The 144,179-nt window shown below is 35.1% G+C and overlaps 1 long non-coding RNA gene across 5 annotated transcripts; it reads left to right on the top strand.

Annotated features, from left to right (window-relative positions):
* Positions 1-30,974: 30,974 nt before the first annotated feature.
* On the top strand, positions 30,975-74,013 carry LOC122231491. Of its 5 annotated transcripts, XR_006208746.1 has the most exons (5): positions 30,975-31,112; positions 38,539-38,615; positions 39,214-39,406; positions 68,101-68,223; positions 73,917-74,013. It is a non-coding gene; the product is annotated as an uncharacterized LOC122231491 (long non-coding RNA). The 5 variants fall into 5 exon arrangements; XR_006208744.1 differs by lacking the exon at positions 68,101-68,223; XR_006208745.1 differs by lacking the exons at positions 68,101-68,223; positions 73,917-74,013 and adding an exon at positions 63,031-63,270.
* The last annotated feature ends 70,166 nt before the right edge of the window (positions 74,014-144,179 follow it).

Raw genomic sequence — 144,179 nt, 5'->3', positions numbered from 1 at the left:
TGTACAATATTTTATGGTAAAGCATTTTCTTAATTATTTAACGAGCACAGCTAGGTATCATTTTCTATGGGCCAGTGGTTTGATATTTGCATCTTATTTGATATTTGTAACAACCTTCTAAGAAAGATATTTTATTCCTAATTTATACATGAAAAAAAAAAAAACTAGACACAAAAAGTTTATAAAAGTCACACAGCTAACAGGTGGCAATCCCAGAAACTGACCTGGGTAATCAAGTTCAAGACTAAATTTTTAAGTCTTATGCTTTGTTGCCTTTCAATTCTCAGAGTAAGTTCATAATCCATTCATGATTTTAGGGTTTGGAACTAAATATAATCTTATTTCTAAAGACAATTCACCTGTACAAAAGGTACCATCACCTTTAAATTAGAAGTATATGTTAAATCTTAAAATGCATATCACAGTCAACATTTTAAGTCTTAACATATACAGAGTCTGTTTATTATGATGAAATATGTATGTGAATTAGAAATATGAACTCATGTTAACAGATTCCTAGTTCAGAGGGGGTAGAAAGACTCAACCATATATAAATATTGAGTGACCTTAATCAAGTTGTATATTACCATAAAACTCATTTCCTTATCTGTAAATGGATATTTTAAAATTATAAGCTATACAGGTAAGATTATGCTACTGAGACAATAAATATATGGTTGAATCAGTTTTTGTTTTCAAATCATCTATATATCAGCTAATATCAATACCAAAGAGATTCTTCAGTTTTGAATCATCCAAATCCAGTGTCATTAACCTGGTGACTATAAAAACAGGTACTTTCATTTCATCAGCTTTTATTTTCCTTGAAACAATGATTGGCATCTAGAAGGAATACTTTTAAAAGACAGTACTTGTAAGTAAAAGACATTTCCTCTCCATCATTTCCATAATGCTCTTGTCCTGCCTTATCCTCCAGAGGGTAATTGCAGAAGCATAGGCTGGCCTAAGAGAGTTAGGGCCAATCCATGGAGGAATAAGATCAAGCCCAAGAGATGAGAAAAGGTAGTGACTGTTCATATCATACCTAAGGAGGATGGAGAACACCAGATTTAAAGCAAAAAACAAAACCTTGGGGGAAGCCAAATCAAGTAGACAGAAGCCTAACAGAGCAGATAAAAAACAAGAAAGCTTGAAGACATTTTGTAGAAATGTGAAATACAGGAAGATTAGGTTAAATCTAACAATTTATCTTCACAGTGTTCCCTTTGAACATGTCTGCTAAATTCAAAGACTTTAAAAGAGAGCTGCTGACAAATCCACAATGGATCCTCTTAACTTTCATGGTAGAAGTAGAGTTCTTTAAGGCTTTCCTTGTGTCCATTTGCCTTTTTCTGAGACATGCTTAGGAACATGGAGGTGGGATAGTGTTACGTAGTGGGCACTGATGTTTCCAGGCTCTATTGGCCCATACTTTCAGATACTGTGAAATGCTGTAACTGGATTGGCAGCTTGTCAAATCAAAACAGACTTGAACGCTTGGCCTGGTTCTTTTCCCTAAGTAGTCCAAACAGGTTAGAAGTTGTAGGCACAGATTAAAGTCCTGCAAGTTATATTCAGGATAGACTAGTAGCACACATGGCTAATGATGTACACAGGTTTAAAGAAGAAGGAAAAAGAGGCAGAGAGACTAGGAAGAAAGCAGAGGAGTATTGTATGTTAGACTGTAATATGATATTTACATGGAAATTTATAAACCAGAAAATAACATTTTGGTGGACATAAGAGAACATAAATATGTATTTTTATGGTAGTGTATATATTTCTCAGATATGAGTAATCTAAGATTTATGTCTTAAAAAGTATTTCTGGAACCATTAGAGTCCTAAGAACAATAGTTTTCTCTTTGCTGGAAATATGTTCCTTTAAATTTCCTGCCATTTGGGTCTTCTACCTCTACCTGTGCTTACGTCAAAATTGTCATAATTAAAAAAAAAAAATTGTCATCATTGCAACTCATGCAATCAAAGTCAGACATTCTACATGCCTATCCAAATATGTACCTTAAATTTCTTAATTTTATTCATTAAGGCACTTATTAAAGTTTTTAGGTGCTTACTTTAATGGGTATGATGATTGACACTGGAGATTCATCTTTCCATTCATATTTCCATTGTTATAATTCATTACCTCATCATTTTTCAACTAAATCTTCGTGGTAACAGCTGTGTTCTGCCTGATTCTTACTATGCCCTTTTCAATCGTGTCTCTTTATTATTCCTAGAATGAGTTTTATAATACACAAACCTGATTATGTCAAGTCCCTGACATAACTCAAACTTTTTAACATGACATAGAAAACCTATCATGATATATTCTCTGCTTACCTTTGCAGTCTCATCTCTTGCTACTCTTCAATTACATCCAACCTTCATTTCCTCATCTAATTGCATCCCAGAACATTTCTTAACATTGAACTAAAGTTCACCCTGCATTGTCTCTTCCATATATTCCCATCCATCACACTTTATATTTTCAGATTCATTTCAAGTGACCCCTCCTCTGGGAAGGTACTCAAAGCTGTCTATAACCAATCACTCCCAGAAAGGCTGGTAGAGAAACTCTTTGAATAAGTTTTCATAAACACTAATACACACCTTTACCCTAAATTTTGTCACATAGTATAATTACTATCTGTTTATTACCTGTCTCCACCCACACATTAAGCTAAAAACTTTTGGTGGCAAGGTATGTATCTCAGTTATGTTTACCATATACAGTAAATCTTTCAAAAAACTTAATGGAGGAATACATAGAAGAGTATCTCATCTGGATAAATATAAAACATCTGAAAAAGTTGACAGGTTGAAAATTATATCTGACAAGGTAGAAAGAGAAAATAAGAAAGATCTCAAAAGTTCTCATCACAAAAAAGAAATGGTAATTATGTGAAGTAATAGAGGTGTTAGCTGACACTTCAGGAGTGATCATATTGCAATATATAAATATATCAAATCAACACTTTGTACACTTTAAACTCATACAATGTTATATGTCAATTATATCTCAATTTCAAAACAAAATACTAAATAAATTAAGCTACCTTTCTTGGCATAACATGAATATAAAGACAAGGTCCAATTGGGGGAGAAATATTACAAGAACCTTTTGTGAAAGACAACTTGGTGTCTTATAGTATATGACAGCAAAATGGCTAATATGGGCAAAGTCTGCATGTGAAAGTGAAAACATAGTTAGGAAATTCTCTGAAACAAAGTCTTGACTGGTAGTCATGACTAATCACACCTAATAAAGCATGACAAATGTGTCTAAAGAAATAGATGAGGCTGCACAAAACGCTCTGTGGAAATGTTATGTATAAAAAGAGATAACCTCAAAAAATAAGAGAAAAATAAGAGCATTGTGATATGCATAATTTTCTGTAAAACTCCTCAGCATAGACAGTGGATATGAGTGTTTGTGTGTGTCTGTTTCCAGAGCTTCAATACATATTCATGGGACATTTAGTAAACATAACTGGAAATATATACTCTAAAGGTATATATCACTTTAAAGATTAACAAGTGCTTTGACTAACTTTATGAGAATTTTTATTGATTAGCATAATGTATATTAGTAATGGGGTTTTATTGGTAAAATTAGTTTTTCAAGATTTATTGAGAAAAAGATTTGTTCTAGAAAAAAGAAATGGTGTAAAACTTCACTAGAGGTTTTCTTCACTAGATGATGTATAAAACAAAATCTGATAAGTATATACACATATATGTTTACATTGACATTAAAAGGTTTAATATGCATACATGCAGATATAGACATAGATATATATGGAAACACACACACACACACATACACTGTATTTAGATTTCATTAGTTTTTGCCTAATGTACTTTTTCTGTTCCAGGGTTCCACCCAAGATACCATATGACATTTAGTTGTCATGCATCCTTAAGCTTTTTTGTGCCATGACAATTTCCTACCTTTTTTTATCTGGTTTTGATGATTTTGACAGCTTTGATTCCTGGCTAAGTATTTTGTGGATGCCTTTCAATTATGTTTGGATGATGTTTTCTCATGATTAGAGAGAAGTTATGGGTTTCAGGATAGAAGACCACATATATGAAATACCATTTTCAACACATATCAAGGACCTATGCTATCAGTATATTTATCACTAATGATGTTAATCTTGATCACCTGGCTAAATTAGTGTTTTCTAGATTTTCCACCATAAAGTTAATTTTTCCCCTTTCTATACTATACTGTTTGGAAGAAAGTCACTAAATATACTCACAAATAAGGAGTTGAAAGTTATGCGCCATCATCTTTGGAAAAGGAATACATCTACATAAATTATTTGGAATTTTTATGTATGAGAAAGATGTTTCTTCTTTCTCATCTGTTTACTTAATATAATCAGTTATTTATATCACTATGGACTCATGCATATTTATTATATAATTTGAATTATAATCTATTACTACCTTTTGTTGTTGTTGTTACTCAAATTGTTCAAGTTTTAGCCATTGGGAGTTCTTCCTGTTGGCTCTCCTCCATCTCTTTAATATACCACATTGCTTTATTTGTTGAGTAGTTCCTTACTTTCTAACTGTAAAAGATGCTCCAAGCTTATTTTTTTTCTTTTTTTTTTTTGGGGGGGGGGAGTTGGATTAGCTTTTATTGTTGTTTGTTGGTTTAAAAATTTTTTTAATGTTTATTTATTTATTTATTTTTTATCTCCAAGCTTATTTTATGTATTTCCTGCCCAAGTCTTAGAACCAGCCATTATATCTACAGAGCATTGTTTTCTTTCATTGGAGAATGACACCAGAAACAAAGATATAATCAAGTAGTCTCACTGCCACTGGAGGATCATTGCTTTTAGACCCCCTAAGTGGACAGAGCTAGGAAATATGTGTATAAATACCACCCTGTGGAATATGGACATGCATGTAATTTATATATCTACCAAGCAGTATTAATGTTAAGTTAAACATTCATTCATATTAGTGTCTTCAATGCTAATTCAGCACCATATAAGTCATTTTACCCTCCTGCCTCGCTTATTTGAAACCTCCCTGACAGTGTGAGAAACATAGTTAGCACCATTTACCATCCATTTAATTAATCCTCGTATTTTAAATACACCTATATCCTTACACTAATTCAGAGGGTCATTGTCCGAGTCTGTAAAGACAAATCCTGCTACTAAAATTATGTTAAATTTGTCTTAGGTCTATAGGCCAGATGCTATTTGAGTCCTAAAAGGATTGATCATCGGAAGTCATCCAGGTCACATAAGTCATTTAATTTTGTCTATTTGCTAGTTAACAGCAGATGTGTGTCAGAGTTTAATCTGGGTTGAAGGGATGACAACAATAGCCTCTTCTATTTCTAACTATTGAAAGTTAGTCATATCTACCCCCAAAAGAATTTACTAACTGTGCCTGTCTAAACTGCCCATGTCAGTTTTCAATACAATGTATATTCAAGAAGAAATTTAAAAGTCAGCCTAGATTTTTAAGCATATCACTAGTATCAAGGATGATTTCTGAATAAATTAGAATTGTGATTAATAATTATGGCAATACAAAGAAAAATTTTAGTTTAATTAAGGCAAAAGAGGAGGACAGTACAGAACTACACTTCCTGACCTGATACTGCACAAGAGTGGATTTGTGCATGTATTCTTTTCCTTCCAGAGCACAGCCCATTTATGACTACCGCAATAATAATGGATGACACCGTTGTATTTTTCCTCTTGCTATATTGCTTTTACCTTTTCTTTCAGAGAGGATAACCTTTAGACATGAATGGACATGAAAGAGGAAACCAAAGATCAAGATGTTGAACAGGGGCTCCTGGGTAGCTCAGTTGGTTAAGCATCTGACTTCAGCTTAAGTCATGATCTCACAGCTTGTGAGTTTGAGCCCCACATAGGGCTCTGGGCTGGCAGCTCAGACTCTGGAGTCTGCTTGGGATTCTGTATGTGTCTCTCTCTCTGCCCCTCCCTTGCTCATGCTCTGTCTATCTGTCTCTCTCTCTCTGTCTCAAAAATAAATAAACATTAAAAAAATATGTCGAATAACATAAGGAGTATACCAATGCTTTGCCAATGAGATCAAGCCTCTTGGTCTAAATTAACTACATTCTGGAATACCAAATCTAACTTCAAAAAAGATTCCTCAAATATCAAAAGCCATCTTGGTGCAGCAGTGAAAATGTGCTTTACAAATGTTCAATAAAGAGTAAGTGTGTTGCGCTTTGTATGTATCCAAACAAAAGGTAGGGATGTGGAGAAGTTGTAAAATTAAATATTTTATGTCAACATAAAGGAAAACTCTCTAATAATATTGGATACCCAACAATGGAAGGAAATGTCTGAGAAGGTAATGAACTACTTATTCTTAGAAATGTTCAAAATGCTTACTAGAGATTATTGTGAAAGAGTTTCCATCAGATTAGGATAGATGGCCTCTCAACAGACTTATAGTTTTGAGTCACTGTGATAACTCTTTATGACATCTCATGAGTGTAGACAGTATAGAACTATGTTTTTTTTAATTTCAGTGCCAATTATGTTCTCATTTGTACTTTTCATTTTAACTCTTCTGGCTATAGCACTGAACTAATTGAAAAATTCTTTATATAGTTATAAAAATGGCTCACAGTAGGTGTTAATTCATCTTGTTTGAAGTTAAATAGCTTTCTTAGAAAATTTTTTTTCTTAGTGATTTTTTTAACTTCATTTATTTTGAGAGAGACAGAGAGCATGCATATGCACACTAGAAGAGGAGGGGCAGAAAGAGAGACAGAGAATCCCAAGCAGGCTCTGAGCTGTTAGGTCAGAGCCCAAAGTGGGACTCGATCCCATTAACCTCGAGCTCATGACCTGAGACCAGATTAAGAGTTGGATACTTAAACCAACTGAGCCACCCAGGAACCCCAATTGAAGTTTGTTTTTTTTCTTATTTATTTTGAAAGAGGGAGAGGGAGAGAGAGAGAGAGAGAGAGAGAGAGAGAGAGAGAGAGAGAGAGGTAGGGGCAGAGAGGGAAGGAGAGAGAGAATCCCAAGGAAGCTCTGCACTGTCAGAGCAGAGTCCAATGTGGTGCTTGAACTCATCAACTGTGAGATCATGACCTGAGCCAAAACGAAGAGTTGGACTCGTAACCAACTGAGCCATCCAGGAACCCCCAAGTGAGGTTTTAATTCAGAGCTCAAGACAGGAGTCAATGCTGATAAATTTTAACTTAAATGCAACAAATTTGAATTTTAATAAATAAATATTTTTTAAAATGTGAGAGACAAGGGATACAACAGATCTATAGCTACATATGGATCAGTTCTCTCTGAAAAAATATATAAAAACTAGATGAAGTACTTCCCCACAATGAAGGATAAAAGAACCTCATCTAGATGGGTGGAAGAGGTAGAGACAGGATCTTAGCACAAAATGCCATACCAAGTGTGGCAACATACAATAGGGAGGAATCGTACCAGTGTAGCACTTCTGGAGGAGTGAGGGGGTAATGGTCCACATCAAACACCCCAATCCTTGAGATCTACACCAGAGAGATGAGCTCCTCAAAACATCTGTCTTAGAAAACCAATGGGACTAACTTCTGAGAGACCTAGAGTGCTATAGGAAACTAAGACTCTCCTTTTACAAGACTCATATACATCTCAATCACCCTGGGATACAGTCCAAAAGCACCAATTTGAAAAACACCCATACTATATGTGAAAGGGTCTCATTTGCTGTTGTGGGGGCATGTGCTTGAGGGTCAGGGGAAAGTTTGGGATCTCTCTGGAGATGGAAGGCTAGCAGATGCCTTCTGTGCACTCTCCATCTATCCTGTTACTGCTAATAGCCCTTCTGGGATGCTGTACCTTCCCACTGCCCCACTGGGTTGGGAGGAATGAGTGGTCACCGCATTATCTCACTGCTCTGCTGAGGCTGGAGAGTTCAGGCAGTCATACTACTCCTCCACTCTGGCTGGGGCAGGTAAGCACAGCCATGGCATCCCCTTGCTCCCAACCTGGGCCAATACATGTGCACAGATGCATGTGCACTCTTGCCAGCAGTATCCAGGTGGCCTGTGGGTGCATTCAGTCAAAGCATTTTTCCTCTGCCTTTCTGGAGCCATCGACTGTCCGCCTGTTCCACTACACTCTCCAGATTACCTGATAAAGCTGGCAGAGACATGCAAACCACACAGGGGATGTCCCTTGTTCACCTGGCCCTGGTGGGCAAGGAGGCTAGCATTCCTGAGTTCTAAGTCACTGTGAAAATTAGAATCACAGTTCTTGGCAGGCTAACATTCCTAGGGCACTACACAGATAAAAGACTGAAACATAACCCCAATCTTCCTGGGAAAATGTTTATTTATTAAACCTGCAGCTTCAGCCTGAAGGGCAGGATCCAGGTTTCCTCACATTTTGAGAATATGGAGTGGCTTGCAGAGAACATAAGCAGGGTGACATTATCCTTGTGCACCTCACTACAATTCAACAAGACCTCTCAGGAAAGAGTCAATACATTTAACTGGAACCTGCAGTTTGATCTGAGGGAACCTCCAGATCAAATGGTGTGGAGGTCAATAGAGAGTATGATTATGGCACCACAGGGCTGTATATATTTGCATACTTTAAAAGCTGCTGTGTTAAACGAGATCCCTTCCCTTGGGCAACTGACGGGTCTTGGCACACCTTCAACAACAGGGTCTTATCAACAATAAATCACACTGTTTAGACAACTACAAAGGTTAAAGAGACAACAAAGAACTATGGCAAGGTTGAGCAAGAAGTTTTATCACCTACAGAAGGACATTCCATCAAGACTGAATGAGGTAGCTATTTCACTTATTACACAGAAAAAAAACAACAACACAGAAAGCCAAACATAATGAGGACACAAAGAAATGTTTGGAACAAGAGAACAAGATGAAATCTCAGAAAAAGACCTTGTAGGTATGGAGATAAGTAATCTACCTGATAAAGAATTCAAAGTAATGGTCATAAAGGTACTCACCAAACTCATGAGTATGGTGAACACAGTGAGAACTTGAAAAAAGAGAGTATATAAGACAGAATCAAAGAAGTCACAGAATAACCGAACTGAAAAATACACTACAAGAGTTCCATATCAGATGAAACAGATCAGCAATTTGGAAGACAAAGCACTAGAAGTCACCCAGACAGAGTAGGAAAAAGAAATATAAACTTTAAAAAGTGAAGACCTAAGGGAAAACATCAAAGAGACTAACATTCACATTATGGGCATCCCAGAAAGAGAGGAGAGAAAGATGCAGAAAACTTATTTGAGGAAACAATGGCTAAAAAGTTGCTTAATCTGGGATAGGAAACAGAAATCCAGGTATAGGAAAGTCCAGAGAGTTCTAAACAAATTGAACTAAAACATATCTATGCCAAGACACATTATAAGTAAAATGTCAAAATTTTAAAAAAAGGAGATAATTTTAAAAGCAGCAACTCATTGCATACAAGGAAAACCCATTAGATTACTAGCAAATATTTGAGCAGAAACTTTGCAGCCCAGAGAAGGTTGTGGTATGACAGATTCACACATCTCAATAGAACAAACTTCTAACCAAGAATACTCTTTACCCAGGAAGGTTGTCATTCAGAATTGAAGGGGAAATAAAAAGTTTTCCAGAAAAGTTAAAGCTAAAAGAGTTCATCACCACGAACCCAATTTTACAAGAAAAGTTCAAGGGAATTCTTTGAGCTAAAAAAGGAACAACATTAATTAACAAGAAAATATACAAAAGTAAAAATCTCACTGGATAGGTAAATACATAATACAGATAGTAGATAAATCACTTATAAAACTAGCACGAAGGTAAAAAAAAAAGACATAAGTAGTTAAATTAGCTAAAACTACAATAATTATGAGATACATAAAATAAAATGAGGCAAAATGTGACATCATAAACTTAAGAGAAGTAAACATTTAGAGTTTAGAAATGTATTTAAGTGATCAACCTAGAAAAGACTGTTATACATGTATGATGTTATATATGAACACTTCACATGTAACCACAAAGCCAAAACTTATACACAAAACAAATACACAAAAGAAAGTGAGAAATGAATCTAAATATAACACTAAAGAAAGACATCATATCACAAGGGAAAAGAGAAAGAGAAGAATGAAAAAACAGAGAACAAAAACAGCAAGAAAACAATCAACAAAATAACAATAAGTACATTCTTATGAATAATTAAATGTCAATGTATTACACTCTCCAATCAAAAGACATATAGTGGCTGAATGGATAATAAAACAAGACTTATCTATGTACTGCCTGCAAGAGAGTGACTTTTTCTTTTTTTCTTTTTTAGCCTAAGTAGTAATGGTTTGGGTACCTGAAAAGTCTAAGTCCAGCCCTCACACATAGATTAGTCAGGGTTCCAGCTCTAATTATCCATTTCTCTATGAATCCCTCTGCTTTGGCCCTATGGCTAGCTTCATTATCAGAATGACTCTCTTCGTTGTCAGTAGGAACCCAGGCTACATGCTTCTTCATTTACATTCAAAGCCAAAAAAAAAAAAAAAAAAAGAAAAAAAAAAGAAAAAAAATTACTTCCCACAGCCATTGTGGAAAAAAAACCCCACACATTAGAACTTCATCTAATTGGGCTTCCTCCTGTCAATCAGGTATATTGGAGATGGTTGGTTGCCTCCCTGACATCCACTCCCCATTCACCTTTCCTGACAGAACTTTAAGGTAAACATGCACACCATCTCTATTCAACCATATGCTTTTTTAAATATAATTTATTGACAAATTGGCTAACATACAGTGTATGTATACAGTGTGCTCTTGGTTTGGGGAGTAGATTCCTGTGATTCATCACATACAACACCCAGTGCTCATCCCAACAAGTGTTTTCTTCAATGCCCATCATGCATTTTCCCTTCTCCCCCGTGCCCCCCCCAAACCCTCAGTTTGTTCTCTGTATTTAAGAGTCCCTTATGATTTGCCTCCCTTCCTCTCTGTTACTTTTCCCCCTTTCATTCCCCCATGGCCTTCTGTTAAGTTTCTCAAGTTCCACATATGAGTGAAAGACATATGATACCTGGCTTTCTCTGACTGACTTATTTCACTTAGCATAATACCCTCCAGCTCCATCCACATTGTTTCAAATGGCTGGATTTCATTCTCTCTCATTGCCGAGTAGTATTCCATTGTATATATAAACCACATCTTCTTTATCCATTCGTCAGTTTATGGACATTTAGGCTCTTTCCATAATTTGGCTACTGTTGAAAGCACTGCTATAAACATTGAGGTACATGTGCCCCTATGCATCAGCACTCTTGTATCCTTTGGGTAAATTCCTAGAAGTGATATTCCTGGGTTATAGGGTAGTTCTATCTTTTTTTTTTTTTTTTTTTTTTTTGAGTAACCTCCACACTGTTTTCCAGAACGGCTGCACCAGCTTGCATTCCCATCAACAGTGCAAGAGAGTTCCCGTTTCTCCACATCCTTGCCAACATCTGTTGTTGCCTGAGTTGTTAATTTTAGCCACTCTGACTGGTGTGAGGTGGTATCTCAATGTGGTTATGATTTATAGTTCCCTGATGAGTGACATTGAGCATCTTTTCATGTGTCTGTTGGCCATCTGGATGTCTTCTTTGGAAAAATGTCAATTCATGTCTTCTGCCCATTTCTTCACTGGATTATTTGTTTTTCAGGTGTTGAGTTTGGTAAGTTCTTTATAGATTTTGGATACTAACCCTTTATCCGACACGTCATTTGCAAATATCTTTTCCCATTCTGTCGGTTGCCTTTTAGTTTTGTTGATTGTTTCCTTTGCAATGCAGAAGCTTTTTACCTTGATGAGATCCCAATAGTTCATTTTTGCTTTTATCTCCCTTGCCTTTGGAGACATGTCAGGCAAGAAATTGCTGCAGCCGAGGTCAAAGAAGTTGTTGCCTGTTTTGTCCTCTAGAGCTTCGGTGGTTTCCTGTCTAATATTTAGGTCTTCCATTCATTTTGAGTTTATTTTTGTGTATGATGTAACCAGGTGGTCTAATTTCATTTTTCTGCATTTTGCTGTCCAGTTCTCCCAGCACCGTTTACTAAAGAGACTCTTTTTTCCATTGGATACTCTTTCCTGCTTTGTCAAAGATTAGCTGGCCATACATTTGTGGGTCCACTTCTGGGTTCTTCATTGTATTCCATTGGTCTATGTCTCGGTTTTTGTGCCAATACCATATTGTCTTGATGATTACAGCTTTGTAGTAGAGGCTAAAGTCTGAGATTGTGATGCTTCCCACTTTGGTTTTCTTTTTCAACAATGCTTTGGCTATTCAGAGTCTTTTGTGGTTCCATACAAATTTTAGGATTGTTCTAGCTCTGAGGAAAATGTTAGTGCAATTTTGATGGGGATTGCGTTGAATGTGTAGATTGCTTTGGGTAGTATTGACATTTTAACATCCTTTATTCTTGGATTTAAGAATACACAGAGACTGAAAGGGATGGGAAAATATTCTCAATATTCTATGAAAATGGGAGGAAAAAAGAAAGTTGGAGTAGCAATAATTATCTCAGACAAAATAGACTTTAAAAAAAAGATTGTAACAAAAGACAAAGAAGGGCATTGCATACTGATAAATAGACCAATCCAGCAAGAATATTCAACATTTATAAATATATATGCACCCAATATACAAGTACCAAAATATATAAAGAAAATATTAACATACCTAAAGGGGGATATTAACAGCACTACAATAATAGCAGGGATTTTAAAACACTACTTATATCAATGGATAGATCATCCAGACAGAAATTCAATAAGCAAACAATGGCTTTAAATAACATATTGGACCAGATGGACTTAACAGATATATTCAGAACATTACATCCAAAAGCAGGAGAATACATATTCTTTTCAAGGACACATGCAACATTCTCCAGAACGGTTCACATGTTAAGCCACAAAATAAGTCTCAATAAATTCAAGAAGGTTGAAATCATATCAACCATCATTTCTGTCCACAACAGTATGAAACTAGGAATCAATTACAAGACAACTGAAAGAAAAACATAAATATTTGGAGATTCAACATGTTATTCAACAACCACTGGATCTTCAAAGAAATTAGAGGAAACATTTGAAACAAAAGAAAAGAAAATGCCTAGAGACAAATGAAAGCAAACAAAAAAAAAAAAGAAATACTAAGATCAGGATGTAGTAAAAATAGTGCTAAGAGCAATGTTCACAGTAATACAAGCCTACCTCAAGAAAAAAATAAATCTCACATAAAGAATCTGATTTTACACCTAAAGTAACTAGAGAAAGAACATACAAAGCCCAAAGTTAGAAGGAAGGAAATAATAAAGATCAGAATAGAAATAAATGAGACTAAAAACAAAACAGAAAAGAACAATGAAAATAAGAGCTGATTCTTCAAAAATGATAAACAAAATTGACAAAACTGTAGCTACACTAAACAAGAACAGAAAGGACTCAAATAAATAAAATCAGAAATTAAAAGGTTACAACCCACATTAGAGAAATACAAAGGTCCTTAAGACACTACTATGAATAATTATATTTCAACATGTTGAACAATCTACAAGATATGGATAAATTCCTACAAATGTATAATCTTCCAAGATTGAATAAGGAAGAAACAGAAAACCCGAAAAAAACAAAAACAAAAACAAAAACGAAAAAAAAATGATTGCTAGTAAGAAGACTGAGTCAGCAATCAAAACTTTTCATCAAACAAAAGTCCAGGGCCAGACAGCTTCACTGCCCTTAAAGAGCCTACAGCTGAGCCAGGAAAATAGATGTTAAACAATTACTTAACTATTCACTTTACAATTGAAAGAAAGAATACTTAACTATTCTCTTCATAATAATATCCAGGATAATTTTGTGATTATATAGAGGAAACCTTTGGTCTAAAATCCGGAAATGATCACTGAGTCAAGTCTTAAAGCATAAAAAGAAATTGGTTATGCAAGAAGTGAACAGAAGATGGTTTCAAGAAGATGATAACATATATGAAAAGACCCTGAAATAGGAAGGATCATGTGTATTCAAGATACTTAAAATGGTTCATGCTCCTGGGGTGTACCAATAGGAGGGCAGGTGGAAAGGAATGTGTGATCACTGCAGGAATAAGCAGAGACGAGAGGAATCAGAGCTATATGAATATATCCTTCCATCCAAAGTTCATCCAATAAATACAATTACTCTTCCAAAATTACTGCAATGATTACATTTGGATAAAACACATGATTGTGATTTGTTTTTTTGGTCACATTTATAATCCATCTACATTACAGATGGCATAATACGCATCTTGTGAAATCTTAATAAGAGGTTTTGAAGTACTTTGAAAGTGAGCTACAATAAATAAATATATATATATATATATGTATGTATACACATGTATATATACACACATATATATATACATATATATATACATGTATTTATACACGTACACACACACACACACATACATATAGTCAGTGAATGTAAATAAATCTTTCTGGTATATTCATATCGTTTCTCAGTCCAATAAGTGATTTACAAACAAATGCAATAATCTATTCTTCTCCTAAAACAAAGCCAAAAAGCTAAAAATGAGTATATATCCACCCCCAATGCAGTTTGAATGAATACTATTCAAATATCAATCATGTGATCCAGTTTGAAAGAGGGAAACAATGCATTGCATAGAATGAGACAAATAAATTTACTTCTCTATGTGATTATTTTTTCAACATCATAGAAATGTTCCAATATTAAAGTATTTTTTTTTAATACAGGTATTAGAAATGAATTTTACATTGTTTGTTTTAGAATGAAATAACCAGCTGAGGCCAGAAACAGAACAATTTTCATTCTATAATACGTTCATTTTTTCCAATTTAAAAATTATTCAATTTCATACTCCTCTGTTCCCCCTGCTATTTACCTGTTGGGAATTAAATTGTTTATTTATGCCACTGTAAAAGATTAAGTGGGGAAAAAAAAGCAAACACCTACAAATCCATGACATTTTTTTTTTGTTTTGATTCTCAAGCAAAGTATTGATTAAAGAGACCTGGAAAGAATAATGATAAATAAAAGAACTAATTTCCACTTGGAAGGATCCAGAGGTCATCTAATACAAATTTCCTCCTCTTATAAATAAGAAAACTGTGACCCACGGAGGTTAAATGATTTACCCAGGGTTCTCTAACTAGTTATGGAAGTTGATTGATTTCTGGTTTCCAGCTCTTCCCAATACACCCTGTTCATAATTTCACTTTGCCATGTTATTGTTTTTCCACATGTTAAAGAAGTGGCTGCATATTGCTTTTCAAACTGCAATAATGTTAGAAATAAAATTCATCTAGGACTCTTGTTTATAAGGCATCAACTTCAAAAGATTCAATTAATGTTGCAAAGTAATGAGAATGGAAAAAAAAAAAGCCAGCAGAGCAATAGACCAAGATGCAAAAGTAAAGGGCCATACTCCTGCTGTCATTTAATCTTTATGTACCCCTTCAAATGGATAACCTTGGTGTTAAAAGTAAAGGAATCAATTTTGTTACATTTTATGCCCAACAGTGACAGTAAATTTGTGAAGTGCTTACCAGAAACAGAGGGCTTGGTTGGCTGTCTAGCAACAAAGTAAATAAACATATTGTAACTTAACTGTTTTTTAGAGAGGCCTCATTTTATTATTCACTCATTAAATCTCTCCACTAATTGGAAGAAAATAATACAAGGCATGGTAGAGAGTGACAACAGGAGAAGTAAGCTCCAAATGTTCTAAATTTACTTTCTAGTAATTTATGAGGATGCACTAATTTTTTTCCCTAATTCAAACAGACCTACAAGGAGATAGATTAAATACTGATGAGATAAAGGAAAACTATTCCAGAATCACTGATTTAAAAAAATGTCTTTGTATCCAGCACTCAGTAATTATGGAAACTTTTGCAGCTATGACCCCTTTTACTTCAAGGAGAAAAGTTTGCTACAATAAAGGGAACTTTGAATAGTTTGATAAAATTTATGAATTATATCTATTACAATCACTAATACCGGTAGGCAATTTTCAAGAGAATTTGCTTCAAAATGAGTGGAAGGAGAAAAAAGAAAAGATTCATTACAGTTTTCCTTGTGAACCATTTCTACTCTTTATACAGGCACATATCCCATCATACAAAACATAGTAAGAAGAGAGATAGTTTATTTCTGGTCTTGAGCAACTCCCTGGCTCTTGTTCTTGTAAGTAAGCAAATAAGAGGCTTCTGTCTCATCCTTTCTATTGCCCATAAGCAGATTTTGTATAATCCTTGACTCTGAACTTCTTGCTTGGCCTTTGAATCGATGGCATGACCACTGACTTCTACATAGATGTTATTTCCTGACTCCTTACTGTACCCTGATTTGGAGTGCTACCCGGCTTCTGTGTCCATTTTGGATTTGTATAGTTTCCTTACCTGATCCCTAGGCAATATTTTATTTTTTCTTCACCTATTCTGGTTTTGTCTTTTGCTTCTGCCTCTGACATCTATCTCCATTCACACCCTCTCCATGTGCAGAAGTTCCCTTGATATGTTGTATTATAGAATTTGATATAAAAGACAAAATTTAAACTTTTGGTTGGTCACAGTTCTTTTTAAATACTCAAAATCTGTACTTGTGTTGCTACTTAAATGTAATCAACTCTTCATGAGTCAAGACAAACCAAAAGTATGTCAATGCCCATGTGAAAAGCTACAATAATGTAGAGCCAATTAAAATGAATTTTAAATTCCAATAGTTCTGGAGATCATACTACATGTGTATATTCCAGATGTAGATATAAAAAGGAGAGACAATAATAAGAATTTATTTTATTATTATTGTTACTAGCATCATCTTTTGAGTACTCCATGAATCTAGCTAGGATGGTACCTGATTTCTTTTCACCAGAGCTAAAAAACATTATTCAATGAGTATTTTGTGGAGTATTCACTAACTGCAGATGAGGAAACCAACACATACATAATTTAATTATCTTACTCAAGATCACACACTAAATAGGTGAAGGAGCTCAATGAGAAACTGGGTGTCAGAAAACAAAGAAAACATTTTGTCAGAAAACAAAATGAAATAAAAGGCATCCAAATTGGCAAAGAAGAAGTCAAATTTTCACTTTTTTCAGATGACACGATACTCTACGTGGAAAACCCAAAAGACTCCACCACAAAACTGCTAGAACTGGGGCGCCTGGGTGGCGCAGTCGGTTAAGCGTCCGACTTCAGCCAGGTCACGATCTCGCGGTCCGTGAGTTCGAGCCGCGTCAGGCTCTGGGCTGATGGCTCGGAGCCTGGAGCCTGTTTCCGATTCTGTGTCTACCTCTCTCTCTGCCCCTCCCCCGTTCATGCTCTGTCTCTCTCTGTCCCAAAAATAAATAAAAAACGTTGAAAAAAAAATAAAAAAAAAATTCTTTAAAAAAAAAAAACTGCTAGAACTGATACATGAATTCAACAAAGTTGCAAGGTACAAATTCAATGTACAGAGATCGGTTGCATTTCTATACACCAATAATGAGGCAACAGAAAGAGATATCAAGGAATTGATCCCAATTACAACTGCACCAAGAACCATAAAATACCTAGAAATAAACCTACCCAAAGAGGTAAAAGATCTGTATGCTGAAAAATATAGAAAACTTATGAACGAAATTGAAGAAGATGCAAAGAAATGGAAAAACATTCCATGCTCGTAGATGCAAAGAAATGGAAAAACATTCCATGCTCGTAGATTGGAAGAACAAATGTTGTTAAAATGTCAATACTACCCAAAGCAATCTACGGATTCAACTGCAATCCAAATCAAAATTCCACTGACATTCTTCTCTGAGCTAGAACAAACAATCCATTTTATGTTTTTTGTTTTTTTTTTTGGAACCACAAAAGACCTTGAATAGCCAAAGTAATGTTGAAAAAGAAAACAAAAGCGGAAGGAATCTCAATCCCAGACTTTAGCCTCTACCACAAAGCTTTATCATCAAGACAATATGGTATTGGCACAAAAACAGACACACAGACAATGGAATAGTATAAAGAACCCAGAATTGGATCCACAAATGTATGGCCAACTAATCTTTGACAAAGCAGGAAAGGGTATCCAATGGAAAAAAGAGTCTCTTTAGTAAATGGTGCTAGGAGAACTGGACAGCAGCATGCAGAAGAATAAAACTGGAACACTTTCTTACATCATACACAAAAAATAAACTCAAAATGTATGAAAGACCTAAATGTGAGACAGGAAACCACCAAAGCCCTAGAGGAGAAAACTGGCAACAACCTCTTTGACCTCTTTGCTGCACCAACTTCTTACTCAACAAGTCTCTGAGGCAAGGGAAATAAAAGCAAAAATGAACTATCAGGACCTCATCAAGATAAAAATCTTCTGCACAGCAAAGGAAACAATCAACAAAACTAAAAGGCAACCGAGGGAATGGGAAAAGATATTTGTTAATGACATATCAGATAAAGGGTTAGTATTCAAAATCTATAAAGAACTTACCAAACTCAACATTACCAAACTCAACACACCTGAAAAACAAATAATCCAGTAAATAAATGGGCAGAAGACATGAATAGACACTTTTCCAAAGAAGACATCCAGATGGTCACATCTGGCCACAGACACATAAAAAGATGCTCAACATCTCTCATCATCAGAGAAACATAAATCAAAACCACATTGAGATACCACCTCACACCAGTCAGAGTGGCTAAAATTAACAACTCAGGCAACAACAGATGTTGGCAAGGATGTGGAGAAATGGGAACCCTTTTACACTGCTGGTGGGAATGAAAACTGGTGCAGCCATTCTGGAAAACAGTATGGAGGTTCCTCAAAAAATTAAAAATAGAATTACCCTATGGCCCAGCAACAGCACTGCTAGGAATTTATCCAAAGGATAAAAGAGTGTTGATTCATAGGGACACATGTACTTCAACGTTTATAGCAGTGCTATCAACAATAGCCCAATTATGGATAGAGTCCAAATGTCCATCAACTGATGAATGGATGAAGAAGATGTGGTTTATATATATAATAGAATACTACTCAGCAATGAGAAAGAATGAAATCTTTCTATTTGCAGCAATGTGGATGGAACTGGAGGGTATTCTGCTAAGTGAAATAAGTCAGAGAAAGCCAGATATCTTATGTTTTCACTCATATGTGGAATTTGAGAAACTTAACAGGAAACCATGGGGGAATGGAAGGGGAAAAAATAGTTTCAAACAGAAAGGGAGGCAAACCGTAAGAGACTCTTAATTACAGAGAACAAACTGAGGGTTGATGAGGGATGGAGGGAGGGGAAAATGGGTGATGAGCTTTGAGGAGGAAACTTGTTGGGATGAGCACTGGGTGTTGTATGTAAGCAATGAATCATGGGAATCTACTCCTGAAGCCAAGAGTGCCCTGTATACGCTGTATGTTAGCTAACTTGACAATAAATTAAGCTTAAAAAAATAATAAAAAACAAAACATTAAAAAATATATTTTAAAAAAAGAAAAGAAACTGGGTTTTTAGGGCCACCTGGGTGGCTCAGTTGGTTAAGCATCTGACTCTTGGTTTCAGCTCAGGTCATGATCTCATGGGTTTAGTGAGTTAGAGCCCTGTATCGGGCTGCATGCTGACAGTGCAGAGCCTGCTTGGGATTCATTCTCTCTCTCTCTCTCTGCCCCTCTCCCACTCATGCTGCTCTTCCCCTACTTTCCATGTCTCTCAAAATAAATAAACAAGCTTTAAAAAAAAGAAATTGGATTTTTATGATTTCAAAGCTGATGCTGTCAGCAATTTGCTAATTTTTTTCCTAAGAAGCATAGCCTTTGCTCCCCTGAAACTCTGTTAAAAAGAAAACAAATTCAGTGGATGACTCCAACTAAAAGCTTTAAAAAAAAAGTCTTTTTCTTTTTTTTTTTTTTTAACTTTAAAAGAGGTAGATCCAAAGGGAAGAAAAAGCAGTTATTCTCACACATTGCTGGTGTGGGTGTAAGCTGGCACAAACACAATGGGAAACTATTTGGCAGTTTTTACTAAAGCTGAACATATTAGTATCCTATCACCAGCAATTCTACTGCAGAGTGTGGGTATATATTCAAATGAAGTAAGTGCATATGTCAACTAAAGGACATGCCTATGAATGTTCAATCAGATTTACTTATAATAGCCTAAAACTCAAAACAACCCAAAACTCCATAAAGAATAAAAAAAAATTAAATAGATTGTGATATATCCATACACTGAAGTACTGTGTAACAATGGAAAAAGAAACAACTATGTATATCAAAGACATAAAGTTGAGCTGAAAAACCCTGACACAAAATAGTATATTACATGGTTCCATCAAGTTCAAAAACAGGGAAAACTCAACTCTGGTGACTGTGTTGGGGCAAGTTATTTCCTTTAAGGGGGTTGTATTGACTGGAGAAGGTAGAGGGCTCCTCTACAGACATAAAAATATTCTACATTGACTTGGGTGTTGGGTTGCACTCGTATGTATTCGGGAACATTCACTGTACAATTAAAATGTGTGCATTTGTAACCTATGCTCCAATTTTATTTTATTCTTATTTTTTAATGTTTATTTATTTATTTTGAGAGAGAGGCAGAGAGAGAGAGAGAGAGAGAGAGAGACAGAAGACAGAGACAGAGACAGAGAGAACAGGGGAGGGGCAGAGACAGAGGGAGGCAGACAATCCCAAGCCGGTTCCTCACTGTCAACGCAGAGCCGGACATGGGGCTCAAACTCACAACCATGACATCTGACCTGAGCCGAAATCCACAGTTGGATGCTTAACCAACTGAGCCACCCAGGCACTCTATATGCTTAAATTTTAAAAAAGAAATGTTCTAGGATAAGATAAAAATGAATTCTCATCTATAAAAATGTTATAACAATCCCAGAAAATACACAATTTGAAACATTGTGTTTGCTTCTTTCCTTACAAGGTATGCTTATAAGTATGGTTTCCTTCCAAAATACAGGGTTCTTAAGAAGAACTAGTCAATAATTAGTACTGAGAAAATTGTACCACCTTTAGAGAGGAGAGGAAATACTAAATCATTTTCTCAAGGTATACTAAAAAATAAATTCAACATGGTTTTAAAATTTAAACCTAGTCAAGACACTGAAAAAGTCCTGGAACAAATATAGCAGATTGGTTTTTTTTTATTATTCAGTTGAATTAAGTCCATGTGTAAAACTCTATTTGAAACCATGAAGGAAAATATTGAACTATTTTCTATTTTAAAATTTATCATCATTAAAAGTTCAAAAGCAGAATTAGAAAAGTGAACCATACCCTAGAAAAGATTTTTCAGTCTTTGACAGCAAATGGTTACTTATTATCTTTAGTACATAAAGAAAACTTTCTAAGCCTAACTCTGTCTATCTATCTATCTATCTATCCACCTACCCACCTTCCTATTTACTTATTTCAAAGAAAAGTAGCAGAGTAAAATCAAGAGAATATAGATAATGTAAACAATAAGTAAAACACATTTGTGACCAAATGAAAAATATTCAACTTCATAAGTCAAATGGTATAAATAAGAACTACAATTTAAAAATACTTAATGAGGGGCGTCTGTGTGGCTCAGTCGGTTGAGCAGCCGACTTCGGCTCAGGTCATGATCTCGCAGTCCGTGAGTTCGAGCCCCATGTCGGGCTCTGTACTGACAGCTCAGAGCCTGGAGCCTGTTTCGGATTCCATGTCTCCCTCTCTCTGACCCTCCCCCGTTCATGCTCTGTCTCTCTCTGTCTCAAAAATAAATAAACGTTAAAAAATTTTTTTTAAATACTTAATCAGGGCACCTGGGTGGCTTCACCGGTTAATGTCCGACTTTGGTTCATGTCATGATTAAACCACTCACGAGTTCAAGTTTGCATTGGGTTCACTGCTTTCAGCATACAGCCCACTTCAGATCCTCTGTCCCCTCTCTCTGTCCCTTCCCTGCTGTTTCTCTCTCTCTGTTTCTCTCTCTCTCTCTCAAAATAAATAAACTTTAAAAATACTTTATCAAATTGATGAAAAGTAAAAATATAATAAAGGAATAAGAAATACAGTGAAACAAACTCAATTATGCATGCTTATTACATGTAAATTGTATGAAACTTTGTTTTTAAATTTTTTCTTTATTTGGGTAAAATTAACATGTTCAAACTTTCTTGAGTGGAATCTAGCTATACACAAGAGCTTTTAAATGCTTGTGGGAGTGCCTGGGTGGCTCAGTCAGTTAAGCGTCTGACTTCGGCTCAGGTCATTATCTCACAGTTTGTGGGTTCAAGCCCCATGATATTGCGGTGTGGAGCCTGCTGTTTGGGATTTCTCCCTCCCCTCTGCCACTGGCACCCACATGTGTTCTCTCTTTCTCTCTCTCAAAGTAAATAAATAAAAACTTTAAATGCTTTTGTTCTCTGAGACACCTGGGTAGCTCAGTCAGTTAAGCGTCTGACTCTTGGGGTTATCGCTGCATGTCCAATATTTACATGACTATGACACCATTTGCATATTACAGAAGCCAATGACCACTTTTTCTATGTATAGGAGAAATAATTTTGAAATGTGATGGTAGAGTGCACATGGGAATAAGTGTTTAAAATACGGAAACAACTGACAATTAAGACGGTAGCTTCAAAATGAGATTTAGTAGAATAAAAAAAGGAGAGAGAAAAAGAAAAGGAAATACCCTTCATATGTTTATGGAAAAAAATGAATAAAAGACAAATCATGCTGAACAATATTTACTTATTTGTTGGAAAATTAGAGGAAAAACCCATAAAACTGAAAACTGTGTCAGTTTCAGACATGTTGTAGAAAGAGCAGTTTGGATTTAAGTGAAAACTAATACTCTCATTTGTAGACCCTGATTTGAAATAATGAAGACAAGTCCATGATAACGTTGCTAACATAGATGATAAACAAAGAGTGTAGGAGCTAGGATTTTGGTTGAAAAATCCTTAAGATTTTCTTCGCCACTGGTGGTATATGTTATTGGGAAAAATGGTCTCTAATGCACCAAGATCGATAACATTACTTGGAATAATTACGTATTATATATGATACTTTATGGATTTGTCCAAGATAGCATAAATAGATGAAAACCATGTCACATATTTGACCAACAACCTCTCTCAATCTCGGGATGGGAACACAACATGCTGTGAGAGCAACTTGATTTCACTCAGCCAAGATACAATGTATCAGAAGAGTTCAGGGAAACAACAAAAGTTTTCAGATAAAGGGCAAAGAGGGGCCTCACACCAATTAAAATTAAGTTTTGAGTACATCTACATATATTTGATAAGAACTTTTGTCTGCTATTAATAATACTAGCAAGTCCTTTAAACAAATTAGGGGTGCCTGCATGGCTCCATTAGTTAAACATTCAACTCTTGATTTCAGCTCAGGTCATAATCTCAAGGTTGTGGGAATGAGTTCCATGCTGAGCATACAGCCTGCTTAAGATTCTCTCTCTACTTTCACTCATGCGTGGAATTCGAGAAACTTAACAAATGAACATAAGGGAAGGGAAGGAAAAATAAGATAAAAACAGAGAGGGAAGCAAACCATAAGAGACTCTTACATACAGAGAACAAACCTAGGGTTGATGTGGCAGGGGTGGTGGGTTAAATGGGTGATGGGCATTAAGAAAGGCATTCTTGGGGATAAGCACTGGGTATCATATGTAAGAGATGAATCACTGGGCTCTACTCCTGAAGACAAGACTACACTGTATGTTAACTAACTTGAGAGAAAAAAAAAAAAGATTCTCTTTTTCTCTGCTCCTCCCCTCTCCTGCTCATGCTCTCTAAAAAAATGACTAAACAAATTAAGTTTGGCTGTTTCACCTTTTTAAATACTTTTTAAAATTTTTTATATTTTGGGCGCACCTGGGTGGCTCAGTCGGTTAAGTGGCCAACTTCAGCTCAGGTCATGATCTCACCGTTCGTGACTTTGAGCCCCACGTCAGCTTCTGTGCTCACAGCTCAGAATCTGCTTTGGATTCTGTGTGTGTGTGTCTCTCTCTCTGGCCACCCCCACCCCCCGCTGTCTCTAAAAAATAAACATTAATTTTTTTTAATTTTTATATTTTTTTGTATTAAAGGAAATTGCATGTGAAATTTGCATAAAGGTAATAGTCTAATAAAATACAATACAGAAATGTTTCCTTGAAGAAAATGTTTACATACAAATATTATGAATTACTTGATACAAAGTCTATTTTCTAGTCTCTGTGGACCAATATATAAATATGACTAAACAGAAGGATGAACAAATTGGGAAACATGCTTTATTTTTTTTAATTTTTTTTTTACATTTATTTATTTTTGAGAGACAGAGACAGAGCACAAGTGGAGAGGGGCAGAGAGAGAAGGAGACAGAATCCGAAGCAGGCTCCAGGCTCTGAGCTGTCAGCAGAGAGCCAGATGTGGGGCTCGAACTCACAAACCGTGAGATCATGACCTGAGCCGAAGCTGGACACTCAACCAACTGAGCCACCCAGGCACCCCGAAACATGCTTTAGTTTTAAGTTTTTGTTTTTATAAACATTCCAGCATGAAAATACTGGAAAGAAGAAACCTTGTATGGCTCTACATATTTGCTGTAAAAGATTACAGATACTATTATAAAAATAATGATTTATATGATGTTAAAATATGTCAGGCTATTTTCTAATGATAATTTATTATATGGTAACCCATTATATATTTCAACATGATATATAAAAATGTATAGTTTTTTTTTTTCCCAGTTTAGGTATTGCTTTAAAAATTTATTTATAATTCCATTTGTTACTGCCTTGGCAAAGATGATTATCTTCAAATTTTAATTCACATAACACTACTATGAAATATAAAGATTCCAGAGAAGTTACTCAGTTTGGAATACCAATTGTGTGAAAAATATTCATGACTAGTGACTTTGAAATGAAGGAAATAAATTTTGATAATTTAGTAATTTGTAAATGATATGTTTCATCCAACTATCTCCAACATATCAAAGAATACCAGACATGGGCAATATTAATTAGATTGAGTCATCTTTGATCTTGATATTTTTCCATCATTCAGTAATATAAAAATAATACTTTATAAAAGTTTTTATTTATGAAGGTATGTTTGTATAGGTAAACAAAACATGTTTTATACCTTATAAATATTTAGACATACTGTATGTGACTCCCAGTGGTATACCAATACTCTTGGTTGCACAGATGTTAGACAATAGGCAAGAGTTCAGTCAGTAAGAGTTAACTCAGTAGAGGGGGTGGTATATGGAGAAGGGAGAGGATTTAAGAAATTAAAAACAGCATGGGGGCGCCTGGGTGGCTCAGTCGGTTGAGCCTCTGACTTTGGCTCAGGTCATGATCTCACAGCTTGTGAGTTCGAGCCCTGTGTCGGGCTCTGTGCTGACAGCTCAGAGCCTGGAGCCTGCTTCGGAGTCTGTGTCTCCCTCTCTCTCTGCCCCTAACCCATTCACATTCTGTCTCTGTCTCTCTAAAAAATAAATAAACATTAAAAAAAAAATCTTATAAAGGGGCTCCTGGGTTGTTCAGTCAGTTAAACATCTGACTTCAGCTCAGGTCACCATCTCATGGCTTGTGAGTTCCAGCCCCACGTTGGGCTCTGTGCTGACAGCTTGGAGCCTGGAGCCTGCTTCAGATTCCGTGTCTCCCTCTCTCTCTGCCCCTAATCCATTCGCATTCTGTCTCTGTCTCTCTAAAAAATAAATAAACATTAAAAAAAAAAAAAAAGATGGCCACAATTGAAAAAAAAAACAAAAACAGAAACAAAAACCAGCATGTATTATGGCCTGGAATTATTTCATTTTTTTAAAAAAAAATTGTTCCCATTAAAATAACTGAAAATATTTCAATATACTACAACATTAGCTATGTGATAAAATGCAGGGGTGGATTTAACAGTAGATGAATAGTTAAACACTTTATGTTGTATCCATACAATAAAATGCTACACAGGCACTAAAAATCAAATTTTTGAAGGCTGTTAAACTTAAAAGCATTTGCCTATGAATTTAAATACATAGTAAGATATAAAGTAAGATTTCCATCGTGATCTGGGTTATATCCCTGTTTTTGCTTTCTTGTTCATTCTGATGACTCTCTCAGGCCTCTGCCTCTTTTGTGATACTATCATTTTTATACATATAAAAAATAAGTAATAGTCTAAAATACAGGTGATTTAAAAATATTATTCTTTTATTCTTAGAGGCTTAAAATACCAACTCCTTCCACATATGTCAGTCGTAATGGGAATGTATAAAGTGTTCTATTAACTGAATTGTAATTTTGTATCAGTGAGGGATAATCTGTTATACATTTTATAACTCTCATTGTCTAGCTCAGTATTTAATACAATCATGCTTCAAATAATGTTATTTTAAAGCATGAGTCCAATACTTATCCAGCATAAGAACTGAATGTCCTTATTAGAATGAAATTCAAACAAGCCCAATGAGTTAATGACAACAAAGGACAAATGGACTTCCTTGAAAACTGCAGTTACCTTGGCTATGAAAATGACAAATGTCAAATGATATTGTGAAAGGAACTTCAGGTTAAATTTTTGTTGTTCAATTCTACTTATCAATGTGGGAAGAACACCATCAGTATTTACCGTGTTAGAGCAGATGGCAGGGTCAGTATGTATTTTAATATACATGCCTAATGACTCGCTATTTTCCTCACTGACGTATAGAAAAACAGGAAACATGGGGGATATGTATGAATAATTTGACAATCAGAAAGAATCACTTTCACTAGTCCCCAAATGATGATATAGGTGAAGGGGCTTAGTAAAGCAGAAGTTAATCATGATTATCATGCCCAGAGACATTGCAGACTTCTGTGTTCCCTGCTTAAAGAATGTTAACAGGAAATTGGATCTATATAGTATTTCCCAAGTAATTAGACAGAAGGGGCTCTTTGAATTAAGGTTTAGAGAGTTATATGGTTCCAGCCTTCCTTTGTTTTCTACTTTCTCTGCCTATATTGCCCTTGGCAATATTTCAACAAGGAAATCATAAACTTCTTCTGAAATTAGAAGTCTGTGGTGATTAGATGTAGCACTTAGATGGGCAGACAGTGCTGCTGCAGAAAAATTTTTTAACAATTGTTAATTATTTGCTGCTACATAACTAACTGCCCCATATTTGTTGACCTAAAACAACCATTTCTTGGCCTGCAATTCTATGTGATGGACATTTGGTTCCGGGCTGGTAGATCAAACATGGTTTCCCATGTTTATAAACTCAGGTTGGACTTTTAACTGAGGTGCTTCTGCTCACTTCTGTGTAACTTTTCCTGAAGAATAGGCTAGTCTTCTTAATATGGAGGCAGTGCTTCAAAGGGTAAACCCAATGTCCAAGCACTCACCAAGCCTCTGGTTCAATCATGCTTTTGATAGTCCTTTGGCCAAAACAAGTCACAATGGCAAGCACATAATTAATGTTCAAGGAGACTGCATCAGGGTGTAAGTACCATTATGGAACCAGTAGAAGACTCTACAGTGGGGTTTTCAGCAGCATGCTCAAATAGCCTCAAAGAAACATCATAAATGTTTTGGAGCTAGATAAAGGTGATGCCTGCACAAGACTGTGAATATACTGAATAGCAGTATATTTGCACAGCCTAAATCGTTTATTTTATGTTATGTGAATTTCACCTCATTAAAACATTAAAAGAAAGAAATATCCTAAGATGTTCCTTCAATTGAGAGAACATATACCACATATAATATACATATAAGAGCAAATAAATGTGTGTGTGTGTGTATATATATATATATATATATATATATATATATATATATATCAGAGATACTTATTCTTCATCAACAAATTATATGGTTATTTAACTATATATTAAAATGAACTATCTGTAGACCTAAAAGAAACTCTTATCTTTTCATGTCAGTTAGAGAAGACAAAGAGCAAATGATTTCACTCATATGTGAAATTTAAGAAACAAATGAGCAAAGGGAAACTAAAAAAAGGAGGCAAATCAAGGAATAGAATGTTTATTTTTTATTTTAGAGAGAGAGAGCTCATGAATGGGAGAAAGGGGTAGAAAGAGATAGAGAGAGCGAGAGTGAGAGCAAGAGAGAGAGAGAGGAAGAATGAATACTAAGCAGACTCCATGCTCAGCACATAGCCTAACATGGGCCTCGATCTCACAACCTTGGAATCATGACCTGAGCCAAAATCAAGAGTCAGACCCTCAACTGACTGAACCACCCAGGCACCCCATGAAAGAAATTCTTAACCATAGAGAACTGATGGTTACCAGAAAGGAGGTGGGTGGGGAAATGGGTAAAATAGGTGATAAAGATTAAAGAGTGCACTTACTGTAATGAGACCAGGAGATGTATCAAGTGTTGAATCACTGTATTATACACCTGAAACCAATATCACACTGTATGTTAACTAACTGGAATTAAAAAAAAAAAAGGAATTCTTATCAGTGAAAATTATGTATTTTAACAGAAAAAGAACAAATCACATTAGATGGGCTTCTTTTATAAGAAGCTTATAGCTTCTTATAGATTGTTAAACTTTACCTCTTTCAAATTTATTGTTTAATTGAAAAATTCTTCAGAAGAGACAAAATTTTATGTCTCTTAACAGAAGAAACACAATACTCATTTATTTTGCTTCAAATAAATATCCCCACTTTACCATTTTCAAGGAAAAAGACCTCTAACATTCTCTCAAAGATGAGTTCCAAGCAAAAAGACAATCCAATTAAAAAATGGGCAGAAGACATGAAAATGCATTTTTCCAAAGACATACATACAGATAACCCACAAGTACATGAAAAGATGCTCAACGTCATTAATCATTTGGGAAATGCAAATCAAAGCCACTATGAGCTATGACCTCACACCTGTTTGAATGACTATTATCAAAAAGACAAATAATAAGTGTTGGTAAAAATAGAGACTAGGAAACCCTCATGTACTGTTGGGGGGAAGATAAATCGGGGTCGCCACTATGGAAAATAGTATGGAGGTTCCTCCAAAAATTAAAGAATGTAATTACTGTATGATCCAACAATCCAACCTCTGGTGATCTATCCAAAGAAAACAAAAAGACCAATCCAGAAAACTATCTGCACCCCTATGTTCAACAGTATTTGCAATAGTCAAGATATGGAAAGCAGAGTGTAAATGGGTGAATGGATAAAGAAGTCATGGTGTATATATATGTCCACAATGGAAAATTATCAGCCATAATAAAGAGTGGAAGCTTGCCATTTACAAAATGGATGGGCTATGTTGAGAATATTATGCTAAGTCAAACAGGGAAAGAAAAATGCCATATGATTTCAATGATATATGGAATCTAAAACAACAAAACACATGAACAACAAAACAAAACTTATAGATACAGAGAAAAGAGTGGTAGTTGCTGGGAGAAGTGAAGTTGGGGTCTGGCCAAAACTGGTGAGGGGGGTTGGAAGTACAGACTTCCGTTGTGAAATGTGAAGGTCATGCGGATGTTGTACAGAACAAAAGGACTGTACTCAGTGGTATTATAGAGCATATTTGAAGGTTGCCGGGAGAGTTGATCTTCACAGTTCTCATCACAAGAAAAAAAAAATCTTTTCTTAAATTTTTTATGGTGACCACAGTCACTAGACTACCTGTGGTGATCATTTCATTGTATAAACAAGTGTTGAATCATTACGTTATATACCTGAAATTAATACAATGTTGCATGTCAATATTATCTCAATATAGGAAAGAAACAAAAATTAAATCAATTCTTTGGTTCAAATGCCTGTCATTCTTGTTTTCTGTTCTATACATGTTGTGACATGTTTATAATACAATGAATGACTTTTTAATACAAAGAGACTGTTTCATTGTTTCATTAAATTAGAACCATTTTCCAATTTAAAGGGATAGTAATATTTTTAATATATTTTTTCTCCTTTAAAAGGCTATATTATTCTGCTTTCAGTTATTTCAAGTTAGGGTGAACTAGAATCTACTCACTTACATGATTGTTCTTCAAGCCTGAAACTTTTCTCCTACTTTCTTGAGGTTTTAGGTGTGCCTTTAGGACTACTTAGAACTCTGGAGGAATTGTTTTACCCTATTATCATAAATCAAGAGAATTTAATTCAAATAGAATACCAAATACAGCTAGTATTCATGATCAGTTTATTTTCTAATAATCTATTCATCTAATAGAATATGTTAAAATACTCTTTGAAAGATACTTTTTCATCAATATGAATAACTTAACTAATTTTCCTATGTCTAAATTATTAGTGAAAATTGAATTTAAATATAACCACATGCATTCTCTAAAAATTCATGTAATTCCAAAGTCCTAATTACAGTTCCCCATTATTTGAGGCTGAGGCCTGACACAATAATAGAATGTTAAAAATTAAATGTAGCCTCAACTCAGATAGAGATGATTTTAATAAATCTTATTTCTATTTTATAGCTTAGCTAGAAGGAGTAATTTAAATAGATGTATAAATCAATGTTGATGTATATCTGCATTTATTTACATAAAATATGTCTATGGCATATTATTGAGTGAAAAAGCAGGTGCATGCATTCACTGAAAATACATGACATGAACTAGGTTTTTTGGTCAGGATCCAGTTAGGAAATCAGAAACCAATCTATGTAAAGCAGTGAGGGGTCCAAAGTAACAATTTATTATAAAGGTGATAGATGGGCTGAAAGAACTCAAGGAATATGATGGTGTTGCCCAGAAATCAGGACTTCCCACTACCCAGACCAAATCCCCAAGTTCACTTTGATGCTTCTAGATGTATGTACTAAGCAGTAGCTTCTATGATCCCATTACTGAAACTACTGATGCTGCTGCCTGGGTCACAAAGCCACTTATAGGTGATTCTGATGCTGGAGCCAGAGGCAGAATGGCTATCCCTCTCAGCATGTGTCTTACCTCTGTCCAGAGACAACTATTGGCAGAACCTATGTAAAATCCAACGGCAAAAGAGGCTTAAAATGTAATTTTCAGGTTTCCAATTCTTTGCAATAGTTAACACAAAAGCATGGGAACAGGGGTGAGTACTAACAAATATTACCACCAATGGGGGGAAAAGGTTTTGAACCATGCCCTTATGGAAAGCTTAATCTTCTGAGGAAAGACAATTTATCTGAGAAAAACAAATAGTATTTTATCTGTTACAGCTGCTATGAAGGAGAGGTACCCAGTCTTTTAAGACTAGAAGGTATTAGAAATTTATCTAGAAAGGGAGGATAGAACGGTTTCTCTGGAAAAAAAAAACAAACTGACAATTTAGCTGCTATCTAAAGGTGTCACTTATGTTAACTTCAAGAAAAATTAAGGGGGAAATATCCCAGATAAAGGAATTTCCATACTATTGACATACAAGGTACCATTAGAAACCACTGTGAATAGATCAGAGGGCCAAAGAAGAGGGGAAAATGAGTGGAAATTGATAAGCAGATAGGTTTTAAAATAATACATAGAATAAAAATCCATTTATGTAAAATAGCATACCAGTATCTATATTGATTTATATACATAGAGATACACTTTCTGAGCTATTTGGTGTTTTTGTTGTTGTTATTAATGAATATACATATGTTTTTATAACAATACTATTGAAGCACAAACAAAATCACTTAATGGATATTTCTAGAAAATCTGCAGTCAAAAAAAGATGACCTAATGTAAGCACTGCCATATATATGTGAAAAATCAGTGAGTTTATTTTGAATGACTATTTAGAAAGCTGTGTCTTTCCAGACAGGACTAAATTCTTAAGTTCCTTTATTTCGTGGCTCAAATGCTGTTTAATGAGAGGTTTATTATCCAGAGACATAAGTTATATACTGTTGATAAATAATATATACAACTAAAATTCAAATATGAAACTACAGTCAGAGTAGACTCCTGAATTCCTAGACACTCATATCTGGAAAGTCATTCCTGTATAATCAATCTATGCTCCAAAAGTATAAAAGATATTATATCATGGGAAGCATCTTGAAGGGAATAAAAATTATTTACGGCAGCGCTGACCAAAAGTATTGCAAAGTTTCCTCAGTTTCCTTAAGAAAAATTTGGTCAAAGAATAAAACTTTGTTTTTCTTTAAGATTTTTCTTTAAAATACTAACATAATAATGAGCATTTTAAATCTGTAAGAAGGAGAGGTAATACATAGCATTTCTAAACTCTGTTTGCCAATAGGTCCTGTTTTAAATTATCATCCTGCATTGCTGATATTCTATAAAACATATTGAAAATATTATTGGAGAGATGGAAGTTTAAAAATATTCCATGAATATTCATGTCATCCCTATATATGTACATGTATGTGAACTCTAAGAAATCTATAAACTTCAAATTTTACACTAAGAGGAAACAACTTTAACCCGATTTGAATGACTTAGCCATTTAATTCATTCTTTTAGTCAATCAGTTTGCAACTATTTTTTGAGAGCTAACTCATCCCAAGCCCTATTCTGCATCGCAGAGACCTGATTTGTGTAACTCATCCTCAATTAAGAGAATCAAACTTTTAATTCAGTGATAAGGCTTGATAAGGCCTTATCATGATAAGTCATGACAAGGCTTGATATTTTATCTAAAAATATATACTTTTATCTCATTATAAAACTGGTATAAATCTATTATAGAAAAGTGTATCCAATACTGGAAAGTAGAAACAAGGGAAGAGTCACCCATAATTTTACCACACAAAAATGATCATCTTAATTTTTTCATTTATGTATGTATGTCTATTTATGTATAAAATATTTGTGATATTATATGCATATTTTTATACCTTTTTTCAATAAGAAACAGAATAATACAAGAGTACAGGATCTGCGATCAAAGTTTCTGGGATCAAAGTTCAAATTCCAACTCTCATGTTCTAATGATGTAAGCTCAAGCAGTTTACCTAACACCTTTCTCTCTTGGTGTTATCCACTATAAAACAGGAATGATAACAGTACTTGCTGTGTTTTGTTAATATGAGAATTAGAAAGTTACATAAATGTTTGGAATAGTGTTTTAAATATAATGAGCTTTCAATATACACTAGCTACTAATTAAATACTAAAATATACTCTTTCTACCACAATATTAACTTTTTGTGAATGTTTTAAGTTTTTTACTTATATTTTAATTCCAATGTAGTTACCTTACAGTGTTATAGTAGTTTCATGTGTACAATATAGGGATTCAACAATTCCATACATTTCTCAGGGCTCATTGTGTTAAGTGGACTCTTAAGCCCTTCACCTTTTTCACCCATTGCCCCTCACCACATATTACATTAAATTGATATTATATTAGTGGATAATTAGACTTCTTCCATGCTTTCCTTATTATTAAGAACACTAGAATAAAAATCTTTCTGTATAAAGAATTTACTTTCTTTTTAATTACTCTTAAAGATACACTATCAGAACAGGAGCTATGGTTCAAAGTGGATGAAGATCTTTAAAGATTTTTTAGGAAAGCAAAATGGCCTCCATTAAGGTTGTACCAACTTATGTTTCTTCAAAACTACATAAGCAGATTCTTTTCACAATGCTGAGTATTTTGATCTTCAAACAAAGAGTTACTTGGGTTACCTTGTGGAACAACAATTCTTTGTCAGGCATTAGGGCAGAGAGTGGTTAGAAAAGCAAACCAAATCCGTGGCATCCTGGAGGCTCATCATCTTTTCTTTATTGATTTCTATCAACTCTTCATACTGCATTGTAGCATCTTGAGCCCTGTTTGAGCTATGTTGAATAGTTGCTGAGTGACAGATCACATAAAACTTTTTTTTTATGATGTTTACTATGTATTTACCAATGTGTCCTTTTTTCTTTTGGCTTAAAAAGTTCTTCGAGTACTATTTAAACCCCTAAATTCAAAATTCATTATTTTATAACATTTACTTGATTCTTATCTGAATTTAAATTGTGGAAGACCTGAAGTTTAGAGAGAAAGTATATAAAGGTTATTAAAATTATCCATACATGTTATCCAGAAGTAACTACAACTAGAAATTTGTGCATATATATATATATATACATGTATTTTACACATATATATATACACACACATAGTGTATACATATCAATATTAAAAATAAAGATAGTATAATTTAATGAGTGGTTCATGTCAATTAAAACATTAAAAGGAATATTGCTAAAAGTTGCCAAATACTGAAAAGACAGTTTTGTTCATGAGAATTTACTCCCACAATTCTGGGTCTATTGTTGTCTTAGGTACTTAAAATCTTGCGAACTGTATTTATTTTTATTTTGGATAGAAGATAAACACTTTCTGCTTATGGGATTTACCACCAAACACTAAATGAGCATGTTAATGTATGAAACAAATATTGAGTTGTTAGAGATAGAACAAATATACAGTTGTTATTTGTTTGTATGCTTATCAAGGACTGAAGTTTAGTGACTTTTAATTTTCTTTAATTCTACCTCATATTTGAGAAGCTGACTTTTTCTCCATTTGAATTGAGAAAGATTTTTTTACTAGTTAGAACAAAATATTAAAATTTATCTTAACTATTTATAAACATTTGAGATTCTAATACAACTGGAAAAGTTTTTAGATGATCTGCTGCATTAATATATTCATCAACAAAGCAAAATCAGAACATTTGTTGAAATGATGATTTTTCTGAAGACTGGTTCTCTTTTTTCTTTCACTCTTTCATGATGGTTTATTTTAAATTTTTTTTTTTTTTTTTGCTTCCCAGACATACATATGTGAACAAACATCTCCACTGGAAAAAAAATAATGTGTATCCATTTCAGCCAAAATTACAGTAGAATTTACCTCAGTAAAAAGCAGGTTTTCCACACACATTTGTTCTTGTTTGGTTCACTCATTTTCAAAAGAAGAAAATGGTAAAGGATAAGAATATTAGGGAATAAAATTGGATGTAATAATCTGTACAAGTAGCCTTTTTAAGTAGGTAAAATTTTATGAACACTGGAATGAGGTTTCTATAAATATTCATTCATATACATTTATTACAAATACATTAATATGACAAAACATTTTTATATATCCAAGAATCAATAGCTTAACAGCACATAATTTATAAGAAAAATTTAATATCATTGTCATTGTTATTCTACTAAGTACATGATCTTTTTTTTTTTTTTAATTTTTTTTAACATTTATTTATTTTTGAGACAGAGAGAGACAGAGCATGAGCGAGGGAGGGTCAGAGAGAGAGGGAGACACAGAATCGGAAGCAGGGTCCAGGCTCTGAGCTGTAGCACAGAGCCCGACTCGGGGCTCGAACTCAGGGACCGTGAGATCATGACCTGAGCGAAGTCCGACCAAGCCACCCAGGCGCCCCCATGATCTTTTTATACAACATGAAATTTTGTATATTCAACTTTGAATATTTTCACAAATCCTTTTCTTAGAAAGTTGATAGTTCTGTTATCACAAATAGAAATAAACTGAGGTTGGTGATACAATCACCTTTGTTCCATATGCTGAATATTTAAGTCAGCACTCCGTAGAAGTTGTGATTTTTTTTAAGAAATATTTTAAGGAAATGTATGAAGGCTCTATGTGCCTAGGAAAATCTCAAGGAATATTAAAAATGAAATTTTATCTTCCTTTGTCTTTTTGTATCTTCTGGTAAAACTTCATTAAAATGTATCCAAATTTCAAAAGTAGATTTTATATTTGTATTCCAGACCATACATATTCTTCCTTTTCTCAAAGCTTCTCAAAACGAAGCTGAAATGTGCTAAATGGATTCTGACATATCCTCCTTTATAGATATATAAATTGACAGAAACTGTTAGAAAGATTGGGTTGTAGAATAAATTAATTTTGACAGTGAAAGGATAAAAAAAATGCACTCAAGAAATATAGTGATCGTGACACAAGATCTGAATGAGAACTACAACAAAATGTTTTCTTTTTAACTGGAAAAGAAAAAGAGATGTCTAAAATAACCTTATCAAAGTTCCCACAAAGGCTAAAAAAAAAAACATATACCTGAGAATAATGTAGATTAATTTTTTTTTTTGTAAGTTTATTCTGAGAGAGAGAGAGAGAGAAACAGGGGAGGGGCAGAGAGAGGAAGAGAGAATCCCAAGCAGGCTCCATGCCATCAGCACAGAGCCCAATGCGGGGCTCCAACTCACTGTGAGATCATTACCTGAAGTGAAAACAAGAGTCAGATGTTTAACTGCCTGAGCCACCCAGGCGCCCCATAGATGAATCTTAATTCATAGATACATAGATAGCTCTGCATACAAGATTAAAAGCCTAAAAATATGATATAGGTGGGAAGAGTATTCTTTTTAGAATCCATTACCAGTGCTTTCATTATATTTTTAAAGTTCAGAGACTTTTAGTTCAAGGCAGTCTTTAAACATAAGTGTAATTCCCCTACCTCCCCAAATCCCATTTGGCATTGGGGGATCCCCAGCTTAAGCTATCTATCACTGCATCCAGAGAGCAAAACTACCTTGACATATACTTTCCATTGAACCAGAGACCACGATCAGCTCTTCTGTTCACAAGAGATGCTATTGTGGAAACTAACTGGCAAATCGCTAAGAACACCGTAGCCACCCACACTCCTCAGTCTAACTCTTACTTAAAAACATGAGTAAGAATTATCAAATATTTGGAGTAAAGATCTAACAACATAAAAGGGACTAAGATGGATTAAAACGAAACATAATGCAAATGATAAAAGAATTTTAAAATTCAAATCTGTATTCTCAGCAAGGCTATCTGCAAAAAGGAATAATTATATAACTAAATGAGGGCTATCGGATATTTTAAGATTGATTTCTAAAGGGAAAAAATCCAATAAAATGGCACAAGTGAAGAGGAAATTAATGTTCTGGAAGTTAAAGTACTAACACCAAGTGTTGAACAAATGAGACCTAATAATTACATGTTTTACCTACTTTTTTTTTTCTCAGAGTAATTTGAAAATGTGTAATTAATTATCTTTTCTCAAAATGAAACTTAGGCACACATAGTTTTCCAGATTTAACTAAGCTCACCCAGTTAACTAAAATTTATTTATATTTTATTTTTACCATTTTAATAAAGAACAACCATAGAATTTAAAGCCATAGAATTTAAAAAGATTTTTTTCTTGGCCTTCCCCTAAGGCATGAATAAAATTTTCTGTAGTCTCTTTCACTCTCTCTATCTTATCTGAATGACCTACTAGAATTAGATTATATCAGGTCAAGGGTTGTATGGATTGATCTCCAATGGTAGGGTCAGTTTCTGGATTCACAAATATCTCCATGACTTTATTCTCATCTCTCTCCAGCCTATTATACCAGCAGACTCACACTGAGCAGGGATACTGTAACCTCCCTCTAGGGGATTACTGTGACACAAACATTTATCCCCATGAAATCTGGGGTAATCTTTTAGGTTGTATAAAAAGTTAACTAAATTTTAAAATGAAGCAGTGAAACTTGATTAAGTTACTCTCTTTACTACTTCACTATTATGCCTTTTCTGAAAACAACAAGGATAGGTTCCAAAAAAATCTAAAATATACACATCGGAAATTCCAGAAAGAATAGAATTAAATAATCAAAAATAAAATAAAATTTGTCATTTCTAAAAAAAAAAAAAAAAATCACAAACTTCCTCATGGAATGAGCCCTTCAAGAACCAACCAGGACTTTTTTTTTTTTTTTTTAATACACACACCTAAATCTTTTAGATGAAAGTTCAAAATTTGAAGAAAGTGAGATAATTTTAAATTCTACAGAGAAGTGAAAAACGTATCCTATATTACAGATAAAAATGTCTGGAAACACCAGAGACTGGTGGCGCTCGAATAAATTTAGCAGGGTTTACTATTCTGAAGATGACTGAGAAGCTGAAGAACTGACAAGAACTTTTGAAAATCTCATAGAGCTGGGAGACCTAAAATAGTCTGAAGGTTATCAGGGAAGAGGGGACCAGAGCAGGTGTTTGTTTATTTGTTTTTTTTCTTTGAAATACAAGAGATCCTGAAAGGCCAAACTCTAAGAATAACAATGAATCAGATGCAGTACAGCTGTGGGGTGCCTGGGTGGCTCAGTAGGTTGAGTGGTTGAACATCACTCTTGATCTTGGTTCCCAGTCATGATCTCATGGTTCATGAGATTGAGCCCTGTGTGGGGCTTTATCACTGACAGTGTGGGCTTCCTTGGATTCTCTCTCTCCCTCTCTCCCTACCCCTGCCCTGCTTACTCTTGCACTCTTTCTCTCAAAATAAATAAATAAACATTTAAAAAAAAAAGAAAAAGAAAAAGAAACAATGCAGCTGTTACAAGGACTGAATGCTGCCATGGGTTCAATCCCTGATTGAATTAAAATTCATCTATCCCTAGCCTCACTACCTGACTAAAGCAAATGTAAATTATTTCCAATGAATAACATCATCCTGAGTCTCAAATTAATTCTTACAATTTTTCCATCTATAATGTCTATTATTCAGTAAAAGAAATGAGCAGTTATGAAAAAGGACAAGAATTACTCAAGCAGCAACACAAAAAAGATCAAACAGATTCACAGGTAAGCTGTACATTAGAGTTATCACACAGAGGCTTTAAACTTGCTATAATTAGGGAGACAAACCATAAGAGACTTAAATACAGAGAGCAAGCTGAGGGTTGCTGGTGGGGTGTTGGGTGGGGGGGTGGGCTAAATGGGTGATGGGCATTAAGGAAGGCACTCTTTGGGATGAGCACTGGGTGTCATATGTAAGTGATGAATCACTAAATTCTACTCTCGAAACCATTATTACACTATATGTTAACTAACTTGGATTTAAGTAAAAAAATAAAATAAAATAAACAATTAAAGACCAAGCCTCATTCATTTTTGTTAACACCAACACTTGTTACGGATTTGATAGTATATAGTTAACAAATGCTTGTTGTCTAAATAAAAAATAAATAAATGCTAAAATTAATATATTCAGGAACACAAATAAGATGCAGAATTTAGACAGTCAACAAAAACTATATTTTTAAATTCTAAAAATCAAGTGGAAATGAAAATGTAATTAAGAACCTAGTACATGTGTGCTTAAGAGCAGATCAGATACAGCTAAAGAGTTAATTATTAATCTTGAAAATTATTAATCTTGAATTATTAATTTTGAAAATAGTTCAGGAAAAAAAAATCCAGACTGAAGTTCCAAGATTCACAGTACTGGCATCCCAGAATGAGAAAAAAAGACAGAACGAGGCAATGGAATATTTAAAGAGACGAGAGCAGAGAATTTTCCAAAACTGAGGAAAGAAATCAAGCCACAGATCTAAGAAATTCCAGGTGACTGTACCTCCCTAGCAAGATGACATGTGAGTATATGTCATGTGATACTACTGAGAGCACAGCTCTCTCCCTCCCGCATTAATGAAGCATTTCTACATGAAGCCTTAGCTGGATAAATGTGTTGCAGACTTCTCACCTGGGCCAGTTCATCTCATTAATCTCAGAGGCAGACGTATAATGCATTCTATGATGCTGGCAAACAGTAACCTCTACACAAAATACCTTTTAAAATTCCCAAAGAAACGAAAACTAAAACAATATCTCATATTTCACACCCAGCCTCCCCAGGCCAACTTGGCCTGATCAAAATACTTTCTTGAACTCAGTATTGGATAATGAGAACAGAGGTCTGTTTCTTTGACAATTCAGGATTCATCAGACCTTATCTTAACAGTTGCCTACAAGTGAATGAGAATCAGGCTGATTCATAGCTCTCATTTTTCCCATACATCTCTTTGTATCTGGACTTACATATCTCCTTTCTATGTTAACAACTGGTAAATGCTCATAAGTTAAATGCTTTTTCTGAAAAGTTCAACTTTAATCCTGTATTCTGTTTTCTATTCATGCTTTTTAAATTCTCCAATTTAAAATATCTACTCCTCTTCTCTTTTTAATATCCCTTACACAGTTTTCTCTATCCTTTTCAAATTTCCTCTGTTAAGTTGTTTTTGCTGTATCACTTGCATGTAATAGACAGATGCTTTTTCCATGCTTGTGAACCTTGTTATTTTCAGTGAGAATTTAATGCATTTGCATGTATAGTTTGGACTATTACCAATTATAACTAAATATAAACTAGATTTTATTGTTTCCATGATTGCTTTTGTTTGGTTGTTTACTTTTCTGTTGAGGTCACTTTCAAGGTTACTAAGCATTTTCTTTTTACTGTACATATTTTTTGGAAGAGTAAACTCTATCCTGACCTTAATTTGACTACTTTTGTTATAGACAGAACCACTTGGTTTTCTAATTTATCTGGAACCTATATAAAAATCTCTCTCAAAGCTATAGTCACAAGGTTCACTTTGTAGGTTTAGACAGATTTCCTGTTGAGCTTAGGGGTTTGAGTTTAAGCGGCAAGGACTGTGAATTTGGTGTGAAATTTGTATTTTCCTTTATTTTAAGGAACGTGCCAGAGTGCACTCTGCCTAACAAGTACCCACCTTATTTTTATGTGGATGCCCTAGGGTTCTGCTTCATTTCCCAATCAAAGGTGAGCTGTTGAGGCTTCATTTCAAATAGAAATAATCTATCCAAGGGACTTACTTTATAATTTTATATCTTTCCTACAGCCAAAGGAAGGAGAAACAATAAGCAAAACTTACAGGTTTTGACCAATATTGTTATTATTCAAAATAAATAGAGAATATCATTTGAGATTGCCTCTTACCACCAATGTTTTTTTTTTTAAAGTTCTATCCCTGTTTATTTTTCTTTTTACATTTTGTTTTGAATGAGCATTATCTAGATTATCTTATGGATTCCTAGTAGTCAGATAAATATAAAATGGCAAATTCTTCCATTTTCCCCCCAAGTATCTGGTGATTAATGATTTATCTACAGTGGTAATAAAGGGCTTTTAATCTAGAGTTATAGTCTGTATCTTTTCTCCTCTCCCAATTAACTCCAAGTTCTCTCATTAATTTCTTCTTCAATCCCTCTAGTTACAACCTGTCTCTTTTGATAGTATTAACTTACTTGATCTTTAATCTCTTCTGAAGTAGCTTGTTCTTCTTCAGTTCATATTATCTCTTTTAACATGTACCTCTTTATCTTTCCTGCGGTCAAGTGCTTTTTTCTAGAAACCTGTCTATAGCTTTTCATAGACTTGGTATTCTTCTCTAAGAGGCTGGGAGTAAGCTGCAGAGAATTTAAAACTGTGATCAGAATCCCTTGTAGATAAATCCAGTCATATGTATAAAAAGAAATGAAGAGCTGACTTAGCTACATGAAGTGTCATCAAGGTGATGAGGGTGATGATAAATAGCAGACACGGTGGTGGCTCCATTGGCAGGATAGCTTAGATAAAAATAAGGCAGTAGCAACAGTGGTGGTGTTTTGATGATAGCTATACTGATAACTATGTTAAGAATACCAGCAAAAGTAAGTGGTAAGTTGCAATAATGAGGACAGTTATAGTGCTATTTTGAGAGACAGTGATGGTGGTGATGGCAGAGGTGGTAGTCGTAGGGTGAGTGATGGATCTCGTCTCCTGAAAAATGTTTCCCTACCTCTCAGTCTACACCTATCCTGCCTGAGGCCCTTTCCCTTGTTATGCTATCACTAATGTCTGGGAGTAAGGAGACTCACCAGCCTTGTTCTACAAGGGATAAAAGGTTACTATCTAACCTCATTGTTACAGCTAAAGAAAGAAAGATGCACCCCCTAGATTTTATAGAGAAGCTGGAAGGCATTAGTCTATAACAAGAATTACATACGTAAATTTATAAAGTAATAAATCCATTTTCTTAGCTACAGTATCGGGATGTTAATAATACTTCCTCATCTAATTGTGAGGTTAAGGTGAGACAATACCATCTGTCAAACACATAATAGCTTTCTAATGGCTTTTGAAAACATTTTTTTTCCTTTCTTTTCTGTTTCCTTAAAACTTATAGTCCAACCTGGTATGCAAACTGTTACTTCAGTTTGAAAAGCAGGCTCCCATATGAAAAAAAAAAAAAAAAAACAGTTCCAGGTTTTAATGAAATTGGTTCACGAATTAATTTTCAAAACACACGATTCTAGAGAGGGAATTGGCAGGATCTAGTTTAAACAACTGGGTAGGAGATTTGTCCCAAATGTCAGGAATAAGTTTCCAAGACATGTCCCCTCAAAACCCTTATGTTATGGTTTATTTTATAAGAGCTCAAGTAGAAGAAAAAAAAAGTCTATTGTATTTTGTTTGGGCCATGATAGGGAGCACAGAGCTTATGACAACAGACAACACAGATATAGGTAAGAATGCTCAGGTTAGAAGCCACAGCATCACAAAAACACACAACATTTTCCTTTAATGAGTGCCTAGGATTACACATTTTGCAGAGAGTACTAAAGGAGAGACATCTTCAAAAACAATCCACAATAAACAATGTACTGAAGGCAAACTTTTACGAGTTGCAAATCTAAAAGCTATGATATTTCTTCGTCCAGAAAAAGACAAGTTTGGCCTCCACTTCCCTTCAATTCGCCACCTTGAGGCTAGAGCCATCTTTTCAAAAGAAACATCTGATTATTCCATCTCTCTGCTTTTGAATTTTTTGATGGATACTCAATATTCTTAGAATAAAGGCAAGGTTCTTTGTCATGGTCCCAAGGTCCAGCATGGTTTTGTTCTAACCTATCAACAACCTCACTCTCACTTCACATCATGCTCTGCCTTGCTGATCCCACTTCAACTGCTTCGTCTTTGTTCACTGCCACACAGACAATTCATCCCCACAGCCTGGAATATTCACATCTTCCTAAGAATCTTTGTTCACACTAGAGTGCAATGGACCATCACCTCAGGGAAGCCTCCCCCGAAATTCCTTACCTAAAGCCAACTCATCCTCTTTGTGACTCTCATGACTCTTTTCCATGTTATTTACTGTAGTAATTCCCATTTGTTTAAAATATGATTTGAATAATATCTTTTGTTTCCAAATTAAATTTCAACCTCTGTGAGGGCAGGGATTGTGGCTGTTTTTTTTTCTTTTCACTCAGGTTCCTGATACCTTCCATACTAAGACACACAGTAAGTATGCATCTTCTATTCCAAATGACCTTCCCTATCACATTAGTTGGGGTGAAACCACGAGTCACATAGGAAGTCATTAAAGCCCAAGGAAAGAGGAATTAAAACCTTCATTGTAAGGGGTAAATTTCCTCACCATTTTTTTGTTAAAGAAGAAATAAAGTACATGTATATTCATAATATAACATCTAGAATTGATAACCAAATATATTTATAATTATACTAAGAAAGATATTAGTATTTATATTTATTTATATTATATTATTATATATTTATTTATATATTTATATTATTTATTTTTATTTATATTAATTTTTATATATTTATATTATTATATTTAAATTCTTTTTTCTGACATATAAGGTCTGTGAGTCTAAAAGAAATTTCATTGCTATATCCAACATATCTATGTGTTTCCATAAAAAATGTCTACCCATGACAGATCTGGCACTCTTTAAATTTTTTTTTAATATTTATTTTTGAGAGAGACAGAGCATGAGAGGGGGAGAGGCAGAGAGAGAGGGAGACATAGAATATGAAGCAGGTTCCAGGCTTTGAGCTGTCAGCCCACAGCCTGACTTGGGGCTCAAACCCATGAACTGCGAGATCATGACCTAAGCTGAAGTCGGACGCTTAACCAACTGAGCTACCCAGGCAACCCCAGATCTGGTATTCATAACAAAATATTACCATCAAGTTTTGGTTTCCCAAAAAAGATGAAAATGAGATAAATAATACTCCTTGCAGAATATTACTTCTCAAGCAGGAATTCTTTACAGATGGGCATAGTTTCTATGTTTGACTGACGACATGGCTTTTTTACATACAATATTATGACACAATTAATGTTGCTTATCTACACTCACAGTGTTTTTTTAGAACAGACTATGAATCCCATTCTCACTAACTCCTTGTCCTACCCATCTTACTCAATGTTATGGCTGAAGTTCTAAACATCAGACAAGAGACCACACATAGATGACTTCAAGGGTCATTGCTAGGGGAAGTGGAGATCCATGAACATGTCAAATCCAGGCAGAATATATATAAATAACAAGTAGTATATAGTTCCAATACTTATGTATCCCTCACTCATGCTAGAAGCTAGGGGTTAAGTGCATAAAGCCCTCAAAAATGGCACAAGTCATCAGTCTGGTAAATTTATGTTTCTAATTGCCACTATTAATGTAAACCCACCCACACATTCATATTTTATTCATTCCTCTCTACTATGTTCAAATCACTAAGAACTTATTTCTTCCTTGTATCTGAGAGACCTGCACTAATTTTCTGCAATGGAACCTGGATTATGTTATAAGGAAGGTTCAGAGCTCATCAGAGTTCAGGATCAAACCCACCACCTGGTCTACTATGTAGGGTTTTTGCCTGGAGGAATCAATGGTAATGGCAATCTAACTGCTAATTCAAGAATGCTCCTGAATATATTACTCTAATGGTTAAAATGATGAAGACCTAGACTTATGGGAGATGTAAAAACAGGTCCTTATCAGCTCCATCTTTAACCAAAGGTAAATGCACAGGTCCCTGCTAAAACCACCATACATAGGCTCCAATACATCAAGGTATCTGGCGAGTCTCTGCCTCCTATATCCCATTCTTAACCAGTTTTATGTTGATTATGCCTCCATTATCCATCCTCTTATCCTGAGATATACTGCAGGGCTCACAACATTCAGACAGATACTTCATTGTCACTATGCACTGTGCTTTCAATCTGAATTTAACCTCCAACATGGGCTTCTGGATTATTCTAGGCTCCCTGTCTTAAAACTCACCTGCCAGTCTCACAGCTCACATGACTTGCCTACTTGCCTTACTGAGTCCAGAGTCTTTAGCTTCACTTCTTTGGAAGGAGGTTTGGCAAAAAATACAATGGATGGATTTATAATTCTCTTGGGCCAACAAATGTTAGTGGAGAGAAAAACCAGTACGTCTCATAGGAGTTTATTTATCTCGACCAAAGAATGCCAAATTTAAGACTTCTGTTGTATAGCTGCTTTATTGCAGTTTCCTGTGCCAGCACTCCAGCTGATAGGAGGCAAGTCATGTCTAGACCAGTCAAGCTTGAGTGTATTAGCCTCAACAGCAGCTTATATGTAGCTACCTTCTCCCTCTAACTTCTTCCCAACATCCACCAGGTTGACATATAAAAAGATGTTTACCTTATTATTTACCAAAACAGGAAAGCATCTAAAAGCTAAAATAAACTGCACTAGAAAATGTGAAAAAGGAGAATGGTTAGGTCACAGTTTTTTTTTCTTTTTTTTAATGTGTACTCAAAAGAAAGATTTGCTCTCCAAAATCAATTTCTGCCCACTCTGATTCTTGTGTGAGTGTTTTGACAAAAGCTTTGAAGAAGCCTTAAGAGGTAGGAATCAATATTGAGATTACACTAACTGGCCTATAAACAATTCTTGCCTTTGCAGCCAAAATCTCAGGATAAAAGCCACAGAAAGAGGTCATATTTAACTGATTTTTATATGAGAAGCAATAGACAGAGTTGGGACACATGAAATCTGCTTTTTTTCTGCTAGATATTTGATTTCTAAATCCTCACTTATCATATATTGAGGAAAAAGCTGACAAGAGTTTTAGATTGTATCTGGAAAACTATAAAGTTTATACCTTGGAGATTTCCTTATTTAACACATATAAATAACTGTTGATAGCTAAATTTAGATATTTGGGTAAAAAAATCTCCCCATGACAGGCCACCTGTTTTAATATCCTTCCCATAAACATGTGAGGCAAGATGTCATAATGGCTCTATAAACTGGGCACTAGCAACCCAGACAGCTAGTTAGTTAGTCCCAAAATGACTTAGAAGAGCCTTCAGCAAAGTTATATGTGAGCCTCTGCATCATAGACAACTACTCACCCTTTTCTAAGGCCTGGCCTTCCTCTCTATCAGCAGCCACCTCCTTTGGGTATCCAGACCTTCGTTAATTTTCCAATGGTAAGAACATTTAAAAACTAGAGGGACTGATGCGCTGTTTGTTTGAGAACAGACTAATTCATGGAATCACAGAAGAGGTGAAACACAAGGCCACAGGAACCAGGAACCAGAGCAAATACGGTGGCAGATATTTATAGACTGTCCCTTTAGATTGCTGCCTGTGAATGGCCAACTGGAACTACAAGCCAGCCCTCATCCTTTGAGGAGGGTGAGAGAGCAGTAGGTAATAGACTGAAAAACCACACTGGAGTAGGGGCTCCTGGGTGGCTCAGTCGGTTAAGCATCCAACTCTTGGTTTCAGCTCAGGTCATGATCTCATGGTTTCATGAGTTTGAGCCCTGCATTGGGCTCTGTGGTGACAGCACAGAAACTGCTTGGGATTCTCTCTCTCCCTCTCTCTCTGCTTCTCCCCTGTTCACACCTTCTCTGTCTCTCTCAAAAATAAGTAAACTTTTAGAAAGAAAGAAAGAAAGAAAGAAAGAAAGAAAGAAAGAAAGAAAGAAAGAAAGAGAGAGAGAGAGAGAGAGAAAGAAAGAAAGAAAGAAAGAAAGAAAAGAAAGAAAGAAAGAAAGAAAGAAAGAAAGAAAGAAAAAGACCGACCACACTGGAGTACCAAAGAAAGAAGAGCTCCCAATGGAAGAGATGCTGGTAAGGCAAATAGAAACAATGTCAACACAGTGCTCCAGAATCCAAGGAGTGTTTTAAAAAGAGAAAACTGAACCAACATTTATCCCACTTGTGCTCAATTTTATACCTATAACTTCATTAGGTAAAAGTAAACTCCCTCCTCAAAAGCCAATTTCCAAGTAAGTCAAAATACCACTACCACCTGTAGCATTGTCATTTAAAAATGTTAATGCTAGGATTCTAGCAACATTATAGTATCACTTTTAAAAGCATAAGAAACTCCACAATATGCATTCAAATAACATGTTTTTTAATGAGATGAAGTGCATCCATTTTATTTCAAAAGATGAGTCATGTGAGAATGATTCAAGATAGCATCTATCACATGCAGACCCTATCAGGCATATAAAAAGGCATAAAAAGTCTTACTCTGGGTATTCTAGCAGATTTAGGTGAAGTGAAATAAAATTTCTAGGTTCCCCAACAAAGGCTTATTTACACTGAATTTCACCATAGTGGGCCCAGTCTCCTTCTAGAACAGCTCCTGGTAATTTTAATAGGCTTTCCCTGATCACTCTGATCTCCCCTGTTTTTAAGCATCAAAAGCTTAAGTTATTATAATTTCAATTTATTTTTGTTAATTATTATTAATTTCATAAGATAGAGTAAAATGATAAGGTAGTATGAAAAGATAAAATTTAGCATAAAATGATATACCTGGACTGTAAGAAACAAAAGATTAATGTTTTTATCATCTATTCAGGACATTAAATTTGAGGGAAAAAGTACTGATGGCCTTAAAGTTCTATTTCCCTATTCTTCTTAAATTGTACTTTCTTGGGGTGCCTAGGTGGCTCAGTTGGTTAAGTGTCCTACTTTTGATTTCATCTCAGATCATGATCTCATGGTTTGTGGGTTCAAGTCCCATATCAGGCTCTGTGCTGACAGCTCAGAACCTGGAGCCTGCTTCAGATTCTGTGTGTGTGTCTCTCTCTGCTCCTCCCCTGATGCTCTGTCTCACTCACTCTCAAAAATAAATACACATTTAAAAAAAATTTTAAGTGTACTTTCTTTAGTTTCTTAATTTTTATTCACTCTTACAAAGTGAACTGAACACCCAAATGCTCAATCTTGATGAATAAGAAATGAGCTATATGGTGAGTGAAACTTTTTCATTGTTGTTGATCACTCCCAGAATTTAAAAAATTTTAAATAGAATTCTTTTTAGCCAATTGCAAATGTCTGTGTTTCTTCAGTCACTGAACTGCAAAGAGATAAATCCGAAGAAAGTGGTATCCTACTTTTTTGCACCAAGCGTCACCTTTCAGTAGCCCCAACTCAAAACCAAATTTTCCCAAGAAATCTGAGCAACACTTCTCTTTAGAAGAAAAGGAAAATCTGGGGGCACCTGGGTGGCTCACGATTGAGCATCCTCCTCTTGATTTTGGTTCAGGTCATGATCCCAGGGTTGTGGGATTGAGCCCATGTCTGGCTCCAAGTTAGCATGGTTGAGATTTGTTTTCTTCCTTTCTCTCTCTCTTTCCCTCTCTCTCTCTCTCTCTCTCTCTCTCTGCTTCTGCTCCCCTCCTCTACTTGCTCTCTGTCTCTAGAATAATTTAAAAAAAACTTTTAAATAAATAAAGAATAAAAGACAAATCTAATATTTATAACTAGAAAAAAAAGCAAACTTGTTTTGTTTTCAGTTAGCTAGACATAGAAAAAATCCTTGTTTCTTCTTAGATGCCTGACAGGTTGAAAACTAGTTCAGTAAAACAGACATATAAGAAAGAGCAAATGCCATTACTTTCTCATATCTTGACAAAACAATGGGATTTTCTCCACCAAAAATATGGCTTAAGTATGCTGAGCAAGGTGATTTTGTTGACAATGCTACCAGTTATCCTATTCAAAACATGCCTTACTTGCCTGAGTACTTTAACATAGTTTAAAATCTATGCACTTTTTGTTGTTGTTGTTGTTGTTGTTGTTGTTGTTGTTGTTGTTGTTACACAAAGGTTTTCTTTGCTTTCATGCACATCTGCCAGCAGTCTTTCTAACATATTTAAGAAACCCATAGCCATAATTCCAAAGACATTCTAGAAGCATATTTTCCATCTGCTTATTCTATCCAATATCAAAAAAGAGATACTAATGAAATATAAACTAATCACTTTAAGCAGCTCCTTTGTAAAACATAATAATCTTTCCAATAATCATATTAATTTCTACCCTAAAATCTGTATGTGTTAATTTTTAATAAATTTTTAAAGGAATACCTTCATGATAATGCTTTTTACTGGCATACCTAGTTTATCAAGCAACTTTTTTGCTAACCTGCTAAACAGTTGCAAAGAGTTTATTAATATTACCCCTTATCCTTGATCTGGTTTTTTTATTTCCATTCTATGAAACTATTATGTTCCAAGAAATACTAGAGTTTGAGCAATAATTCCGGTTAGAAGAAGTGAGGAAAAACAGGAAGATAAATTTTGTGGTCACGGCCTATATTTACACATCATTACAACATATTACAAGAAAATGTCAAAATGTTTATCGTTCTAGGGGCACCTGAGTGGCTCAGTCGGTTAAGCGTCACACTTTGGCTCAGGTCATGATCTCACCTTCTGTGAGTTCAAGGCCCCGCATCGGGCTCTGTGCTGACAGCTCAGCTCAGAGCCTGGAGCCTGCTTCAGATTCTGTGTCTCCCTCTCTCTGCTCCTCCCCTGCTTGTACTCTGTCTCTCTCTCTCAAAAAATAAACATTAAAAAAAAAGTTTAAAAAACGTTCATCATTCTAGACAGCAATAAGGAACAAAACTTTTCTCAATAGCAAACTTACAGCAGGATTTCTACTGCCTTTAGGCCATACTGAAATAAAAAAAATTATTCTTTAGCAATAACTCATAAATTGCCTAATAAGCCTGTTAATTTAATCATTATTAGCTGATTCAGCAAAGAAATCTTTATTGAGGGCATGTGATGTATCAACACTAGAATGAAACATCCTCAACATTACTGTCTTACCTGGGAGAAAGACAAATTATGACAATATGCATGATAAATAAAATAAGTGAAAAATCAATGAGGCACAAAATTAGGCCACAGAATGGAGAAATTACCTCTACCAACAACAAAGAAGTCTTCACAGAAGAGGAAATCACTCATCTCTTAATAATCAGGGTTTACAGGGCAGAAAAATAATAAACAATAAGTGCACTCATTGCAGAGAAAATACTATGTGCCATAACACATAACAGGAGATCACTATCACCTCCATGTATGGTGAGTTGGGTGAAACTGCAGGAGATAATGGTGAAGAAGGAAAGGCTGTATCAAGAAGATCTTCACAACACAAAATTAATTCATTAATTTAATAGACCTGTTTTAGAGATAGGAGGACTTAAAGGAATTTCATAAGAGGAATGATGATATATCATAGCGAAATTTTAGCTTGGATATGATCACAGCACCAGCCCCCTCCCCATTCATACAGAACTTACGCATGACTCACTGTCCTCCTCTCCATCATTACTCTTTGGGAGCTTAAGCATCAGAATGACTCAAATAACACCCTAAACTTTTGGACCTTTGAACTCGTCATCTCCAAAATTTTGCAACCTCAGCCACACAAGCCCAAAAACTACATTACCGATAACTGGGCTGCCTCTGATTTCTTAACTTCTCATTCCCTAAATAGAGCCACCAAGCACCCTGCTTTCCTCATCTAGTAGTATTTTTTCAGTCAATACTTTGACCACAAAACTCCAAATCTATGGACTTTCATAAGTTTTCACCATGTCACCATGTTCTTACCTTCACTTGTTTTCATGGCTAGTTTAAATTCCATGCTATGATGGCGAATATGATATGCCAATGACTGGGGCAGGAGGTGCTCCTATATTTGGATTACCATTATTTCTGGTTATGTCTGTGAGAATGTTTCCAGATGAGATTACTATTGGCATCAATAGATTACAAAACCATATGACCCTCCCCAATATAAGTGAGCATGATTTAGTCCATTTAGGGTCTGAATATTGAAAAACAAAAAAAGTGGCAAAAGGGAGAATTTAGTCTCTTAGCCTGACTGCTGAGCTGGAACACTGGTCTTTTTCTGACAGGTGATCTTGGCTGTCAGGCCTTTTGACTCAGACTAGAACTGCATTATTCATTTTTCTGGTTCTTTAGCTCACATTCAGCCTCCATAATCATGTGAGCCAATCCTCCATACATACATCTCTCTCTCTCTCTCTATGTATGTATGTATGTGTGTGTATATATATATATATATATATTTATATACACACATATCTGTAGGAGGAGATAATGTATGCGTATGTGTATGTGTGTGTATATGCATAAAATTTCCTATTGTTCTGTTTCTCTGCAGAACCTGACTAATCTAATGCATAAGGTTAATCATTATATCATTCTCTTTAAAACATCCCCCCTCTCCAATATTCCATCCATGCACAAACTAAACTTATGAGAGCCCAATTTTCTTACCTTTCCAAGGATGATTCTCAGCAGTTCAATGTTCTTTTATAAAATACAAATATACATTCATTATTTGCCTTTTAAAAACAACTATCTATTTAGCTTATCATAAGCCAGACACTGTCCTAGACCTGAGAGATAGAGAAATAAGCAAGACCAAAGTCATGTTCTGTTGGCTTTTTCATTCCAACAAATGAAATCGATTTGATTTCGCAGATGAAAAGTAAATACATAAAGCAATTTTAGTTAGTAATAAACATATAAAAATTCAAAGCAAGATAAGTAGTTAGAGAATACGAGGTGAAGCAAGTTGATTTTGGTCATCAAGGGAGGTCTCTCTGAAGAGGAGAAATTAGAGCTAAGAATTAAATAAAGTAGGAACAGGGGATTCTGGGAAGATGGTGGCATAGGAGGACGCTGGGCTCATGCGCCACCTGCTGATCATTTAGATTCCACCTACACCTGCCTGAATAACCCAGAAAACCACCAGAGGACTAGCAGAACAGAGTCTCCGGAGCCAAGCGCAGAGGAGAGGCCCACGGAAGAGGGTAGGAAGGGCGGAGACGCAGTGCGCGCTCCACGGACTGGCTGGAGGGAGCCCGGCGGAGGGGCGGCCCGCCGGCCAAGCAGACCCCCCGAGTTTGGCTTGCAAAAGCGGAGGGGCCGGACGGAGTGTGTTCCGACAGCAAGAGGGACTTGACATCTGGAAGGTTATAAGCTAACAGCTCTGCTCGGAGAACGGGAGGGCTGGAGGACAACAGGAAGGAGAGTTGTTGAGCCCCGGACCACAGAACTCAGCTTGGCAGGGAACAAAGGCGCTCACCAGCGTCATCTCCCTCGCCCATCCCCCAGCCAAAATCCCAAAGGGAACCGGTTCCTGCCAGGGAATTTGCTTGCACCACGCAAACACCCAAAGCTGTGCTTCTGCGGATCCATCCCTCCGGTGGGTCTGACTCCCTCCTGGTGCTGCAGGGTCCCTCCCGAAGTGGATCTCCGAAGGAAAAGCGAGCTGAGCCTGCCCTCCTGCCCCTGTGCACCTTGCCCATCCACCCCAGCTAATACGCCAGATCCCCAGCACCACAAGCCTGGCAGTGTGCAAGTAGCCCAGACAGGCCATCCCCTCCACAGTGAATCCCACCCCTAGCAGAGGGGAAGAGAAGGCACACACCAGTCTGACTATGGCCCCAGCGGTGGGCTGGGGGCAGCCATCAGGGCTGACTGCGGCCCCTCCCACCAACGCAAGTTATTCAAGACAGCACAGGGGAAGTGCCCCAAAGTCCCGCACCACGCCAGGGACTATCCAAAATGACAAAATCAAAGAATTCTCCTCAGAAAAAGGTCCAGGAAATAACAACAGCAAACGAACTGATCAAAAATGATTTAAACAATATAACAGAAAGTCAATTTAGAATAATAGTCATAAAATTAATCACTGGGCTTGAAAACAGTATAAAGGACAGCAGAGAATCTCTTGCTACAGAGATCAAGGGACTAAGGAACAGCCAGGAGGAGCTAAAAAATGCTATCAACGAGCTGCAAAATAAAATGCTCGGATTGAAGAGGCAGAGGAGAGAATAGGTGAACTAGAAGATAAAATTATGGAAAAAGAAGAAGCTGAGAAAAAGAGAGATAAAAAAATCCAGGAGTATGAGGGGAAAATTAGAGAACTAAGTGACGCACTAAAGAGAAATAATCTACGCCTAATTGGTATTCCAGAGGAGGAAGAGAGAGGGAAAAGTGCTGAAGGTGTACTTGAAGAAATAATAGCTGAGAACTTCCCGGATCTGGGGAAGGAAAAAGGCATTGAAATCCAAGAGGCACAGAGAATTCCCTTCAGACATAACTTGATTCGATCTTCTGGCACGACATATCATAGTGAAACTGGCAAAATACAAGGATAAAGAGAAAATTCTGAAAGCAGTTAGGGATAAACGTGCTCTAACATATAAAGGGAGACCTATAAGACTCGTGACCGATCTCTCTACTGAAACTTGGCAGGCCAGAAAGGAATGGCAGGAGATCTTCAATGTGATGAACAGAAAAAATATGTGGCCGAGAATCCTTTATCCAGCAAATCTGTCATTTAGAATAGAAGGAGAGATAAAGGTCTTCCCAAACAAACAAAAACTGAAGGAATTCGTCACCACTAAACCAGCCCTACAAGAGATCCTAAGGGGGATCTTGTGAGACAAAGTACCAGAGACATCGCTACAAGCATGAAACCTACGGACATCACAATGACTCTAAACCCATATCTTTCTATAATAACACTGAATGTAAATGGACTAAATGAGCCACCCAAAAGACATAGGGTATCAGAATGGATAAAAAAAAAAAACAAAAAAAAAACATCTATTTGCTGTCTACAAGAGACTCATTTTAGACCTGAGGACACCTTCAGATTGAGAGTGAGGAGATGGAGAACTATTTATCATGCCACTGGAGTCAAAAGAAAGCTGGAGTAGCCATACTTATATCAGACAAACTAGACTTTAAATTAAAGGCTATAGCAAGAGATGAAGAAGGGCATTATATAATAATCACAGGGTCTATCCATCAGAAAGAGCTAACAATTATAAATGTCTATGTGCCGAATACAGGAGCCCCCAAATGTATAAAACAATTACTCACAAACATAAACAACCTTATTGATAAGAATGTGGTAATTGCAGGGGATTGTAACACTCCACTCACAGAAATGGATAGATCATCTAGACACATGGTCAATAAAGAAACAAGGGCCCTGAATGATACACTGGATCAGATGGACTTGACAGATATATTTAGAACTCTGCATCCCAAAGCTACAGAATATACTTTCTTCTCGAGTGCATATGGAACATTCTCCAAGATAGATCACATACTGGGTCACAAAACAGCCCTTCATAAGTATACAAGAATTGAAATCATACCATGCATAGTTTCAGACCACAATGCTATGAAGCTTGAAATCAACCACAGGAAAAAGTCTGGAAAACCTCCAAAAGCACGGAGGTTAAAGAACACCCTACTAAAGAATGAATGGGTCAACCAGGCAATTAGAGAAGAAATTTAAAAATATATGAAAACAAATGAAAATGAAAATACAACAATCCAAATGCTTTGGGATGCAGCGAAGGCAGTCCTGAGAGGAAAATACATTGCAATCCAGGCCTATCTCAAGAAACAAGAAAAATCCCAAATACAAAATCTAACAGCACACCTAAAGGAAATAGAAGCAGAACAGCCAAGGCAGCCGAAATCCAGCAGAAGAGAAATAATACAGATCAGAGTAGAAATAAACAATATAGAATCTAAAAAAACTGTAGAGCAGATCAACGAAACCAAGAGTTGGTTTTTTGAAAAAATAAACAAAATTGATAAACCTCTAGCCAGGCTTCTCAAAGAGAAAAGGGAGATGACCCAAATAGATAAAATCATGAATGAAAATGGAATTATTACAACAAATCCCTCAGAAATACAAGCAATTATCAGGGAATACTATGAAAAACTATATGCCAACAAACTGGACAACCTGGAAGCAATGGACGAATTCCTAAACACCCACATGCTTCCAAAACTCAATCAGGAGGAATAGAAAGCTTGAACAGAACCATAACCAGTGAAGAAATTGAATCAGTCATCAAAAATCTCCCAACAAATAAGAGTCCAGGACCAGATGGCTTCCCAGGGGAGTTCTACTAGACGTTTCAAGCAGAGATAATACCTATCCTTCTCAAGCTATTCCAAGAAATAGAAAGGGAAGGAAAACTTCCAGATTCATTCTATGAAGCCAGTATTACTTTGATTCCTAAATTAGACAGAGACCCAGTAAAAAAAGAGAACTACAGGCCAATGTCCCTGATGAATATGGATGCAAAAATTCTCAATAAGATACTAGCAAATCGAATTCAACAGCATATAAAAAGAATCATTCACCATGATCAAGTGGGATTCATTCCTGGGATGCAGGGCTGGTTCAACATTTGCAAATCAATCAACGTGATACATTACATTAATAAAAGAAAAGATAAGAACCATATGATCCTGTCAATCGATGCAGAAAAGGCCTTTGACAAAATTCAGCAACATTTCTTAATAAAAACCCTTGAGAAAGTCGGGATAGAAGGAACATACTTAAAGATCATAAAAGCCATTTATGAAAAGCCCACAGCTAACATCATCCTCAATGGGGAAAAACTGAGAGCTTTTTCCCTGAGATCAGGAACACAACAGGGATGTCCACTGTCACCGCTGCTGTTTAATATAGTGCTGGAAGTTCTAGCATCAGCAATCAGACAACAAAAGGAAATCAAAGGCATCAAAATTGGCAAAGATGAAGTCAAGCTTTCGCTTTTTGCAGATGACATGATATTATACGTGGAAAATCTGATAGACTCCACCAGAAGTCTGCTAGAACTGATACCTGAATTCAGCAAAGTTGCAGGTTACAAAATCAATGTACAGAAATCAGTTGCATTCTTATACACTAATAATGAAGCAACAGAAAGACAAATAAAGAAACTGATCCCATTTACAATTGCACCAAGAAGCATAAAATACCTAGGAATAAATCTAACCAAAGATGTAAAAGATATGTATGCTGAAAACTATAGAAAGGTTATGAAGGAAATTGAAGAAGATATAAAGAAATGGAAAAACATTCCGTGCTCATGGATTGGAAGAATAAACATTGTCAAAATGTCAATACTACCCAAAGCTATCTACACATTCAATGCAATCCCAATCAACATTGCACCAGCAATCTTCTCGAAACTAGAACAAGCAATCCTAAAATTCATATGGAACCACAAAAGGCCCCACATAGCCAAAGTAATTTTGAAGAAGACCAAAGCAGGAGGCATCACAATCCCAGACTTTAGCCTCTACTACAAAGCTGTCATCATCAAGACAGCATGGTATTGGCACAAAAACAGACACATAGACCAATGGAATAGAACAGAAACCCCAGAACTAGACCCACAAACGTATGGCCAACTCATCTTTGACAAAGCAGGAAAGAACATCCAATGGAAAAAAGACACTCTCTTTAACAAATGGTGCTGGGAGAACTGGACAGCAACATGCAGAAGGTTGAAAGTAGACCACTTTCTCACACCATTCACAAAAATAAACTCAAAATGGATAAAGGACCTGAATGTGAGACAGGAAACCATCAAAACCCTAGAGGAGAAAGCAGGAAAAGACCTCTCTGACCTCAGCCGTAGCAATTTCTTACTTGACACATCCCCAAAGGCAAGGGAATTAAAAGCAAAAATGAACTACTGGGACCTTATGAAGATAAAAAGCTTCTGCACAGCAAAGGAAACAACCAACAAAACTAAAAGACAACAGACGGAATGGGAAAAGATATTTGCAAATGACATATTGGACAAAGGGCTAGTATCAAAATCTATAAAGAGCTCACCAAACTCCACACCCAAAAAACAAATAACCCAGTGAAGAAATGGGCAGAAAACATGAATAGACTCTTCTCTAAAGAAGACATCCATATGGCCAACAGGCACATGAAAAGATGTTCAACGTTGCTCCTTATCAGGGAAATACAAATCAAAACCACACTCAGATATCACCTGACGCCAGTCAGAGTGGCCAAAACGAACAAATCAGGAGACTATAGATGCTGGAGAGGATGTGGAGGAATGGGATCCCTCTCGCACTGTTAGTGGTAATGAAAATTGGTACAACCACTCTGGAAAACAGTGTGGAGGTTCCTCAAAAAATTAAAAATAGACCTACCCTATGACCCAGCAATAGCACTGCTAGGAATTTACCCAAGGGATACAGGAGTACTGATGCATAGGGGCACTTGTACCCCAATGTTTATAGCAGCACTTTCAACAATAGCCAAATTATGGAAAGAGCCTAAATGTCCATCAACTGATGAATGGATAAAAAAATTGTGGTTTATATACAAAATGGAGTACTACTTGGCAATGAGAAAGAATGAAATATGGCCCTTTGTAGCAACATGGATGGAACTGGAGAGTGTTATGCTAAGTGAAATAAGCCATACAGAGAAGGACAGATATCATATGGTTTCACTCTTATGTGGATCCTGAGAAACTTAACAGAAACCCATGGGGGAGGGGAAGGAAAAAAAAAAAAAGAGGTTAGAGTGGAAGAGAGCCAAAGCATAAGAGACTCAAAAACTGAGAACAAACTGAGGGTTGATGGGGGTGGGAGGGAGGGAAGGGTGGGTGATGGATAATGAAGAGGGCACCTTTTGAGATGAGCACTGGGTGTTGTATGGAAACCAATTTGACAATAAACTTCATATATTGGAAAAATAAAAATAAATAAAGTACAGAACAAACACTATGAAGAGCAGAGTTAGCCCTGAAATATGTCCTGCCTTACTCAGTTTGTAAGACATGGTTCTCCAATGGCCTAAACCAGTGAAGATCCCTGTGACTTCTCTGATCCGGTTTTCTTTTGCTTTCTTCTTGGATTACTCTGGTGTAGCCACACAGGCCTACTTGACCAGCACTGGATGGGCATGCTGCCATGTTGGAGACTGCATAGTAGCTGTTTCCTACATTTAGAACACCTTTCCCCAGACATTTGTGTGGACTCCCTCAAAGAAGCCTACTTAAAACAATCCCTTGCACATAATAAGTGCTATATGAGCATTAGGTATTGCTAGTTTAATAGGGAAGTTTAGCCTTGACTTTTTAAGGAGCTCCCAACCCTCTTCTTGGCAATGGAGGCAAGAAGAAAAGAATCCTTTTGACCACATACTTCTGCATTAAAAACTAAAATAAACAAGTGCTTTACTAACAAAACACATCTGTGGTATGCTTTTAATCTGAAGAGCATAATTTTGAAGCCTCTTGTCTAAGGGCTTTGCCTTTGGGAAGCCATGATCATTCATACAATTTCTGCTTTGTACCACACCATATCGCTCCTGTAAGGCAAGTGAACATAGTGTCTATTTGCTGTTTGAAGGGGAGTTATGGGAAAGGAGAAACTACAGGAATAAAACAGTGAAAAAGTAGAAATAGTTTACTATCTCAAAATACTATTCTGCCATCATAGACTTTATAAATTCTTTCATGTACCAAAGGATTATCCCAGAAGTTCTTTGAAACTTTGGTGTATCAGTAATAGACAGGTAAAAGGTTTGGGCATTTCATCAGGAATTTTAACTTTGTGCTCCACACTGTTATTTAATAATGGTGCAGTTACAATAGTGCTTCTTAAACTTAATGTACAATGACTCACCTGGAGATTTTGTTAAAAAGCTGATATTGATTAAGTACTTTGGGGGTGGTGCCCAGTGTTCTGCATTTCTAACACATCCTCAGGATGCTAATGTTGGTCCTGGGAACTTAATACAAGCTTAGTTTGGATATGTCTTCCTTTTTTTTTTTAAGTTTATTTATTTTGAGAGGGAGAGAGAGAGCATGAGCATGGGAGGGGCAGAGAGAGAGAGGGAAACAGAGAATCCCAAGCAGGTTCCACACTGTCAGCACAGAGCCCAATGCAGGACTCAAACTCACAAACTGTGAGATCATGACCTGAGCCAAAATCAAGAGTTGGACGCTTAACCGACTGAGCCACCCAGGTGCCCCATTATTTTTTAAGTTTGTTTATTTATTTTCAGAGAGAGAGGGAGAGAAAGGGAGAGAATCCCAAGCAGGCTCCAAACTGTCAGCACAGAGCCCAATGTGGGGCTTAAGCTCACAAACCATGAGATGATGACTCGAGCAGACACCAAGAGTCAGATGCTTAACTGAGTGACCCAGACACTCCTTGATATGTCTTTCTTAATGGAATACATACATAATTGCTCTATATAACATACCTTGATGTATGCAAGCCAAAACTTATTTCAAAGAATTAGAAAATTAAAAGTTGAATAATTTGCACCGGGTTTACTCAGAATCAGCAGTACAACACATCTATAATTTTAGATAGTCCTCAATATTGCACACTACATGATTCAATTCAAAGTTTTCAACACACAGAACTGGAATTTGGGTTGTATACTTTTTATTTATTTTACCTTTTTTTTTTACTTTTTAAAGAAAATGTTTAGTTGAATATTTTTAAGAAAAGGGGTTTTAATCTTTTCTTATGTAAAAGTACATTAGTGAGAGAAAATATGTCCTCTCTCTCACATACACATACAACAATGGATACAATTAACATAGTCTTGTTAACAAACAAGACTTATTGAATTACAGTCTTAGTAAAATTTTAACTAGACGGCATAACCTGGTGTTAGAAAGAAACAAACATAGGAAAGGACTTACCACTTTACACAGCAACTATTATTGCTGAACCTATCACCTCAGTGTGGAATACAGGATAACATTTTTTTTTCATTAAAAACAAGGATTATATAAATTCCATTGTGGAAACTCTAAGTTAATGAAAGCAAATAGTTTCTTTTGTGAAGTATATGATCAAATAGAGAAACCATGCCCTCTGCCAACACGCCTTTTACTGCCATGGCCAAAGAGAAAGTGCATTCACTAAATATTTTCTTGGAATACAGCTCCCACCCAGGGTGACAAGTATTATAATTTTTATTTACATAAAAAAAAAAGAAATAATTGTAGCAGTTTGTGTCTATCTTACTGCAATTCCTCATAAGCAGAAGAAATAAACAGCTTCATACCAGCTAAAAATTAGACCTGGTTAAAAGTTTGAGAGAAGTTGATTTCTTTGCTGTTTACTTAAATCTTGCTAAAAATAGAAATATTGTAAATTATACATTTTTAAAGTTATACCTGTCCAACAGATTTCTTCTGGCCATTTCGAAATTTCTCACCATTCTCCAAGCTCCATGCAGTTTTAGGATTAGTAGAATTTGACATTTTTTTTTTTGTAAGGAATGTCTGGGATACCCCAATTCTTTGTCCACCTGTTTTATTCCTCTTAGTATTCTAGACTCAAGTTAAGAACCATCCTTCCAGTTAAGTTTTCTGTATTGCTTGTTTATACTTCAGCTGATATTTTCTCCTTCCTGTGGTCACATTGGCATTTTATATGTATTTCATACAGCATCTGTATCACTGTATTAAAATAGCTTGTTTACACCTTGTCTCTAGTAACCACCCAGCTTCGCTAAGGCATTCACTGAGACAGCCCAGATATCTCTCATACCTACAAAACTACCAGACTACAATACAGACCTACCAAGGTGGTTGATGGTTTGGGTAAAGGACTAGATGAATGAACAATACATTTCCTCCTCAATGTATGGACTTTAAAAGCACTTAAAATATGACCACATCTAAGTTAAAAATATCATCTGTATTATACCATATAATCCTCATCACATTTTTAAGAAGAAGGAGTAATTATTAACTCCACCCACGTAATATGGAAACTGAGACTCAAAAGGTTAATTAAAGTGTCCAAAGTCACATAAATAGTAAACTATGACACTAAAATTTGAAATCAGACCTCTTGGATTGTATACACTATGATAGTAAGGGGTGGAAAATTTAAATAGGATATTTTCAGAGGGAAAATTCTGACTCACACTGAGATGTATCAGACAACTCTGAGCCTGTGAGATTCCTAAAAACCACTATCTACAAGAATGCTTCAGACCCTGTCACTTATCCTATATATTTTAACTCTGAGCTGACCTTGGAACTTTGTTTTCACATGGATGAGCATTTCTAACTTTGGCCACACTGTATTACTTCATACTCTAAAAACGAGGTTGCAGTTTTTTTCTGTAGGTTCTAGAAAATTCACAAACCACCAATTTGCCTCCACTTTTGAATTCATAATACACAATGAGGCCAAGGAGGAGCAAGAAATGGAGGAAAAATATAATAACAATATAATTTCACTGCATTTCATGCTTTCTTGTTATACTTTTATGTTAGAAATGTCTTTGTAACTTGGTGAACTTCAGCTAGCAGATGATCAGCACATTCACTTAATAAAAAGAGACTGAATAAAATTAGTTATTAAAAAAAGTACCACATACAAAATACATATTACTATTCATACCATTTCATTACATAACATGCCAACAAAGAAAATTGAATAAAAGGAGAAAATATACCATGGACTTGCTATTTTTATTTGTTTTGTATGTGTTATAGCCTATTAGAAGTTTTGAATAACTAACAATAATCCTATTTATACAAACTGGATTTTCAGTCAACAAAAAATGATAGAACACAATTCAGCTTAACATGACTTTAAGCAAGACTAAAGTGTATGAAAAGAGTACAGAAATCAGTTATGTATGGCTTCAGGTTCCACATTATTAACGAAAGAGCTATTGATTATCCAGAATAAAGGACACAACAGCCAGTCAGTAGCACTTTCGGTTACTTTTCCAGAAGTGGCAATGGGTTTTATTAAGCCTTTCAAACTCATCCATATGGTTCTTTAATAAAAATATAAGCAACAATGACAATTCCATGTCTTTTTCACATGTACCATGACTGCTTCTTCTCTTCTCTCTAGAGAAGATGGGTCACTAGTTTCATCTTATACCACAACTTACAGGAAGACAAACATTTACAAACCAAGTTTAAAAATATGGTTCTGCTTCCCCTTAGCCATGGTTCATAAAACTGATCAAATTTCTTATGATTAACAGCACGTATTACAGAGCTCTATATATCATGGGCCCAGAAAGAACCCAGAAGAGACAAAATGTATCATATCTAACTTTGAAAAATATGACCACAGTAAAATTGAGTGAATGGACACAAACTCCATGATTAGGCAAAATCAACCAGGAAGAGCTCAGTGGCTAGACTTGCACACAGTATAGGTGTACCTCCTTGAATCCACCCATTGACTTCATTGTTTCTTGTGCCTCTGCTCTGTATTTGCAAAAGTCAGTGAGGATCAAGCACATACTCTCAGCATTGAGCTTTTCTGTGAACTTGGTCATGATCTTTGTCTTATTAATGAAGTATTCTAAACAATTGAAAATGAATGTTTGGAATTGTTCAGGTAATTAGAAAAATGTCTTCATTCCAAAAACAAGTGCAGGAAGAAAGAGGAGCCTTCAAACTCATGTTTTCTGGAAACTCCACATTTTTAAATAGAATTTTACACAGAAAATAAAAAACACAATAACCTGGCATATTTACAGTATTTTGTAAGAATTTAATGGTGGTGGGCTTTAGTAAGGACTCCCATTCAGGCTTTATTACTTTAATAAAACAACTTTAGTACATTTACTATTCTACAGCAGTACTTTATTATGAGTTACCGAAAGTAAACTGCCCTTGTCAAAATAAATAAAGTACATCTCAGGATTCCACATTCCTGATTTTATAATGTTGCCTTTTAATGTTCATTGCTACTCATTTGCACAATTTAGTTATCTCTTGGGAATTTTCAAGTCATTAGTATGAATTAGTGCAGTATTAAGTATAAAATGACAGATACTTCTAAGAATTTTAAAAGAAATGCACTCAGAAGCACAGATTAATGGAAGTAATGTATCTCCTACATTTACAGCTCCCACAATGAAAGCAGATGGACCACAAATACACTTTTTCTAAGTAGTCATTTTTAGTGGCAAAACTGCCAACACAGCAATATTCTAAGTCCATTTCTCCAACACAAACTCACAGAAAAACTCAACATGGTATAGCATAGAGAATCCTGAAGAGACATTGGATAGAAGTCTTGGTCGTGCCCTGACATTGTCTAAATGACTCCATGCATGATGTGGTTCCTTCATCTGTTCCCAAATGGTGCCTTCCACAATGTGCATACTCAGGAGTCCAGAATATCTGGCAATGTCTAGGGAGTTGATAAAGTACTTTGTAGTTTACATAGCTCTTTCCTATACGTATTATTTTATTTTTGCAGAATGGCATCATCCCATGCAACAAGAAGGGGAAACTACAGCACTTCCAAGAAGTTTATTAGCCATGTTTCTAGCAAGTGCCAGAATCAGTACCAGAACCTACATATTCTAAGTCCTCATGGATCTGAGGAGGAAGCAACCTTAGCCCATTATGCCACAGAGATTTCATGTATTAAAAAGACTGGGGTCAGAGTTGACCAAGGTTCCTTAAGACTTTACTAATGCACACCCCTTCTGAAGTAATACATCCTCCACACCAATCCAATAAATTTCTTGCCTAATCTTTAAGTACACTGGTTGTTTTTTTATGAGAAACAACTGAGCTAGTTTGTTTGTTGTTGTTGTTGTTGTTGTTGTTGTTGTTTATCTGTTTTAATGCTCTTGCTAACTCTTGGAAAGCATCACTGATAAGGTCTCTTTGGAGAGGCTATAATCCCCAAATGAAATCCATGGTAAATACTAAAATAAATACTAAGTTTTTAATATAAAACTTATATAAAAATACTAAGTTTTTAATATAGTCATTATTTACCTTAGCTTAAACTAAAGAACTTGGAATTATGTAACAGCCAAGAAGTTGTTGAACCTATATTTATGTGGCATCCAGTACATGATGAGTGCTGTAAGCCTAAAATAAGAGAGTAGATATAAAATGGGAAGTTTTAAATTAAATTTGACTACAAACATTAAATATGAAAGTAATTACTATCTTATTTTTGTTATTATTCTTTAACCAGAGTATCTATACTGTTCCCTCCTTTAGGATTCCTTACTCCATTATCAACCCATGCTCCACTTTTTTGCCTAAAGAACTGCTCATATGGCTTAAGCCCCAGCTAATATATCAGCCATCCAGTGTGGCTTTCCTGGACAATTAAAACAAATTTTGTTAACTCCTCTTCTGTGATAACCCACTTTAATCATATTTCTGTTTCAAAATTTCCTAGTTTTATTATAATTACTTTGCATGTTTGTCCCAGCCTTCACTCTGAGTTTCTTATGTCAAGAACCTGTTTAGTGGTCATTATGTATTTGTCTAGGTATATAGGTATGTATTGACTTTTTGACTGATTTATGGGTAGGGTATACCTAGCACCTGCAACAGAGCCTCTGTAAGAGTCTGGAATGAAGGAATACATAAGGGGAGATGATAGAAAATATTTGAAATCTGATGACTACAAAAGTCAGTAAGTCCATGCAATGAAACTGAGCACTTTATAGTCCATATAGAACTTGCTATAGTGGCAGGTGTAAAAACAGAATTTTAAAGAGGACAATAGGCAAAAGCATTTGTATCTTTCCATGGCAATATAAAATGAATAGAGATAAATTAATGATTATCATAGTCCATCAAAAGGTACTGCTTTTCCCCTTCAAATTATCTCTTATCTCCTCTTGACATAGTCGAATGAATTCACTAATTAATACTAATGAACAGAAATCCTTAGGTAAATCATTCACTTCCCTTTGAAAGGAGGCTAAATTAACATTAAGATGGGTCAAAGTCAGGCCCAGAATCTTCAAAAGTGACTGTTTAATTGAGTGGATTTAACTTATCTTCCCATGATAATTGATAGCAAAAGCATGCATTTAATTGGAAATCCCCATGAAATAAAGCAAGACATACTGAAACTCTGTTCCATATTTTTTTTTCAGGAATCACTTATCTTTTAAGAAAAATGAAGTTACTGATATATTTAGCAATTAATTTTCAGCTGTCATATAATTTAAATCTTTGACAAGAAAAATTGGATAACTTTGATGTTTGACTTCTAAAATTAACAAATGATGCTGGATTTATGCTAGAGTTAAACTGCTCACTGTAAATATACAGACTATTTACCCTGAATAATTAGTAACACAGAAGGTTACAAGATGAGATTCCAAAGCAGCATCTTTAGATTTTAAGGTCATTATCCCAATGTAGAGCTGAAAAATGTTTGTAAGTATCTCATCAGGTCAGAAGGTCAATAAACTCTAGTAAAAAGGTATAGAGAGAATGAAAAAAATTCCTAAGAGACATGATAAAATAAGAAACACAAATTTACCTTTGATTTTGACTCTTTATTTAAAAGGAAAGAACATGAAAACTGGAGGATAAAATCTACTCTGAGAGTATTATGGGGCTCATATTACAGAACAGTGATGGCTGACATGGGTATTCGGACAGGCTGCAGCCACAGGACATGAAGGGATAGAGGAGGCAGCATTGCTGGAAGTGAGCATAGGAAGGCCTGATAAGCAAAAGAACAAGTGATTTGTATATACTCAAAGATAGACTTCTGGACTCATTTTCTTCTTTCACTTACTAGTTCAAGTTATATGACTCACAAAACCTGTTTTCTTAACTGAAGAATATGAATATCAACCAAACTTAAAGAATTTATTTTTACTGGTCAGGGATTCCTGGAACAAGAGAAACCACTTCATGTGTTCTAAGCATGAAAGATTTGATACAAAGAATGAGAGAACTACCCACAAATTTGAAGAGTTGGGGAGTGAAGGTCAGAGAAGCCACCCTGATGATCTCAGCCTGGAGCACTGATATGCATTAGCTGCTCCGACTCCTGCAAATATATGGAAGCTCCCATTGACTTTTTCTTTCTGCAGCAGTGAGAGGGTAGTCCCCAGGAACTGGCCAGGAAGCCCATATCAATCAGTGTCTCATCTGCACAGCATCTGTCTGACACTGCTTTCTGAGAATAATGGCCTCGCCTTCCTTCTGCTTTCCTAGTGAAATAAAAATGCTTCTTATTGGCATAGGCCAACCGGCAACATACAGGGAGAGGGATTCTAAAAATGGAGGCTTTGGCTTTTCTGTATGTCAAAGGAAATTTTAGAAAGAAATGGTGATGATTTGGAGCGCCTGCGTGGCTCAGTGGGTTAAGCGTCAGACTTTGGCTCGGGTCATGATCTCGTGGTTTGTGAGCTGGAGCCCTGTGTTAGGCTCTGTGCTGACACTCAGAGCCTGGAGCCTGCTTCAAATTCTGCTTCCCCCTCTCTCTGCCCCACCCTGCTCATGCTCTGTGTCTTTCTGTCTCTCGATAATAAATAAACATTAAAAAATTTTTTTAGAAAGTGGTGATGGTTCAACTACTCAACATAGATGGAAATAAGATTAAATTGATTTATGTATAATAAGAGTACAATAAGTAGTGGTACCATCATCATCATCATCATCATCATCTTTATAGGCCAGAAAAAAACTATTGGACAACACTGACTGTCAAAGAGAGACTATGTCTTAGTATTCGGCTCCAGGCACCAAGAGTCCTTTCCAAAAAACAGAGTTTGGTGGTCTTTCAAGGAAAAAAAAATTAATGAGGAGGTTTTTCTCCATACTTTTTATTATTTCTCAAAATGTTTTTTGGTGGACCCGTATAACTTAGACAAGGAGAAGTTAACATTATTTTAGGGAGAAAAAGGAAAGTGGAGAATGAAGGGAGGGAAGGAGGAAGAGAGTAAAGTGTGAAAGAAACTTGGATTTTAGCTGTTATGTTCCTGGGACTCAGTTCAAGCCCAAAGTTTTTCCTCCTTGTTTTAGGTTACTCATAACTGATGTGGAAAAGCACCCATTGTGTCTTTAATTAGTGAGGAACATGACAATGAGAAGGAAAGTTTTAGCAGCTAGGAAACAGAATCAAGCACAAGGAAATAAATAATCTAATTGGTAAAAGTAATCACGGACAATTCAGCAAATTCAGCAGTTTGACACTACACATGTCTAAAGTGCAGCCAATTATAATACAGAGAAAATATAATGTATTTACACAGCAATATAAAAGCTCATCATGAAAAAAAAAAAAAACCTGAAATATTATTGAGCCTCTCTGTTATACACAACTCTGCTGAAGAAGTTAGGACAATGAGAGCCAGGGGCAGGAGATGGAGCCAGTGACAGATAACAGTAAAAATAAGCTCATGTCACGTGCCTCCTGACTGGCACAGGCAAAAGTCAAGACTAGGATGCAGTATCTGAAATCAGGACTCAAGAGTGGTTCTCTCTGAGACAAAGTCAAATAAAGTAAGAGAGTAAGTACAAGCTTCTTTGAAAGAGAGCTAGAAACAAGGGGAAACAAAAAGAAAGTGACTGGAAATGTTCCTAGAGTTCCATGAGCCATAAAGCTGTACATACATACACTCTGTGGAGTTAGTCACTGGGAGGGTGGTCATCAATCAGTATGGTCACACTGGAAGACTCCCTCAGGGCAAGTTAAGAGGAAAAATAAAGACCTAAATAGTGCCATATATCAAGCCCATGAATCTGGGAACAGGATGGGAAAAGATGCATTTATGGTACAAATTAATCCAAACGATCAAGAGGGCAAATGTTTTCCACATGAACGCTATGTGTCATAAAGTACCCTGTGACCATGCATAAAATAGTGGCACATTTTGCCAGAAAGGTCATCTTGTTTACTCTTACTCCAGCCTTTTTCCTTTATCTGTTTAAAATATATCCATATAGGTTTGCAGCATGCCAATATATTCAAGACTATATTCAATACAAAGACATTTTGTTCACTTCTGTTCTCAGGCCCTTTGAGGAACATTAAAGTGCTTTTTTCCTAACACATCCTGATACATTCTCACAATGGACTAAACTGGCATTAAGAACGTCAATGTGTTGTAACATCTAAGAGATTAGAAAAAACTTCTGAACATTCATTGAACAATGATTCAAGAGGTACCTTTAATGTTCTAGTTGCACTCTTGGTTACTGGCTATGCAGTGGATTTAAGCTACTCTCCTAAACAAACAATGCCAACTTCCCATTGCTTTCAGAGTATAAATACCACACTGTGGCTTTCAAATTCTTCTACACCATGTCCCCAATTTATCTTTCAGACACATATTCAAATATAAACGTCAAATAGCACATTCTTCATGAACATTTTCATATTTCTCCTAAACTGAATGTGGTCCTTCCTTACATAAAATATCTTTCCTTCTCTTTTATATAACATCGTGTCTTGTTTCCAGTTAAATGCCTTTTTGTAAGAAGCTCACATCAAACCTTAGTGGATAACAAGAGTAACTTATTGTTTTTCCTGTTTCTGAACCGTGTCTAGGAGGTTCCTTTGCTGAATTTGCCTGTTCTCATTTATATAACTGTGCTCACGTGGAAGGTGAGCTCAGCAGGAAGGTCCCAAATGGCCTTACTTATGTCTGGTAGTTTGTACTGCTACCAAAAGGTAAACCATTTTTTTTCCTTCAAGACGTCCCTCCATCTTTCTGCAGGCTAGACTGACTTAGTAATATTATGGCCTCAGAGCAGCATTCCAAGGTGACAAAAAGGACACTGCAAGATATCTTGAGGCCTAGGCTCTGGAGATCACACATTTTTATCACATTTTATCAGCCACATTTTTTTAGAAACAGCAAGTCACAAAGCCACCTGTGATTCAATGAATGGTAAAAGAGACTATTTCTTGATTGGAGAAACTAAAAAGGACTTCTAGCCTGACTAAATCTATCACAATCCATCCTCTGGTTGTATAATTACTTATAATCCTCCCCTATATAAAATACTTTTATTTGTTCTCAAGACCCCTATAAGTATTACGTGTAGCTTACTGACCTCAAAGTCCATTCCTGAATTATCTGCATTTTTCCCCGAGATCTGTAAGCTAAGATGAAGGCTATGTACCACTACTGCCTCCCCCAAACATCCATCCATTCATCTAGCAAACATTGGTAAAATGGAGACAGAATAACCTCAATAAAAATACTGCGAACACATAACCTCAATGTGAATGGGAACACATGGAATTTACTGATGCAGCATAATTCTGAAATCTAGCCTGTCACTTACTGCTATTTGCTGTAACTCTGAAAATTAGGGAATATTATTTGATCATGGCCCCTATGAACTCCCTAAGACTGGTTCTTTAATCCATTTTTCTCCAAAGTTCTTGGTGCCTTCTCTGCATTCCTGGTTCTTCTAAGATGCTTTTCTTTTCTACAGCCTATGTAATTAAGTAGTTATTATGGCCTGCTTGCTGCTTTCCAAAGACCTCTTTTCTTTTTTAAATGACTTAACTCCTAAAGGGTAAATCCAAGTTGGTAGTCTCCTTACCAATTCAACACCAATGTTCTTGAATAGCAATCCTAGAATCTTCTATTTTTAAAAAAATTGGCTTTCAAATAAAACAGTTTCTTCTGTAGTTCATCTATAATTTCCCATACCAAATCCTAAATAGCTATGAAAATATAATTGGCACCTTCAGGATCTGTCTAGAGATCCCCTTAGTCAAAACTCAAAAGGTATTTAGTACAATAGCTATCTTTTGAATTATAAGTGATAGTTTTGACAACTGTTCAGCCACTTGTGACATAGATCATTCTTTCTCCAGCTTCCAACTGTTCCTTTATTTCCTTTCTAGCCTCTCCTGGGAGTCTCCTTGCCTCTATCCATCACCCAGTCCCAAATATTAAACCTATTTAGGGTTCTGTTGCAGCCTTACTTGTATCCAGCTCATGTCTGGCAGTTTGTGCTTTCCATCCACTGGGGCACCTTGGTTCTTTGTCTTGTGGCATCTCATCCTCTAATAGGTAATGCCAGCTTCCTTACATGATAACCTCAGGGCAGCATTCTAAGAGCAGAAAGGCGGAACCCACGCAATATCACTTCCATGTCATTCATCACAGAAAATCACAGGGCAAATGTCCATTCAAAAATTGAAGAAATCTAAATTTTGTTGAGGATTTTTGCACCTATGTTCATTAGAGATATTGGCCTATAGCTTTCTCTATTATGTAGTGTCTTTATCTGGTTTTTGTTGTCAGGATAATGCTGGCCTCACAGAATGAATTTTAAATCTTTCCCTTCTTTTCTATTATTTGGAAAGGTTTGAGAAGAATAGGTATTAACTCATCTTTAGGTGCTTGATAGAATTCACCTGTAAGGCCATCTGGTCTGGACTCTTGTTTGTTGGGAGTTTTTTGATTACTGATTTAATTTCATTGCTAGCAATCAATCTGTTTGAATTTTACACTTCTTCTTGATTCAGTTATGAAAGGTTTGATGTTTCTAGGAATTTGTCTATTTCTTCTAGGATGTCTAATTTGTCTGCTTATACTTTTTCATAATACTCTCTTATAATCCTTTGTATTTCTATGGTTTGGTTATTATTTTTTCTCCATCTTTTATTTTGAAACATCTTTTTGTTTTGTTTTGTTTTGTTTTGTTTTGTTTTGTTTTGTTAGTCTGGCTAAAGTTTTATCAATTAGCAAAACAAATCCAACACTACATTTAAAAAATCATTCACCATGACCAAATGGGATTAATTCCTATTGTGCAAGAGTAGTTCAACACTCACAGATTAATCACTGTGATTCATCACATTAATAAGACAAAGGAAAAAAAACCATATGATCATCTCAATAGATGCAGAAAAAGCATTTGACAATGTACAACATTAATTCAAGATAAAAACCCTCAAGTAAGTAGGTTTAGAGAGAACATACTTCAACATAATAAAGGCTACATATGAAAAACCCACAACTAGCATCATATTCAGTGGTGAAAAACAGATCTTTCCCCCTAAAGTCAGGAACAAGACAAGGATGTTTACTCTCACTACTTTTATTTGACATAGTACTGGAAGTCCTAGCCACAGTATTCAGACAAAATAAAGAAAAGGTATCTAAATTGTTAAGAAAGAAGACTTTCATTATTTTCAGAAAACATGATACTATATATATAGAAAATCCTAAACACTACACATGCACACACACACACACACAACTACTAGCACTGATAAATGAACTGAATACAATTGCAAGATATAAAGTCAAATACAGAAATATGCTGCATTTGTGTACACTAATAATGAAGCAGCAGAAAGAGAAATTAAGAAAACTATCCCATTTACAATTGTACTAAAAAGAATAAAATACCTAGAAGTATTTAACCAAGGAAGTGAAAGATCTGTACTTTGCAAACTATATAACAGTGATGAAAGTTCAAGATGACAGAAACAAATGGAAAGATACTCCATGTTCATGGATTGGAGAACCTATATTGTTAAAGTGTTCATACTTCTAAATGCAATCTAAAGATTTAATACAATCCCTTCAAAATACCAAAAGCATTTTACACAGAAATATAACACACAATCCTAAAGTTTGTATGGAACCACAAAAGACCTCAAATAGCCAAAACAATCTTGAAAAAGAAGAACAAAGTGGGAGGTATTACAATCACAGATTACAAGATATACTACAAAGCTGGAGTCATCAAAACAGTATGGTACTGGCAAAAAAAAAAAAAAAAAAAAAAAAGACACATATATTAAGAGAACAGAATAGAGTCCAGAAATAAACCCACATTTTTATGGCCAATTAATCTATGACAAAGGAGACAAGAAGATGCAATGGGGGAAAGACAGTCTCCTCAAGACATGGTGCTGGGAAAACTGAACAGTTACATGCAAAAGAATGAAACTGGACCACTTTCTGAAGACACCACATGCAAAAATAAACTCAAAATGGATTACAGACCTAAATGTTAGATCTGAAACCATAAAATTCCTAGAAGAAAATATAGGTAGTAATTTCTTTTATATCCACCCTAAAAACATTTTTCTGGATGTGTCTCCTTTGGTGAGGGAAACAAAAGCAAAATTAAATTATTGGGAATACACCAAAATAAAAGCTTTTGAATAGCAAAAAAAAAAAAAAAAAAAAAAAAGGCAACTTACTGAATGGTAGAAAATATTTGTACATGATATATTCAATAGAGGTTTGATATCCAAAATATATAAAGAACTTATACAACTCAACACCCAAAAAACACATAGCCTATTAAAAAGTTGGCAGAGGGCCTGAAGAGACATTTTATCAAAGAAGACATACAGATGGCCAGGAGATACATGAAAAGATACTCAACATCACTAATTGTCAGGGAAATGCAAATTAGAACCATACCAAGCTATCGTTTTACACTTATCATATGGCTAAAATCAAAAACACAAGAAACAACAAGTGTTGGCGAAGATGTGGAGAAAATGGAACCCTCGTGCTCTGCAAACTGGTGCAGCTGCTGTGCAAAACAATATGAAGATACCTCAAAAAATTAAAAATAGAATTACTATGTAATTCAGCAATTCCACTACCGGGTATTTACCCAAAGAAAACAAAAACACTAATTTGAAAAATATATGCACCCTTATGTTTATTGCAGCACTATTTAAAATAGTCAAGATATGGAAGCAATCCAAGTATCCATCAACAGATGGATGGAAGAAGATGTGGTATGTATGTATACACACACACACACACACACACACACACACACACACAATAAGATATTACTCAGCCATATAAAAAAAAATGACATCTTACTCTTTGCAACAGGTATGGACCTAAAGGGTATAACACTAAGTGAAACAAGTCAGTCAGAAAAAGACAAATACCATATGATTTAACTCATGTGTGGAATTTAAGAAACAAAACAAAGAAACAAAGAAAGAAAACAGGCAAACAAAAAAGCAGACTCTTAAATACAAACTGGTGGCTGCCAGACGGGAGATAGGTTAGGAGATGGATGAAATTGATAAAGGGGATTAAGTGTACATTTCTCTTAATGAGCACTGAGAAGTGTATAGAATTGTTAAATCAGTATATTGGACACCTGAAACTAATGTAACACCATATGTTAATTATACCAAAAAAAAAATTTTTGAAGAAATCCACCCCAATACAAAGAATGCAAAACCACATTTCTACCACACATGTGGTAGATAATTACACTCTTTCTTACTAGTCCTATAGCTCAGGGACTCTATTGCCACAATGTCTTCCACATTGTTTCACACATTATTTGTTACACATTTTGTACTTATTACATATTTATTCTACAAAAGGTAAGGCTAACCATAGTATTATCTCTAAATTAAAGGATAATAAATACATGTCTATGCAAATGTTTAAGACAGCACCATATTCTTAAAAATTAGAGATGCATCTATAGGCGATTAAGCACTTATTGAAAATTAAAAGCCATTCTAATAAGCTCAGTCTGCTTTCTGCTAATAGAAATGTGGATTATGTGTCTTTGAGAAAAAACATACAGGTAAATATCTTTAAAGCAATCTATGATTTAGACTTTTTTATCTTTTCTATTTTGAATTTTGTACACTAAATGGAATTTCACTACAGGGAAGCCTATATTAAAAATCACCTTCAGACAGGGTACATAATTCAAATTCAGAATAAACTTTCAAAAATGTGAGAAACTGACTTATAACTAATGACATAAACATTTTCTCAATCATACTGTTCTTTTCTAAGCATTCCTTAAAAAGAAATTTCATGATGAGAATAAATAATTTAACACACTTTTTCCTGTGGCTGTAATTACTTATTCCAAAAAACAAAAAATACTTAGGTACTGTTTTACTTCCACTTAAGCATATTTAAAAATACAGCTAAATATTCATCTGGTTTTATCCAAGTAAACTTTGATACAAAAGGGGGGAAATATATTTCTTTCAAAGTCAGTTTTTAAACCATTTTTCTTAAATAATAACTATGTGGCACTGAGGAAATAACTTAATCTCTTTGGATCTCTAGTTCTTCACCTAAGATCTAAAATAGGAATTTCTTTCAGGTCTGAAGCACTTCGTTTTCTATATGCCTCTTTGCTGTCTAACACACTAATGCAAAATTGAAGGACTCATTAAGTTGTTATTCACTATCCATCAGTTTCATTAACAAGAGCTTTACTACTTAGAAGGGAGAATATGGTAGTAGATGATTAATGAGCCAGATCTTCAGTCCAAATATACGTTCTCACATTGCTTAGCATACTGATTAACCAGCTAAGAAAAAAAATCAGGTTGAGACCGTCTAATTTCCTTATGGTGGCAATTTTATTTTTCAGTTAATGAAGTTAACACCTAGGAGACTGGAAGAGAAAAATGGACAAAATGCATAAGTGTCTACAAAATGAGGACAAATGCCAAATCAAAATACAAGAAAACAAGCAATGTTAGAATAAAATATTAAAGCTAACTTGCAAATGATATTTTTTTAAGTTCAAGTCTCGGGTTAACTTTTTTCCTACAGTATTTACACAAACTACTGACCTTTGATCATGGCATTCCTTTTTCTGTTTTTCTTTTCACTTCTAACAAGAGGTTAAGATGGCAAGAAGCCTCCTGATTATGTCATTTATAATTATACTTTCCATACTGAAAGGGACCAAGGCTTCTTAGACAACTGATTTTAGCTGGATCTGGTAATATGTAAGAGATATCTGAGATGCCCTGTTTTGACAAAAAACAAATTGCTATGTCAAAAGCACACAGAAGTTAACTTGGAAACAGGCTTTCACTCTCCAGAAGTGGAACTGTTTCAGCATCAAAATAATAATGTGAGAATAATGTCATATAAATGAAATTTCATTAAGTTCATAACGGTATTTTAAAACTTACGGGTTATCTTTAGAGGTTACTAGAGTACCCATTCATTGTTCTGAAAATTGGTAAAGGGAATAAATAAGCATTTATCCTGCTTCTAATTCATGAAGTATGCTTAGGGCAGGCAAACAGTACAAGGTAGTACAATGCTATACCAATGCTTATGCCAATGCTATTGCAATCAATAAAACAGAAATAGTATATAAAGATCTAAGTGCAGGAATTTTGAGATCCCTTAAGCAAAATTTTCTTACAATCAAGAATTTTCTTAAATTGCGCTTGAGTGCTGGTGTGTTCTTCCCTCTGCTCCTTCCACGGTATAAGAGCTCAGACCTCAGCTCTGAGCTCCTGTAACTTCTCTCCTCCTTCCTTCATGTGGGCACAGAAACCATATAACTTCATTGTTCCTCCAGGAGAAACACAAAGAGCTTCACTTTGGAGCATCCTTACACAGGGGTATTTTTCCCACTCTGTAAAGGCAATCTTGAATTTGATCCCAAATATCATTTGTACTAGTTTTTCAACCCAAAACAAATTTGTATGTTTTAGCTTAATAAATCTTCTTAAATTTTCAAAGCATTTCCACACGAATTATCTCATTTGATCATGTATGTTATTCTGAACAGTATTACTTAATTGAAATGTTACCAGGAAGAGGTTTTTCCAGTGGACATTGTGCATATAGGGTGGAAAGACACTTTACTGGAAAGAGGGAAGAAAAAAAGGAATAGATTTGAATGGGGATATAAATATAACAGCTTGATGGAAGTGAAAGAAAAATTTGAGGAGGTTCAACAAAAAAATGAGAGAAAAGATGTGTTTGTTTCTGTGTGTGTGTGTGTGTGTGTGTGTGTGTGTGTGTGTGTGTGTAAAGAAAAATAATGAAGATCAAGGAAGAGGGCATAGGATGGAAAAAAAAACTGATAGATTCAACAGGTTCTGAAGTGTGTTAATCAAGCTATATTGCTTATACCTAATTGTGCTGTCCATTTGATCTATGGCTATTAAAATAAGTTACAATCCATAATTTATTATCTCTGTCCTTTGAGAGACTAATTGGCTTTTTTACAATTAAACACTATTCAGAACTCTTCAGCTGTTCTTATCAAACCTTCAACTGACTATAAATGTATGACCAAAGCAGTCCCTTGGGAGAGATGATTCAATTGCTAAATCGTCATCAGAAGAAAACACTTTCAGAGCGTTTTTCTCAAAGTGTGAGCTAACTTTCTAGGATCAGTCACCTAGTATCCTTACTAAATCAGATTCTTGGGTGCTGCCAGGACACACCAGATCAAAAATTTCTGAAGGTGGGACCCAGGAAATTGCATTTTTAACAAGAATCTTAGGTGTTTCTTATATACACTAAAGTGTCTTCTGCTAGGAGAAATAGAGACAAGAGGAATATCAGGTTAATCATCTCAAGTACGTTTTCCAGCTATTGGATCAGTATCTTTCAGAAGAAAAAAGAATGAAACAAGTTCAAGAAACAAGAAATAAGTTATCTGGTAGTCCTCCTCAACTGTAGGGCAAGGGCAAGGCAACATCATTCTGCACAGAATCACACCGTTTTAACTTCCTTCTGTAACTGGCTAAAGTAAAATACCGGTATCTTGAAATTTCAAAGAAAACTAAACAATAAAATTGAAAAGTAGACAACTTGGCTGTAATTATGTGGCATTTGTTTCTTTCCCAGGTATTCATTCTTTATCATATTTAATTTCTGTCACCCAAAATGGGAGAATGGGAAGATTAAAATAAGAGTATGGGTTTATTGAAAAGTCTTAGAGAAATGTTGCATTAGAACCACAAAGACCAGGGAAGCAGGCAATCTTATGTAAATAAAAGCCCTGTTGCAACTCATTTTCAAGGCAGATGTATGGCAGGATCCTGCAGGAGCTTACATCTGTTACATATGTGCCAGCCTTCCTCTGTAGGAACTCTGAGCTGTGTAATCAAGCACATTCTCACTCACCAGGGGAGGCTAAAATCCATATGGCTCACTTACTGCTTATTCTTGGACTGAATCCTGATGGGAACCATGTGACAGACCAAATAGGTATAGATTTTAGGGATGATAGTTGAATAAGATCTGACTATTTGGAAACCATTTTTGTCACACTATCAAGTATCTTTGGACAAATATACCAGAAAATACCTTTCTTGTGGAGTTCAATTTGTTGGACAAAGTCCAGGATGATTTCTGTTTCACCATGTCTTGAAAAGTCTCAGAGGTTCCATGTAAGACCCAAATAATGTAGTATTCAAGAGATATAAATGGATCTAGAAATTCTGAATGCTACTGAAGTTACCCAATTCCTCATCAGGTCTAGAATCCCACTGAACTATAAATGAGAAATGAGCAAAATGTCCTCTACAAGGTCATTATAGGCTTATTCATCCATTTACCCTGATAGTAAATAAGACTGTTCTATTTGTTCTATTATCTCTCATGTGGTTGTGAGAATTATTTAAGATAACATATATGAAAATTGTGTAAAGGGATGAAGTATAATAGAGGATTGGATCATGTTGATGACATTCCAGGATAGTTGCCCCAAGATAATGTGTCTATGTTAAAATTCCAGATAACAACATTAATTAAAAAAAAATAAATTTTTGCACATATATTTGGTAAATATCACTTATAAATGTGATTATGCACAAGAATCTTGTTATTGTTCATTTAATATCTGCTTATCATTTCCTCTTATCCTTCACAAATCTCATTTACATGCAGGGTATCCTCAGCCTTCACTGATATCCTACTGACTCCTGTAATTTACTGTCTCTTATTACTCAGGTAAGGTGGCCAAATACAGCAAAATGGAGTCTGTTAAGTTGTGCATGTGCAAATTTTTGCTGTGCTAACTACTGTGCAAACAATATATGGACAGCATAAATCTTCCTCTCATTTTCTGCTTTTATTCTTCAATGTCTTTAGATATGGGAACTTCTTCTTTTTTTGCATCAAGTATAAATTCAAGAGGTACCTAACAAGATGAGTTGAAAAATGTTTGACAGCTCATATAAGATTTTCTCATGTAGATTCTATTCAGAGAACTGTGCTAGGAATTTAAGAATGTAATAACTAGCATTTATTTTTATTATATATAATAATATATACTACATATGTTTGTATATATAAATGTTTACATATATAAATGTTTATATATATATATATATATACACACATATATATATGAATTTTATTTCTTAAACCCCATGATAGGCAACTATAATTATTTTCATATTACATATACCTAAACTGCAGAACACAGAGGTTAAGTAACCAACAGACAGTAAATGGCCAATCCAGGTTTGAGCCAACTTTCTGATTCCATAGATGACTGAGTTCAAGAGCTCCAAGAAGCAGACACCAAACAGGGTTAAAAATACAAAGAGTTTACTTGGGGAAATACCTATGGAGAAACAGAGAAAAACCCAGGAAAGGCCAGGAGAGCTGTCAGACCACTACGCAAGTCTCTATAGAAGTGAAAGAGGGAAAAAATGGATTGGGCAGAAGGGACTTAGATGCAGGGAGTCTAAGGTTTGGCAAGGCTGTTGGAGTCTGAAGGTCAGTTACCATCAGAGGATCACTCTGTCTCCCAAGACTGAAGCTCCCATCATCTCCCTGCTGTGCTCAGGTATTTAAGAGAAACAGCCAGTACGAAGTGTGCCTCACTGCAAGCACAGCTACAGGTTTGAGAACACATATGGGACCTATGGTCAGTTATGCTCCTTATGCCCTCTATACCTATAGGTCTGCATAGCACATTCTCAGGACCAAGAACACAATCTTAAACTCTACACTATCCTGTCCACTAGTCTCAAGCAGAAGGGGGTGGGGCAGGGGGAAAGTTGAAGAAAAATCAGGAAAAGCAGTTCTGTGGCTAAGTTTTAAGAGAGAAGTGAGTTTAATAAAACAGAAAGAGTGCAGTAGTAAACCCAATAGAACACAGATTCTTATAAATCCTTGCATTCTTCCAAGTGAGAATTGAGCTAAAAGATTTATATTTAGAAAGTCATATAATTTGTGGACTAAAGGTTATATAGAGTTGCTTGGATCGTTCTCATATCTGAAACATGGTCTCCCAAGGGTTTGACACACCCAAGGAACTCATCCTGGGAACCTGACCGTTAGGCACTCAGAACTGCGCTGGGGATGCCCACAGTTTTTTATTCCTAGTAAGTGTTTTGGCACATACCTGGAGACTCCAAAGGCTTTGGGAAGGGTAAAAAGGGCCTAAAAATTCCTGAAGGGAATGGAAAACCAATGTTGAGCTATCTTCACCCCATCAGGTGTATTATCTGTACCAGATGGCCTTTTAAGGCTTTAAAAACCAGTAAGAGCTGTTCCTCTGACAGAGATACATGTGAAATGCAAATTTTAGATTGAGGATAATCTAAATATAGTGAATCTAAATATAGTAAATTATTTATTTGTATATATATACAATAATACCCTTTAAATGAATCTATTAACATTTTCTTGCCAACTCTTTTTACCACGTAACACCCAAAGCAACTGAATTCTTATATTAACCAGCTTAACTTAGATAAGAAAATTCACAAGTTACACAAGAAAGGTCCATGTAGTTACATATTTCAGAAATCATCATTTTCTTCTACACGGCTCACTATAACAATTTATTAGATGTTCCTACCCCAGCCTCAATGCCACTACAATCTCTCCCACACACTGTTGTCAGACGAATCTTCTAGAGCTGCAGCATATAATGAAAACTACAGACACGTGTTTGAATTCCAAGCTTTTCTGATCATTTGTGTGACTCAGAAAGTCACAAAAATCTCTCTGACACTCTATTTCCTAATCTATAAAAAATAAACAAGATGGGTTTTTAGTTTCAAATTTGCATTTCATTGTCTACTACTGGACACTGTTAATTGTTTCTCCTTTTCTAGAGGACATGATGATAAGCTTTACCAGTAGAGGGTGCTGGAGAGACACCGGAGGTGGTAGGGGTTTCCCTGCCTGGTTAGGGTGAGCCTCTCTCCCAGGTTCCTGAAGCACATAGAATTTGGGGGTACCCAGCTCCTATATCACATGGCAGCCAATAGCACCTGTGGGCAAGCAATATGCAGCACTTTTCTACGAGCAACTTCCTTGGCATGCACTTAAGTAGCTATGCAAAAGGTATGACCATCTATGGTCACAGGTATGACCTGTGATGACCATAGATGGTCATACCTGTGAATAGCTTTCCCTCTTGGCTTCTCAGGGCACTGTGAGGCTCAGAACTTTTCCAGAGACAGCTTCATGACCATCCCAGAGGATGATTCTCAATGAGCCTTTTTTGAAAAACCTCAGCCACTTTTACCATCCAGTGAGCCATGGCTGCAACCTTTCCAAAAAAGTTTGCATCTCAGTCCCATAGGAGGAAATTATCCAGATTTGCTTCATTGTTGGGTGCTGGGTATCGTCCTTACCTAGGAGTAGAGGCTTCTGCCTATATTTGTTATGGCAAATTCTTTAGCTTTCTTTCCCCCTTATTAGTCAATCCAATATTATATTAATTCTTTGTATTTTACTTTCCATGTTTAAATTACTGTGTGATTTCTGTCTCCTAATTGGAAGCTAATACAACAGTAATACCTATTGCCATAGGATTGTTAATTGAAATGAAGGATATAAATTGCAAAGCACAGTAATATGCTAATGGAAAAAGTACTTAGTAAGTTGTAACTGCTAATATTATTATTGGAATTTAACACTGACAATGATAATTCCTAATCAGCCAAATTGGAGAACTCACCATTTTGCAAACACACTGGTTTCTTATCTCTATGTCTTTGCTTATGCTAATACCTCTGGTTAGACTGTCTTTGAACTAGTTTGTCAAGATTCAGAACCTCTGGAAAAATACCAGAATTCTCACCTAGGGTTATTCAGCCCTAGCCCAAGGGAAACTTGATTTGAAAGCAAATGCTCTTGATAATGGTAAATTCATTTCAATCTAATAAACATTTGCTATATGCCAAACACTATGCTATTCACAGCAGATACCAAAGAAAAATAAGGTAGCTTTCTGCCCTCAAGTCAGTTACACCCCGTTGAATATACAGAATTGATGACAAAGAACTATAATGTGATTCTAATGGGGTTACAAGTTTATTTACACTGCACTTAAATGTGTTCCCGAAATTTATCTTCTTTTATCTATTACTGATTTTACTTTCTAAGTAGTTGATCACCATTAATATTAAACATACCCAACATAGTAAAAATGTTTATAACAATTTGTTTTAATTTTCAGTTTCTTGACAATCTAAGTCGTACTCCATTCTACATTCACCCTCCTCCAAGAAGACATCTTTCATTGTTAAAGAAGGCATCTAGGTTTGACTTTACAGCATTAGCAGAAATGAAATATTCTTGCCTTAAGCTGGCTCTTGTGTCTGTGTTGGTTAGCATTTCTGTGGCATTGGTGCGTGTGTTTCCATCTTTGGGCAGTATAAGGGCTCCTGCTGCTCAACTTTTGCCTCGCATAACTTGTGGTTTTTGTCCCTATCAACTCCTTAGTGAGACCTTATGTCTGACTAAACCCCACTGTGGTACTCACACTGGTACGGGAGACATCTTCTGATTCTCTTTCCTGTTAATCACCACAGACCCCTAGACTTAGTCTAACCGACACCCTGTGCTGTGGGGTCATCTTGGATCTGATCCACTGCATGCCCATAGACTCCCAATTACTTTCACTATTCCTGGGACCAGGAGGCAACTCTGGTAAAATATAACCAAAGAGAGCCAAGATTACTTCCCGACTGTTAAATAGGTCCTTTCTACCTAACTAACTCTGTTCTCTGCAGAACTGCCCTGGATCAATTCTAGACCACAGCATATCACCCACCGGTTGTCTATGCTAGAGTCCGAACAGAAAGAGGAGCCACAATGTCCCCACCTTCAACTTCTCCCTCTGACAACTGCAAGGATTTCATTTCAGTGGGACTCACACATCTCGACCAGATGTCTCCTGTACCTCTGAGGGAGGTGTACCTCTGTTGTCCCCATAATTCTCTGGAGCCAGGAGAAGGAGATTTTCCTTTTACTTCTTTTCTGAAAGAGATTTCATCTACATGATATTTTTTTTTCTCAGCTCATTCCACTCAGAAAAGCCTTATGGTAGGCATAGAATCTGAGTTACTACTGAAGACATAAAAATGTTTTACCTATTACATCATTTTCATTTTTCAACATGGTTTAATTAGGAAATTCCCTTCACAGTGTTTCCTAAAGTATAAAGATTCTTAGTGTTTCCTAAAGTATAAAGATTCTTGGTGTTTCTTGTTCTCTTTAGAGGAGGAGGTCTCCTAAGTTGCATCCAAAATCCTCTCCTGCCTCATTGGCTCAACCATATTCCAGCATCTGGCTCACTCATGAAACTGTCCTGATTTTGTGTGTGTGTGTGTGTGTGTGAAAAATATTTAACCTGACTTTTTGAGCTTGAAACTGATTTAGCAACCTATGTTCCCCTCTTCATGTTCTGCTAGCAGTAGCATCTTCATTTTTCTGCTTGGATGCTGGACTACATGTACAGACAGAATAATTTGGACACAATCTAAAAGAAATGTGTTTCCACTAGTTAAAAATGCGTATCAAAGATACACACAAAAAAGTACTTAATGACTCCAACGCAATCCCCAGAATTCTATCCACACTGCAGAAGGACCTTGAAAGGACTTTAAAAGATCAAGAGGAGGTATTGAGTTAACTTGACAGAGAAGATATCCTTAACTCAGAGGTCATTTCTTACTTACCTCTGTATTCTTCCAAGCACCTCACATAGCTCATCTCATATTGTAGCAATACCAACTATTTGTTGAACTGAACTTATTGGAATTGGTATGTCACACTCCATCTTCTACTGAATAAGTAAAAATTAGAGTCACTCACTTTTCCCCTGATAAAATAAAAGCATATTCCTTGACAAAATCTTCTCATGAAATCTCAGGCAGAACCTGAGATGTGTTTTGGAAAGCTGGGCTTATTTTTATTTCTACTAAAAATGAATCCACTTGAATCTAAAAGCTAAGTGGCTGCACTATGTTTGGTTTCTACGCACCACTTCATCAACATTTTCATGATCTATTGCTTTTGTTTGCTTTCCGGTGAAGGGAGTCTGGGATATTTCTCTGATTGAAAAAAGAGGAGAGAAGTCATTGGTGCATAGACGGTTCCAAAACTTCTTTCCCTGACTGATTCTGTAGTCACAACAAGCGTATCGCTGCAGGTGGTTTGAGTCTGAAATTCAGCTTGAGGGAGAGTCAATCAATGATTCACTTTAAGGAAAAATGGCTAGCTTTAGGCAAAAAATTAAAATTCAGGACAATAAATGAAAGTGTATGCCATGTTCAGAAATTGTATTAGTGACTCAACAAAGAGCTGAGAAATTCAACATTGTTTTAGTCTTGCCCTTATTTGTTTTAAAGTGTCCTGCATTTTTTTTATAATGTCATCTAAGCTTTCTTTGTCTAAAGCAGGGCTTTAAACTTAGCAGAAAAATGAAATACCCTGAAAAGCAGTTTAGTCAAAACTCTATCACAATGATCAGAACAGACCGTCTACACAGGAACCCAATAGGCAGGATTTCACTGTATCAGTTACACACCACAGAAATGGACTGAGCTGATTACTTATATGCTAGAAATGGTCTTTGGAATAATTTAATTAATGTATTCATGTATAGTTTTGAAATACATAAAAAGAAGTCAGTAGAATCACATTTACTTTAGCATAGATTGCAATAATGTCTCAGAATAGATGGAGAGACATGCACTTGAAAGCAGCATAAAGAAGTAGTAGAATTAATAAATGGATAAGCACATGATTTTTGCAGCATTAAGAAGTAGAATTACTTTTATATTACAAATTATATAAATTAGGCATCATAAAAACAATATACATTAGTAGAAAAAGTATTGGCTCTTCATTTGAACTAACTTGAGTACATTAGTGCTGAAATTGGCAAAAATCCAAATTAGATTTTTTTCTGATGAGTCTGAAGACAAAGGGGTACCCATGCACTGCTGGAAAGAATGCAAAATGGTGCAACCATTATGGAAGGGAATTTGGCAATGTTCAGCAAAATCAAAATGCTCTATAGAATCTTCGATATAGCAATGCCTTCTCCTAGAAAATTATCCTAAAGATATCACAGAAAAAAATTGGAAAGATATATGCAACCATCTGTCATTTAGATGTTACAATTTATAATAACAAAAGAATGAAAATTATCCTTCATAGAAACTTGAATATATGATTTCATATCCATACAATGAAATATACAGATTTGTAAAAGTAATAATTGCTAACTAGTGTGTTTTGCCATGGAGTAATCCCTGGTATATATTTCAAAGTGAGTTAGCAATGTAGGGAAAATTTGTATAGTAGGCTACCTTTCATCTAAAACAAGAATTGTCACTTTCCCAAAGAAAACATCCAGATGACTAACAGACACATGAAAAGATGCTCAATATCACTCATGATCAGGGAAATACGTATCAAAACCACAATGAGTTACCACCTCACACCTGTCAGAATGGCTAACATTAACAACTCAGGTAACAATAGTGTTGGTGAGGATACAGAGAAAGAGGAAATCTTTTGCACCGCTGGTGGAAGTGCAAACTGGTGCAGCCACTATGGAAAACAGTATGGAGAGTTTTCAAAAAATTAAAAAGAGAACTATCCTACGACCCAGCAGTTGCACTACTAGATATTTATCCAAAGGATACAGAAGTGTTGATTTGAAGGGGCACATACACCCTAATGTTTATAGCAGCACTATTGACAACAGCCAAAGTATAGAAAGAGCCCAAATGTCCATCAACTGATGAATAAAGAAAATGTGATATATATACACAATGGAATATTACTTGGCAACCAAAAAAATGAAGTCTTGCCATCTGCAACAACATAGATGGAACTAGAGTGTATTATGCTAAGCAAAGTAAGTCAGTCACGGAAAGACAAGTATCATATGATTTCACTCATATGTGGAGTTTAACAAACAAAATAGATGAACAGAGGGGAAGGGAAACAAAAGAAAAAGGTAAAAACAGAGAGGGAGACAAACCATAAGAGACTCTTAAAGAGTTTGTTATCAAACAAACTGAGGGTTGCTGGTGGGATGTTGGGTGGAGGGATGGGCAAAATGGGCATTAAGGAGGGCACATGTTGGGATGAGCACTGGGTGTTATATGTAATTAATGAATCACTAATTCTATTCCTGAAATCATTATTACTATATGTTAACTAACTTGGATTTCAATTTCAAAAAAATAAATAAAATACAATAAAAAATAAAGTATTAAAAATAAAAATAGTAAATAAACATTAAAAAATAAAGCTAGTTTAGTTATAATTATATTAGTACTGCTATTTATTTACTTATTTATTTTAAAGTTATTTATTTATTTTGAGAAAGAGCACAAGCAGAGAGAGGGGGAGAGAGAGAATCCCAAACTGACAGTGCAGTGCCTGATGCGGGACTTGAACCCATAAACTCTGAGATCATGACACGAGCCAAAACCAAGAGTCGGATGCTCAACCAGCTTAGCCACCCAGGTGCCCCAATACTGCCATATTTTTTAAATGGAGGACAGGAGTGCCTGGGTAGTTCAGAGAGTTGAGTGAGTGACTCTTGGTTTCACCTCAGGTCATGATCTCACAGTTTGAAGGTTTGAACCCTGCATTGGGCTTAGACTATGTCAGCGCAGAGTCTGATTGAAATTCTCTCTCTCTCTCTCTCGGTCCCTACCCTACTTGTGCTTTATCTCTCACTAGCTCTTTCTCTGAAAATAAATAAATAAATAAATAAATAAATAAATAAATAAATAAACAAACAAAAAAAATGGAAGACTAACTCATCAATATTTTTAAATCCTTAAGAATGCATTTTTAAAAACATGATTGATACCTTATATAAGATGCCATATAATTAATGTATTATTTTATAAAACTGGATAAACAAAAAATATCAAGCCTTAATTTGTTTTTTTATGCACTGTAACTAAAAGTAACAAAATAATTAATGAAACAAATTTTCTCCTCATAAAGGTATTGCAGCTAATAAACAAAAAGATTAGAATTAGAGTATCATAATTTTGCAATCTTTGATGAAATAATAATTAATGGCTGCAAAAATAAAAAAAGAGAAAAAGAAAATCACACAATGAGTCCTTCTTGATGTAAGTATTCAATATCATCTGTGAAGGGACCTTCAAAAATATAAAACCTCTACCTAATCAAGCCTGTAAATTGAGCAGCCATTTTATAAAACATGAAGGGACAGCATAACATCTTAAACAACACAACAGGGATGCAAAAAGATTGTAAGAAATTCTACCAAACAATGCTGTTATTCCAATAACTGAACTCCAAAAAAATGAGTCAATAAAGAGGTGGAAGGAAGCTTTAGGTTAATACAGAACAGTTGCATGAACCAATTGCAATGCATAGTCCTTATTTCAATCATAATTCAAAGAAAGTTAAAAAAAAGAGACACAAATTTGAGATTCTTATATTTAATAATATTAAGAACCTACCAGTATTTAAGTGTGATGATGGTATTATTGGTAATTTCTTTAATATTTTTCAACTTTTAGATATAAGTAATCTAAATATTTCCTTCAAAATAAAACAGGAGAGGGATGCTAAAGGGAGAGAGAGATGAAATAAGATTGGTCAAGAGTTAATAATTGCTTAAATTTGGGTACAATGGGCACCTAAGAGTTCATTATACTATTATTTCTAGTTTTGTATATATTTGAAAATTTTAATAGAATAAAAATTAAATTTGGTGTAGATTATTAACTCTCTAATTGAGCTACTTATCTACCATCCCTTAATAGCACCTGTAAAAGGAGATACTGTTTTCAGAGGGTGGTTATTTGGTGGGCAATCAGTTAATGTTAATGTTGTGCCTCCCTCATTATACATTAACCAAAGTCCACTCAATACAGATCTTTGTCATCTGACATCAAACTTAATATAACTCTACATGTTTAGGTAAAATGTCAACACTACTTATTACATCAATAGAAAAACAGAAGCATAGAAGCTTAACCCCATGTTATGATCACTTATGACAAGATGAATATTGAGCCTCAAGAATTGAAGTATTAGTTTATGAAATTTTTGAAAATTGCAAATTTACTTTAAAATTACTCAAACATTATTTTTTAAATTATGCTTAGTTAACATATAATGTAATATTGGCTTCAGGAGTAGAATTTAGTGATTCCTTACTTATAACATCCAGTGCTCATCACAAGTGCTCTCCTAATACCCATCCCCCATCTAGCCCATTCACCCAACCACCTACCCTACAGCAACTCTTAGTTTGTTCACTGTAGTTAAGAGTCTCTTATGATGTGCCTCCCTCTCTTTTTTTTTTCCCTTTCCCTGTGTGTATCTGTTGTGTTTCTTAAATTCCACCTATGAGTGAAATCGAGTGGTATTTGTCTTTCTCTGATGGACTTATTTCGCTTAGCATAATACACTCTAGCTTCAATCAAAATTACTCAGACTTTAGAGTTGCTTTCGACTCTATGTGAAACATAACAAATGACTTCAATCAAGAAAAGAAATAAGCACCATGAGTAACAACAGATTTACTTGTTGTATTTAAGCTACATTATTTCACAAAGTATATTTATATCTCCGAGAATTACCTGAGAGTTATTACAAATACAAAATCCGTGTGTGAGGCACAAACATTTGTTGTAAGCTTTACTCCTGTAGAAGAGAAGGTATTGAATGCATCTCAAATACAGCATGCATTTTAAAGCTAACTCATTATACCAACTCTAGAGAAGTATAACTCTGGAGCCTGTTAAGAACTGTCAGAAAATTTTTATGGACACGGAGACAACAGCAAGGCAGATTGTGGTTCACCTTGTGACATTTTCACAACAGCTCATCATAATTATAGATATAAAAGGTGCTTGGTCAGTCATTTCCATAAATTATTGGCAGAAATGCCAAGGAATGTCCTCCTGTCCCTCCCTCAAGTGACCTGAAGCAGCATGCTATTCTATATTTTCCATCTATCATTTTGATAGACCATCACAGTTTTGTTTTAAACTAAAATCTCTATAATTTCCTGTGACCTCAAGCCACACACACGTGTGCAGCACACACACACACACAAACACTATTCCACCCTTTAAGAACAAAAAGAATGACTTCTCCAAGATTATTTTCTTTTTTTTAATTTTTTTTAACGTTTTATTTATTTTTGAGACAGGGAGAGACAGAGCATGAATGGGGGAGGGTCAGAGAGAGGGAGACACAGAATCTGAAACAGGCTCCAGGCTCTCAGATGTCAGCACAGAGCCTGACGCCGGGCTCGAACTCACAGACCACGAGATGACCTGAGCCGAAGTCGGCTGCTTAACCAACTGAGCCACCCAGGCGCCTCTCCAAGATTATTTTCTTTAAAGATAATAAAAATAATAATAGCTAAAAAAAAATGGTAGTGCTGAAACCACTTGAGAAATGGACCATGTGGGAGTAATGGCATTTTTGGGTTTGCTATTTTTAGGAGAATCTGACTTTTTAATAATTCTATACTGTTCACATAGGTTTTCACTGTAGCAACAAGCTGCTGTTGAGTTTCCTACTTTAAGAGAGAAATGGGATAGGCTATGTTTAAGAGCATGTGCAGCCCTCTGGAAGGATCAGAACTAAGAGGTAGACAGATCTGTGCTGGACCAAAAGGTTCTGGGTAGGGTAAGGCAAGAGACAAATTAAAAGCAGGGTGTGCCCAACTATGCCCAAAATTAGTTGGTTCTCATTTCCAGACAAGCAAAAAGCAACATCTTGTTGAAGACTATCTGAGGCTAGAGCAAAAAGTAGGTAAATATAATGGGTGTAGAGGCATCTATAAGTGACATACCTAGTGACCTTTTTGCCTAATAAAGGCCGGGAATGAGAAAGGAATGTTACAATTATGCTGAAGGCAAGCCATCATAGATTTTGTTTTTTTAGTTTTTCTCTTTCCCAATCTCAAGTTGAAAATGTAGTTTTTACTATAAAGGAAAGAAGGGAGGAAGGAAAAAAGACCAAAATTTGTTTTAAAAAAAAGAAAGAAAGAATAAATAAATATCGGCAAAGGAGAAATATGAAATATGAAAACAAAGGCAAAAGAGAAATATAATTTTACATAGACCTTATAAAATTTATAGATACTGTGCTTACACTATTAACAGATTCTGTGATATATGTTTAATATACATTATATATTTAATCTTTAATTGTAAAATACATTATATCTTTAATCTCAGTGCATTTATGATATTGTCATATTTTTGGATGAAATTATTTAGGCTTAGAGAAGTTAAATTATTTACCTAAGATCATTCAACAAGTTCATAATGATTCTAGAATTTAAAACAAAGCTGTCTGATTCTAAAGGTAACCTCTTTATCACTCTTCTTTACAGAATTCAATGAAGATAGCCATCCATATGTGATGTTTAAGATATTTAATAGGATGGCAAAAGTTTATGTAACAAATACTAAGCATAAAAATACCAAATCAACTGTAAAATTACATATAAAAAGGTGATAAATTTGGAGGTTGCTGGGTGGCTCAGTCAGTTGAGCGGTTGAGCATCTGACTTCAGTTCAGGTCATGAACTCGTGGTTCTTGGTTTCAAGCCCCATATTTGGCTCATTGCTGTCAACAGGGAGTCTGCCAGGGATCCTCTCTCCCTGTCTCTCATTGCCCCTCCCCCACTCTCTCTCTCAAAAGTAAATGAAACATTAAAAAAAGGTAACAAATTTGTTAAAATGTTAATAGTTGTTACTGTATATGGTGATTTTAAGGCTGTTTTATTTTCTTGTTTATGTTTTTTCTAATTCTTAAATATTTACTACAGTGACTTTTCTTACTTTTATAATCATGAGAAAAATGTGTAGTAATTTGTCCATGCCTCTAAATTATATTTACTGAGGGGCGCCTGGGTGGCTCAGTCGGTTGAGCATCTGACTTTGGCTCAGGTCATGATCTCGCAGTTGACGAGTTCTAGCCCTGATTCTGGCTCTGTGCTGACAGCTCAGAGCCTAGAGCCTGCTTCGGATTCTGTGTCTCCCCCTCTCTCTGCCCCTCCTCTGCTCATGCTCTGTCTCTCTCTCTCTCAAAAAAAAAGTAAAAATTATAAATAAATAAATAAATAAATAAATAAATAATATATACTGAGATCAGTTTCAATTGATGCAATGCTACCACTTCTCAATTTTATTTTCTTATTTAATTTATTCATTAGAGTTCACTACTTATTTTATCCAAAGTCCAGCCAGTTTCTCTTTTCTAAAGGCTTTTGATTTAAATATTATAAAAATTAATTCACAAATTTATATGGTCCTTAAATCTCTTATTCTTTTCCCAAATTCAGCATACCTAAAACCAAAATCAACATTTTTAAACCAATGTTACCAGCTATGTCAATTTCTCTATCATTATTCATTTTCCTAATGCTTTAGGCAAAAGCACTGGGACAGCTTAAAGGAAAAATTTTATCCCTTAACATTCCACCAGTCTAATTCTAATGGAAGCTTCCTTTGAATTAACTGCCACGTATATCCCTTTCTTTTTATTCAAGATGGCACCACTCTGTTTCATGTCCTTGCCAGGATGGTGTCTCATATGCATTAGACACATTTAATATATAGCTCTCAAAAATTATATTAAAGCATGCACTGCCTTTGCCACATCATTCCCACGGTCATAAATGGTCAAATACTTTCAAGTGTCTATCAATTCTTTATCCAGGTATTTAAGTTTCACCTCCTGCCCCAACATATTCCAACCAACTTTTTTGGTCTCAAATGCCACTACTTGGTTCCCTCATTGGAACCAATCTCCACTTTCCCATTCTCCATGTATTTTAACCTCTCTGGTCTGTGAAGTCCTATCTGCTCCCGGCAGCCCAAATCGAGCCTGAGCTTCTGTAAGGTCTCACTAAGCATGAAACCTTAGGCAATATAAACAATAATGTGTCTTCCATAGAAGTCTAGGCAACCAAGGAGGGTAATGTTAACACTGTCAAGATTCAGGAAGAGGATCTTGTTACCCTTTTTAACAGATGGAGACACTGAAGCACATTAAATGACTCAGGGAAGCTACATACAAAGCCAGGGTATACTTAGTAATAAAGAAATATATTGAAAAGTACTAACATGGTGTAAGTGGCCTTTTTGTAACTGAGAATCAGATCCATCTTATGAACTATTTCAAGACACCTACTTCAAATAAATATGCTTTTCTCAGTAAGGAAAAGTGTTGAAACTCAAATGTTTCATCAAGGATGAATGAAAACAAAGTATTATTCCAAACTCCTTTCTCCACATGTTTAAAGAGACCATAAAAGACAATGAATATTCTGTTTCAGAAACGCTTACCTCTAACACCTGCTCATATCCAACTCAATGCAAACAATATAAGAGAGCTGTAATATATTGGGGACAAATAATTCATATGGTGGCTTTGGGAAACATAGCTTGCGTCAGAGGTAGACAGAAAACTAAATACAGAAGTTTCTTGTCTCTTTGTCTTTCTGTTGTCATGATCTTAGATGGTCAAAATAGATATATTTTTATTTTCAATCTTATTGATAAAATTAAAAAGTTGAACCTTTAATTCATCTTTCATCTTCTATGGGAAAATGCTCACTTTTTGTTTTCAGTCAAGTTCTTTGTTATTCTTTGCCTCAGAGAGTCCAGCAATGAATTTCCATTTATATGGCTGATGGGTGTTGGTTAAGGCTCTAGGAACACTCAAATCATCAGATACCTTTTAGAAAGTAATAGATTTTGAGACACTTTAGTAAATTACATTTTAAAAGTATAGCACTATGCCATATATTTCCTGCTTTTGGTTTAATAACCTCATGTGTTTTGTAGTTCTATTTTCTATTAGAAAAATGAATGTAGACATTTAACAAGTCAAGAATATGAGTTCAATATAGAATTATGAAAGCTCATGAAACTTAAAATTATATGCTTTTTATCTCAGCAAGGTTCCATTTTACTTCCAAAGAAATATTTAACACTTTTTAAAATATACAATTTTTCAGACTATGAAATCCTGAAACAATTAAAGAAGTTATATTGCTTTAACCGCAGCTATCAAACCAAATGGACATACTTCCAGAAGAAAAGAAAATTATAGAAAGACCATTCTATCAGTAACACTCTTTTTTTTTCATATTCTTAATATGAAAAACACAAAGTACACATTACATAAAATCAAAAGATATTTATGGTACAAAAAAATTGGGCATATTTTTAATTTGTTTTTGAGCAATGACCTTAACTGTAAATGAAATCTAAAACATGGAAACTATACTCTCATACCTCTAGTCTTCATAAAATCCTTCCATAAGTTTGTTCAACCTTACCTCATTCATTAAGAATAACTAAAATCAATTATTCTGTTATTTAATCAAATAATTTTAAATGGTCACATGTAAGTCTCATGAAATAGTATACGACAGGTTATAATAACCTTTAGTTTCTCTCCCACCACAAACATACCTTCTCAGAAATTTCACTATCTGTAGGAGTAGAGAGAACAAGCATCTGGGAAACCTGAGGTCTCATTACATTAAATTCCTGGATGGCCCTAATCAACAGAATATTTGAAGCTCACAGTGTAGAAAGAGTAGCCACAGAGAACAGAAGCATCTGGGAGCCAGGTAGCATGCAACGACAGCAGATGTGCAGGGGGAAAGCTTTGGCAGAGAAAAGTGTATCCCCTGTGGCCTTGCAACATGAATGCTTAAATTATTAGGCACACCTCCTATTTGAGGCTGTGATCATTTGCCCTAGGGGCCTCTTCTTCCTTGTTTTCCTCATTCGATTCCTTTTCTGTCACTTTTCATGTTGGAATGTTTATAGGTGTTTCTTGTGAAAGGTATTTGAAAAGTGTAAGAATTATGTGTAGAATGCTTTCGGCTCTTCAGGGGAAAAGTGCCATAAAATCTAATACATAAATAATAAATCAACTCAACAGATGTTGACTTTTTCTTGTCAGACAGCGACTTTAAACTCCTGATTCAGAATCTCTGACAGAATAAATAAACTAAAAGTGAAATTCAATTTGTCTACCTTACCCAGGGACAAAAGATAAAAAACTTAGATTAAACAGAATTATCTATATTCTATCAAACAAGATGGGACAAGAATCATCATTCATATCTTCAAAGCAGATCTTATAATAAAAAGTAACATGCAGAACAGGATTTTTTTTCAAGTTGAATATCCTGTGCATTAAATGTAAATTAAAAAAACCAAAAACATATGTGCTAAGGTTCTGAAAATAACATCTTTTTTTTTCTTAAACATGGAGAGCACTAAAACAGTCTATTTATTTTTAATTTTTGAGAGAAGAAAAGCAAGCATGAGCAGGGGAGGTGCAAAGAGAGAAAGGGGGACAGAGGATCTGAAGCAGGCTCCACAGTGACAGCAGAAAGCCCAATGCGGGGCTTGAGTTCATGAACAGAGAGATCATGACCTGAGCCAAAGCTGGATGCTTAATTGAGCCACCCAGGTGCCCCAACATATCTTTTTTTTTTAAAGAAACAAACACTGAAAATAGTCAAAAAATACTAAAATATAAGCACTAATTGAGAATCACCTTTCAATTTATTTTCTAAAAAAGCACTATTTCCTGGCATTGCCAGCATAACATTAGCCAAAAAGGAGACACAATCTTTATACCAGGAAACAGAATATACTCCTCTAAAATTTAAGTTCACTATCTATAGTTGTTCAAAATTTATCTTCATTGCCTATGTTTCTACTTTTAGCATTATAGTGCAGATACTTCTCATTTAAACTTACATATCCCTGAAAATTCCACAACTTAAGCTATTACAGATTTTAAATATTGTAGCTGGGGAAAACTTTGACTCTGCTACTCAAAGTGCAATGCAAGGACAAGCAGCATAGTCATTATGCTGAACCTGTTAAAAATGACAAAATCACCCCAGATCTACTGATTCAGAACTTGAATTTTAACCAAAATCCCTAAACAATTTGTATGTTATTACAGTACTAATAGTACTAAAAGTACTAATTTGGCTACTTCCTAGTATGTAATTAGCTTTCTATCTACATGAATAACTTTTTGGTGATTCCTTTTAATTGTTTGTAAGCTTTATCTAATCCACCCAATATACTCTCTTAAAAGAATTACATGACTCCACTGATTGAATGAGAGAGAAGAATTGATTCTACAGGTTAATTTTCCTGGTAGAAAGAAAAAGAATATGCATTGAATGGAAAAAATTCTTAGAAAAACCTTGAAATAGATGTTTTGTCTTTTGTGATCTGACCCCACCTTCACAATGGCCACAACTTTCATGCAAATGTCAATTTCCTTTTCAACCACATTCTCCTCCTTTTATTAATTCTTTTAGATTGTTTTTCCTTTTCTTTGAGAGGAATAGTTTAGCCAAAATTTTATCTACCCTCAAAGTCTTTTTAAGATGCCTAATATTTCAAACAAGATTTTATTTGTAGTTTTTTGGAGTTTGTTTTTGTTATACATAAAAATTCCACACACTGAAAAATTCACAACAAATGTGAAGTGCTTAAAAATAATAAAAACCATAAGCAGAAGCAAGAGCCTAGAAATAAAACTATGCATAAACTGCTAAATAATATATAACAAGACAACCAAGAATACTCAATAGAAAAAATACATTTTTTCATATAAATAGTGCTGGGAATATTGCATATTCACATGTAAAAGAATCAAACTAGACCTATCTTCTGTCACTCACAAAAATTAACTTTAAATGGGTTCAAGACTTATATATGAATCCAGAAACCTTTAAACTCCTAGAGGAAAGTATAGGAAACAAGCTCCTTGACATTACTTTTGGCAATGACTTTTGGATATGACACGTAAAGTGCAAGTAACAAAATAAAAAATAAATGAGGAGGACTACATCAGACTAAAATGCTTCTGCCTAACAAAAGAAACAATCAACAAAATGACAAGACAACCTTCAAAGTGGGAAAATATATTTGCAAACCATGTCTCTGATAAGGGTTCATATCAAAAATGTATTTTAAAAAGCCATAGAACTCAATAGCCAACAAATAAATACTCCAATTTAAAAATGAGGCAACAACCTGAATAGACATTCTTCCAAAGAAGATACACCAATGACCAATAGGGGCATGAAGAAATACTCAATATCACTAATAATTAGAGAAATTCAAGTTAAAACCTAATGAGATATTACCTCACACCTATTAGAATGGTTATTCAAGAAAAAAAGTGTTCACAAGAATATGGAGAAAAGGGAATCCTCATTCACTGTTGGTGGGATTATAAACTGGCACAGCCATTATAGAAAACAGTGTGAAGTTTTCTCAAAAAATTAAAAATAAAACTGCCATAAGATACAATAATTTCACTTTTGGAATTGCATCCAAAGGAAATGAAAACACTATGCCAAAGACATCTGTACTCCCCTGTTCATAGCAGCATATAATATTATGACATGGAAAGAACCTTAAATGTCCATAGATAGATGAATGGATAAAGAAACTGCTGTATTTGTACACAATGGAGTATTATGTATCCATAAAGAAGGAGATCCTGTCATTTGCGACAACATGGACAGACCTTGAGGGCATTACGCTAAGTGAAATAAGTCAGACAGAGAACACAAATATTGTATGACCTCACTTATTATATATGGCACCCCCAAAAAACAAGCAAAACAAACAAATGAACAAAAATTCATAGAAAAATAAATCAGATTTGTAGTTATAAGATATGGGGAGTTGGGAGTGAGAAAACTGGATGAAGATGATCAAGATGTACAAATTCAGAGAAAAATAAAATATAAGGACACCTATCACCCATTTTACAATAACAAATTCTTCTGACTAGGAAACCACATTTTTTAATTTATCATTTTGTTGATTTTGTTTTTAATTTTACAAAGATAACTCTAAAGAACTAAATGATATTGGGGCACCTAGGTGGTTCAGTTGGTTAGGCGTCTGACTTTGGCTCAGGTCATGACCTCACTTTTTTGAGTTTGAGCCCCACGTTGGGCTCTGTGCTGACAGCTCAGAGCCTGGAGCCTGCTTCAGATTCTGTGTCTCCCTCTTTCTCTGCCCCTCCCCTGCTGTCACTCTGTCTCTGTGTCTCTCTCTGTCTCTCTCTCAAAAATAAGTAAAGATTAAAAAAAAATTTTTAAAGACTCTAAACAACAGTTAGTCTTGTACAGTGTTATATAAGGGTAGTCATTCCACATTACTTGAGTTTTTTTTTCAACATGTTCTTGAAAGTCATTTCTCTATTTACATGAACTGTAATAGACTGATTTTCATGACCATAAAATATTCTAATCTTTTCTCCGTTGTCTTTGGGCTACTTCCAGCCTTTTGTTACCATTAATAACATTATCATGAACATCCTTATACATTGTGACCTGGTGCACATGCAGTACTTCTAGGACATAAGCCTAAGAGGGAAATTACATCACATTGCTAGATAATTGTTCTTTAAATTGGTTATTCAGATTTCTATCCATTAAAAACTACACCAGGGTAATCAGAGAAGAAGAAGCCTCTTACCACTCAGGTAAGGAAGGAAAGAGACATAAGTTAGAAAATATTAAAAAGGCTCATTGAGACAAGTAACGTTTATCTAAATAGATAACATTTGTGAAAAGAAAGCATTGCATTTGTCCAGAAAAATATTTAGTATCCATAAAAGTGGTCACATTTTAGATGTAAAAAGTAGCTATGTCCAGAGTAGGATAACATTAACTGTCTCTTTATAGTTTAAATATTCAACTTTTACACTGTATAACATGAATTACAGTGGGTGATGAAATAGTAGCTTTCATCACACACTCAAACCTATATATTCATTATGCTATAGACATGCCTTCTCAATGATTCAAAGAAACCCTTGAAGGAGATAGACAGGGAGGAGAGGCCCTCTGGATGGGCATATGTTAATGTTATACTATCTTTTACATGTAATTTAAAGTATATGGTTTAAATTGTGTAGCACTTCACAAATGTATTTGGAAATGTGTACCTTAAAAAGCATGCACAAATAGCACTTAACATCCTGAAGGAGAACATCCCGAAGGAGAACAAGTATATTCCCATTAAGATATTTTAATACTAAATTAAGTTGGAATTTTGGAGGTACATAAAGCCTCAAAACTCTGGATGTTGTCCTTTATGGGACCTGGACTTTTTCCTGCATTATAAGCATCACAAAGAGGACCGTTCACAGAATGAGAAACTGCTATAGCATAAAATGGATTGTAAAGTAGGCATTTTTTATTCTATCATCTCCCTTTTACTTATGCATGAAACTAGATAATTCCTGGTTTAGGCCAGGAAAATAGGATTCAGGAGACACAAAAATCCTGTCCAGATGAGGTTAGAGACTGTGAATACACTGAGAAAGGAATTTATTGATGGTGGGAAGATTTTTTCCTTATTGATGTTAGCCTGTTGTAGGTCAAACAGTTATAGACCAAGGAATGGAATAGACATGCCAATGGTAATGGTTAATGGTCTGCATATGAGGTATATTTAGCTAGATTACTTCAAGTATTACCTTTCCAAGTATTTATATTGTGTGATTTAACAAACACCAACTTTGTGAATATAATTCTTTTTTTTACGTTTATTTATTTTGAGAGGGGGGGGGAGAGAGGGAGAGAGGGAGAGAGGGAGAGAGAGAGAGAGAGAGAGAGAGAACTCAAGTAAGGGAAAGGCAGAGAGAGAGAGGAAGAGAAAGAATCCCAAACAGGTTTCGTGCTGTCAGCACAAAGTCCAACATGAGGCTCCATCTCCTGAACAGTGAGATCATGACCTGAGCTGAAACCAAGAGTCAGACACTCAACTGGCTGAGCCACTCAGTTACCCCAATATAAAATATTTCTTATAAATTTAATATACTAAACTTATAAATACCATGAATTTAAAGTTCTCTTAGATGTTTTAATACTGGAAACAGTTTATTAAGATTTTGCCTCAAAAATCAAAGCCTAAATGGATGATTCACATAATTACCAGGATCTTCAGAAATCTAACTACAATTCTTTTTGACTAGATTCAATCTCATTTTATAATATATTCTTAAGCACACAGAATTCCTTTGAATTAAATTTTTTAATGTTTATTTTATTCTTGAAAGAGAGAGAGAGAGAGAGAGAGAGAGAGAGAGAGAGAGCACGAGCGGGAGAGGGGCAAAGAAAGGGAGACACAGAATTCAAAGCAGGCTTCAGGCTCCAAGCTGTCAGCACAGAGCCAGATGTGGGGCTCAAACTCACAAACCATGAGATCATGACCTGAGCCAAAGTTGGGCATCCAACCGACTGAGCCAACCAGGCACCTCATGCCCACATAATTCTAAGGTACTTAATATTTTATCCAAGCGAATTTTTGACACTTCACTTGGTATTGTCTGCCTCCAGGTCACACATGTCTGTTTTAACTGATATTTCCCATGATTGAAAAAATACCATTTATGCTAACAATTATAGTTTATTTTTTCACTGATGCAATAAAATGAATAGACAGGATGATTAAATGGCTTAACTTTATAATACTTAATGATTCATGGGTTTTTAGATTTAATTTGTTCCAATGGACCATAGTTATTTCTCCCCTTTTGATGCTCTAATTCTCACAACTTTGGCCTAAGAGAGCCCCATTAACATTGGCTTCTATGACCCTTGGACATGATTCCACTAATATTTAAAAGCCTCCTTGCTTTCAGACACAACATGATTTTCCAGTCTCATTTATACCTTCCTGCTTCTAACCTCTCCAAGGAACTCAGGTTCATGTTAGTGGAAAAGTACCATTAACAATGAGAATCTGAGCACTAAGGTGAAATATTTCGATGGACAAAGCCAGAAAAGACTTGTCTTTTTTTCTTAGAAAAACATGCATCCATACTGATACTTCCAATTAAATTTTAGTAGTACATAGTCCCCATTTAACTTGTTAATCCTGTATTGTATTTGTACTTCCTTTCCTTTAATACTAAAAACTTATTATTTTTATTGAATTTGCTTTGACAATCCAAGAAAATAGACCCAAAATTAAACAGCATTAAAGCAAACAATGAAGTAACACAGTTCAGCCGTTTTTATACAGTTTCCTTTGTTATTAGGAATGTTGCTCCTAATGATATTTTATCCTATTACTTTGTTCTAGAGTTGCTCCTCATCTTTCATTCTGTCTGGTTATTTAAGTACTATTTGATGATGGGGCACCTAGTTGGCTCAGTTGGTTAAGTTTCTGACTCTTGGATTCTGCTCAGGTCATGATCTCAAGGTATTTGAGCTCAAGCCCCACACTGGGCTCAGGGCTGACGGGCGTGGAACCTGCTTGGGATTCTCGCTCCCTCTCTCTGCCCATCCCCTATTCTCTCTCTTTCAAAATAAATAAATAAACTTAAAAAAAAATAAGTACTATTTGATGATCAATTTGGTTCCATTTTTTTTCAGTTCACTTCTAATTTCAAAGTGGTGCCATTCTTCTAAAGGAAGGAGATTTCCATTTACTAGTCTTTTCTTGGAAGTAGAATATCTCCTAGAGAAAAGAATCTTCTTCATTACTATGGTTAATAGTCAGCAACTCAGTCTCCACATTTTGTTTAATGGTTAATTTCAGTACCATCACCTGGTCTAATGACCTCCTACATATTTATAGGTACAAGATTAATATGTATGGTATCTACCTGGATAAGCCATCTCTAACTCCCATGGCTTAATTTTCAGTATTATTAAAATACATATATTTCCACACAGTTAACTTTTAACTCTACTGAATGCCATTGTATCTTAAAGCTTCTCAACTTATCTGGCTTCTTTTTCTGAGGTTCAAGTTCTTCATTTTATAATGAGTATTTTTTTTAACTAACATAATATATTATGTAGTTTTAAAATAAGATTTACCTTATATAAATGCAAATATTCTTTCAATAATAGCCATAGACTTTGATATTCCTTCAGAGTAATAAGAATGTATGAATCCTATTTGATTGCCAGTAATTACAGGGCTTTGTGAAGTATTCTTTTGACTCATGATTAGAATGAGGCTTTACTTCATATATATTATCAATACACCATACTTGCTAACAAACTGATAGCAAAACTCCCGATTTTAAGACAACTTTCCTTGCGTACAGACATCTATTACCTTATACTATATAAATTAAAATTCCCAAATGCCAATTAGGGAGGTTAGGAAATACAAAAATGTTTATCAAATAAATTATAATTATTTTTTAACAAGAAGAAATAAAATTGTCAAGAATTATATTTTAAACATTGTCCAGAAAATTCAGGTGGAAAAATTATAATTCATATATCTTCAAGATTATATGAACCAATCCTATACAATTTATGGATATAATATTCTAGTTTTTTAATCACAGCACATTTAAATTGCATTATGTTTCAATTTCATCCCATTTTTTAGAGAAAATAAATTATTTCATCTACAAAACAGATATTAACTCTCAAGTTAAAATAGAACTACTTACAGGTATACATATTTAAATGTAAGCATTTATTCAGTGTCTTTATTTAAAATATAATTAATTCCCATTTTCTATTCTAGATTCTAGAATTTGTTCTAGACTTGAATACAGTACCCACATGTTCTCGGTTACTACTTAAAAGGCTAAGAGACCTTAATGATAAAACCTTGATGGTCAACAACTTGTCTAGACATTTAGATAAATACTTTGCAGTATCTTCAGAGAAAAGAAATCAGAAAGCCTGTGGACCTTTGGGACAAGAACCAAAAAGGTCCAGGTATACTAATATGGGTTGTTGATGTATAATCTTGCATTTTTTAATGATTATTTTTTAAATATATACAGTTATTACATTTCCCACAATGTAGCAGATGAAATAAATAAAATTCAACCTCTCTTATGTAAGTAGAATTTTGAATTTTCTTTTATTATTTTTTTGTAAATATCATTGTCCTACAAATTTTTGAATACATGTGGAATAGATTGAATTTTCCTAGGCTTTCCCTTAGATATATGTCATAATTATAGCATTTAAAGAAATAATCTAGCTTTGGTGGTCATATTTTGACATCTTCTAGAGGTAAACTAGAAGCATCCTTCCTTTGAAACAAACTAGAAAAATCATTCCTTTGAAGCAAGGATTTAATTGCAAATAGTTTCTTTGTGAGGTCATTCCAGCAAATAGCAGTAAGAGAATGGAAAAGCGAGACAAGGACAAGAAGGACCTCAGTAAAGTATGTTATCAAACCTAACAACTGTGGGCCATTAGAACTCAACACTACTGGAGAACCCTAGGAGAGAGTGAAGAACACTCCTCAGAAATACCTAAATAGGGAGCAAGGAAACTGGAGTATTAATCTCTCAAAATCCTGTTGGCAATTGGCTGATGGCATCAATGACAACCATATTGAAAAAATGCTATCGTTGATTGACACATAGATCCCACCTGGGAGCTCAAACAAGGGTTAGTCATATAAAGGATACAAAAGTAAGTAAACACAGTCACTAAATACAATAGTAATTAATAACTTTTATCTAAAACCAGTACAAAGTATAAACCTAGGGCTCTATAAAAATGGCTATTCTTATATTCACATGGTTGTAGATCATTTGCTGATTAAGTGAAGGTCTCATTAGACCATGTAGAAGCTTAGCTATACCCCTCCAAATCAGTTTACACACACAGGGATAGAATAGTTCTGCACACAGTCTGGTCTGGATTCTTATCTCATGAATGCTTGAGTTATCCTATCCGTAGGACACGTAAACATGATAAAGGTTAAATTCAGTTCTCACTATCACACATAGGCTTCCCAGGATAACACATCCTGGTCCAGGGGAAAGCCCTTTATCCCTCTATTCTCTTACTCCTATTTCAAAAATAGGCATGGTCCTTAGAGATCCAACAGTCATTTTGTTGTCATGAAGGCAAAAGATAGAAGAATTGGGTTATCAATGTCATCATTGCTCCTGTGAACATTCTAACCCTAAAATGCTTAAGTTTTTGTAATGACAAAATATAATGCCACTCTTAATTGAATGTCCTGGTACTTAAAATCAAACAAAATCTTAGCTCATTCACCTCAAATCTTGCTGAAGCATCCTCTTTTCTATGAAGCTTACTTGGATCCTAATATTTTTCTTCTTTAACAGGGTGAACATCTCTTCACTCATAAATATCTCATGTTATTTCAATATATTTTATTTACTAATTTGTCAAGTGTACTGTAATTTTCTTATTTTTAAATAACTAGAGTATAAGTTCTTCATGTGCAAGAAATATAATGGCATTCATATGCTTGAACCTACACTGAACTTAACTCAACCTGTTCTAACACCTGTTCAAGAAATCATTATTACAGAACATTGTATCAGTTAGGATGTGTTCAGCTTCAAGTAACAGGAAACTCTGATATCAAGTAGTTTAAACACTAAAGGATTTTATAATAACAAAAACCAAGAATTCCATATGTAGGCCAAGTCCTTTGGACTCATCTTGTTTTCAATCCCCTTGGTTCTTATCTCTGTGTGTTAGTATCATTCTCATGCTGGTAGGATATGGCTACAGCAGTTCTAGTCCTCATATCCAGATGAAACCTTCCATCAGGCTTTCTCATATTCCATTGGGCAGAATTCCATCACATGCTCATAGTTAAGCTCAATCATTGGCAAGGAAAATAGAAGTATCATGATTTGGCTTACAATAATCAAGACCCATAACCTGGGGCTTGAGTTATGACCAGTATCTCCTGAAGCGTACGTATTCAGAGGAAAATGTACACACAGATAAAGTTAAGGTTATGTTAGGAGAAATATAAATGTCCAGAAGACAAAAAACATTGTTACTTAAAACCTGCAAATAAAACCACACAGAGTGATTTTGTTGGCATTTGATAGTGTTGAAAATGTATTTTACAGAGCCCTTAAATTCCAGTAGACTTTCATTTTTATTTTATAAAACAGTATTATCTTAGCATTATAAAGCTTACCTATACCAAATATTATAAAATTTGAACAGAAAATTTTAATTAGGCAAAAAGTCATCAAGTCGAATTCCAATTTAAAATATCATGTCATAAAGCTCTTCTTCTCTTATTATTTTATCAGTAATAAAAAGATTTAAAAATCAGTATTTATACTATTGAATAATGTATTACAAACTAAAGAAGAAAATGTTTATTAAGGATGTTAATAATTATTAGGAAATATTTGTCATTCATCTATAAAAGGAAAAAGTCAATTATTAAAAATTCACAGTGTTTACTATTACTAAAATTCATGTTGCAATGTCATCTTTCCCTCACAGTGAATGGTAATATATTGAGGCACACTTTTTTTTTTACCTTCCCCCGCCTTTTTATATTTATTTTGCTTCAAGTTATATTAGAGGATCCAAGGACTTATTAAATATTACAATGCATAAGGGTGATAACAGTAGGAAGTCACTACAAATATTAGTGAAGAGCCTATATAAACAATACATAGCTGGAAAGATAATTTTTGCCCTAATATTTAGAACATGAGATCTCAAAGTAAGGGAATAAGTTTTTATTTGGTGGACACTAATATAAGAAATTACTCTGTGTAACTGTGACATGATAAAGAACAGTCATTTAAATCTAAGACACTTACTGGGGTGCCAGGGTGGCCTAATCAGTTAAGGAGCCAACTCCTGATTTCAGCTCAGGCCATGATCTCACAGCCTGATCTCATGAACTCACTCATGTGAGTTTGAGCCCCACATAGTGCTTTGTGCTGACAGTGTGGAGCCTGCTTGGCATTCTCTGTCTCCCTCTCTCTCTGCCCCGCCCCTATTTACTCTCTATTTCTGTCTTTCAAAAATAAATAAATAAACATTAAAAAAATAAAGAACACTTATTTAAATATATGTCCTTGTTTTATAAGCCTACATTTCAAAAAGATACAATTATACCAAAATTTGTGGGTTACAGCAAAACCCAGGATAAGAGAGAAGTTCATAGAAATAAGTGCATCAATAAACAAGGAAAATATCAAATAACCACCTTTATATCCCCCCCAAAAAAAAAACTTGAAAAAGAACTACAAATGAAGCCCCATGTTAGAAAGAAGGGAAAATGAAAAAGATTGGAGCAGAAATAAGTGACATAGAGACTGAAAAGACAATAGAGAAGATTAAAAAAACTAAGAGCTGGTTCTTTGAAAAGATAAAATTGACAAGCCTTTAGCTAAACTCACCAAGAAAAAAGAGAGGACTCAAATATAATCAGATATTAAAGTGGAGACATTATAACTGATAACACAGAAGTACGAAGAATTGTAAGAGACTACTTTGAACAATTATATGTCAACAAGTTGGAGAACCTTAAGGAAATGAATAAATTTCTAGAAACATACAACCTACCAAGACTGAATCATGGTACTATAGAAAAACTAGGTGTGCTCAGTTGATTAAACAGCTGATTTCTGCTCAGGTCATGATCTCACAGTTTGTGAGTTAAAACACCACCTCAGGCTCTGTGCTGACAGCTCAGAGCACCTTTCCAATAGTGCTATGACTCTGTGTCTCCCTCTCTCTCTGTACCCCCTCCCCTTGCACACATTCTCTCTCTCTCTCTCAAAAATAAATAAACATTTTAAAAAATAAAAAAAAGAAAATCTAAATGGACAAAAAAAGAAAAAAATAATAAAATCTAAGTGGACCAATTACTAAGAAGATTGAAACAGAAATCAAAAACCTCCAAACAAATAAAAGTCCAGGACCAGAGGGCTTCACTGGGAAATTCTACCAAACTTACAAAGAATACCAATTCTTCTCAAACTCTTCCAAAAAAATACAGAGGAGGAAAATCTTCCAAACTAATTTTATAGGCCAGTATTACCCTGATACAAAACCAGACAGGGATACCACAAGAAAATCACAGGCCAATATTTCTGATGAACATAGATGCCAAATTTCTCAATAAGATATTAGTAAACTGAATTCAACAATACATTCCGTTCCATGATCAAGTGGGATTTATCCCAGAACGGCTCAACATCCAGGAAACATGCTATGTGTTACACCACATTAACAAAATAAAGAATAAAAATCATAAATGATCATTTCAATAAATGCAGGAAAAGCATTTAACGAAATTCAACATCCATTAATGATAAAAACTCTCAACACATTGGAGATCAAGGGGACATAACTCAATATAACAAAGAACAGATATGACTAACCAATAGCTAACATCGTACTCAATAATGAAAACCTGAAAACCTTTCCTCTACGATCAGGAACAAGACAAAGCACCTAAACTTGCCACTTTTATTCAACATACTAAAGTCCTTGCTAGAGCAATTAGACAAGAAAAAGAAGTAAAAGGCATTCAAATTGGAAAAGAAGAAATAAAACTGTCACTATTTGCAGATGGCATGGCACTATATATTGAAAACCCTAAAAATTCCATCAAAAAATTGTCAGAACTAATAAATTCAGTAAAGTTGCAGAATACAAAATCAATACACAGAAATTTGTTGTGTTTTTATACACTAATTAACAAACTATCAGAAACAGAAATAAAAAAAAACAATCTTATGTACAATTATATCAAACATAATAAAATACCTCCAAATAAACTTAAACAAAGGCATTTACTCTGAAAACTATAAGACATTAATGAAAGAAATTGAAGACACAAACAAATGGAGACATATTTCAAGCTCATGGATTGGAAGAATTAATATTGTTAAAACACCCATACCATACTACTCAAAGCAATCTACAGATTTAATGCAGTCCCTATCAAAATACCAGTAATTTTTTTTTCTTTTAGCAAGTGCTTTTGGGTTCCAACTTTAATCTTTCTTTTTTTATGAGAAAAGAGAGGACATAAGTGAGCAAGGGGCAGAGAGAGAGAGAAACCGGGGTCACCCCAAGCCAGGAGTCGAGCTTACACAAGTGGGGCTCGAACTCAACTGATGTGGGATTTGAATTCAAAAACCATGAGATCATGACCTAAGCCAAAGTCAGATGCATAATGACTGAGCCACCCAGGCACCCCCAACTTTAGTTTCTATTCATACCTTCTTTGCCTTTGCCCACTTTTGGATTTTCTGCCTTGTAAAAGTTGACTCAATCATGTTTTATTTACAATATACTGTCTTTCCTTAAAAAACAATTTTTTGAAAAAATTTTAATGTTTATTTATTTTTGACAGAGAGAGAGACAGAGCATGAGCGGGGAGGGGCAGAAAGAGAGGGAGACACAGAATCCGAAGCAGGCTCCAGGCTCCCAACTGTCAGCACAGAGCCCAACGTGGGGCTTGAATTCACAGACTGCAAGATCATGACCTGAGCCGAAGTCAGATGCTCAACTGACTGAGCCACTCAGGTACCCCAAAAAATAAATTTTAAAAGGCAAAAAATATTATTTTTTCCATTTCATTACAGTATAAGACGTTGCCTTTGTAATGAAAATTAACTAGAAAATTAAGTTAGAAAATTCAGAACACAAGAGAGAATCATTTATCTATGTACCATGATCACCCATTTTGTCATTTGGCAACTTCACCTTTCCAATACAATTATCTGTATTTTCATCTAAGCAAAGAAACCAGGTTGACATGATTATTCACAATACCTAGGGGGAAAGATTCGATTTACTTTCAGTCTCTAGAAACCTAATTGACAAATACTGTCCTTCATGTACAAATCCCAAGATGAAAGAAGCTATTATGTAGTTATGTTTATTCATTCAGTAATTTAATAAATGCAAGGCAGTATACTCAGTACCACTGAAATAAAGATTAAAACAAAATCACAGCCCTCAAAGAATTCTAAGCCAAGTGGAAGAGACAGACAAGTGGATAGAGCATACAAAGCTGTATTGTACATTTGATAACTGTGGTGTAAAAAAATTCAGCCCAAAAAGAAATAGCCAATGAAGTGGAGAGTAGGCAGGGAATTAGGGGAAGCTGCACAGAGTAAGTGATGCTTAAGCTGATTCTTGAAGGATGAATAGTAGAGGGCTGAGAGGAGAAATAAAGAAAGGAGTTCCAAGCCAATGAGTTTTTGTTGTTGTTGTTATTAAAAGTAGTCTAGCGGGGGCACCTGGGTGGCTCCGTCAGTTTAAGCATCTGACTCTTGATCTCTGCTCAGGTCATGATCCCAAGGTTCATAGGTTCAAGCCCCGCATCAGCTCTGTGCTGACAGCATGGAGCCCACTTGGGATTTTCTGCCTTCCTCCCTCTCTCTGCCCCTCCACTGCTTGTGCAAGCACATGTACATGCATGGTCACTGTCTCAAAAATAAATAAATAAACATTAAAAAAAGTAGTCTAGTAAAGATAAAATCCAGTGTAAGTATGACAGAATGGCAAAAGAGGAGTCTGATATGTAGGCCATATTATGAAAGTTATTAAATATTAAGTCAAAGAGGTTTGTAGGAGATACAGCATCACTGCAGGATTCAAACAAGCTAAGGATTTCGGATTTTGATAGAACTCTCTGGCAGCTCTGTGGAAGGAGAATTTCAAAGGAACAAGATTGGAGGCAGGGACAGGAATTATGATTTATTACAACAGTGTTAGGTATCAGTGTTTAATCCAAAGAAAATTGAAAAAACAGAGAGAATGGCATAGATGTGGAGAAGAGAAGGTGAAATAGAATTTGGGTACAATTTGGATTTGAGCCCTCAAAAGTACACAGAGGAACATTTTGGTTTCTGAGGTTGATTTCAATTTACTGAAAAATTATAGAACAAAGAGATGCATGTTTTTGTGGGGTTTTTTTTTGGTTGTTCTTATTTTATTATTTTTGTTCTGAGAGTGAGAGAAGAGGAAAATGTTAAGTTCAGTGATGTCCAGTAGTCACTCAGAAATGTGTATATTTGGTGATGATTTTCAAAATATTGAATAGTCAGTTCAACAAGCAGCATCTGGGTGTCTCAGTCAGTTAAGCATCTGACTCTTGATTTTGTCTCAGGTCATCATCTCAAAGTTCATGAGATGGAGACCCGAGTCGTCCTCTGCACTGACACTACAGAACTTGCTTGGGATTCTCTCTCTCCTTTTGCTACACCCCTCCCCCACTTTTGTCAACAATAAATAAATAAATAAATATTTTAAAAAAATAGCTCAACAAGCTCATCAATGAAGGCCACCTGGCACACAGAGTCCTAGAGCTAGTGCAGAGTCAGGTGTCAGGTCTTTACTTACTAAGCTGTGGGAAGATTCTGGCAGGACACTGTGGGGGACGAAGTTGGAGGTAAGGCTCACACAGTGACTATTAACTAACTAGTATGGAAATACTTTATAATTTTAGCAATTTTATGTCCATAGGGTATATACTACCTAAACATTATCCCTAATTGAAGTGAGGAAATAGATGACACAATTTAAAACTCTGTAGTTCTTGTCACTGTTTAATGTAGAGAGGCAGAATATGTCTTTGGTGGAGAATGTTCTTTTGAATGAGAACATTTTCATGGGTATTTTATTTAAACAAAGGTAAGTCTCAGGCTCAGGGCCTATTCTGTAAAGTAAAAGTTGAGGAAAAGACAACTAAAATGCTTTGAATAATAAAGCAAAAGACATTCTCATATATTAGGGAGAAGACATTTTGTCCCAAACAGGTATTTTGATTGTAGAAGATTTTTAACCTTTTCTAAGGATCTCTCAAGCAAGAACTTAAAAAAGATAAGTGGGTCCCAGCAACATGGTAGCTGATCAGTCCTGAACAGAGGAACAGCCAGTAGGGTGGCATCGATGAAAATCAGGATAAATGTAATGTATAGAGTGAAGGGCTTCAACACAGCTATGAAATACAGAAAGGCAGTGATTTGATGGCCAGAATTAAAAAAACACAAGTTTAAAACAGTAAATAATGAGCACCAATTTAAGTTCCCTCTGAGGATTTTTAGAACAAATGGGAAAGTATGGGCTTCCTGAAATCAGACAGAATAAATGTGCAGCCTAGACTTAAATGGATATAAAATAGGATGAAAGGAAACCTGGTAAATTCAGGAAAACTTGAGCAACATACAGATATAGTATTTAAGAAAGCTGAGGGATTTATAGGTTTAATATCCTTTAGCTAAGAGTTTATTTCATTATTTCGGATGGTTCAATGACTGGAAGTTTGTAAAATTAAGTAAACTTAGGACAAAATTCTGTAAGATGGTAACATTTATATAACAAATGGAGCAATCAGCACCTTTAAAGAAAACGAGGTATGAAATGTAGAAGACTGAACTGTTGAATAAACTAAAGAAAGATTTTTAAAGTGTATGTGGTCAAGGTAAGTAAGACAAAACTGAAAAGAATCGATGGTATTGGTAATAAGAAAGCCATTCATACTCTATGTGGGAGGACTCTCAGTGAAGTAGGCTGACATAAGCCTATTTGTAATGATTTGGGAGAAGAAAACGTGGAAAGGAAAATACAAAGCAAATTTAGACCACATTCTATACAAATAAACGTATCAAGAATGATGTAACTCAAGAGCGAAAGCAATGACTGGGTTAAGAAAAGTTATTTCTTTTAGATGGGACTAAATATCTAACAGGAGGAATGGGGATAAAGAGAGAGGTGGGGAACAGAGAGTGACAGAAGGTCTCAGAAGAGATAGGGAGTCATAGTAATTCAAACACTAAGGAGATCGCATGAACCAGAAAAAAGTAACCCTCTTCCTTTTCTGCAATCCTCATCTCTGTCTCCTGTTTTAGAGCTAGAAAACTCAGAGTACTAAAATAAATGATAGCTTAGTGAGAGATACAAGAGTATACCTCATTTTCACAGAGTTGTATAATAAGAACTGAACTCTTGCACAATTTGAAAAACAGCTTTCAGTATTAAGGCAATACATCATATGGAACAAATATTACTCTGGGATGCTGTTCAGATAGTGATCTTGTACTAAAATTAGTAAGTCATTCCGCATACAATACCATCATCAGAATGATTATAGAAGGTAATTTCATTTGAAAAAGGGAAACTACTGTAGTCTCCCATAAAGCAAAACAGTTTATTTTAAAAGAAGAGGTCTCATTGATCTCCATAAGGATGGGGCTTTTTTAAAGCTTAGCAATTATATGGTTCTCACAGAAAAAAAAAAATAGGCAAATGGATGAACTATGTACATGTGGGTTTGTAAATGAGTGAATCACATCATTGTGAACCAGCTCATCACAGGAGTTTAAGAGTAGATTCTGAAACTGGACTGGCTACTATTGAACGCCTTTTCTTGACCAGTTATCTTAATCTAGTCTAAGTCCCTTCATCTGGAGAAATAGGGGGAATAATAGTAATAGTAGTAAAGTAATAAATAAAGTAAAAAAGTAATAAAGTAATAAAGTAAAAAAAAAGTAATAAAAATAGAATAGTAATAATAATAGAAGAAGAGAAGTGGAGGAGAGGAGGTGGAGAAGGAGGAAGAGGAAAAGGATAGAAGGAAGGAGGAGGAGAAAGACAAGAACAAAAAGAACAAGAGAAAAAGGAGGAAGAGGGATAGCATTACTCATTTAAAAATAATAAGAGGTTTCATGTACACACACAGGTATATGTTTATGAAAATGCATTTGTGGTGGCTAAAAATTTATTTCTCCCAAGACATGGTGAGTTTCCTCACTTGAGTATGGAATAATCAGCTAGAAGACAAAATTACCAAACTGGATGTTTGCTAGAAATCACTGAAAGTAGGATGTTGAGATTTTTATAATCTTCAAGTTAAAGATAGAAAAATATGCAACAATATTTATTCGACCCAAGGCAAGTATTAAGTAAATAAATCCAAAGCCTCTAGACCACTTACTTGATCAAGATCAGTTTAACTTGGAAAATAAACTTAGATTTATTGTTTGTGTGTGTGTGTAATGTCTATGTGTGTGTTATGACAAATAATACAGAAAGGAATTTAAAAAGTAGGTGTCTGTTATTAAAGTCAGTCCCTGACAGTTTGTAATGCACCTGGTTGGGGTCATTGGAGGTAAACAATCACTGGAAATATGGAAATCCAGTTATGAATCTCCACGGAGCTCTAGCAGACCCACAGATGGATCCAGAGTAGAGATGCATATTCCAAGTAGCTGACATTTTGATAATATTTTTTTTTCAAAGTAACATCAAAAAAGGGAGACCTTTACTAGCCCTGTCTTGGAATGTCAGTGTGGTGCTTCAGGGATTCACTGAATTCCTTTATCCTGTTCAACTTTTAACCTTCATTGATCTAAAATTCTTGTACTAAAACAAACAAAAAAAAAGTTCCCTTTATCTCATCAATTCCTCAAGGAGAAAAAGAGACATGCAGTCATAAATTATTGATTCTCTGCCTTTTTAAAAATGGAAAAAGTGGCACTTTGTACAATATCTGCAACCTGATTATTTATTAATCTTTTCTCCACACAATATCTCAGAATTATCATACTACAATAAGAGTTTGAATTCATACTCAAAAAACTATGGGTATATAGGGACAGTAGAGAAGAGCTGATCTACCTGAGGAAATAATTCACTTTTTTAACATATGTCAAAGCTATAGTTTAATGACAGCTTTTAAGTGTAAGGTGACCCAAAAGTTCTTAATTATCTTTAATATAAATGGCCAACTGAGTTGAAATATGGTCTTATAAATAAATCAATTGGTTTGAACCAAGGACCAATGAACTGCAATTTTCATCTTAAGATGGGGCATTTAATGTCTTTTCATGTTTATAAAATAAATCCCTAACCCTACAGAACACCTGAGGTTCTGAATAAATGTATGCAATCACATCTATCCAATCTATGTCTATATCTAAAAACAGTTTAAAGAATGTACTTTCCAAATAAAAACTTTCTCTAACCTATTTTTTCATGTTTGTTCTCATTAAAATGGGTAAGCATGTTTTCTCTAGCAAAAGACAAATAACCTAGAAAAAATTCACAAATCACATATCAGATAAGTTTCCAGCATCCACAATATACAAAAACAAACAAAAATCTCTTAAAAGTCAACAAAAAGACAAATAACCCAATTAAAGAACAGCAAAAGGCTTGAACATTTACCCAAAATGATACACATACAGCCAGTAAAATATGAAAAGATGCTCAGTTACATTAGTAATTAAGGAAATGAAAATATAAACCACAATGAAATATCACCTCACACCCACTAGGATGGATATAAAAAATGAAAAATAGCAGGGTTCCAGGTCAAAATTATGAGATATGAAGTCTCTGAACTCATCTCCTCCATGGAACACATAAAATTACACCTATTAATAGAACAATCCCTCCTCAAAAAGAACTGAGGGTGGACTGAACAACAATTGAACAACCAAAGGTAGACAGATTGGTGTGGCACCTGAGTGGCTCAGTCAGTTGCACAGCTGACTCTTGATTGTGGCTTGGGTCATGATACCAGGGTCCTGGGATGGAGCTATGTGTTGGGCTTTGCACTGAGTGTAGAGTCTGTTTAAAATTCTCTTTCCCCCTCTGCCACTCTTCACTACTCATGTTCTCTATCAGAGAGAGAGAGAGAGAGAGAGAGAGAGAGAGAGAGAGAGAGAGAGAGAAATGGGGAGAGACAGCAAGAGAGACGGAGATATGGTAACAAAGGGAATCCCAACTCCCAATGCTGCCAACAGCAGTGGGGAGGGATAGTACTGACGGAGTGGGAACAGATCTCTCTGTCCTTGGGCACAAAATACAAGCCACAGTTTAAAAGAGCAACTAGCATTTAAAAGAGATAACACTAGAACTCTGCCAACTAACAATCTAATTAAAAAATGGGCAGAGAACCTGAATAGATATTTCTCCAAAGATGACATCCAGATGGTCAACAGACACATGAAACAATGCTCAACATCACTCATCATCAGGGAAATACAAGTCAAAACCACAATGAGATATAACTTCACACCTGTTAGAATGGCTAAAATCAAGAAGAAAAGAAACAAGTGTTGGCAAGGATATGGAGAAAAAGGAACCCTCTTGCACAGATGGTGGGAATGTAAATTGTTACAGCTACTGTGGAAAACAGTATAGGGGTTCCCCAAAAATTAAAAATAGAAATACCACATGATCCAATAATTTCACTATTGTGTGTTTACCCAGGAAAAACAATAGTAATTTGAAAAATATATGCACCCTACATCTATTGCAACATTATTTACAATAGCCAAAACACAGAAGCAACTTAAGTGTCCATCAATAGACAAATGGATAAGAAAAAGTGGTTTGTGTATGTGTATGTATGTATGTATATACATACATAATGGAAAGTTACCCAGCCATAAAAAAAAAATATGAGGTCATGCCATTTGAGACAACATTTGTGGACCTAGAAAGTATTATTCTAAGTGAAAGAAGTCAGACTAGAAAGGATAAATACCTTATGATTCAACTCATAAATGTAATCTAAAAAAAAATGAATAAAGAGAAAGAATCAGAATAATAAATACAGAAAAATTGAGGGGAAGGGAGTGGGGACTGGGTAAAATGGGTGAAGGGGAGAGAAAGATAAAACCTTTAGTTATGGAATTAACCATGGGAATAAAAAGCATAAGGAAAACAGTCAATGATATTTTAATAGCAAAGTAATGGGACAGATGGTAGCTATACTTGGGGTGAGCATAACATAATGTATAAAGTTTTCAAATCACTAAGTTGTACACCTGGAACTAATGTAACATTGCGTGTCAACTATACTCAAATAAAAATGAAAAATAGCATATGTTGGTGAGTATGTGGGGAAATTTGAACTCTCATACATTGCTACTTAAAATATGAAATGGTTCAGTGACTGTGCATTAGAATTGCATTAGGCAGTTCCTTTAAAAGATTAAACATAGAATATGTGACATCACAATTCCATTTCTAGGTATATGTCCCAAAGAATTAAAAGCGGATATTCAAACAAATGCATATATATATATATATATATATATATATATATATATATATATATTCATAGAAGCACTAGTCACAATACCAAAAGGTGGAAACAACCCAACTATTCATCAATGGATGAATGCGTAAACAAAAATCAGACACAAAAGGTTACATACTTTATGGTTACACATACACACACATACACATTTTAAAGCTAGATAGAAGTGTTTCCAGATATGTTTTGAAAGTAGATAAAGGTGGTCACACAACACTGTGAAGGTACTAAACACTTCTGAAGGATTCACTCTAAAATAGCTAAATTTTAAGTTATGTGAATTCACTTCAATTAAAAAAATGTTAATGGGATGCCTGGGTGGCTCAGTAGGTTAAGCCTCCGACTTTGGCTCAGGTCATGATCTCATGGTCCGTGAGTTCAAGCCCCGCGTCAGGCTCTGTGCTGACATCTCAGAGCCTGGAGCCTGCTTCAGATTCTGTGTCTCCCTCTCTCTCTGACCCTCCCCCGTTCATGCTCTGTCTCTCTCTGTCTCAAAAATAAATAAAACATTAAAAAAATTAAATAAATAAATAAAAATAAATAAAAAAATAAAAAAAAAACCTCCATCTTCCTTTTTTTTTTCAACATTTAACTGCATCTTCAACCTCTCCTCCCATTTTTAAGTCTTATTGAGATATACTTACATATCATAAAATTCACCCACTTGAAAGATGCAATATAATGGTTTTTAGTATATTTTGCAGAGTTCAGCAACCATCAGCACAATCTGTTTTAGAATATTTTCCTAGCCCATTAGCAATCACTTCCCATTTTCTCCTTTCTGTATTCATTCCTCTGGCCAAGGTAAGCAGTAATTTACTTTTTGTGTCTATTAATTTGCCTACCCTGAACATTTCATATAAATGAAATCATATAATATATGGCTTTTTGTTTCTGGCTTCTTTCCCTTAATATCATGCTTTCAAGATTCATCCACACTTAGTAAGTATCGATACTTCATTCACTTTATAGCTGAATGACATTCCACTGTATGAATACCTTATTTTGTTTATTCATCTATTGATAGACATTTGAGTGATTTCCACTTTTTTGGCTACTATTAGTAATGCTGCTATAAACATTTGTGTACAAATTTCTACATGGATCTGATTTTATTTCTCTTGAGGATATATCTAGGGATGGAAGTGCTGAATCATAATACAACTCTATATTTAATAATTTGAGGAACTGTCAAACTGTTTTCTACAATAGCTACACACCATGCTACGTTTCTCAGCTTAATATAATTCACCTTCTCTCTCTGTAACCTAAGTTTTGCATCTAAAATCTATCAGTGGAAGACTTTCTTTACCCTTCCTTTTTATGGCGGGGGCCAGATGCTAGGGTACAGGACCATGGGACTGGAGGAAAGTGATGGTACAGAAAAGTAAAATAGCGATTAGGCTATAAAAACATAAAGGCACACATCTTGGCTAAGTGAATTTATAGACAGAAAACTAAACTTTTTACATGCAAATATGAGTAGATTATTATGTACATTCAGGTACAACAATTGGTAATTTAAAAGCCTTGGAAGTTATATATTAGGAAATGACTATTATATTATAATGGTTAGAGAAAACCTTCTTGGGACTGGGAGATTAACTACTGAAATGATAGAAGGCAGAAGGTTTGGCAGAAAGGTAAGTGGAAGAACCATGAACATTCGGATCAAAGTATTTAAAATAAAATGTTGGTACAAATTTTCAGGAAATTTGGAAAGTCATTGTATAGTGCAAAGAAGGCAGGTAATCAAGAAGGACTGAAGCCTGTGAGTGAAAAGATTTTAAACCAAGACAGGTGGAAGATGCTGGCTCTGAAGTTTGGCGGCTGACATGCTTGGTTAAGAGAATGATTGATAAAAGTCCACATGTTGCTAAAAAGTTGATTGGAAAATGTTTACAGAAGAATAAAAAATAGATACTTGTGAAAACTGGTCTTTGGTTCTCTTTTGTGTCCATCCTTTATACAGATTGATGAGCAAAGAAAAGAAAATCAATTTAGATGATTAAAAAAAAAAAAAAAAAAAAAAACTCTGTCCTTCCAGCCATCCAGACTGGACTGTTGTCTCCAAATACACTTGGTGATAGGAATTACCTGGCAGCAACAAGAAATATCTTTCACTAAACAGAAGGTTTTTCAAAGACCATTCAGTCAAGTAAATGGCTACCTCATTAACCAAACTGGGAAAGATTCCAAATGTTTACAAAATAACTGTATTCAACAGCTACAGGCACATTCTATGCTTTTTTCATGGGCTTTCTCTCTTTTTTAGCTGCATTAAAGCAGCCTACCATTTTCTTAGGTAGCATGCTAGCACACTTTTGTTTTTTATTTTAAACAAAGCATGACTGACAATAATAAAGAAAATTATACATCAATTTCCCCTCACCAAAAACAAATAAAAAAAAAACATATTCAGATACTCCGTGCTTGAGATTGGAGTATGAATTCCAAGCCAATCATTTAAATGTGTTCACCTCATCCTTTGTTTAGTTATGTATGCAAGCTGAACTAGTCAGATTGCAGAAAATGTATAATTACCATGTCTATTCTAGTTCTAAAAATCCCTTTAAATCCTTTCTGCAAATATAATTATTTCAAAAGCAACATTCTGTTTTTAGTCTAAGGTCGTCTACCTTTAAAAAAATACATTACCTACACCTTGATTAGAAAAACAATTGAGTTACTTGGTATTTTTGCAGCAATTTAGAGTATTAAAACAAGACTAGCCTTAAGAAAAAGGGTTTGCCTGGACCCCTCATCTCCACTTAAAACTGACCTTCCATTTTCTGTACACATCTACCCTATGTTCATAGTGACCTCCAATTTCCCCTTATGTTTTGAAGTTAATAGATCAGAATACAATCCATGACCTTAGGCTTCAGATCCTTCAATTCACCCCACCTTCAAAATGCACCTATTGTCGGCTTTCATTCTACAGATCTTTGTTCTATGAAAGGCACCTTAGTTATCATATTTATTTATGATTTGCTGTTTAGCTTGTCACCACTCCAAAAAAAAAGTGTATTTAAGTCAGAATAGTGACTTTCTATTGAGGGTGTCTTAGATCAAAGAAAATAATCCTGACTGTGGGCATATCAAGCACTATGGCAGACCACTCTAGAGATATTCTGAGAAAAACTTAGGTAACTGCCTATTCCAATTTTGTATCAGACTGATTGCCTCAGTCTAGAAAATAAATACACATGGTAGCAAATCCTAACAGCAAACCCAAAGAGGCTAAGTCACAGGAGCCGTTCATCACAGTGTTAGGTAATTCTTGAGATTTAGGATGATTGATGTGTTTAATTTAAACTGGCCTGGGTATACAGGATGTGTCCCTGAAATGGTAATAGGGTGAGTGGGTGACATGGAGGAGGAGACTTTAATGAAAAGCATTTTTGTTTTAAAACTTTCTTGCACATATGTCTTTCAACAATAACAACACAAAAAATGTTTTAATTGCTTCCATATTATACATTTCTATCCTGTTCTCTGAGCTTCTTCTAAAATGCCAATGAGGTAAAACCTGTCTTAAGTCTCAATGCATAAGACATTCTTTTTTTTTTTTTTTTTTAAGTAAAAAAGCCTTTCATACAAAACTCATTTCAGTTTGTTAGGATAGGGGAATCCAAAGCCACAAGGATCAGTTAAAGTCCTAATCATGATATGTTAAAATACATTAGTTGAAGTAATGGTATTCATACTGGTGGGCTCAATTTTAGTCTTTTATTTAAGGAAAAATACAGAGCAGTTACTGAATTGGATATACGTGGTACAAAAACAAAGCTTACTGTAATGTAGGACTGTTTGGTTTTCACTATTGATAAAAAAAAACTTTATTATATTTGTAATTTAGTATTCTCTCTATTGCATAGAATATGACTGTTGTAGAAGTACTAAACTCTAGTATTAAAATTTGTGCATATGCAAAATATAGGTAGTTTTGGTAAAGGGAATACCAAAGGGAATGGTCTGATTCATATGATCATTTTCATGTACTGAGTATTTAACCTCTTCTGTGGGACAAACACTATGCTAGGTTCTGTAAATGACAGTGAGCTCCTTTGAACTTTACAATTTAGATAAGCAAATAAGTATTACTAACAAAAAAGTATCATGAATCAAAATATAATTATGATGTCTATTTAGTGCCAGAAGGGAAAATTACAAGGTGCGTTGAGAGCATATGAGATCCTAATGCTAGTCTGGGAAATCAGGAAAGATCTCCCTGAGGAAGCGTTATCTGAGCAAGTTCTGAAAGTTGGCAGACAGCTACATGATGGGTTAAAAATTGGAAGAAGAGCACTATAGGAAGAGGATCCAAATGGGCAAAATGTGATATATTCAAGACAATGAAAGATAGTGATGATGCCTGGAGAATAATGGACTATAAGGAGAATGTGGAACATGAAGATTAAAGTGTAGGCAGAAAGCAAATCAAAGAGAACCTATTACACCTCACCAGAGATGTTGTTTTCCATCCTTACATCAGTGAAAAAAATGATTAAAATGTTTTCATCGGGACCTAGCATGGACACGTATTCACATTAACATCCTCCTGGCTTGGTCACAGATAATGAATGGAAACTTATCCAGAGTCAAAGTGGCAAATTAGTTTAAAAGCTATTGTATTAACTCAAAGGAAAGGATGGTATCTTCAGCTTTAATGGCGATGGCGAACTGGGAGAATATGAAAAGACTTAAGAAATATTCAAGAGATAGGGGTGCCTGGGTGGCTCAGTCGGTTGGGCGTCCGACTTCAACTCAGGTCAAGATCTCACAGTTCATGAGTTTGAGCCCCTGTCAGGCTCTGTGCTGACACAGCTTAGAGCCTGGAGCCTGCTTCGGATTCTGTGTATCCCTCTCTCTCTCTGCCCATTCCCCACTCACACTCTGTCCCTCTCTGTCCCAAAAATAAATAAATGTTAAAAAGAAATTTTTAAAAAGAAACATTCAAGAGATAATGTAGACAGAATTAAGTGAAGGGTAAATGAAAAAGGTGCAAGTTTCAGAGAAAAATGTAGGTTTTTGTCTTGTACAACTGGATGAAAGTTGTGTCATTTGCTGAAATAAAAAAAATATCTGGGGGAAATATGGTTTTGTAAGATAGTGAGCTCAATTTTGGTCATATTTATATTAAATTTCCTTTGAGACATCCAAGAGGAAATGTATTTTAATATATAAAGTTTAGAAAGTAAATCTGGGCAAGAGATACAAACTGAGATCATTGGCATATACATGGCAAAACATGAATATGGAGAGAAGTTCTAGGATGGAATATTTAGGAACTAAATATTGAGAAGCTATATGAAAAGATAAGCTAGCAGGAAAGATTGATTGTGAGATTTTACAGAATACTGTTAGGCCTCCTAAAGAACTTTCTGGATGTAGTAAAAGCTGCAAATATACACAATCAGTGAAGATGAAACAAAAATGTGTTGTACTATTAAGATAGGATGGAAAATTTAAGATAATTGATCTTTGTTCAACTCCATAAGCATACATATGAAAACTGGTAAACCAAAAACAAATGGAAATTAAGCTTTCCTTCTTACAGTGAATTTGAGAAGTGAATCCATAAAGATTGAAAATTTCTCTGTTAGTTGTGACTTTCAGAGTGTCCAAAGTCAGTGTTGTAAGATTGAAACAAATACACCAAAGATGTTGCTTGGGCTTAAAGAAACCAACAAAAATAGGGCATTCCATGATGTTCTGTGTCAGTTGAAAATGTATGTGTTTCCATCTTTTTTCCATTTGCTTAATCTTCTATATTTTTAGAACTAATTCTTCTCCAAGATTTCTGGCAGGAGTGTGAATCTTGTACACATTCATGCAAAGTCATCAAGCGAGCTAAATTTTCTCTTGGGGATAACCATTCTGGAGTCCACTGTCCTCCACCTTTAAAATGCACTGGATGATTTTTATACTGTATCAACAGGGTAACAGTTATACTGTAACTGTTTTTGCAGAAATTATATTTATCAGTATCCTGGCAATTTTGGCTGTTTTCTGAGTCCCATGTTTTCTCATTTCTTTTTGTTCCAGTTTTATTGAGTTATAACTGACATAGAATATTGTTTATGTGTAGAATATAATGACTTGATATATGTATATATTGCAAAATTATTACCATAGTAAGTTTATTTAACACCTATCACATCACATAGTTAGAATTTTTTTCTCCCTGTTCTGTTTGGGCATCACCAGCTCTCAGTCACAATTTTTCTTTAAATAATCTACTTCCCCAGAGATAAAATCTGCCCAGGAGCTACAAAACTGATTGCTATAGCATTGGGAACAGTGCAAGAAGGCAAAAGTGCTTCTCTCTGTTTTGAATGAGGAATTAATTCCTATATTCCATATGGCACCCCTGACCTCCATTATGCTTGTTGCTCAAGAGTCAGAGTCCCTCTGGCTCAGTCTTCCCAGAGTAGCCTTCCTTTCTTCTTTTGGATTGAGGAAAAGCAGTTACCAGACTACAACTGGTGGCAGAAAAAACTGATGAGTCTTCTTATACAAAATTTTTACCAGTTCTGTCTTCAAAACACCCTATACTTTTGCTTTCATTGTTATTTGGTGCTTCTAATTTCTGAGTCTAATGTGTATTCTGAAATATAAACTATCTCCAGCTGCCTTAATTTTGTTACTTTGGTTGACATTTTTAATCTTCTTTCCAGTGTCCAAAATGTTATTGACATTTTATTGCTCCTCTAGATTAATCTTCTCTTTTATTACTTTTTTAATGAACAGCACTTACTTTTAACCACCATTGCTTTAAGCACTTCACAAATATTAAATTATTTTGTATCTGAAACATTCCTGTGGGATAGACATCATAATTTTCCCCATTTTACAGATGAGGAAACTGATGCTAAGAAAAGATTAAGTAAATTGCCCAAGGTCACAATTGCTGCCGAGGGTCATAAAGGCAGCAAATGCAAACTCAGGATTAAAACCCAAGTCAGTTGCCTCTGAAATCTATGTTCTTAACCATTGCTCTAACAGACTCCTAATGTAGATGATTTGGTAATTCTAGGATTCCTAATAAGCATCTTGTTTCCATATTTCTAAATACCAAAAGAGGGCAAACTATTTCTGTAAGTTACTTTTAACTTTATAAGTTTTGTTTATTTATTCTTTTACTGTCCATTCTATCATGTTTGATCAGAAATCTTGATAGTTCTTCAAATACGATAAGAATATTCTAAATATAGGCTCTATTCATATTTAAAATCTTGTGGTGTTGAGGCACCTAGGTGGCTCAGTCAGTTAAGCATCCAACTCCTGGTTTCCGTTCAGGTCATGATCTCAAGGTTTGTGACTTCAAGACCCACATCAGGCTCTGTGCTGACTGCGTAGAGCCTGCTTGGGATTCTCTCTCTCTCTCTCTCTCTCTCTCTCTCTCTCTCTCTCTCTCCTCCTTCCCCACTTATGCTGTCTCTGTCTCTTAAAATAAATAATTAAACTTTAAAAAACTTATAAAATCTTGTGGTGCTGCATACAGGTAATACTCAACATGTCAAATTGCATCAGAAGTAATGAAAAATATTGACTTCAAACTAATTCTTTCATTTCACCCTAGGAATTTCTTTCAAACTCCACATTAACCCAAAGCATTAATTCCCTATTAAATGAGGTACTACATTACCATACCTAAAATAGAAAAGGGATATAAAAATACTGTATTAGCCAGACTCATCTGTTTTCAGATTTTACAGGTGCTAAAATAATAAAAGGTGACCAGGACTGAAAAAAAATACTGAAAACACGTCAAAAGTTGAAATTTGGGGTGTTCTAGTTCTAGGGGCAAAGTCATGGTGGTTGAGGGAGCAGACCTGGCTGGTGAAAGTCCACTAAAGCTCAGAGAAAGGTACAGTATTCCTGGGCACCTTCTCCTTTGTCACCAGTCAATACTTGGGGGATCTGTTTCCCCATAGTGAGGCCCAGGCAAGCACTTCGCTCAGAGCCTCAAAAGGTAGGGACTTTGATGAACAAATGATATCCTCAGGCCAAGGTCACCTGGAAAAGGATCACAGAAGATATGTCTATTCTTATAACTGATCTTGGTATGAAACATGACCCAAATATATTTGGCACCTTGCAAAATGAACGGTTTTGAAAAAGAAGTCTTGCCAATGATCGTAACATAAATTATACAATCCAATGCCTCATTTGACACCAAAATGTAAAGATATTTTATTGGTCATCATGCAAAAAGATGAAACTTACAAAGTTCCAAAAATAATCATTAGGGATTTTGTTTGAAATTGCATTAAAATAACTGGAAGAACAAATAGATTTGAAAACTACAAGATGCATGACTTGGTCACTGCATATTCTTTTTCTGAAAAACTATTTCTTCAACCAAAGCATAAAGTACAATGGAATGACTTAAGCAGTCTAAGAGGAAGTGAATTTGGACAGATAGTGAAAAAATGGATTTATTGAAGGGAAATGATCCTTTTTCATTTGGCAAATAGAAGAGCCAAAATCATTTAGGTTAGTAAACAGCCATAAATCTCAATTTTTTTAGATTATTTTCAGGTTTTTTTGTCTGAAGAACTTGAGTATTATTTCCAAGAACCAGATAGGAGGTATCTTGATTTAAGTTGAAATAAAATAATATTTATAAAATTTGATGTTCCTAGAAATGTGAGTTTCCTTCATGAGAAACTTTTCATTAATGCCTGTAATTTAGACTACAAAATTTTTAATGTTTGTTTTATTTATTTTATTTATTTTGAGAGAGAGAACATGTGTGGGAAAGGAGCAGAGAGAAGGAGAGGAAGAATCCCAAGCAGACTCTGCACCATCACCACAGAGCCTGATGTAGAGCTCAAACTCATGAACCCTGAAATCTTAACCTGAGCCAAAGTCAAGATTCAAACGCTGAACTGAATACGCCACCAGAGTGCCCCCAGATTAAAAACATTTTTTTAAGCTAATACAGCAAACTCCCACTAAAACTAAGCTCCCAGCTTCATAGTATTTTGCAATATTGGCATAAACTTTTTAGAATTATAACATTATAAACAGAAATTAAGTAAACTACATAATACTCCCTAATATGCTTTCTCTCTTTTTTTATCTCCCTATCACTTCCCCCTCCAAGAATTAACCATTAATATAACTCAGTACTTATTATTCCCATGCATAATTTATATTTTATCTACACTTGTGTTGCATATTTTCAAACTTTATAGAAAATATATCCTATATATTCTTCCATGTATTATTATTCACCAAAATAAGTATTGTTCAAATTGATACATTAACTCTACTTTAATCTTTTTCATTATTGTCCGGTTTCATTGGTTGAATGTAACAAAATCTATTTATGCATGCACAAATTTAGACATTTAGATCATTTTAATTTATTCACTATTATAATTAATGCTATAATGAACATTCTTATGTATGCCTCCTTGTGTACAAGAATTTAAAATTCTCCATGGTAGGGTTTCTCAAACTTATTATTATTAACGTTTTGTGCTGGAAAATTCTTTGTTGTTGGAGTTGGGAGTGAGGGAACTGCCCTGAGCATCATAGAATGTTGCAAAGCATTCATGATCTCTACCCACTAGTATTCCCAATATTATGATGAACAAAAATGTCTCCAGACATTGCCAAATGTCCTCTGGGGGGAAAAAATGGTTCTGGTGAAAACCACTACTCTAAAATACACACATTTAAGCCTAATTGCTGTTTTGTAGACTATACATATATGTACTTTACTAAATATTGCCAAATTGCTCTACAAAATAGTTGTAGAAATTTCCTTTGCAAGCACATGTTCCATTTCTAGATTTCACTGTAAAATATTTCTAATGTTCAAAATAATAGGTATAATACAGATGTAAGACATCAGTAACAATAATAAATGAACACCATGTATTCTCAAACTGGTTTAAGAAATACAGCATTGTGGGGCACCTGGGTGGCTTAGTCAGTTAAGCATCCAACTCTCGGTTTTGGCTCAAGGCATTATCTCATAGTTTCTACAGTTTGAGCCCCAAATCTCTCTGCCCCTCCCCTGCTTGCACTCTCCCCGTCTCTCAAAATAAATAAACTTGAAGGAAAAAAAGAAAGAAAGAAAGAAAGAAAGAAAGAAAGAAAGAAAGAAAGAAAGAAAGAAAGAAAGAAAGGAAAAGAAGAAAAAAGAGAAAGAAAAGAGAAAAGAAAAGAAAAGAAAAGAAAAGAAAAGAAAAGAAAGAAAGAAAGAAAGAAAGAAAGAAAGAAAGAAAGAAAGAAAGAAAGAAAATGAAAGAAAGAAAGACAGCATCATGCTATCTTGGAAGTTATTAATCCCTTTATGGTGCTACCCTTCTTCCTCACTCCTCTTTTCCCCAGAGGCACCACAATCTCAATTTTTCTATACATCATTTCTTTTCTTTTCATTCCACAGACAACCATGTATCTAAATGTGATGTTTTTCATATTTTCCATATACTTTTCAGTTTTACATACATGAATTCATACTTTTATAACTTGCTTTTTGTTCAACCTCATGATTTTTTGCTCATTATCATTTTGAATTTTATCAATATTCATGTAGATAGCTATAATTCATTCATAAACAAAATATGTGATTATAGACCCTTTGCATTAGAGTCTCCAGAATACTAATAAAAAGTTCAGGGGCACCTCAGTGGCTCAGTTGGTTGAGCATCTGAAGTTTAACTATAATTATTATGTAATTTATAAATACATCTAAAATCTCTAAACCAAAGCTCAAATAAAAACAAAAGACTACAAACAGTGGAGCAAAATGGTCTTCAGTGATCCTTTACTCAAATCCTGACATTTTACACATAAATCATTGAAACCCAAAGCAATTAAATGACCAGGTTTTATAAATATACCAGTTTCTAAAATGTTTAGAATTTCCCAATTCCCAATCATATTTCTTTCCAATCATCAACTCACCTCTGCTGCAATCACTTCAGGGTAAAAACTGTTTTCTACACCTTTTCCTGCCCTTCTATTCGACCTAGTAGGCAGTATCATGCTTTACACATAGCAGAGTGAAAAGCAAATGTTTCAACATATTTGGAGTTTTGTCTCATTTAACTATGGCTAATTTTAGCTGACAGAACATCTTAATCTTAGTTGATTATCCAAAGAACATCAAAGGGAAATAGCTTTTACATCAGGGATGCACTTGAATTCATCTTCTGTGGAAATGTATGACCTAAATATATGCCTCCTCCTTGAATGTCTCGAGTATGTTCATCACTTAGCAGTGCCTTTATGGATGATAGAGACAAGAGGCCCACGAGGCAGATGGCTTTTTCAGGATAGCAGTTATAAAGATATGCTACCTTTAAAAAACAAAGTACAAAGAAGGAAAAGAAATTGATATATTTATGAGCTCTCAGAGGTGGAAGAAAATAACTTGGTAATGATAGTATAATAAGGTATTAGTCTGTGCACTTTGCCCACTCAGTTCTAACCAACTAAGGAACAGCTACAAAAATGATAATTATGTGCATAAATGGTATGGAATGTTATTAAACCTGGCATTTTAAAAGTGTTCTTTCATTCCTCTGAAAAGCACAGGTAAATGAAAAGGGATGTGAGACTTCTCACAGAGCTAAATAAAGTCAGACAAGAGTTAGATGACTCATTTAACATATTGAGGAAAATGACATGACAGAATGCATTTCTAATCTGTGTGACATAAAGGGAAACAGAATTATTTTGGGTGATGTTCAGTGGTTTCCACATACATGGCAGAAGGAAATTCTGTAATTAATTCACAACCCAGAATTAACTTTTCAGTCAAGCTATGACCAGGAACAGAAAGCATGGTGTCCCTTCCATGGTGCTCCATCTGCTACCACTCATGAGCTCTCAAAGGAAAAAAGTTGTCCTTTGCTTAAGGATAACATAGACTTCAGGACTTATTACGTGAGAGGTGCATGGGTGGCTCAGTCAGTTAAGTGTCTGACTGTGGCTCGGGTCATGATCTCGCTGCTCTTGAGTTTGATCTCAGGTGATGATCTCTCTGCTCCTGAGTTTGAACTCCGCATCTGGCTCTGTGCTGACAGCTCAGAGTCTGGAGCCTCCTTCGGATTCTGTGTCTCTCCCCCCTCCCCTGTCTTTCTCTCTCTTTCTGCCCCTCCCCTAAATGAGCTTTGTCTCTGTCTTTCCCTCCCTCCCTCCCTCTCTCTGTCTCAAAAATAAACAATTTAAAAAAATTTAAAAAAGGGTTATTATGTGGAGATAAACTACAATTAAGCACACTGCTATCTCAACATCTTCATAATATTTTACAAGGAATCAGATAATCACTTACACGCCTCTTCTCCACCTCCCTCCCCCCTTTTAATTGAACATAATTTTTACATCACCCAATGAACTTACTTCCTTCTATGTGCCAGACACTGTGCTAGACTTCACTAGGCATCAGGGATATGTCATAAACAAAGCAGATATATTCCCATCATTAAATAGACATTAAATGAATACTGAATAGTTTCATTTGCCCATGAGGAGAAAAAGGCATGTATTTTTGGAAAGGAATAAATCTAGAAAAAGTAAGAGGTAACCAAACTGGTACTGTATTTGTTTTTCACTTCAGGTTGTATCTTATTCTCCTGCAGGATCAAGAGAAATAAATAAGTTCAGTATCAGTTTCCATAGCACAGAGTAATTTAATTTGAAGGTAAGGACAGAGACTTTATTTTGTTTATCACTATACCCCCTTTGCATAGCAAAGAACTTGGTACACAGTAGATGTTCAAAAGTCTATGTTAAAAAGAGCATTTTCAGAATGATAGCATAAGGACTTCCAGAAATCTGTTCCTTTATAAAAGCAATGATAAAACTGACAAAAAAAATCGGTGAATATTGAATTTTTCTGAGCTATGGAAATTAACTAAAGGCTTACAACAATCCCAGGAGTGCTTACTCTAGAAAAATGACTAAATCTCACTAAGAACACATTTTGTTGAGTTTTAAATTACACTGTTCTCATTTCTCTCTCAACAACTCCACAGAACGTTGAAAAGCAGTAGCCTTGGAATCATAGTAGGTGTGAAAAACAGCATTCTAGAAACAAATGGAGGGGTCAGAATGTACTGAAGCCTCTCCCCTAAAAAATCCTACCCAAAGAGAATTACTTGATCTGGCTGGAAAATTATTGGAAAAGTCCCATTTGTAGGGCTTATCTTTGTTTGACCTGACACAATATTGTGAGGAAAATTTAGTCCTCCAGGCATTGTGGAAAACAACCAATGGCAATTGTTTCCCATTACAGCCGTCTGAGGCAGCAGTAAGAGTTGAGGCCGGCAAGAGGCTGTCAAAAAAAAAAAAAAAAAAAAAAAAAAAAAAACTTCAAAGGAGTATCTGAAAAATGAGATGTTCAAGTTTTGAAAAGTTTCAACATTTTTGTGCAAATATAGAAGATCATGTATATGTGCAGGGTAGGGCAGATGCCTGAGAAAGGCTTGAAAATGCTGTAATCCCTGACCACTGGCTGACAGTGAGACTCTTTGCAAACAAGTTATGGAAGCTAAGGCAGAGTTGACCAGTATACCTGGTTTCAGAGTTTCCTGATTTTTATAGATTTGATGACGGTACCAGCTCACACGTTAGCTTGCTCCTTTGAAGCAGCTTTCTTTTGACTCCAGCAAGAAATTCAAGTTGGAATTTCCTATCAACCCAGCACTCAAGTGTCCACAGCAGTTGTAGAACCTGACTACACCATCTTAACCAACCACACCACCCTAGAGCACTTAACTGTTTATTCATGGTAGACAATGGGACCACGTATGATATCTGCTGTTGTAACCTGGATATTGAACACCCTACCTACACCAACCTCAAAAGCCCACTAGCCAGATGGTGTCCTCTACCACTGTCATCCTTCATTTTGATGGTTTCCTCAATGTGGATCCTACAGAGTTCCAAAGCAATCTGGCATGCTATTCCTACATCCACTTTCCCATGGTGACCTATTCACTCATTGTCTCAGCTGAAAAGGTCTACCATAAGCAGCTCTCAGAAGCATTAAAGCATTCACTAGCACACACAGAGACTTTCAGCAAAAGGTGAAAGACTTAATCATTCAATCCTTTTAAGAAAACCTCTCTCCAATCATTATGGAACATGAAGTTAACTTAGAGACTGGGGGTCCACACATAACAAAGAACACAACCTTTAGGAAGTTAGTCCACTCACTAATTAATTAGAAACTCACTAAGGAAACAAAGAACAACAATAACAATAATTAGCAGCGATGAGAAAACTCTAGAACTCTGTTGTTTTAAATGTTCAGTGTTCAAATACAGCATAATTATGAGACATGAAAAAGAAAAAAAGGAAAATGTGGCCTATATTATAGGGGGAAAAAAAGCAGTCAATAGAAACTGTCCATGAGAAAGCCCAGATGTGTACTTGACAAAGACTTTAAATCAGCTATTATAAATACATTCAAAACTAAATATATTCCAAATATTTTTAAAACTAAAGAAACATCAATATAATAAAAAGTTCATAAGAGAAACTTGAGCAAAAGAAAAAACATCCTATGAACTGAAAAATAGGTCAGTTGAGGTTATCCAGTCTAAAAAACAAAAAAGAAAAAGAATGAAGAAAAATTATCAGAGCCCAAAAAATCAGTGATATACCATCAAGCATAGTAACATATGCATGGAGAGAATTTCAGAATAAAAGAAAAGGGGGAAAGGGACGGCAAGATTATTGAAGATAGAGTGGCCCAAACTTCCCAAGTTTGGTGCAAATTAAGCTACCCATTCAAGAAGTTCTATGAACTCCAATTAGTATAAACTTAGATACAAACCTAAGCACATGATAGTTAAAATAGCAAAAGACAAGGACAGAAAGAGAATCCTGAAAGCAGTAGAAGACATCTAACTCCACACATGAACGGGATACTCAGTAATATTAGTACCTGTTCAAAGACAAAAATACATTGAAAGCTAAAGGATGAAAAAAGATATTCCCTGTTAATAGTAACAGAAAGAGAGCTAGGTACCAGTATCATGCAAAACAGACTTGAAAACAAAAAGTTTTCCTAACAATAAAAAAACCCACATTTTATAATGGTATAAGTTACAATCTATCAGGAACACAACAATTATAAAAACGTGTTTTTATCTTTTTACAAAATATAGTGCCCTTTCAATAATAGAATCCCAAAATACATGGAATAAAAACTGACAAATTTGAAGGGAGAAATAGAAAAGTAAAAAGTAATAGTTGGAGGTTTCGAAACTCTCCTCTTTATAATGAAAGGAACTAGGCAGAATAAACATGGAAATAGAACACTTTAATACATTAAGAATCAATTGGACCTCACACATATCTGTATCACAGTTCACCTAAACACACACACACACTATACACATTTTTCTCTAGTACATGTGCAATGTCCTCCAGATAAGTCATGAAACAAACCTAAATTAAAAAGATTTAAATCACGAATAGTATATTCTCCAAAGCACATAGTAATCAAAATAAATGTAATAATAGAAGGAATTTGGGAAATTTCATGAGTGCATGTAAATTAAAAATGCATTCCTAAAACACAAATGTGTCAAAGAATCATAAGAAACATTAGAAAATACTTTGAGATGAATTAAAATGAAAATACAACATATCAGCACCTAGTGGTTGCCTCTAAACCAACGCTTTCATTTATAGCTATAAATATCCACATGAAAAAAGAAGTCAGGACGAGGGGATGGGCAAAGTGGATGATGCAGAGTGGAAGATGCAGGCTTCCAGTTATGAAGTCACAGTGATAAAAAGTACAACGCAGGAAATATACTCAAGGATATCATTATAGCATTGTATGTCAACTGATGGTAGCCACACTTTTGGTGAACATAACATAAGGTGTAGACTTGTCAAATCACTATGTTGTATCCTTGAAACTAATACAGCACTGTGTGTCAACTATATTTTAATTTTAAATAAAAGCCAAATCAGGGCAACTGGGTGGCCCAGTCGGTTAAGCCTCTGACTCTTGGTTCAGCTCAGGTCATGACCTCACGGTTCCTGTGTTTGAGCCCCACATTGGGCTCTGCACTGTCAGCATGGAGCCTGGTGGGGGTTTTCTCTCCCTCCCTCTCTCTCTGCCCTCCCCAACTGGTCCTCTCTCTCTCACACACAAAATAAATAAATGAACTTAGATATATAGATAGAGAGATAGATAGATTAAGCCAAAGCACTAACCTAACCTTCCAGGTTAAAAAAGAAGAGAAAAAAACCAAAGCAAGTAGAAAGAAGGAAAAAATTAACATTAGAGCAAAAACAACTGAAACAAAAAACAGAAAAGTCAGTGGAGATAATAAATGAAATCAAAAGTTAATTATCATACGTGATGTCAAAACTCACTACAAAGTTATAGTAGTAGTGACACTATAGTCAAGACACTATAATATTAGTGTATGGGTAGACATAACATACAGACCAATGCGGTAGAATTCAGAGTCCAGAATCCCTACAGTTATGCTAAAATGATTCTCAACAAGTTTGCCAAGTCAACTAAATTGAAAAAAGAATGGTCTTGTCAACAAATGGTGTTGGGATAAGGGGATAGTCACATGTAAAAAAAGAAGCAGGATTTTTACCTATGTCATGCCATATATCAAAATGAACTCAAAATGGTTTCTCAACCTAAATATAGGAGCTAAAACTATAGAAAAATTATTAAAAACTTTGGGGTAAGTTTTTTGTCTGGGGGTGATATTCAGAGACATACTTATTTTCATCTTGTTAAATTTGCATCTACTTACTCAAGAAATCAAGCTCATTAGTGATAGAATTAAAAGTAAAAACTCCAAAGCTTAAGATCCTTCAATGAGACCCCACTGCCCTCAAAGAAAACAAACAAAAAAGGCAAGTTACCTATTTTTATTAGAGTAAAACATATCTAATATAAATCATCATTGTTTATATGCAAAGTACTTCATATAGTTTGGTTTTTTTAAGAGAAAAATAAATTCTGTCACTGTTTATAGTTACCTTTAATATTTTAATTTGAAAACTGATGTCTCATCTATATTATTCCTTTCCTCTACACACTATCTCCTACTATGTTAAATTTCTGACCATTCTTTCTTCATGCTACATATGTTAAGAGTTTTCATGTGTGATTCTGCCTAGAATCATTCTTCTGTCTTCAACTGCAGAATTACTATTTATACTTTTTGATGTAACTTATGGGCTACCTCTATAGGATTTCCTGTTCTTTAGACAGCTGGTCACACCCTACTGTCTACTTCCAGAGCACTTTCTGTAGCACTGATTGTCCACTGTATTAGAATTGCTTATTTATTTCTCTCCTCTACCAAACAATAAGTATTGGGAGAGCATGGCTTGTGAATAACACTTTTTACCTGTCAGTGCCTAGTATATAGTAGGTATACAATAATCTTTTGTGGGAAAAAAAGCATATTTACTCAATTTAATAAGAAAATTGCAGCATTTAAAAAAGCTATTTCCTAAAATATGGGTATCTCAGATTGTATGCATTAGAGTTTGAGGAGAATACAAGGACAGAGTTTGTTTTGTATAGAGCTACATAAATAGAACACCGTTTATTAAATCATAAGAATACGTATATGTAATTACCTTAAATTGAATAATGACGAGATAGGGTTCAGAGGCAAAGCCTTTACTAATAAAATATTATCAGGGTTTTTTTCCATTAGTTATTATTGGAATGTCCATGAACATTTAAGTTTCAAAGATTAAAATATAAGAATATCTTTCTCAGCCATAAAAAGGAATGAAGTTTAGATATATGCTACAAGATGGATGGATCTTGAGACTGTTATCCTAAGTGAAATAAGCCCAACATAGAAGGTCAAATATTGTATTATTGCAGTTACATGAAGTACATAGAAAAGGCAAATTCATGGAGGTAGAAAGTAGAAGAGAGGTTACCAGGAGCTGGGGCAAAGTGGAAAGAGAGAGCTATTGTTTAATAAGCACAGATTTTTTGCCAGGTGATGAAAATGGTTTGGATACAAATAATAGTAGTGGTTATACAACGCTGTAAATGTATTTAATGCCAATTAATTCTACACTTGTGAGTAGTAAAATGATATTAATATATCATTTATTTATATATTTATATCATGTATTAATATATATATTTTTACCACAATAATAAAAGATGATGTTAAAATGAAACAATTTAGGTAAAAACAGAAATTAAAATATCATTTATAATCCCTTCATGAAAAACTAACTACAGCAACATTTTGATATAAAATCTTTCTTTCTGCACATTTATAGTTTTAATACAAATGAAAATATATGCTGCATATGAATTTTTATTAAACAATAAACATATTCCCATGTCATTAAAAAATTAAGGCTAAATAGTGATGCCAGATAAGACGAGAGGGCTTTGTATTAGCAGACCTGCACGATAGGAAATATTAAAGGAAGTTCTTCATGTAGAAGGAAAATATTTACTAAAAACTTGGATCTACACAAAGGAATCAAGAGTGCTAGAAAACATAAATATGTGGTTAATAGGAAAGACTTTTCCTCTCATTTTTAATTTCCTTTAAATTGAATAATTCATTTTGAATATGTAAAACCAAAAATATAGAAATGTTTATTACCCAATTCAAAAAACATTATTTTATATAGATTTTTGATACTTAACCTTTCATGTTATTACATGTCAGGCATGTTATGAGAAACTTACTGGAAAGTTGGAAAGTCTTACAGAAAAGTTGCTCTTTCTGAATCAGGATGGATTTTAAGAAGAAATTGAAAAATGTTTCAAATCCACTCAATGAGAAGCAAAATTCGCTTAAACATTTTGCACATACATTTTGTGACATTATTATATCGGAAAAATCTCCAGACCTGCAAAATAAAACTTCCATTTCTTAAAAAAATGATGCACCCAAGTTTCTTTTATAGACACATAACATGTGCATGTGCATATTTGCGCACACACGCGCACACACACACACACATACTCAGCTTAAATTACAAGAAGACATGTGCGATTCAGGGTAAAAAGAAGGACAAAGGAATTTCAATGCATCAGGGCCCAGAAAGATCTCTGCCTGACAACAAAGAATAAGCCTATTTTAAATAGTAGGTAATTTTCACCCTCCTCATGGTAGCGACCAGATGGCTATATGAGGTATAATGTATTAAAGTAACACACATGGGAGAAGTTGCCAAATACATCCAACTAGAACTAAATGGGATATGGTTGCACTGTACAACAGAATTTAACATGCCTCCTCATGGTTTTAGCCAAAAAAAAAATCCCTGTTAATTTACTTCTGTAACAAAGACTAGCAACCCTCCCTGGTAGTGATTTAGAATGTTACCCGTAAATTTCTTTGCTTTTAATGGTACCTGACAGGTCTGGGACTTTTATACTTTGATTTCAGTGGTGATTCATGTTATCAATCACATGTTATTTGATTGAAAAATGAAGACCTTGTAACTTTATTCCTTTGTTTTACTGTGAAGAGTGTGGGAAGGTTTACATAGGCTGTAATTTGGAAAAGAATCAACTTCATGGGCTAGCATTCAGCCACAAAGAAAACATGATTAGCATTATCCAAAGTCAACAAAATCCTTATGCTAAAGCTTAACCACACCAGAAATGTTCACAGCCACTGTGAGATAAGGTTTTCAAAATATTGAGCCCCAAAATAAATCCCTTGAGTTCCTACTTACTTACATTATTCTAGTATGCTCCTCCAACTAAAACTAAAATCCCCACACGAAATTCCCCCACACAAAAAGAACGTAATGCTAATTATCTTTCCCTTCAAAGACTGGGACCCGGATAATACTTTAGAATCTCCTGAGAAGTCATCAAGCAATTGAGGCCTCTGGCCTTTGTCATCTAAATCAAGAAGGAATCATGCATCAAATACCTTTAAAAAATACATTTCATTCTATAAATATTTGAAGGTTGAAGATTCAACATGTTAAAAATTCAACTATGTGACCAAAAGTAAGGAAATCCTATATGGATATTCCTCTAGGCTTCCAGCAGTAGCAAAATTAAATAGGAGATCTTAAATACCTGTGTCTCACTTTTTCAAGATAATCAGGAAACAAAAGCTGGTCCTAGTTAACTCTAAAAAGTTACTTTCCTGACCAAAAGAAAAAACATTAGAATTGGGTGGGTGGCAGAGGGGATTTTTCTATGGAATATGTAATTTTTTATGGAATACGTATGGAATTTAATTAAATGACTAAGATTAGGTTAGTATCCCTATTTGTAAATATCTAAGTCATGGGATCTCAGATGTAATGAAACAGACAAATGGCTAGAAAGACAATGAAGAAATAAGAAAACTAAAGTCTTGATCAGAATGGCAAAAGAGCAGGTAAAGAACACCTCTGGAAGGACAAGTGAAAGAATAGCATGTCTTATACTATACATTTACCTAGACAGTATTATGTGTCACCCCCAGTCAGATACTCTAAGATTCTATATTTTTACTGTTGCTGGATCATCTTTTCAGGATAATGATTTAATCTATTACCTAAACCTATACTTTGTCATACAAAATTAGTGTATCTTGCCTTTCCCCAAACTCAATTTAAGAAATAAACTCCCATAGACTTCCCTCCAATTCTCTTCCTTTGTCACATAAAATTTTGTCACCAATTATATCTGTCACTGAAAAAGATTACTGACATTTTTCCATAACACTCATTAAGCCTTCTGTGAGTTTTCTGAAGTTTTACTTAGAGAATTTAAAAACTTACCAATAGTGATTTTACTTCTAGTTATAGAACTATTTTTCTCTGCATAACTATTTAGTGTAATTGAACCCATAGAGAGAGAAATGGAAGACTGGCACTTCAAAAGAAAATGTCAAATCAATTACCTTTTGGAGACATGTTATTTAAATAATTATGCAATACTACATTACAGTTTTATTTCCTGTTCTGATCGAGATTTTCTTTGATTTATCATTGTTCCTTTTTATTGGCTGATAATTTCACTAGAATGCTAAGATTATGTATCTTCTTAATCATACCATCTATTATGTAGAATATTCTTTCTTCATGGAAATGTCCTTCATTCATCACTCCAGTTTTGTTTCAACCTGGATCTTGTTATTATGTGTCTATGCCCTAGGATATTTCATATTAATATTTTCAGTGGTATTTAGGAAATAAGATGTTTTCTTATGAAATGTATGCCAGGTTCTGAAGGAGACCTATTTCTCTCATGTGGGAGAGAACTTCCAAATGGTTTCATCTCATCCCCTCACAGCTTCTGCCTTTTCATACAAGAATACCCTTCCTAGCCAATAGTTTTCTTGAGTAATGTTCAAGGTAGCTCAAATTCCATTCCCTACTATCCTGTGCTCTTCTTGCACAGAAGACTCATGTATTATTATGTTCCTGTGCGTGTTGTGTATAAATTAGGATTCTAAATCCCACTTCCAGCAAGGACACCTTATCAGTACCTACACACGAGACCTGCCAAGTTCTTAATGAGGTCCACTGCATTAAATCAGTGTTGACATATTAGATGTGTACAATTTGCATGTATATGAAACCTTAGCCAAAAGGGTGTGGATACAGAAAGAGTAGGCATACTAATAATGTCCATGAATCTCTGGCTAGAAGCCCTGAATCCTGCTCTTTTGGGAGCTCTTATACTGGATTCAATCTATAGTGAAGGCCTAGGCATCTGCTAGGGAGAAAAAGCAACTAATGGACCTTCACAGACATCCCTTATGGCCTTTATTCTGTATTCTTTCTTTTTGGGAGAAATGGAGTGGTGGAGGCATGCAGAGTAAGTCTTGTTTTGTTAAATGACTAATCTATGTTATTGCCAAGCCACTATGTACAGACAAGAGAGGGGTGATTTATTTCTTGGGTCTCTTCTGCCTTGCAGAGTTTTGCTGATTTCCTCCTCCTTGGACTGGAGCTGCTCTTCTGTGCCTGCATGCTTTCTTGGTTTGAGATCCATGGGCCTCAGTCTGGTCAGCCAGGAGCTTCTTGTGGGCCTTTTCTGCCTTCAGCTTGTGGGTGTGTTCATGATAATCTGCTGGTTTCTGAACACATTTCCTCCTTATCTTCAGATACAAACTGTGCTGCAGGTAGTGATCCAACTTACATTCACATTACAGGCATATGTCCTTTCATTGTGCTTTGCTTTTTTGGTTTCAAAGATACAGCGCTTTTTTAGATTGAAGGTCTGTGGCCACCCTGCACCTGAGCAAGTCTATTGGAGCCATTTTTCCAGCAGCATTTTCTTACTTTGAGTCTCTGTGTTACATTTTGTTGATTCTCACAGTATTTCAGACTTTTTCATTATTACATTTGTTATGGAAATCTGTGATTAGTGATTACTACTTGCTGAAAACTCTAATTATGGTTAGCATCTTTTAGCCATGAAATATTTAATTAAAATATGTACTTTTTGAGAGACATAATGCTAATGCATACATAACAGACTGCAGTATAGTGTATATCTTCAAAGCAGCAAAATTCTATCCTTTACACCCAGATTACCTTTGCAGGCATTCTAGCACTGGCATAAACATTTGCTTACCTATGACCATATATGCCTGCCTTTCTAGTGGGCCAAGGTATTTTTTCTTCATTGAGACTGAAATGGATAGTCACAAACTTGCAGATGATCAGCCCATCTTCTATCATCATCTGAATCTGCTGCTGGAGTTGGCATTGGCAATTTTATTGGTCTTACTTGGATTACCCATTAATAAACTAAACGTACCACGATTCACTTAGACATCCCTTGTGTTGGTTAATTTTATGTGTCAATTTGGCTGGACAACAATGACTAGATATTTTGTCAAACATTAGTCTATATATGGGGTGCCTGGGTGGCTCAGTCGGCTAAGCGTCCGACTTCAGCTCAGGTCACGATCTCGCTGTCCGTGAGTTCGAGCCCTGCGTCGGGCTCTGGGCTGATGGCTCAGAGCCTGGAGCCTGCTTCCAATTCTGTGTCTCCCTCTCTCTCTGCCCCTCCCCCATTCATGCTCTGTCTCTCTCTGTCTCAAAAATAAACGTTTAAAAAAAAACAAGTAAAAAAAAAACATTAGTCTGTATATTTTTGTTAAATTTCCTTGGATGAGATTAACATTTAAATCTGCAAATTTGGGGTACCTGGGTGGCTCAGTTGGTTGAGCATCTGACTCCTGATTTTGGCTCAGTTCGTGATCCCAGGATCATGGGATCAAGCCCCATGTCAGGCTCCACACTGAGCGTGGAGCCTAAGATTCTCTCACTCTCCCTCTGCCCCTCCCCCACTCATGCTCACTCTCAAAAAAAAAAAAAAAAAAACTGCCAATTTTGAGTAAAGGAGATTATCCTCTATAATGTGGGTGTGCCTCACCTAATCAGCTGAAGGCCTTACTAGAATAAAGACTGACCTCCTTGAAGCAAGAGAAATTCAGCTAAAAGACTGTCTTTTTTCTTTAATTGAAAGCCCGATGGACTACCCCATCAGATGTTGTCCTCATGTATCCTAAACAACTATATAAATCATTTCTTTAATCAATCCCTCTCCCTCTCTCTTGCTGTCTCTGTCATTCTCTCTCTCTCTCTCTATATATATATATACATACATGATTTCTATATTATAAATATGTATGTGTATGTATATAATATGCAAAATATATGTATTATAGTCTAGACATATTTTACATATGTACATAATATATAATTATATAAATATATACATGTAACATATTATATATTACATAAATATATTACAATATATTAACATATTAACATATTAACATATAATTATATATTGTATATAATAATACATTCTGTTATCTACATATATGTATGCATATGTATCCATCCTGTTTGTTATGTTTCTCTGGAGTACCTTGACTAATACAACCTTCTTCAAGAACCACCAGGCCTCTCTCTGCCTCAAATGTTTTGCTCTCCTTTGCATACAAAACTAAAGCAACATAGTTCTACCTCATTTATTAACACTAATGAGAACTGCTAGCTATCTGAGTGGTTTTACTCAAGGGCCCAGTTGTAGTCATGACCAGACATTACAAGACGGCTAGCCAAGGTCAGAGGCACGTTTTTTTCCATGGACTAGGGTTCTCTATTCAAAGCTAAATGACCCCTGCCATCATTTACCACATAATGCAACCATTTAAGCTAACTATCCATCCTATGAAACCTAGGTCTTCTGCATCTCACTGAGCCTCAGAAGGTAATGATCACACGAATCTTTTCTAGAGTGGTTTTTGTGGAAGTAGCTGAAATGAACTGACTTACAAAACTGTACCACATATACCTCATGAAATCAGATCCCTCCACCTCCCAACTACCAGGCAGAAGCACATCCATTATCTATAATATGTATGCTTCAATGCTTAAACAAAGATAAAGTAATATAATAGCCTATCTTCCTCTAGCTTCAGACTAAAGATTTTATCTCCCTCAATAACGTGTTCTAATTAAATGAATTTTATCTCTCTGCTTTAAGAAGATCTTTTTGCTTAAATCTTTGATCATGTATTTTTGTGTTCTTTTTTGAAGCTCATCTCAATGACACTATTCTTTAATCTTCAAATCCCTTGCTTTAAAATGCTCCACCTTACTGATTAGATTCCAAAGTTTCTTTCACACCATCAGTGAAATGTATCCCAGTAGGTAGCAGTCAAATAGACAAGATCATTCAAGCATTTCTCAATTAGTTAAGGAACTTTTGATGCATCTCATTTATCGTTCTCAGTGAACAAAACATCTTCGAAATATTTTCTTCGGGTCAAAGGGCACATTTAGCATAATAGCTAGCCAAATTTTTATATAATTAGATCATATGGGGATTTAGGCCTTCTATTACTTTAGTTGTATATGATATGAGTAGTGCTTGCTAAATCATGACCCACTGAGAAAGGAAAATAATTGAGAAAGTGACCTTGGCACATTAGAAAAGGAAGCATGGAGACTTTTGACAGTATAAAATAATACAATTACTAGTGGGCTAAAGTTCAGTTGAAAGCAGCTATAGCCTTATTTAATAAAAAGAAGGGGGATAGCAGATTGCCTTTTTACATTATTGGAGAAAGTATTTACATTCCATTATATGGCACATTCTATTTTGAATGACTTTTGTAAACATAAAAAAATAATTATGTGACATTCTTTGTGTTTTGAACTATGTATTTGGAAGCTATGTTTTCCATGATTATCAACATGTATTTTTTAGAAAACATAAAGTCATCACGTAAACCACAATACCAGTCATGGGTGTGAGACAAAATAAAATAGAAACATTTTGGAAGGTTACATTTAATGTAACTTCCGATCACACAGTAAATTTAGTACAAATATGTATGAGTGGAGTTAGATACATCTAAGTTAAAATTTCTGTTCCTTTATTTACCAACTGGATGATCTTGACCAAAATATTTACTTCTCTGTGCTAGTCTTCTAATAGACAAAATGGGGCCAATAGTCTTGGACTTTTATAAAGATTGAATGGGAACAGTTTAGTGCCTGGCATGCAGTAAGTACTAGTAAATTTAAAGACACTGTATTAGTAATTTCTGAGAATACGAATTAGACTGGAATTAATTGGAATCAGACTGGATTTGTAGGAGTCTTTTAGGTCAAACAACCCTGGAAGAATGTTCTGAAGTATGTGGTGAAACCCAGGAAAAGAAACCAGGAGGGTTCTTGTTCTTTCCTGTGACTCGTTTCATCTTCCCATCCCCATCTTCAAAGATAACTTGATTTTTTTTATTTTTTAATTTTTTTAATATGAAATTTATTGTCAAATTGGTTTCCATACAATACCCAGTGCTCATCCCAACAGGTGCCCTCCTCGATGCCCATTATCCACCCTCCCTTCCCTCCCAACCCCCATCAAAATTCCTCTTTTTGAGAAAATCAAATTTTGCATAATCATCTGTTTCAAACATTTCATTGATATTTTTGTGAGAGTGCATATAAAAGCGTGTTCATATTGCAAAAATTCTTACGAAGCCTCGGCAGTTCAGTTTTGTTCTCCTTACCCAGTTAGAGATTCACTAGTGCCTATAGATACAGTATTTGAAAGATGGTTCTGCAGACAACTGACGCTAACAACTGTCACCAGAGTAGCTCTTGCCCTACACGCTAGCCAGCTCTGCACAGAGACTGGGCAAGAAGCAATCCTAGAAGATTATTTCCTTTTTCATCATCACATATTCATTCTTTACTATCTTTTGTCTAGTCATTTCCATAGAAGAATATGCCATTTGAAACAAATGTTCTGATTAAATTTGCACTGGGAAAATTTGATTAAACCATGAGACAAAGACTATGGTGACTTGTTTCAATATTTTCCTTCTTTCATTTATCAAAAACTCACACAGATACACAGATCCAGAAAGAACATGATATTTCTCTACTACACAGTCACTAAGAAAATTTAAAGCTTTTTAAATCATTACACAGAATAAACTTCAATATATATTATACATAATATATATATATATATATATATATATATGGAATTAGAAATCTCTTTCTACTGTGAACTAGTATTTATATTTAAGAACACTTTGTTGGGCAAATGTGAAATACTACACAATTACAAGCCTCCTATAAAAAAATAAATACTCCTAGATTACCCAGCAAGTAGAAAAACAAAGTGTTTATTTTATATGAGTAGACAAAAAGATAAAAATAATGGCATATTATTAATTATATTCTATATTTTTAAATTTGGGACATTTTTAATTATTGAAGCATTACTTGTGCTTCATTTCATTTTATTAACAGATAACATTTCTGATGAGTTGGAGCATGAGCTATTATTATGAAGCTATTAACCCCCAAAAGGATTATTAAACACCAACAAAGCAAAGGCAAAGAGCTATTCTAAGATCCCAGTTTGAATCTAAAAACTAAGGCTTTCAGGGACAAAGTAAGACTTTGGTTCAAAATTCCATCATGTCATCAATTCTTTAGTGACACCTGTTTACAAAACAGATACTAAATGAACCTGCCTGAAGGACCGTAAGTGAGTTGAGAGTCAAACACACTCAACTTATATCCAAAGCCAATGCTCAGGGTATGACACATGTCCTTGGGTACTGAGCATTTATCTGTTACCTGAAATTCTGTTTGCTGAAGTTAACTGGTTGAAACATGCTAAGCTCTTTCATTTCTAGCAGGAAACATCATTTTAGTAAATCCTGTGTCTGCATTGCACATTGATTTTAGCTAGCTAAAAATCCATTTGGAATTCTATATCCTAAGCAGAGTAATCTCAGTTTGCATAACAGGGGGAAAAAATGCTCTGAAGACATTTGAATACTGCAAAATAACTCCCCTTTCCATCTAACCTAATCCAAAGCGTCCACGATTCCCAGAATGGATTTAACGACGCCTGGATTGCATTGTACCATCTCTGTCGTCACTGCTGGATGCGTCCGGTCCCAACTGAGATTTGTAGAAATGAAACCAAAGCATGGTTTATGGTATGAAAATCATAAAAAAGCTCAGAACCTATAACATAACCAATGAAGTGAGAGCCTATAACTGTTAATCATACCTTCTGCCAGGAATCTGTTCCTTTGCTTTGTTCTGATTTTTGCTCTCTCGGCTTTCTGTTACTGTCTTTTACTTTTACCCTTTCCTTTTTTTTTCTTTTCTTGAAACTTTTTAAGTCACTACTACTCTTTCCCTTTGCAGGTATGTAGTTTCTACCTTTTAGTTTCTGATTCCTTTTACCTTTAACGCCTCCTCCATCTCTTTTTTTCTTTTTTCTATGAGTAACTTTATACAATGATTCCCCAATTCAATTCCAGGCTTCTGTCCATTTCTTTGTCTGACCCTCATTAGCTAATAAGCCATATATTTTTTTTTCAATTTCCAACATATGAATCTGACATCATGGTGAAGCAAGTATTAGAGGGATTAGAGAAACTAAGAGACCTGCAGCCTAGTTTAGGCTATGACTTTCTGGATGAAAATGGAGAAATTACTTAGCCATATCAGAAAACTGAGATTAGAAATAGCTTTCCTTCTTACTATATTAACATGAAAAATAATTAAAGTTACCATTTCTATTTACAATAGAAAGTTATTTCTGCTTTTCAGGAAACCCCATTCTACTTCTAACAACTCTCCTGTAGATTGAAAGTGGGTGTGTTCTATCTCTATTTGTGTCTATGCAAAAGAGAACAAGTGAGTGGCCATGAACATTGCCATTTCACACAACAGGGATCTGGATTGCACATGCAAACATACCTACTTCCTTCTGTCTTATAACAGACAAGCTACCTGTATGAGTAGTAAAATTTACAAACATTTAGAATTTATAATTATATATAATTATAATTTTAAAATATAAAATTTATAATTACTACTACTGTTACTAAGAATACTATATTGGAGCTGGAGTGGCTCACTCAGTTAAGCATCTGACTCCTGATTAGGGCTCAGATCATGATCTCTGGGTTCATGGGGTCAAGCCCCACATCAGACTCTGCACTGACAGTGCAGAGCCTGCTTGGGACTCTCTCTCTCCCTCTCTCTCTACCCCTCCCATATTTGTGTACTCTCTCCCTATCTCTCAAAATAAATAAACAAACATTAAAAAAAAGAATACTATATTGGACTTGAGACACAATCACCAAAATTTTGCTTGCATTATTTCTCTTAACTTAGATAACAACCTTAGAGGGGGCATCTAGCTTCATTCTCCAATTTATACATGATAAAACTGAGGCTTCAAGATTCTGAATAATTTTTCTAATCTACCTGGAAAACTACGTCTGACTCTAAATTTGAAGATATTAGCTATTAGGATTTTCTCTCTCTTCAGAAAATTGCTATACACACACACACACACACACTATAGTATATCTAAAATATTACAAATAAATCTCAACAATTTCAAAAGAAATTTTCTTCTGCCTGAGCTCATGGATAGAAAAATGAGGTTTCTAGACAGTTAAATGAGGTAAGTGTTCTACATGTTATGTTTAAGTGAACAATTTCCTAGGAATCTGATATTGGATCAGTAAATGAAAGCTTTTTGGATTGTATCAGTAAACAGGCCCATGCATTTGCAACATCATGTCTTCTTTTCCATTTATCACTAAAATAACATATAAAATGTACATGACAGTATTCTCATTCCAAGTTGGTAAAGTGATCTCAAGTGCAGCAAGTTTATCTCCTCATGAGCTTGCAATTATCCCTTTGAATTTTTATTGATGGACTATAAAACTTTTAATTTAAATAACATTAGCTTGAAAAAAATAATAAGTAACATTCACTTGTACAGTTTATAATTTTATATCTATATATGTGTATCACAGCTTTCGAATGTTTTATCAAAGCTTTAGTTGAACTGATTCTAGCCTTTAAAAATGATAAAATCAGATGCAGAACAATTAAATGACCTGTGTGCAACTACTCTAATGATCTTGATATTTGACAAAAACTGTTGCAACTAAACGCTGCATGCAGAAATGCTTTTTACTTTCTGACTTCCGTAAGGACGATTTTTTGTAAAAACTAAATTGATTACCGGGCACCTGGGTGGTTCAGAGGATTGGGCATCCAGCTTCAGCTCAGGTCATGATCTCACAATTTGTGAGTTCGAGCCCCGTATCAGGCTCTGTGCTAACAGCTCTGAGCCTGGAGCCTGTTTGGGATTCTGTGTCTTCCTCTCTCTGCCCATCCCCCATTTACTCACTCTCTCTCTCTCTCTCTCTTTCTTAAAAATAAACATTAAAAAATAAAAAAGAACTAAATTGATTCCAGAATAACTTATTAAAGTTTTGAAGGGTTTTTTTTTTCTAATTCCAAATTGAACTTATGCATGCAGCCTGTAGTCACTATTGACCTGACTTTCATAGCAAAGAAACTATAAGGAGAATATGAGTAAAAGATAAACAATGACTTGCATGTGGTGTTCTGGTTTTTTTGTTTTTTTGACAATTATGTATTAAGTCTCTTTTGTGGTTATTCTTTGCTTTTATTCTATTTTTAATTTTAACTACCTGGCTATTAAAATCATCTTCCTACTAGAAATCTAATCTCTATCAGAGGTGATATCTGATACTGTTTTCCAAGAATTCCCAGTATTTTCTTTCAAATAGTTTTAATCATTATTTTGCATTTTCTTGATTAAAATTCAAAAAAAGCATTATCTGACTTAGAAAATATTTGAATAGATTTAGTTTAAAAAATATATGAAGCCTGATTTTTTATAAATATTGATAAGATGGAGACTGCCTTAGGACTCAGGTAAAACTGATAATTTGGGTGTTTTTATAATTTTTTTAAGTTTTTATTTGAGAGAGAGATAAAGAGCAAGCAGGGCAGGGACAGAGAGAGAGGGAGACAGAATCCCAAGTACGCCCTGTACTGCCAGCACAGAGCCTGATGTGGGGCTCGAACTCATGAACTGTGAGATCATGACCCCAGCTGAAGTCAAGAGTCAGACGCTTAACTGACTGAGCCACCCACGTGCCCCAGAACTGATAATTTTGTTTGTCATGCTATTTAAAGTACTTCTTCACAGCACAATGAAATTTTTTTTTTTTAAATAAAATAAGAAAACTGCAAAGGGGGTAAAATTGTCACTGATTTCAGAGAAATTATCTTATACATAGCAAACCTGAAAGAATCAACTAAGAGACTGGAAGAGTTTGGTATGAGGACTTCACACAAAAAACAGCTATTAGAAAACATATGACAGGGGTGCCAGAATGACTCAGTAGGTTAAAAGTTGGGCTTCAGTTCAGGTCATGATCTCA

This window comes from Panthera tigris, chromosome A1, assembly GCF_018350195.1.
Source record: "Panthera tigris isolate Pti1 chromosome A1, P.tigris_Pti1_mat1.1, whole genome shotgun sequence".
NCBI lineage: Eukaryota > Metazoa > Chordata > Mammalia > Carnivora > Felidae > Panthera > Panthera tigris.
This window is presented reverse-complemented; position numbering and strand designations above follow the sequence as displayed.